The 114,797-nt window shown below is 45.0% G+C and overlaps 2 protein-coding genes across 2 annotated transcripts in view; both read right to left on the reverse strand.

Annotated features, from left to right (window-relative positions):
- Positions 1-4,909, reverse strand: part of AKAP11 (A-kinase anchoring protein 11) — a 22,831-nt gene extending 17,922 nt beyond the window's left edge. Inside the window, exons 1-4 of the mRNA XM_056861872.1 lie at positions 4,850-4,909; positions 2,488-2,595; positions 1,780-1,824; positions 1-106 (exon numbers count right to left, since the gene is read on the reverse strand). The exon at positions 1-106 is cut by the window's left edge and continues 29 nt beyond it. Coding sequence (XP_056717850.1) covers positions 1-106; positions 1,780-1,824; positions 2,488-2,595; positions 4,850-4,909 — 319 coding nt within the window. The remainder of the gene's footprint in view (positions 107-1,779; positions 1,825-2,487; positions 2,596-4,849) is intronic.
- A 21,654-nt stretch (positions 4,910-26,563) lies between these two features.
- DGKH (diacylglycerol kinase eta) lies at positions 26,564-105,515 on the reverse strand. Its single transcript, XM_056861732.1, has 30 exons — positions 105,414-105,515; positions 73,045-73,155; positions 71,477-71,557; positions 67,783-67,887; positions 67,396-67,528; positions 63,251-63,357; positions 62,030-62,155; positions 58,163-58,265; positions 55,948-56,110; positions 55,023-55,131; positions 54,747-54,886; positions 54,031-54,118; positions 52,965-53,050; positions 52,139-52,235; positions 50,525-50,804; positions 48,340-48,468; positions 46,452-46,583; positions 45,783-45,900; positions 42,641-42,751; positions 42,021-42,117; positions 41,476-41,583; positions 40,251-40,364; positions 39,870-40,004; positions 37,559-37,725; positions 37,034-37,139; positions 35,747-35,839; positions 34,137-34,256; positions 33,870-33,975; positions 31,923-32,053; positions 26,564-26,706 (listed from the first exon to the last, which is right to left on the reverse strand). Exons 4-30 carry the CDS (start codon positions 67,834-67,836, stop codon positions 26,617-26,619), a joined length of 3,243 nt encoding a protein of 1,080 aa, XP_056717710.1. The 5' UTR covers positions 67,837-67,887; positions 71,477-71,557; positions 73,045-73,155; positions 105,414-105,515; the 3' UTR covers positions 26,564-26,616.
- Positions 105,516-114,797: the final 9,282 nt, after the last annotated feature.

Raw genomic sequence — 114,797 nt, forward strand, 5'->3', positions numbered from 1 at the left:
GTGGTTTATATACGTCCTTCAGAAAAATAACTTCATTTTCGTTTAAATTGCACAGGTGGAGTGATTTCAGAAGATCCAGGAGTTCCATGGACATGGCAGCAAATTCCTAAACCGAACACAGTACGCCCAAGAGTGAAATTCATGCCTTGTAAGCACAAATTTTTAATTCAGATTCAATCCGGTCTTACCAATCTTGTACCCAGACATATTTCCACATTTTTTATTATAAATTTTATTTTGTTTTTATATAATGGGGTACAGAAAAAAAGAAATAGGAGGGAAAAGGGGAACCAGGAAAAATATATCCATATCTATGTCCGAGGTTCGTTATAATAACTACACATTTCTTCATCACTTAGACTGAAACGACAGGTTTCTAATGCTAATTACCAATTTAACAATCTTCATAATTTCACACTAAAAAACAGAAAAGTTTAATGCACGTGAGTAATGATCATATAGTGGCTGCCATTTTATCCTGAAGTCATCTATTGAATTCATTTTCATCAAACAGGACAATTTAGATATCAAACTAGTTGACTTTTTAAATTGAAAACTATAGCGTTCAAACTAGAACTGTAGTGTGACAAAAAAACCTATAGGCAGGTGGCTAACTATAGGGAATGGAACATGGGGCTCCCATTCCTTCTCTTTAGAGGTGTAAGGACATCCAGGAGAACATTAACTCCTCCCAATGCGTTCTGGAAGCAAGGCTTAACAACCGGACTTCCTGTTTCCTCCGTGGATCGAATCCGCTCCCGGTCTTAGACACGCTGAACCCATCCATCTGATCCTGAATAAGAATCAGCTCCTTTTTTGTATGCCAGTCCTTCAAGAACGCTGACCCGGTCTAAATGAGCTTCACTGCAGACCTCACTCCTCCCCTCCTTCCTGCTACTAGAGTGTTCATCCCATTTTGTCATACTTCATTGTGACAGCGGCCGAAGACTCTAGGCAAATTCTCTCTACTGAGGCACAGTACTGGTGAGAATGCCTGACCATACAATGAAGCGGGACAAAATGGAACAAACCGCACAAACAGCAGGAAGGTCTTCAGAGAACAGCACAGGTCAGATCAAGGTCTTGAGCGACTTGTGCACAAAAAGGAAATGATTTTCCCCCTTATTCAGAAGCAGATCCCACCCCCCACCCCCCAAAAAGAAAGATGTGGCAGAATTCCATCTTACTTCCAAAGTGAAGGAACATTTAAAGGTATATTATATTCTCTGGAGAAAAGAGAGAGGGTATCATGGAGAGGAAGAAGAGCTGGTTTTTATATGCTGACTTTCTCTACCACTTAAGGAAGACTCAAACTGGCTTACAATCACCTTCCCCTCCCCACAAGAGACACCCTGTGAGGTAGGTGGGGCTGAGAGAGTGTGACTACCCCAAGGTCACCCAGCTGGGTTCATGTGGTGGATTGGGGAAACAAATCCGGTTCACCAGAAATTTAAGCTGTGCTCCCATTCTAGGTGGGCCCATCTGCTTCTGCCACCATCACGGGGGGGGGGGGGGGAAGAGTGCTCCACCCTCACTGGAAGGGGCTGGACTAAATTTCTGTCTGGGAAAGGGAACTGTCAAGACTTGTATCATAAGGCTATCAAGGGAATGAAAAAGGTGAAGAGCCACAGAGCTAAAGATGACACAGCACTAATACCAGCTACTTAATTCACAGCAACTAAATACATTAATATTAAATCTCTACGTGTGGTTTGCCACAACAGGCAAAGCTAGCTCCCTTTCAGAAACTTACTGCAACTATTTTCCTATATACAGTACCTTAGGAGCCACGGCTGTCTCGTCAGCAAAGCACAGAAACGTGACCTGCAATATAAGCACAATCTATAAACGTACGAAATCATCAGGTATCCAAACACCAGAACTCCAAAAAAGCTGCCTCGCCAAGGAAAGTTGCCGCACCGCACTCTTCAGAGCGTCACTGCAGAAGCCTTGTAGCTGACTGTCACTTTTCTTTTCAGCCGAGGCTTTTGTGCTCTTTCTGCTTCCCTTTCCCTGCTCTCCCGGTCAGCCAGAAAGAGTGACAGAACAACATTTTAGGCAGAAGCTCTGTTTAACAGGATGCCTTTTAAAAAGAACATACAGGTTGAGTATCCCTTATCCGGACTGATCCAAAAACCAGACCTTTTGAGTCGGCATTCAGGCATCACTCACAGGCCCTCAGCAGTGCCAATGATGCTTCGATACACACAAAAATATTTTAAAATGTTGTTTAAAATTACATTCAGGCTATGTGTATAAAACATATATGAGTTTTGTGTTTAGACTTGGGTCCCATCCCCAAGGTATCTTATTAAGTATATGCAAATATTCCAAAATACGGAAAGATCTGAAATACGGACCACTTCTAGTCCCAAGCAGTACGGATAAGGGATACTCAACTCGTATTGTTTAAAAATATTTCCTTGCATACACACAGCTTACCTTCAGTCACACAACACCCACAAAAAGGCCAGAATAGTGCCAAACCTCATTGAAACAGCTGTCCTCTTCCAGCTCTTCCATGGAGACGGCGCACAACTCTTTTTGGCTTTGCAACCACTCCTTCATAGGAGGCAAGGTACAGTCTCTGAAGCTCTGGAAGAAAGAAAATGTGGCTCATTTTTGGTGCGCCCTATTGTGTCACCTCGAAGAAGAAAAAGAGTTGGTTTTTATATGCCGACTTTCTCTACCACTTAAGGAAGAATCAAACCGGCTTACAATCTCCTTCCCTTCCTCTTCCCACAACAGACACCGTGTGAGGTAGGTGGGGCTGAGAGAGTTCAGAAAGAACTGTGACTGGCCCAAAGTCACCCAGCAGGTTTCACGTGTCAGAGTGGGGAAACAAATCCAGTTCACCAGATTAGCCTCCGCCGCTCATGTGGAGTAGTGGGGAATCAAACCCGGTTCTCCAGATCAGACTCCACCACTTGCACCGTCCTCTAGACAGGTCGCCAATCATTATGATACTCAGGCCTGGAAGACCCAGGCCCTAAATAAAGGTTCAGACCCTCATACTGGTTGAAGATTTCATTAAGCTCAAAAGTGTACAGCAAAAAGGCCTGACTGAAGTTTAGATGTGTCCAGTGTTCACAGCTTTGGTAGGGAATAATAGATAACAAGAAGAACATCTGGACTTTCATCAACACTGCTAAGATCACAAGCTCAGGGCAACCTTGTAAAGTGACTGGGAGTTAACTAGTGACGTAAATGTGGCCAGAACACACCTCTTGTTAGAAAGTGGTCCTCCTCCAAGGATGACTGCGCAATCGCAGTGGGAGTTTAATTATACATGATAGTAAGCAGTACGTGTGCTTGAATAGTAATGAGTAGTTGTGCCAGTTAGTAACGCGCTTTCCAAATATGTATAACGGAAGGAGGAAATAAGGTGCTATATATGGTCTGTGATTGGGAGTGACGAGGTGCTTCCCTCTTCAGCAGCCCCTTTAGCTGGGGGGGGCACCTTATTTGTGTGCACAGAAATAAACTTTTACTCCTTTCACCCACGTGTTGTGGTTTATTGGCTCAACAGCACCAGGGTCAAACTTGTTTATGGTAACAATTAGGATATTTATTTCATTAGATTTATACTCCATTCTTTTCTGGCCGAGGCCGGGCTCAGGGCAGCTCACAATCAGTATGCTTTGACTCTGCGTATTAATTTCTGCCAGCTACAACTGCTGTGGGTGGAAGCTGTCCCCCACCATGGCACATCGTCTTCAAGGTATCTTCTCACAGCAGATGAGAAATGAATCCAGTGAGTCAAGGAATGACGGTATTTTTGCCACTCTATCAAAAGACCTCCTTACCTAAGCAGCAGTGGAATCTTAAGAGCATTTTCCTGGGAGTAAGCCCCACTGATGAAGAGCCCTGTGGCGCAGAGTGGTAAGCTGCAGTACTGCAGTCCAAGCTCTGCTCACGACCTGAGTTCGATCCCGACAGGAGTTAATGTCAGGTAGCTGGCTCAAGGTTGACTCAGCCTTCCATCCTTCTGAGGTAAAATGAGTACCCAGCTTGCCGGGGGTAAAGGGAAAACAACTGGGGAAGGCACTGGCAAACCACCCCATAAACATAGTCTGCCTAGGAAACATCGGGATGTGACATCACCCCATGGGTCAGGAATGACCCGGTGCTTACACAGGGGACCTTTACCTTTAAGCCTCACTGAACACACCTCAGTAAAATTCTGAGTAGGCCTGCTTAGGATTGCTCTCAAATGGCACAGTAAATAAATGCTACAGAGTGCTATAATCAAGACCGTTGTTGCTGAAGTCGCAAGAAACCAAGGGGATTTGGGAAACCACATCCTGTTACGAAGCAGTGGATGACCCCAATCATCTGCTGGGTTAGGGCCAGCCAATGTCGCTTACATATCCCATCCTCACACCCGGCTGGGAACTCCTTGTGTTTCTAAAGCCAGCATCCAACATCCAACTTTTCTTGAGGCACAAATTGTGACCCATTTAAGCTAACAAAGCCGCACGGTCTGTCTGATTCTCCATCTATTCTTGCTGCCTGCTTCAGGCTGCAAAAAAACAGGGAGGCTGATCACCTCCTACAGCTGCAGTGGGCTGGATTCGGGTCACAGGCTGCCACATCTGTTCTAAGCTAAGCACAGCCGGTCCTTGCCAGATTTCCCTTGCAGATCTTATCTTTAATCTCCTCTGAATAAGTTTTCAGCGTGCTTAATTGTGATGCCCAAACCTTAAAATGGATCTTTTAAAGGCTGAGAATCTAACAGTGCCTGAAATATTTTTGCCTAATAAACCGGGGGAAACTCAGCAGCATTTATTCAGTTGTAAGACTCGACAGCAGGATAACCAACGCCACATTTTTGATAGCAAGAATTTACCCTTTTCATTGCTGTTCTGGACTTCCTTTGATTGCTTCGGACCCTAGTTACACCTTCCATAGTTTGTTTTTTTAAACAAAGAGTTCGAAAACTTCTAAAGAAAAAGAAAATGGTCATAGTGGTTATCTTTTACTGAACCAAACTACATTCTGAACATTCTAATAAAGCAGTGGAAGAGTACAAGTTAACTAACACCAGAAGGCAAAACAAATACAAACCGCATCCCAACCTGATGGTTTTGCCATTGATATGTAAGGATCTTTATGATCTTCCTGCCCTCCCAACCTTACCCCCCCTCTTCTCTCCTTTCTCTCACCCAAGAGATCCCCCCCTCTCTCTGTCTCAGCAATACTCCCCCCAAACTGAAATGCAGGAATTGAAATAACAATGAAAGCATGACTGGGCTGCTGTGGAGAATCCCATGACAACATACGTGATGTGCTTTGAACCATGGGCATGCCATGTAATACTATTACTGAGAATTCTCCTGATTGTCTATCACAGGGGTCCAAAACTGTCCTCAACTTTGCTTTAAGTAGCATTGTGGGGGGTGGGGCGGGGTGCTACAAGACGATGACCATGGGAAAGAAGCTCTGCCCAGGGTTTCTGGGCCACTTTCATTTCTTTCCACGGACAGAGATTCCCCCACTGTCCCAGCCATGGTCTGGTGAAGCAGAATCCACAGAGTATATTATACATTCAGATTTTTTTGCACAGTACATTCAGGAACTCAAACTTACCTGCTACAATTTTAAAGAGGCGAACAGACTTTAAGTTTCTCGTAAATGTATCGAAGGACAAAAGTACAATATACAGAGGGGCAAAGAGAAGGGATTTTCTGTATTGCACAAAAAAGTTGATTGGAAATTAAAAAATAGAGGGGAAAGTTCAAAAGATAATCCAAAGTGCTTCAAAAATAAGATTTCACATGTCTTCCGAAAGCTCAATGCATTTTGATAAAAGAGTCTTCTTCAGGGGCTAAAAAAAGAAAAGAAAAACATACAGTGGATGTAAGAACTTGTAATGCTCAGCAACTTTCAAAAATTCTGAAGAGCCAGGACAATTCGAAGAACTTTGAAAAAAGGACCAGGAACAAAAAACATCTTCAGAAACCATGATTGGACTCATCAGATAACTGAGTAATATAAAACCGCAAGCTTCTCTCAGCTGGGCATTCAAACAGAATGGAACATCCTAGTTCACCTGGTTTAAATATTTTGTAAACCACCCTTACTGACCATCAATAACAGGCATGAACAACTGAATCCCCAGAACAGAATACATGCAATACTGATTTTTAAAAAATAAATAAATACATCTGGTCTGCAGGATATAACTCTTTAGACTGCACTGCTGCTTTAACAATCTGAAGTCCACTTCCTTTGACTCCAGAATGATTTCCCATTACTATTATGTATAACATACAAATAGTAGATTTACATATTTATTTCATTTATACGCCACCTTCCTCCACAATGGGGCCCCCAAAGCAGCTTACATTATTCTCCCCATCTCCATTTTATACTCAGAAAAACCCTGCGAGGTAGATGCACTAAGGTATTTTTCCTTACAATAAACCTGGATTATGCATTTTGGAAAATTTATTACACAATGGTAATGATGTCATATAATGAAACAATGAAGATAATAAAAAGAAAAACAGCTCATTTCCCCAGTATTTTCAACTTGGTGTTTTTGCTCTTTTGAGAGCATATGGAGGATTAAAGCAAAAAAAAAAAACACCCAGTTTTAAGAGATTACAGGAAATAGGCACTGAAAGGACAAATTGCTTTGATATATTCAATATTACTTAATTTACATTCTCTGCCATCTGGGATTAGGGAACAGAGAGACAAAGATTTTAATCAAAGTATTCCTAAACCAGTGTGGGAATGGATTTGGAATAATATTCCTTCTAGGTTGATTTCTGCTGAAAAGAGAACGTTGCAAAATGTTCAATACCACAGGTATTTTAATGCTTTATAAATGATACATAATACTTCTAGAGATATCTGCTGGAGATTTTTAGCAAAAAAGACAGATCAAAACAAATTTTGGACATGCCCCCAAATCTAGAGTTTGGGTTAGAAATTTAAGATAAAGTTTTCAAGACAACAAATTACTGATTTCCAATGGATCCTGACGTGTTACTGTGCTTCTTGAAAGAAGAAAAACTAGACAAGATTGGCTTGGAGATGTTCATAAATTTATTGATGGAAGCAATATATATATAAGTGAAATGGAAAAGTAAAGAATCACCAACAATATCAGCATAGTTTAATAGTGCTCAGGCTAAAACATGCCACATAATCTGCAGAATTACAGTCCTTTTTATTATGTGGGGACCTGCAAAGCCTTGCAGGGTGGCACCTCATTTCCCCCTCCCTTTCAACCCCCCATAGCCTCTCCCCTTTCCCTGCTTCCTTCTCTCCTTCCCACTTACCAGACAATCTACCTTTATCTACCTGCCTTCAGCTTTCCCTCCTTCCCTCCTCCACAGAAGCCCTTCCCCAGGCAGAGTTGCTGGGTGCTGGCTGCCAGGCCAGGGTGGGCAGATGTGCAGTGCCAGCTGCCAGGACAGCTGTGTGTAGTGAGTCTACAGTGGTTGCAGCAGGGCCCCTCACTTCCTTCATAAGAGGATAGGGCAGAGGAGGGGGACAGGGCTGTCTCGGTCTCTCCCCTCCCAGGGCTTTGCTTTATAAAAACCAAGGTTTAGAATGCTCAGCAATATTGTTGTGGCTGTGTAGCAACCTCCGAAATGGCCACTGACAGCTCAGTGGGGATTCTTTTTTTTTAAAGCTACAAGTGTTGTTTCTATTACTTTGCGGAGTTTAAATCCCCCAATGTATTTTTTTTAAGATTTCATATTTTTCTGTAAACCTGAGACTTCCTACAGGTTTGTAGAGAAATCCACCCTATCTATTCCTTGCTCCTTTTTGTAGATCTATCAATCATGTCCTCTATGGATACAGTGATACTAATTTTCAAGATCAGGTTGACCCACATGGATTTTTAATATGCCATAAATTTCCTTTTTCTTGTTTCTCTTTTTATAATTACTGATTGTAATTTGTATATATGCTGGTCTTTGAGGGTAACAATAAAGACTGATTGCCATAAATGGTATACATTTCAATGACTTAACTTGTTTTCTAACAACAGTAGTGTATATGATTAATAAAACGTGGCTTAAAATTCAGCTTTAGAAGATTATATGTTTGTGTAAAGTTCAGTGTTCATATTGAGATAGATTATTTTAAAGAAAACTATAGCTGAACCATTACACAGATTAATTTAAAACAAATGTCAATTTTTTTTATTTGCCTTGATGTTAGGAAGTACTTCACTTGCTCATGCTTACTTGCACCAAACTTTCTCCAGAGTTCAGGTCCTTCAGATATTCTGATCTGAAGTGCTATTCACATGGCTGGATTAGAGTCATTTTGCTATCTTGAAAGGATTAGCCAGATCCCCATTTTGACATAAAACAGAATTGTTCAGGAGGGCATTTTTATGAAGGGAATGGGCGGAGGTATAATGAAATGGTTCAGGAAGGCACTTCTTTATAAAAGGAACAGGAACACAGTCTACTTCAGTGTTAATTGGGAGTTTTATCCTGCCCTGACCACATTGTCTTCTACTTTTGTAATTCCATTGTGTGCAATGTTTATGCCTGACACCTTTTTCTTTAGCATTCAGTTTCTAATTTGGTAATCCATTACACTGTTCATACTGTGTGATCTGCCTTGCATCTCAACAAGGGAGGCTCTAAGTAAGTAAATAAGGATTTATTTTATTATGCTGTGCTAAGAAATTAACACAACATGGTTGTTTGATACATATTTTAAAGTACTGTTTTAAGTTCTCATCCACTTCTCACATTTCCAAACGGGACAAAATTAACTGAGCTATTTATGTTTACTTCCTGACTGCATGACTTAACAGGAACAACATCCTTTTTGCATGCCATAAAAAATAGCTCTGCCAAACTGCTATCAACAAAACACACACACACGTACCGTCTCCCATAATATAAATACAGAGTTTTACGAAGTGAAATAATTTATAATTTCCTAAATGGTACTTTTGAGCACTGCCAAACTTCACAAAGCTTCAAAATGTATGGTAAGAGCTGGACTAGAACACTGCTGAGTTAAGATACCTTTATGTAAGTTGCTAGTTATTTATTTACCTTTTTTACATCACAGCTTTCTCCCCAATGGGGACCCAAAGCAGTTTGCAGCATTCTTTCTTTCCTTCCTGTAAAGCAGGTGAGGCTGAGAGTGCAGGCCCAAGGTCACCTGGCCAGCTTCCCTGGTAACCTGGCAACTGGAGCTGGGGGTCTCCCAGATCTCAGGCTGACACTTGCAGCGCTCTACCACACTGGCTCTTACTATACAACCCTATAGAAGTGTTTCTGTATAATGTATCTACAAGTAAGCCCTTTTAAAAGCCGCAGGGGGGGAAAGGGGTTTTTATTTTTAAAAACCCGAAAGTGGGGCCACTGTGTTAGGGGGCTTCCCTGGCTGAAAGGGGTTAGGAAACTGCCTAACAGCAGCTCCGCCCCCCAAAACGTCCCAGGAATGCCTCCCGGGATGCCGACATGGGGACTTGTTTTATTTATTTTATTTTTTCAAATTTATAGCCTGCCCTTGTCCCCAGCAAGCCAGGCTCAGGGCGGGTAACGATTAAAAACATAAAATATATAAAACACATAAAAACATCAACATCATCAAAACCATAATCTCAATAAAACACATAGGCAGATGGCCATACATGTACCCAGGTGCCACAACGTGTACCCAGGGCATCAGCAGTTCAGCCCCCTCAGATTTCAAGAGTGGGGGTAGGATGGGGAGGCCAGTAATGATGGATCCTCTCACAGCTGTCCTCAGTTATAGGCCTGGCGGAAAAGCTCCGTCTTACAGGCCCTGCGAAACGCCTTAAGATCCCGCAGGGCCCTGATGTCACCAGGAAGACTATTCCACCAGGCTGGGGCCAGGGCCGAAAAAGCCCTGACTTGTGCTGGGAGAACGCTGGCAGCAGGAGGCCAGTGTGAGTGCCTCAATGTTGGCATCCATGCCACTCTCAGCAGTGCAGGCTGAAAAGTGAGCCTAGCTCCTGAATTCTGGGGCTGGCTGGTAGAGCCAAAGGAAATCTGCCAAGGCCTGGGCTAAGGAGCACAACACCATGCTTGTTGCAACTAGGCCCCTGACAAGTCAGGTATGCACAACCAAAGGGGGCCAGCTTCACTATAGGGAGTGGAGCTGTGGCTCAGTAGAAGAACCTCAGCTTTGCATGCAGAAGGTCACAGGTTCAATCCCCCGCATCGACAGCTAAAAGGACCAGGCAGAAGGTGATGGGAAAGACATTTACTTCAGAGCCTGCCTGAAACCCTCAGCTAGTCTGAGTAGACAATATTGACCTTGATGGACGGATGGTCTGATTCAATTGCACAGGATGTGCTCTGCAAGCACAAGTTCCCAGGTTCAATCCCTAGCATTTCCAGTTAAATGGACCCGGTAGGAGGTGATGTGAAAGACCTCAGCCTGAGACCACAGAGAGCCACTGCCGGTCTGAGTAGAGAAAACTGTCTGTGATGGACCAATGGTCTGATTCAGTATAAGGTAACTTCATGTGGCCATTTAAACGGGGAATAATCTAAAAGCATAATCCTGATGAAAGTGTTGGTCATGCTATTCTGATACCCTTCTGGGTAATTACTATTCTATGCTGCTGACAGAAAGATACACCCCTCTATTACTTACAGCATTAACAACCTTATATCGTTGTACATTTCAAGCTGGTAATTTCTGAACAACACTGTTGAGCATAAACATAAACCTTGACCTGAGAACCTTGAGAATCACGGCCAGTCTGAGTCACCAGTACTGACCTTGATGGACCGATGGCCTGATTCAGTATAAAGCAGCTCCACGTATTCTTCTCTCACCCCCACCCATTCCCCCTTTTTGTGGGATGTTCTTGCTCGCCAGCTTCCCAAGACATTTAACGGGCTCAGTGGTGGAGCCTCTGCTGGGCACACAGAAGCTCCCCCCCAGGCGGTTCAATCCCCAGCATCTCCAGTTAAAAGGGCCAAGGACCCCTGGGGGAGCAGCTGCCAGTCTGAGTAGGCAAGCCTGACCCTTGATGGACAGGTCGGATTCAGTATAAGCGAGGTGGTGTCCATGTGACTGCAGGACTCTTCAAAGAGCTTTGAAACTGGATGGTGCAGAAACCACTCCATGGTTTATTATCAAATTTTATTGGTTTTAGTCGTGTTTGTTATTGAAATTTTTAAGTACTGATGTCTATATGATTATTGATTGCTAGCTGCTCTGAGCCTGGCCTTGGCCGGGAAAGAGCAGGTTATAAATATAATAATAATATATATAATTATTACATTTATAACCTGCTCTTTCCTGGCCAAGGCCAGGCTCAGAGCAGCTAGCAATCAATAATTAGATAGACATTATTACTATTTTTGCAGTAATAGTAATAGCAATAATAATAACATTAATAGCAATAATAGCAGCTAGCCATAGCAGTAACAGCAATAATAGAAGCTAGCAACTGATAATCAGATAGACATTATTATTATTATTGCAGTAATAGTAACAGCAATAATAATAACATTAATAGCAATAATAGCAGCTAGCCATAGCAGTAACAGCAATAATAGAAGCTAGCAACTGATAATCAGATAGACATTAATTATTATTATTATTGCAGTAATAGTAATAGCAATAATAACAACATTAATAGCAATAATAGCAGCTAGCCTTAGCAGTATCAGCAATAATAGAAGCTAGCAACTGATAATCAGATAGACATTAATTATTATTATTATTATTGCAGTAATAGTAATAGCAATAATAATAGCAGTAATAGCAATAATAATGATAACAGCAGTACTAGTAATAGCAATAATAATAGCAGTAATAACAGTAGTAGCAATAATCATCATGATGATGATAATAGCAGTAATAGCAATTTCAATAATAATAATAATAATAATAAAGGTGATAATAATAACAGCAGTAATAGCGATAATGATGATGATAATAACAGCAGTAATAGCAACAACAACAATAATAATCGCAGTAATAGCAAAAACAATAACAACGTGCACCATCCACATTCCTTAAACCGACCTACCGGATAAAAAGGACATAACCGTCGTTTCTTAACGCACCTGCAGTCGAGGGAGGGGCTCGCCGGTCGTCCGCGCCCGCTTCTGGCCACCACCCACCGGGCCCCGCGACCCCCGCCCCCCATGCCAGGGCAACCCAAACCCCCCGAAGCCCCCCCCTCGCGGCCTCTGAGGACCCCCCGCTCGGAGGCCCGCGACAGCGACACCGGGACCCACCGCGCTTGTCCGTCCGTCCGTCCCCCCCCCGAGGCCTCCGCGGGGAAAAGCCCCCCCCCCAACGGCCCCCAACGGCCACCCCCCTCGCCTCACCTCAGCCGCGGCGCCCGGGCAGCAGCTCCCTCCCTCGGCTCGGCCCTTCCTGCCCCGCCCCTCTCGCGAGACTTCGGACTCCCCCCCCCCCAGTCCGTCCGCGCGACGAGTTCTCCGGCCAAGGCGGCGGCGGCGCCATGGCAACGGGACCGGGAGGAGCATGCGCAGTAGCCGCCGGTCCCCTCAGGGCGAGGGCGCCGTTCCGCGCCTCCCCCGCCCAGACCCGTTGCACGTGGGGATGGGGGGGGTGGCTTGAAGACACGTGTCCTGCCTCTTTGACAGAGGTTTTAATTCGTGTGTGTCTTTATAAAAGATTATACACGCACACGCCCGCCGGCCTTTCTGCCCTCATCAGGGCCCCCAAGGCGACTTCTGTTTTGCTTGGCAAGGACGGTGGTGTTTATAGAACCATAGTTCATACAATCATAGATCAGAGTTGGAAGGGGCACCCAGGGTCATCTAGTCCAACCCCCTGCCCAATGCAGGACATTCACAACTACCTCCCCCCCACACACACACACACCCAGTGACCCCCCTACTCCACGCCCAGAAGATGGGTCAAAAAAGCCCTCCAGGATGCCTGGCCAATTGGGCCCAGAGGAAAATGTCTTCCTGACCCCAAAGCGCCAATCGGCACTACTCTGGGCATGCAAGAAAGGGCCATATAGATGCATGTATGCATTTTAATACTGATTTTTAATGTTTTTCATTCTTCAGTGCCTTGGGGGCCCTAAGTTGGGTGGAAAGGCAGCATTCAAATATTGTATGTATGTAAAGTGCAGTCAAGTTGTAACTGACTTACGGTTAGGGTTGCCAGCCTCCAGGTGGTGGCTGGGGATCTCCCGCTATTACAACTGATCTCCAGGCGACAGAGGTCAGTTCACCTGGAGAAAATGGCTGCTTTGGAAGGTGGACTCTATGGCATCATACCCCGTTGAAGCCCTTCCCCAAACCCCGATCTCCTCAGGCTCTGCCCCCAAAACCCGGAGCTGGCAACCCTACTTACAGTGACCCTGTAGGGTTTTCAGGCAAGAGACGTTCAGAAGTAATTTTCCATTGCCTGCCTCTGTACACCAACCCTGGACTTCCTCAGTGGTTTCCCATCCAAGTGCTAACCAGCGCTGCTTCTGAGATCTGACAAGATCAGGCTATTATAAGTCATAAAATCTTGTACTGGCAGTACCTTATGCCTTCAAAATTGAGTAAGAGTCATAAAAATGCAAGAGATGCTTGTTGGCGGTGTAGAAGAGCCTCCAGGGGAGTATAAACGCATGTTGTGGTCTTGCATAAAGATAACTTTGGGGGTGGGTGGGATATATACCATTAAACAAGAAACTCTCACTTATAACCCAATAAACACTTCCTTGTTTGGGAACGGGGGTGTCTGAGGCTTACGAAACAGGAAGCTGACCATTCAGCCCTGACTGACTCCACCACCACCACCACCACCACCACCACCACCGTCAGCGAGACCTCCCAGTTTGCAGTTCCCATTCCAGCTGCCTCCCCCATCACCAGGAGTCTTCACCTCCCAGGAGGCAGCCAAGCGTTCAGGCCTTGCTCACAGCTGTGAAGGTAACGCTTCATTTTATATTGTGCTGCACAACACAGAAGGCCGACAGCAGCAGAACTGGGTGTGACCTGCAGAGCATCAGATGTTCCTGTGATTATGCCACTTCTGCATTGTTTAGAGGAATGGGAGATGAAGATTTGAAGCCCTGCTTGCTACGGCACTCACCGGGTGACCTTGGACAATTCTCTTAGGGCTTTTAAGAGGACAAAAGGGAGATGGGAAAACCATTTACGTCACCCTGAGCTCCATGGAAGAACAACGGGATAAAAATTAAGTAAAGAACACTAGGAATGCCATGTGCTTTTATTTCAGTAGTACTGCAGAACTTTAATGCAGGCACCAGATTTTCACATTACCTGTGATCCTTAAACTGGAGGTACCAGGGATTGAATCCGGGTCTTCCGCATGCAAAGCCTAAATTGTAACACTGACCCATTGCCATTTCCAAACCAGAACCGGGCAGCAGGTGATGTGAAAGACCTCAGCGTGAGACCCTGGACAGCTGTTGCCAGTCTGAGTAGACAGTACTGACCTTGATGGACCCCAGTGGTCTGATTCAGTGTAAGGCAGCTTCACATGTTTTATAACAGTTAAGAGCGGTTCCTCAGTGGAACAGGCTTCCGTGGGAGGTGGTGAGCTCTCCTTCCCTGGAGGTTTTTAAGCAGAGGCGGGATAGCCATCTGTCAGCAATGCTGATTCTATGACCTTAGACAGATCATGAGAGGGAGGGCATCTTGGCCATCTTCTGGGCATGGAGTAGGGGTCACTGGGTGTGTGTGGGGGAGGGAGTTGTGAATTTCCTGCATTGTGCAGGGGGTTGGACCCTTCCAACCCTATGATTCTATGTGTTTATGTGTGAGCCTGACAATGTTCTGTTAGAGATCACAAGGGTTTAGCCACGGTCTCTACTATACATAGAGGGAGAAAATGCGGGCTCCAACCTCAACTGTATTTCTTCTCAATTAAAATTAGGATATTAAAGCAGGATAATGGCCAAAAGGAACTTTTTCTCCCATTCATAAAACAAATTCTCAGACACTGAATGAGATGGTATGCATCTGTTTATTTTGGAAGGAAGATCGAGCAATTGCCGTTCAAGAGAGGCATCTCTCATAAATGTCAATGAAATCAACAATGTCTTCCAGCAACATACAAAATACACATCTCTGTGACTTCCGTACAATAAATAGGTAATCATGCGTCCAATGATAAAAAGGCACAAAAAACTCATCACTTAGGAATCATAAAATTACTCTTAACAGAGCCAGCCAAATATCCTGTACACAGAAATATATTCCAAAGGTGCAAAAAACACATAGAATGTCTCTCAAAATATTATATGCAATAAATACCTCAGTTGCTAGATATATTAAAAAATAAACCTGTGCCATTGTAAACAGAATGTAAACGGTCAAAGCTCTCGCTTCTTAACAAAGATTACAAATAAATACAACCCAAACTTAACAACATCCTCTGTTCAACAGATTCCACTGCAAAGTATGTCAGGCATTTCAAAACCTTTTTGACCCTTTTTTAGCACACAGGGCAGCATCTTGGTGGTCCAAGACAACCCCTGGCATGTTCTCATGGCGCCAGCATCTCTAGGCTGAAGAGGACTTCAATTGTGAGAATTGGTGGCCATCATGGGCAATTCATACATTATCTGCACCAACATGATCTACAGCAGGGGTCCCCACCGTGGTGTATGTGGGTGCCATGGTGCCTGCCAACACCTTTGCTATCACCTGCCAAGTGTTTTTGGACAGTGGGCAGGGCCAGGTGGGGCTTCTGATTGCAAGGCCTCTGATTGGCCACTGGAGATTTGATTGGCTGTTCAGATTTTTGAAAATGTTGCTTTGGCAGCAGCTGCCACCACAGCACAAGGCTCTTCACTGTGTGACTGAGGGTAAGCTGTGGCAGCCATTTTGTGGCTGGTTCTGACTCCTGCGGCAGCCATTTTGTGGCTGCACCCACCACGCTGTCAGAATTCCAAAGGTGCTCACAGGGTCAAAAAGGCTGGGGACCTCCGATCTGCAGCTCAACACGAGAAAACAGTTAATCACCCTTCTCACATTCGCAATTTCGGTATCTCTAGAGTGTGTTTTTTCAACGAACTGGAAGGTGCACAATCACCATTTTCCAAATGGGAAAATGGAGGCGCAGAATGCTCGGACTGACCGTGCTAAAAGAACAAGCCAGAGATCCCTTGACTTGGTGTTTCTCCAGCTGGGCCCAAGTTGTCTCCACAGACCTAATTCCTGATTTTACTTCCCCTGGCCATTAGTAATATAACCACGTGTGCCTGTGCACTGGGAAACACCTTGGTAAGGACCCGAAGATAAGAAAATCTACCACTCTTTAAAAAAAAATACCCATTAGATTTGAAAGGGAAAACAAAGAAACGTGCCGCCGTTCAATAGCTATAACTAATCCCTGCCGTGCAAACACTAGAAAAATGAGAAAGGCAAGCGGAAAAGGGCATGCCCCGAATGTGCTCAAAGTGACTCCCTGTGACAGAAGGTGGTGTTCAATGTGCCCAAATGGTGTTTAACTGATGTCAGTATCAATTTTCAGAGTCTTTGATAAAAAAACAATATGTCAGCACATGGTTATCTGATAATCACAAACGATTCCAGGTGCTTGCAGGGTCTCTAGGCTCAGTGGCTATCTCTTGACAGAGTTTGAGGATGGTTTTTGTTTTTTCCACTGAGACTAGTAGGACTTGCAGGTTGATGTTTGGACAAAATGCTTCAATGAAAATCATCATGTGATATATTTTCATGTTCTGTAAAGAGTCAATATTTTGCATAGCCACTCTCAGGATTGGCTTTTAAGGTTTGTTCACACCAGAGAGAGTCTTTTTGACTTCTCCTATGTGTGAATTCATTACTAAGTTCATGATTGGTGATGGGCATACTCTAAATACAGAGGCACTGATCTAGGAAAGGATCTAGGCTTAAAGATACAAAAACACTTTTAAAAATTGTTTTTATAGCTATTGGGGAAGTAAATCCCCTCCCCCCATATACATGCTAAGAAAGGATTCAGGAAGGATTAGTTCAGCTTGGTCCAGAATTCCGCCATTAAACTCATTTCCCGTTGACTCCAATTAACTTTGGATCAGCCCAGCCACAAATGCTCAGCAAGAAAACCTTCTGGGAAAGAGGCGCATGCAGGCATTACAAAAACCTGAGATTGCGGCTATGCTCAAACCGGCACCTGGCAGGTAATTGCTGCATGTGTGGCGTAACTCCTAGGGAGTGGAATGAGACTCATTTCAACTATGGAAAAATGAACAGAAGACAACCCTTTTCTGGGCTAAATTCATGATATAAACATCTCATTGTAAAACCATTTCATGTTTTATCAAATGTGTGGGGTTTTGGGGGGGGCATCACACACCGTTTAAAACAGTGGTATCAAACGTTAAGGCCCACAGGCAAGATTCAGCCCCTTGAGAGCTCTTATCCAGCCCGCAAACCAGCTGAGGCAGCCAACCCCTACGGTCCTGATCTGGGTTGGCGAGGCATGGCCCAGCCCAACCAAGTGACATTTATGTCATATCCGGCCCTCGTAACAAATGAGTTTGACCCCCCCCCCCCGGTTTAAAACACTTCCCAAGTTTTAACTGGGAGCAGCTAATAGAGACTTATTTTTTGAGACACCCCACACAGTACCTCAAGCGCCTGACCTTGATGTATACATTTAAATACATGGGACAAAATAGAGCCCTGGTTATGTCCTCTTAAATCCCAGCAATTTCATTGGAAAACATGTAAACGTGGGCTTAATGGTCCCATCCAACTCAATGGGGTTAAAATTGCTGGACTGTTGTTGATGCCAAGACTGTTTTTATATGTGCAGTGGGATTTCATGATCTGGCCCAGCACACGTTTCATCATCACCGCGTTTCTGCGTTCTTTTTAAAGGAAGTCTACAAACATACTCTTTTGAAGAAGGATACTAATTTTTAAAGTGCTCATCCAAAATATGCTGAGGGTATATAAAGAATATGTTAAAACTGTAACTGTAAGAATACGTTAAAGCTATAAGAAAGGAGTATTCTTCAGAATGGGGTAAACTGGAGTATCCTGAGGGAGCATACTGAGACACTGGTTTATTTACTAGCAAATAATGTATGTTTTTCACATCTGAAAAACTTGGTAGGTTTTCTTTAGCTGTTCAGTTTCCAGTAGAAAACAGTGATGTCAAAGTGCATATATTAGGGACAAACCTTAGATGGATTTATTAAATAATTTCACATTGGGAAAATAGACCTATTTTCCTTTCTCCTAAAAAAATCACATTAGACAATATGGTAAACAACAGAATAAAAACCTAAACGGAATCTTAGGTGGCAAATATCAAACGTGCCCTGCCATTAGACCACATATTATAAATATTTAAACAAACTGATCCTGTCCAGAGTTAAGCACACTAAAACCCACTGAAATCCATGATCTTAGCGACACGTAATTCTGCACAGGATTGCATACTAAGATTCTGTAAACATTCTGAACCATCTAATTTCCATCACTGCATACAAAAATAACTAATATAAAAACCCCTATCCATTTGTATGCTTGTATTTGCTGCTCTTCACATAGACTAGAACAGTGTTTTACACAACATGGATGCATAAACACAAAGGCACACACAAAGAATTATGGCTATGTGTAGTTAATTATGTACAATTTATAGTTATAAATGTACAGAGTCTGGCTTACACCAACCAGTACCATAGCAGTTTTAAGAGAAGAATGCCTTGTTGTTATACTTAATCCCGTTGATATAAAACCAACCATGCATACGATACCTTTGCAGCATTCCAATTTATAGACAGCGAAATGGGACATTTTGCAATGAATTAACGTAAACTAAACTGTAAAAACTAGCCAGCACAACGCAAGCTTAAATATTCTTCTTTCAATATTGCATTCAGTGAATGGTCTCTGTAGCTAATCCTTTTGATCTCTGAATTAGAGGATGTTGAGCAAAACCTACCCTACATTCATAACAATTCCCACAGAACTGACCCACGAGAGACTTTAAGCGCCAATTATACTGTTTTTGGAGGAAGGTGAAAGCCTTGGGCATCAGTTAGGCAACTCACTCTCCTCGGCAAGCCCCAGCTGTCCCCGGGGAAGCTCCCGAGACACACCCATGCTGTCGTAAACACACTATATAGTATGAAAAGAACACCTCTATGCTAAATTAGCACAATCACAAAAAATCAGCATAGGAAGCCAAAATATATGAAATCTCCTATTTCTAATAGTATTTTACACATACATCAAAGTCTAAAACAAATCAAAGGATCCACCCCAATCCATCTTGGGTCCCAATCCGTCTTTGATCAGACTTGCCGCTTCACAAGGCGATCTCCATCCTGTATAGACACTCTTCTAGAATCATGTACCGTTTCGTCATCCAGCTTCTTCAGTATAATGTAGAATCTCATCATATAAATATATAAATGATGTGTGACAAAGCAGCTATCAGCTTGCTGATCACTGAATGTGGATCCTTTGACAAACGTGGATCCTTTGATTTGTTTTGGACTTAACAAGTTGTGCATTATAGGACCATCGTCATTTTCTTTGTTGTATGTGTAAAATACTATTAGAAATAGGAGATTTCATATATTTTGGCTTTCTATGGTGATTTTTTCGTGGTCGTAAACAAACTGGCAATCTGCGTGGCTTCAACAAATTCCCAATCACTGCCAGAAACCCACAGTTAACCATCCTTAATTCTATAACCTTTTCTGATACTTTTGGGAATTTAATTACCCTGAGAATCAGCTCAGGTTTACAGTCTCATGGTCCCCTATAGCACATTAAAATAAAAGTCCATATCACCTGACTGTAACCCAGAACAGTTCTTTTTTGCAATAAAGAACTGGAACATCACACTGTTTCACGAATCTACATACTCACTTCAAAGAATGTTCCAGTATCAGAAATATGCAGCAACGATTCCAATAACCTCACAAGGCTGTAGGAGATGCTGAAATTGCTGATGAGTATGCTAAATCTACTACAGTTTCTTCCTGAAAAGCACACGCCTTTCCTCTCCAACAAACAAGATCAATGTAGCTAGTTGCAGGTTTTTAATTTTCTTTCTGCCAGCCCTGGTGTGGGTAGGTTCCAACAAACCAAGTGTGTCACAAATTCCCTGTCTCATCTGAAGCCTGTCGGCAACGGACTTTGAATGTCTATCTAGAAATGTCCAGGGGTCTGATCTCCACTGTATACAAACTCCTTAAGAATACATGCAGGGGAAACTCAGGTTATATATTCATTGGAGAATATAATCACTGAAGGCCCTCTATCAGCAGTGGTAATAATGGAATACAGCACAACTCAGTGGAAACCAGAACATCTGGGGTCAAGCACAGGCTCTCAAGCAGTGCGGCTTACTTTTTCCCATAAGAGTGAATGGCAGTCATTCACTGAAATGTGATAAAAAGATAGGAATGGACCTCTGCCCTCCTGAACACCATATCTTGAGGAAAGGAGCGATGCCATTACAAGCTTTGCCTGCTGCAGCCCACTAACTTTAACCCGCAGGGATGAACGAGAGCCACTGAGGACTGAGATGCAACTTACCCGCTGCACTGCCCAATCCCAGCTTCCATTTATAACCACACTGGAACACATCTTGCCAACCTCTTCTTTAAGGAGACCTACTTCTGAGTAAAGGAAAATATCTCAAGTTACTCCCCCCCTTAAAAAAAAAAGAAGAAAAAAAAACACGTTCCCAAGTTTTGCTCTGTTTTAGAAACAGAGCATGGACTAGGATGAGCGCCAGAAATGAAACTAATCTGCTAGCAGCACAGAGCAAAATCCTATGGAATAAAAGCTATACATTAAAAGAGCCTAGAGCCATTCTTTTCTGCACCCATGGCTTGGGTCTTCTAGGAGCTTCAGCTAGTGAGCTACCAGATGGAGAGCCCTGTATAGAAACAGACTTTTACATATGTATCTTCCCCCTTCCCCTTGTATTAGGATATCCTCTATTGCATTTTTTTCTTATTATTGTTTAAAACCTTCGCAACAACTTAAAACAAAGATAAATTTGGTCATCTTCCAAAATTTCATTTTGACCCAAACATCTCTGTGGTGAATAAACAGTCCAATTTGATCAACAATGTTTGTAGTATCAAACGCTGGTATAATAAACACTTGTTTGTCAAGTATACAATATACTTAGTGCCAATACACCTATTATTTAATTTCGGCATCATCCAGCTCGATAAGCATGTACTTTTCTACACTAACCACCAAACATTTGTCAAACTAATTTCTAATTAAAATCTCCTTATTTATCAGTTAATTCACTGGCTGTAAATTTATTGTTCCGCTTTGCCCATTTGCTTGCAAAACTGTGTTCCATAGTTTGAAAAGCAAATATCAAAACACTTCTTACACTTCAGTTACTGTCGAGCAAGTTTTAGCTATGCGAAAGCCAGAAGTCCAGACACAGATACGAATCCAGAGTAGAAAACCTCAATAGAGCAACCATAAATATGAAGACCCGAACAAGAGTCACTCATGCCTCTACAATGGTATCTGCATACAGTGCACTCCTTCAGACTTTATTTTTAACATACATTAAACAAATATTTCTCTATTCTTTTAGCCAAACAGGCAATCTAGCCAAACTAGAAAGCTACAACTGGAATAGAACCGATGTTATACCTTAAAAAGGTGTCTCTATGGTGAGGGCCTGCTGCTACTTTCATACTGCTCTTCCAAACGAAAAGCAAAAGGAATGTATCTCACTGGTCTGTTGGCAAATGTTAGGTGAATGAACTCAATGCATTTTCCCCCTTTTTACCTGAATTTTAATGTAAAGCATGACACACTGCTTAGTTAAATCACTGGAAAATGCTGCAAGGAAATTCTGTTCCAAGTGAACAATTAAAAAAAAATTCCCCAAAGGGAGCAATGTCAGGCATCTCATGCCTTTTTCTCTTCCCTAAACTTTCTGCCTGTAGTGGGAGCCAGCCTAGGGGCTTGGGGGTGGGAAGGATAACACACTCTTAATTTAAACAAGCAAGGATACAAGTTTTCTAGACACATATTTCCTGAGTTCTGGCACAGCATGGGTGGCAACAGCAGAAGCCGCTGACAATTCATCTGCTAACAGAAAATACACCAACCGACCGGTCAGGAATCATCAGCAAGGGAAGGCAATTCATCTCCCCCCACCTCCATGGTCTCTAAAGGAGGCTGCCCCATAAAGGAGTCTAACCTGTATAGTCCCAAACTATGTCCCAGCCCGACCTCCGAGTGCCCCAGCCAGTTGTGACTGTAGGAGAGCTACCTCCACGCCAGCAGCAAACAAAGGTACAACGTGGCTTCTTTTGCCAGCTCACGCCTGACTCAGTGAGTGTAACTGAAAACGGCTGCCTCACCTTTGTGAGAATTCAGTAATTGCCGTAGTGACCCAAGGTCTCTAAATAACCAGATGAGAGACTATGAACGACTTGGGAGCTTTCTGAAGTAGATCAGATTTGAAACAGACTCATCGCTGTGCGGTCAACAGGATGTTATATTTATTGCTATGGCTTGCCATTTTGATGTGCATTTCCATCATTGAATAAATGGCTGAAGACCTCATCATATTTTTGGCTACAAGTAGTGTTTTTGTCCTTCTCTGCTTCTGTAGTTACGTAAGTGTTGATATTCACAAACAATTGAGTTGTGCTCTAAATCTTTTGTCACATCCACTTTTTGGATGTGTTTTTGGCATTACACCTCCAGTACACAAGTACCTCTGTTTTCAGTAGTACAGTAGAAGACAGATCAACAAAGAAAACTACTTGGGGGGAGGATATGAGGAAGAAAAAAGCCTTTTTCCTTTGCTATGGTGAAGTCAAAAACTGCACACTAGACCACTCTGGCCCCATTAACTAAACAGCCACCTGGCGGGCCAAAGTAAAGGTGGCTGCCTATTTATCCTGGCACAGGATTTGCCTCTGGGCGGGAGGGCATCAGCAAAAAGCACTGCATGCTAAGCCACCTGTAGGCTGCTCCTTATAGCCATCCAGGACGGACCAGAGGAAAAAAGTCTTTCTTCCAGGACATGCTGGACGTCCCTGCATGCCCCCTGAGGTGGCCACTCAGCCATCCTTCAGCAGGTCAGCCTGAGGGGCACAACAGCGATGGACCTATGCTGTGGTGTTGTTCAACATGCCCTTTGCGGGGGGCCCGAGCTGGGCACAACTGGTGTGCCCCACTTATGGCAGGGAGCCGGAGGTTCCACGGGAAAACTACAATAATTAAAGGAGAAACCCATACAGGTTAGAATGGATAAAATTATAGCTTCCCTTTATGTGTAACACATCTTAACCCTTTGAGCAAAGCTTGGCTTACACAGGGTTGTTATCTGAGAAAGGAAACACATTCAAAAGCTTCAGTAGACAATGCTGCAAGAGACAAGTCCAAAGAACACCCACACACAGCGGAACAGGTAGTGTGCTTGCTGTCCGAAGCAATCCATGCAGATGTTCAGAAACACACGCCCACACAGGTCTTTTTGCTGCTTTATCGAAGTGGCGTTGTTAAATATACATCATCTCTCAGAGCCCTGTTTTACTTGCAAATTTACACTGGTCTGCAAATGAGCTGCCTGCCTTTACAAGCTACGTTCTTCTAAAGTGGAACACCGGCTGTATTTATCCTCTAGTTTAGAAGTACTGGGGTAGATCCAGCCATCCTCCAAGGAGACTTGCTTCAACTTAAGTGTCCAACGTAAGAGCCACTTGAGTAGGAGGAAGGCTCCTTAGGCTGGATGAAGGTTTCAAACTTTGCTCAGTCGAGTGGGTAGAGAGGGGCAGGAACTAACCCCTCTGTCTATATGAAGTAGCCAGCGATAGCATTATACAAAAGTTGTTCTACACCGCCCAGACTTCCTACACGTCCCAATGCTACTGCATTCACTTTGATGGCAGAGATAAGCAACTCTGTGTTTCCTCACACCGCACAACCCACAACTTCATGCAATGAATGAGGAAGGCATTTCATGTTGGTGGACTGTAGATGCACCAGAACTCCCGCAGACCTCTAGAGTGGACCCCCACAAAACGTCCAGGAATTTTTCTGCATAAGAAATTTACTGTTGCCATTATAATCTTCTTTTGAAAATGAATGCATTTTTGAAAGGATCTTGGGATGTTCATATAATCTTATCTATAAAGCTGAAAGGCTATCTCAGATCAAGCAGATCAGTCAGTGAACATATAAAAAACAAATAGCGATGAGCCCTCGTCAAAGATCTGGCACTACGTTCGACATCATTTAATCTCTACTTCCTTCTGAAGAAAGCTTTTTGAACAGATCAGATAAAGTTTTACAGAACTGGTTCTATCACTGGAAAAGAAAGGAAGTTCCTTTTCTTTAAGCTATTGAACTTAGAGTACATGCATTAAAACCAATCTTATTTGGATCACTATAAAACCAGAAGATTGTGTGTGTGTGCACAAATTATCAAAAATAATAAAGAAATAAGTTGCATGTGGAAATGAGGAGATCAATGTCAAGTACTTTAAGCATACATACAGAGTTAACAGAGAAGCTTCCGTCATTTTGTTCTCGTGTATCTAGAGCTGCCTGGTTGGGGGGGGGGGTCCTGCTGACTTCCGAGTGCTCAAACGTGGCCACAGTTCCCTACAGCAACAATTTGTCCCTCTTAATTATACTTCCAAATTTCCAGAAGATGTGGCAGCGTCCCTCAGAATGCCCCACTGCTTGCTGCCGCTTAAGCGGAAATGCAAAAGCAACGACGGGCATTGTGGTTTGTTCTTTTAAAAAATTATGGGTTGGATCCAAACTTGTACAAGGGAAAGAAGATCAGACAAGCAGATTTTCCCTCTCTTCCTCTAGTATCCTCTATGTGTGCCCTGTGACATCCTCTGCTGAGGGCCACAGACACCTGCAAACAAAAGAACCCTCGAGACTCAGCACCTCCTGGCTCTCGTACTAGTGAAGCCAGTCTCGGTGCTGAGTTTGTCCCCCCCGCATAGTCAAAATGAGGAGGGGCAGGGCAAGTTTGCCATTTTCCTCTCCTCGATGAAGTTCCATTTGGGTCCCTGTCCTCAGCAGAGCATTTGCGGGGCATGCAGGAGCTCTCAGGGATTGGGAAAGCCGCTTGCAGGAGCTCCATCTGCTGACGCCAATTTGGACCCAACCCGAAGGAACAGGCAAGGAGATGCTTTGGCGCCTCACAGATGCAGCCAGGTTGTTTCTTTGCACTGTGTGAAGTATTTTTTTTTCATTGCTGAAAAGCAATGACTGAGAACTTGACACTGCTCTTCTCTGACGTGAAAAGTTCTCCTCGAAAGACCTCTGCCTTAGTTGAGAAAGAAAAGCAAATACATTTTGTACTTTGTAAAGAAAGGGATTAGCGTTCATAAGAAAATCAGACAAACCAGTTAACTGGTTCATATTAATAACTGCACTGATTTAAAAACAAAACAAAAAACAAGCTTCACACATAGCCTGCATTAAATATTTCTGAATAGGAACAGATAATTCCTACACTGAAAGACATTTTCAGTTTAGGTGTATAGCAAAGATACCCAACGGCAAGACAAATACTTCATCTGACCTGTAATTTTTACCGCCGGAACATTTCAACATTTGATTTCATAAAAAATGCATAATCAAGCCCTGATATTCACAAAGTTGGTCCAAGTGATGCCTTCAATGTGAAGCAGTTTTAAGTTACGGCTCATAACTGGGCTGTCATCTCTGAATTCAAAAGCAGCCCGTTCACTATCTGCCGCGATGTTCTCTTTCAAAGTAAACCAGCATTTGCCTTAGAAGTGGCTGTAAGAGAGACAGACGGCGTCTTTAGAGCCTAGACTTTTTCTTCCCTTGGAAGTCCGCTCATAACTTCATGAGGAAGCGGGCTTTGAAAGTACTTGTCATCAAGAGTATAGGAACTTTCTGTTGTATTTAGCACACTTTTCTTCCTGGGTATGCCAGAGATGTTTACAGCCCAAATTCTTTGCCAAATGGAACGTTTAGGTAACATACAACACAAAGCAACAAGAAAAGTCTCTAACAGCAAGAAAGACCAGAGCTGTAATAAATTAAATCTTCTTGGAAAAGATACAAAAGTTGTTCAGTTGCTTAAGTTGTGTCATGCGCAAAAAAAAAAAAAGAGGCAGTCACAGTTCTGGCAGACAAACCATGCATTGTTGTTTGCATTCCTGGGGTATGTCTAACTCCAGCTTTATTTCTTGGCTAGTGAATAAGTGGGGGAGGGAGAGAGAGAGAGACAGAGAGAAAAAAGGGATTGCTGAGGTATCAGTGTCACCTAAAAACTCACACGTGTGAGTCTCTGTCAGAAAATTGTGCAAGAGATTCTGGGAAGTTCTCACATTCAGCAATATCATTTCATAAAATCAATTGCTGCTGCACTGATAGAGACCCAGATATGTAACTACACTTGGATTACCCTTGACAGATAAAGCATAAAACCACACAGCCCACGTTTTACGCAACAGCTCTTCACAATATATATATTTCATAGCGTTTTTTAGAAACGCAAAAACCTTGCAGCCTCTCCACATCCAGCTCTTCTGTCAAACACTGCAGATACAGCAACATGCGTGTCACATACTGATGCCCACTCGACCACGGACTGACGTGCGCACAGGGTCACGTGCTTCCCCAGCTCTGCAGAAGCGGCATTTCTCCTTCCAAGGTAGCAGCACCACTACACTTCTGGCAAAGGGGTGTTCCTGCCCAGTTCTTTAATTCCCTGCAGAATTCGCTTCATATGGCCCACCTTCGTTATCCCCAGGTCCTACAAGACAAGGAGGATGCAAAATTCATTCACAGGAAGCAAAAAGTGTCCGGTGATCAGTTTCATCTTTACTCATAAGGATCAAGGCAGATGGCCCCATTTCTACTGAAGGGCAACATGACCACAGTGACATACCCCCAATCTATTTTTCCCTCAGCCAGTGTGTGTGTGACAGTTACATGGTAAATACTACAGTGAGTCATATAACAACCCTACAGGGTTGGTGTACGTATGAGGGAGACACTGTTGACTGTTATTATTAGGATCTGGTTATTTTCCACTGCAAATGCATTTCCTGACTTGAAGACAGAATACTATTTCTTTCTTTTAATGCAGAAAAAGGAGGAATGAAATAACCGCACCAATGGTGCAAAATAGGTAAAAATATCTTTCATTACTCAAATAAAATTCCCTACTCATTTGCTTCTTGGGCGAAACGCGCTGGGAATTTTATCTGAGTAATAAGATATATTTTGCACCATCGGCCTTGGCTTATTTTTTATCTCCTGATGCAGAAAAAGGCATTGAAACCTGTTGAGGTTTTGCGAAAAATTACTTACCTTACTATGTATTCAAAAACGCACAATCCTAAGAACCTTCTCCTGGGAGTTAGCCCCAGTTAATAGTCCTGAGTAGGTTTCTCAGTAGGCCCACTTTGGATTGCTCTCCCAGTGTTTGTGTTTGCCAATCAGAAGCCCTGCTAGGCAAAAGCCCCCCCTGCCCCCACCCACTTTCTAAAAACACTTAGGGGTGCCAGGAAAGGTGTTGGTGGTCACCATGTCACCCACAAGCACCACCAACTCTTCTTCCATTTTTAAAACACCTAATACTATTTTTAACATTTCTTTGCTTGCTCTCTGAAAAACTAATAGCTGAAAGTGGTTTGCAGCAAAGACAATACAACAATAACATCACAACATCAATAGAAATCTAAAGTCATAATGATAACAGCAATTATCCTAAAACAAATGAAAAGCAAGAGCTGAAAAGAACAGTTCAGCCACAGAACCAGCATAACACCAGAGAAATTAAAATGACAAGTCTGGGAATCAGTGGCAAAGGTGAACGCTGGCATGCATCAAAGCCAACCGTGCTGTCCCAATGACTTAAAGGCACTGAAGTCTTCAGAAGAGTGGCCAGTGATACCCACTGATTCACCCCTCCCCCTGCAGGCCCCCCCATCCCACTCAGCCCCTCATGCTGATCCCAAGGGTCTGCTGATTCCCAGCAGCAAGATCTCAAAAGGTGCAGTGGGATGCAGCAAGAGAAGGAAACAGGAAATCCCTGCTTTTCAAAGTCCATGGTAGACTCGATATACTCACCACTACAAGTTACGAGAACAAACCTATAAAATCAAGCGAAAAACCCATAAGGTAAAACTGCCTGCTTAAATGAAGTCTAGACCTGGCAGCAGAGCACGGGCAAGCTGCACACCTGGCAAAGAGGCAGCAGAAGAGAACACGAACGCATACTAAATCAGACCCTCGGGTCATCACAATTGTCTACTCGGACTGGCAGCAGCTCTCCACGGTCTCAGGCAGAGGTCTTCCACGTCACCTACTGCCTGGTCCTTTTTACTGGAGATGCTGGGGATTGAACCCAGGTCCTTCTGCATGCAAAGCAGAGGCTCTTCCAATGAGCCATGGCCCCCTCTATCTACAACATGCCACCACAAGATGCCTGGTCTCTAATTTGCTCTTTCTGGGCAAGGTGATTGAGCGAGGAGTGGCAGAACAGCTCCAGGTCTTCCTGGATCATTCATCTGTTCTAGATGTCTTTCAGTCTAGCTTTACGCTGGACTAGAGGACAGAGATTATTTATTTATTTATTATTAGATTTATAACCCACTCTCCTCCCAGCTAAGACCAGGCTCAGAGCAGCTAACAGCAGTGTGCCTTACATTTGATACCCCTGATCTATAAAGCCCTTAGGGCCTAGGACTCACATACCTGCATATCTGAGAAAAGCCTTCTGAAGGTGCCACCCTCAAATGGGTAAAATTGGCAGCTGCCTCTTCACATGCCTTAGAATCATAGAGTTGGAAGGGACCACTAGGGTCATCTAGTCCAACCCCCTGCACAATGCAGGAAATTTACAACTACCTCCCACATACACACCTGGTGACCCCTACTCCATGCCCAGAAGATGGCCAAGATGCCCTCCCTCTCATCCTCTGCTTAAGGTCATAGAATCAGCATTGCTGACAGATGGCCATCTAACCTCTTCTTAAAAACCTCCAGGGAAGGAGAGCTCACCACCTCCCGAGGAAGCCTGTTCCACTGAGGAACTGCTCTGTTAGAAAATTCTTCCTAATGTCTAGACAGAAACTCTTTTGATTTAATTTCAACTCGTTGGTTCTGGTCCGACCCTCTGGGGCAACAGAAAACAACTTGGCACCATCCTCTATATGACAGCCCTTCTCAGTGGTGGCTCCCACTTTGTGGAACTCCCTGCCTGAGGAGTTCCAGGAAGGCTCCTATACTTCTGTTATTCAGCAGAATGTGCAAATCAGAAATGACTAGGAGGGTGTTTTAAAAAGATTAGAACGGTAGCAGAATGCAACAGTCCAGGAGAGCCCCTTTCATAATGGAATAGGACTGTAGTCCACGCCACCGATTATTCTAGGTGTCGCCTGCTTTTACTGCACCGTCCCGCAACACTTTCCATATTGTTTATATCATGGCTGGCCTCTGTTTGTTGTTTATGTTGTTCCCCATTTCTGTACCCCAGTCCAACTGCATTGTTCACTGGTTGTCATATGCTGACTGCAGAGTTTTAAATCCTGTAATCCACAAACTATAAATAAAACCAGCTGAAAAGGCCCCATCATCGCATGTGGCCGCCTGCCTCTCCTCTGAAGGCAGGGCGTGTGAAGCAGAGCCAGGAATGTGAAAGCATGGCTACTGCAGGCTCAGACAGAAAGATGCCGTCCTCCAGGTACCATCTGGAGCTTTTTGCTGAAAACGGGCATGTTTCATTGAGCCAGGAAATGGCAACCAGAGAAGCTCTTTAAACACTGGGGTAATATGTAGCCTGTACCCCGATCTCACCAGCTATGCAGGGTTGGCTCTGGTTAGTATTTGGATGGGAGACCACCCATAATCCACCTCCCCCCATAATCTACCACCACCCAGCAGGAGCAGCGGAGGCAGCAGGTTCGTGCCAAGATAGTCCAGCGAAGATGCAGTGCCAGGCCGGCAGCCCCTGCTCCACCTCCTAAGCCAGGGGTCTGCAAACTGCAGCTCCCGAGCCGCATGTGGCTCTTTGGCCCGTTGAGTGCGCTCTCCGAACTTGGTTCGGAGGCCCTGCTCTCGCGCCCGCTCGCGCCGGCAGCCGGGCTGCGGAGCCAGCGCACCTGAGAGCGAGAGCGAGCGAGCTCTCTCTCTCCCCCCCTCCCTGCCATGGAGAATGGCCAGGTCCCCCTTTCCCTTGCCCTCAATGGTTGGGAGGCTAAAGCCTCCCCTCCCGTCTAGCCGTGCGATTGCTGGGCGGGTGGCTCAGCGGTTCCTGCCCCCCCCGCCCGCCTATCAGCTGTTGGGCGGGGCGGGCTTCCTTTGGTAGACCTGGCCTCCGGCTGAGTCCCATTGGGAGGCCATGTCTACCCACTGGCTTTCTTGGCGGTAGACCTGGACTCCGAGGAGGGGAAAAAGTCCCCCTTCAGAGGCCAAGTCTAGCAATTGGCTTCTATGGGCCTCCAGAGGCCAGGTCTACTGCCAAGAAAGCCAATGGGTAGACCTGGCTTCCCAATGGGACTCAGCCAGAGGCCAGGTCTACCAATAGGCTTTTATGGCGGTATACCAGGCCTCCAGACGAGGACTCCAGACAGGGAGGGGGAAATGGAAGGGACTTACAATTTAATTTTTATCAATAAATAAGATCACTATTAAGTATGATATCAAGTTTTTTTCAGCGAACCTATAGTTAAATTAAGACTTAAAACTTTAATTAAAGTTTATTAAGTTAATAAACAGTGTACCTACCTATATAGTTTTAAGTTTAAGAAATTTGGCTCTCAAAAGAAATCTCAATCGTTGTACTGTTGATACTTGGCTCTTTTGACTAATGAGTTTGCCAACCCCTGTCCTAAGCCAAATCATGGTGAGGGTAAACATAAGAAAAGCCCTGCTAGATCAGACCCAGGCCCATCAAGTCCAGCAGTCTGTTCACATGGTGGCCAACCAGGTACCTCTAGGAAGCTCATCAGTCGTAAGAACATAAGGAAAGCCCTGCTGGATTAGACCAAGGCCCATCAAGTCCAGCAGTCTGTTCACACAGTGGCCAACCAGGGGCCTCTAGGAAGCCCACAAACAAGACGACTGCAGCAGTATTGTCCTGCCTGTGTTCCACAGCACCTAATATAATAGGCATGCTCCTCTGATCCTGAGAGAATAGGTATGCATCATGACTAGTAACCATTTTGACTAGTAGCCATCACCACATCCTGGGGCAGGGAGTTCCAGCATTTAACTATGCGTTGTGTGAAGAAATACTTCTTTCATCTGTTCTGAATCCTTTGCAGGATTCTGGCCCCATCTAAGCTTGGACAAGAGGAATCCCAGCAGGGGCTGCTTCCACAGCAGGTGAAGCTGCTTCCCTCAGCCTGGTCAAGCCTTGGGCGGGGAGAGGAAGCTTGCTGGATCAACGGGTTCACCAGGTGTAAGCCTAGTGCTTCCAGCTCCCCAGGCATGGCCAGCCCTAGGGCTAAGGGTCCAGCACCACTCGAGGAGACCTGCCTGGCCCTGCCTGCAGAACACGGCTAAAGGGGGAGAGAGCTGAGGAAGCCATGATTCAGATGAATTTTAAAAACCTTGAATCTTGATCAATCATCATGCTGGTTAATAGATTACAAATTACCTCTATGCAGATCCTGAAAAAAAATCCTTATTGCAATTTAATGTAATAATTCTGACACAAGTGAGGTTATCTTAAAAAAAACACCAGCATGTTCTGCTCAACTACTATTATAATAACTCTACAAGACAGAAGGAAATCTTAAATATTCTTGGTATTACTGGATGAAAGCATAGCTCAACAGCATTGTGTATTAGTTTTTGGGTATGTGGGCTTGCTTTTTGTCCCTTTTTTTTTTTTTTGTATAGTTGCACATTAAAAGCCAAGCTACAAGCATATAACCAGAGTGGGAATAGGAGGAAAGTTTTAACGAATCTCTATCAAAGGAAAATTCCCAAGGATGTAAAAGTAGCACAAAGAAATACCTTAAGATCTCTCCTTTCCAGATGCAAAAGCTCAGAGCCCCGGACGTCGTGGCTGATGAAGGTTTCTTTGTACTCTCCCAAACTGAGCAGATCCAGCCAAGCAGCAACTTCATCTGTGCCCCATTTTTGAACTACCAAAGTTAAGAGCAAAACCCCCTTAATCTCTATGTGCTCAACTGCATTACAAGCAAAGGTTAGGCCACAGAAAGTGGAAAACAGAGTAGAACACAGAAAGCATCAGCAAAAAAGTCAGGTGTACTTTCACAAAAAGAGGTAGTTTCTTTTTTCATGCAGGTTACAGGTTAACCAAACCTGAGAAGGTGTGTAAGGGGGGGGAGGAAAAGATGGGGGCAAGACACATGGCAGGCCATGCTTCCAGCGGCAGCATCAATGCTATCTAACCTCGGAACATCCACTAATCCACCAGGCCCAATAGTCGGAACTCTGAGGGCTGCATGTGTTCATCTATATATGAGGGATGACTTATTGGATAAGCGGGGGGAGAGACTTAGCACTCATTAAAACATAATAATTGTGGTTATTAATTAGTTCAGCAAACATGTCATTAATTGTAGGTGAGGACCAGCACATCTCAAAGGTCTGTCAATATCATTCTCTAAGGTTAGTTGGCCCACACTAGACTGAGAAAGCCAAGTATAATAAGGAAGTAAACAACTCTTTCACCACATGGGTCTTTTGTTCAGTGCTATTTTAAGTCAAAACATGGCACACAATGATTTTAAACGGGTCAATAATTTCAATTAAGCCTCTTTGGTTTATGAATAACGCTTGTGTTCATGTTCCCCTCCCCAACATTTAAAACCATGTGGCTTATTAAAATACCCTGATGTAAAATTGCCTTTAACAAATTGCATTAATTTTTGAGAGGATGGTGAAGTCTACTCAGCTTCTATTTCCTAACAAACTTTTCTAGATAGCAATTATCTAAAACGTCCTTCCCCGCCAGCAAATACGATTAGCATGATTGTGGAAGACAGTGGCTTGCTGTCCCTCTACCTTAAGACAGCCCTTTTCATGTTGCTCTTTCTACTGTCACAGCCTTGACCAGAGCAGAGAATTCAGAGACATAAGCGGTCAGCAGACACTAAGCTCTGGCCAAGCTTATTGGGCCTCATAACTCTCCTGCAAGAATTGAGAACAAACCCTAGGAAACATCCAATATTTCTTTCAGCTTACACAGGGAGACCAGTAAAGGAAAGCAAACTGTTTTTCACTAAGATTCTCCACCATCACTGATCTTGTAAGAACGTAAGAAAGGCCATGCTGGATCAGACCAAGGCCCATCACATCCAGCAGTCTGTTCATACAGTGGCCAACCAGGTTCCTCTAGGAAGCCCACAAACAAGATGACTGCAGCAGCAGCATCCTGCCTGTGTTCCACAGCACCACATATAATAGGCATGCTCCTATTATGCTCCAGTATCTCCTCTGATCCTGGAGAGAACAGGTATGCATCATGACTAGTATCTACTTTGACTAGTAGCCATGGATACCCCTCTCTTCCATGAACATGTCCACTCCCCTCTTAAAGCCTTCCAAGTTGGCAGCCATCACCACATCCTGGGGCAGGGAGTTCCACAACTGCACTATGCGTTGTGTGAAAAAATACTTCCGTTTATCTGTTTTGTCGATGACAAAGAAGCAATAAGCTTCCAAGGAATCCCAGGATCTAAGATTAGATTTGAAGGGATGACTGGTCCAATTGCAGATGAATCAGTGAAAGGTATTACACATAATCTTAAAGTGAAGCAATGACAAATACAACACAGAAGCCCTTAAATCACTTACTCAGGATCAACATATGAGAACTCTTGGTGAATTAAATATTGATCGAATATATGGAAAGTACCACACATTATCTGACCATGTAATGGCAGATTTCCCCCAAAGCCATTCTAATTTTCTTTGCAGTATCAAAAAGCATACCAGGTTGGGGCTTGGTCTTCTGTGTTCTGGCCTTTTCCTTTTTGAACTTTGGCACTATACGAAATACTGTGCTTCTGTTTCTTTTAACATATTCCAACGGAGGATCCTAAACAGAAAAGGGAAAATTAAATTAAGGGGGGGGGAATCTATTACATTTTCAGAAAACGGAATGAATTAAAGAACACAAAGATACCCAAAGGTGCGCCCCATCAAATTGCTATGAACTAATAAAATGAAAGCAGGCAGGCGAGGGTGACTCTTACCCACCTCATCATCATTCAGTTGGAGAACATAATACAGCCAAGGGATTTCCGCCAGCTTCCTCAATTCCACCTCCAAGCTTTGCACAGCCATGGAGAGCAGCTCTTCGTGAGGCGATTCCAACTGCTATGAAAACAAACCCAAACGACATCTTCAGCCGCTCACGCCCTTTAAAAACAACACGTCTAATTGCCCTCTTATGCAACGAAATGCAGATGTATTAAATCTGTCCTTTCTCCAAAGAGCTCAGGGTAGAGGGTGAGGCTGACAGCGACTTGCCCAAGGTCTCCCAGTGAACCTCATGGAATCATAGAATAGAATCACAGAATCATAGTCGGAAGGAACCACCAGGGTCATCTAGTCCAACCCCCTGCACAATGCAGGAAATTCACAACTACCTCCCCCTCCCACACCCCAATGACCCATATTCCATGCCCAGACGATGGCAAAGGTGCCCTCCCTCTCAACATCTGCCTAAAGTCATAGAATCAGCATTGCTGACAGTGGCCATCTAGCTTCTGCTTAAAAGCCTCCAGGGAAGGAGCACTTACCACCAGATGACTCTGGTGGTCCCTTCCAAATCTGATTCTATGACCTCCCGAGGGTCTCCACAACCCTCGCCTAACACTCAGTAGCCACAAAATTCAAAGAAGTGTTTGCCCACTTATACATTTGCCTTTTCCTGCCCAATGTACTAGCTTTCCACGCAGGAGGAGAGCTGTGCACTGAAAACCTGTGGTCCAATTTGGATTCAGGTTGGCTTCAGCCAGCTTCTTCACTCAATTTCCCTCCTGACTCTAGCCCATCATACATGCCTTTCATCCATGCAGGTCCCACGGCTACCTGCACAGTGTTTTGGATGGTCAGAGGGGACTCTCTCCTCTCTTTTTGCCCAGTGGGAAAGCTGGATAGATCCAACCCAGGGTCAATTTTTTTGCACACCTGAATTGGCTTTGGTGTAACAACAGTCCCGCAAACCCCAGTTCATGAAGGTGAAGAAGAAAAGTTGGTTTACAATCACCTTCCCTTCCTCTCCCCACAACAGACACTTTGTGAAGTAGGTGGGACTGAGAGAGTTTGGAGAGAACTGTGACTGGCCCAAGGTCACCTAGCAGGCTTTGTGTGGAGGAGTGGGGAATCGAACCCGGTTCTCCAGATTAGAGTTCGCAGCTCCTAACCACACCACGCTGGCCCCACCAAGTTCAGCAAGAGCTGTGGCTAAAATGCCATCAGGTCCTGCATTAAGAGCGGCTGTTGTGATCACGGCAAGGAATCAACAAACTGGCCAACAGCTATGAAGAACTTACTTGGGCTATGCTTCAACGCCCCCCACCTCTATCTTCTCAACATCAATTCTTCTCCTTGAACAAAGGCATCTTCTACATACGAGCCTCCCCCTCCATCTCTTCAGCTGGCCACTGCCCACCCCATCTCCACGCCACTCGACCCCGACCCCCAAATGCAGAAAAGTGACTGCATCTTCAGCAGCAAGAGCAGCATCAGCTACTTCATGACAAGAGCAAGTTTTGGATCCCCTCCTGCCCGAAGAAGGGCAGAAACGGAGATGTTGTGCTCTGAGTAAGCGAACACAAGACTCAGCTCCATTGCCACCTTACCAAAGGAACCCTTCCTACTAGCAAGGATTCGGTTTCATCGTGAAGCGCCTTCACACTGACGGCTATTTCAAGGGCAATGTTTCGGGTAAGGCTCTAGGAAAAGAAAGACAAGGGCATTACATTGAATCGTGAACACTTTGAAAATGTGAGAAAACAAAACATCAACAACAAACGTGACTGGATTTCTTCTGCTGGAATCTAAATAGGGTGTTCAACCCTGATTTCAATGGTTAATAAAAGGCTCTGATGCAGGGGCTGGGGTCAGAAAAGGATTTTGTTCAGGTCAGATGTGCTCATAGTCAGGGTGCAGTTATATCTTAGGTTGCCTCCTTGACTTGCTCTCCAGTTACATAACATAAGGACATAAGAAAAGCCCTGCTGGATCAGACCAAGTTCCATCAAGTCCAGCAGTCTGTTCACACAGTGGCCAACCAGGGGCCTCTAGGAAGCCCACAAACAAGACGACTGCAGCAGCATCCTGCCTGCGTTCTACAGCACCTAATATATTCGGAATGCTCCTCTGATCCTGGAAAGAATAGGTATGCATCATGACTACAATTCATTTTGCCTGGTAGCCATGAATAGCCCTCTCCTCCATGAACATGTCCACTCCCCTCTTAAAAGCCTTCCAAGTTGGCAGCCATCGCCACATCCTGGGGCAGGGAGTTCCACAATTTAACTATGAGTCTTATGTTCACTTACTCAGAGCACAACTCAGAATTAAAGTTAGCTTGGAGGGCTTTAAGAGGGGAGTGGACATATTCATGGAGGAAAGGGGTATTCATGTATATTATTTAGAATGGATACTAGTCATGTTTTGAATCTCTCACCCTCCAGCTTCTGAAGGTATCTTCTAGAATGTATCGGCTCTTCAGCTGTGACGTAAGGTCATCTGGACCATATACACTCATCACAGGGAAGAGGGCTGGAGAAAAACTGTCTCGCTCCTTTCCAGGTTGCATGATGCGGCCTAAGAGCTCAGAAGCTTAACAGCCTCAGGTATTAATTGGCAGGATATGCTGAAGAGCAGAAAGGTTTCATCACAGTCTGAGTCAGATTAAGTTTGGGACAAGAATTGCAGCTACAGCTCATTTTCCACTGCCCAGCAATTATAAAGATCACACAACCACCATGCCTTTATTTGCAATGTCCCCTTTTGTGGGTGTTCACTGCTGCTCTTTTATTTATTTATTCTTTTTCATAAAATCATAGAGTTGGAAGGGACCTCCAGAGTAATCAAGCCCAACCCCAAATTTATTATTGATAAAGCACCTAAAATTCCTTTACCTCAGGATATCTCAGACTGGCTTCATTTAAGGCATGAGAACATGCATTCACTGCGTGAGCCAGCTCTTGTTCCAACAAGGTGTGTATTTTTGCAGCTTCACAGATTCTGGAAGAAGAGTTGGAGAGAACAAAGAAAGGAATAGGAAATGCATCACCAGCTGGTTAACAAACAGCTTCTTGAACACATTGACAAAAGGCACGGAATCCTGGGCTATCGCATTCATTTTGTAAGCGTGCTACGTCCAGATTGATTGCTGAGTTAGCACCATTCGCTGTAGAAATCATGCGCACGGGAGTCACCACACATGCCGTATCCTCAGACACCGTCCCAACGCAGTTCCGATGAGCATGATCAGGATCTCCCAAATTTGATCATGATTTCCACAGCTTCCCCTTCCCTCTGCCCATAGGGTTGCATACAAATTATTAAAACAGATTTTTTAAAAAGGCCTAAGCTTTATGTATGTGTATTGGAAATGCATCAAGATGTATACCAGGAAAGCAAGGACAAAACTTTCTCCATACCTGGTGATCAGTTCTTCCGCAGCCCGAGAGCAGAACTTGATCTGGGAAGCCTCTTCTTCTGTGGCCAGCTCCACCGCCTGCTGAGGGTATAAAGGAGATCGCAGGACCGGTTTGCAGGGATCACACTTCTGTTTGTCTTCCCAAGACTTCAGGGTACTTTCAAAGGCCTGCCCAGGAGCGAATAAGATACTCAACATTATTCCAATGTTTTGTACATTTAAGAGCATTATGTACCCATTCGTTCCACACACATGCATAGCTGTAAAAAAGGTTTCGCATTTGAGAAATTCATTCTGATTGTTATCACAGCTGTTAAGATTCCTAACCATGTTCAGTTTTCATTTCCATTGGTTCCAACAGGAAAACCCAACTGGGATGAAGCACTCTGGCATTTTAGCCCTCACCAAAGAGATCCCTCCTCCGTGCTGAATTTCAGGCCAAAAGGAGAAAGGGTCTCTTTTGTATACGCAAGGGAAAGTCACTTTGCATGGCAGGGTGACAATATTTATCTGTATTTATTCAGTGAATGTTTAATGCTACTTTTCTGTTCAAAACGAACATCCAAGGTGGCTCCTGGAATAAAACATTCGATTTATTTATTTTTTGCCCTCAAGTCACATCTGACTTATGGAGATCCTGGAGGGTTTTCAAGAGAAGAGACGAACAGAAGTGGATTGCTACTGCTTGCCTCTGCGCAGTGACCCTGGTATGCCTTGGTAGTCTTCCATCAAAATACTAACCCAGGCCGACCCTTTTCAGGGCTGGATGTTGCCACATGGCCAGGCAGGATCTCTGCAAACTGCTTCCACTATGGCCAGAAATCCTGTCCAAAGTCACCGCTGCTTATTCACTGACAGAATCAAGGAAGCGCTCCAGGCTTTGGTTGCGAGAAGACAGAAATGCTTGTTGAGGTGATCCCTCCTTCAAGCTCCTGACTTTTTCTTGCAGGGAAGATGCTCCCAACCCTTCTACAAATATCGGTTGCCCTATAACCTCACCTTTTCCAGCTCGATTACATTATTTTTTAAGGTGGGGTGAACAGAGCTGTACATACCACACTACAGATTTATATAAAGGCATTATGACAGGGTGTCTTATTTTCAACCCCTTTCCTAATGTAATCATAAGAACATAAAAGGGACCTGCTGGATCAGACCAGTGAGGGTCCATCCAGTCCAGCGTCGGGTCTCACACAGTGGCCAACCAGTTCCTCTGGAGAGCCAACAACAGGGCAGAGAGGCCGAGGCCTTCATAAGAACATCAGAAGAGCCCTGCTGGATCACACCAGTGGTCCCTCTAGTCCAGCATCCCATTTCACAGTGTCCAACCTATTCCTCTGCAGGCCCAACAATAGGGCATAGAGGCTGAGGACTTCATTAGAACATCAGACGAGCTCTGCTGGATTAGACCTGTGGTCCATCTAGTCCAGCATCCTGTCTCACACAGTGGCCAAGCAGTTCCTCTGGAGGGTCACCACAGAGGCCAAGGCCTTTCCTGGTGTTGCCTCTGGGTACTGATATTCAGAGGTTAACAGCCTCTGAAATGTGGAGGTCCCCTTTAGTCACCATGGCTAGTAGCCACTGATAGCACATCTCCTCCCTGAAACTGTCCTAATCCCCTTTTAAAGCTATCGGTGCCTGTGGCCATCACTACATCCTCTGGCAGCGAATTCTACATTTTAATCACTCGCTGTGTACAGAAGTATTTCCTTTTGTTCGTCCTGAATCTACTGCCCATCAACAAATCCATGCTACACTTTTAAGCAATTATTATAATTTATTCAGTTATTTGTTACAGCTACTGCCAACAGAAATTTTTAACAGTAAGAATCCTGCTTTTCTGTGCAGTGCCTATTGCATGTGAAAGCCCACTGCCCTCAAGAACCTGATCGCTCTGAGAAAACCTCAGCTTCCAATGAGTACAGATCTGGAAAGGCCTTGGAAACATCAGGAAAGGCCTTGGCCACTGTGTTGAACCTCCAGAGGAGGGGCCGTTGCTTAGTGATAAGAACCTCTGCTTGGCATGCAGAAGGTCCCAGGATCAATCCCAGGCATCTGCAGTTAGAGGGACAAGGCAAGTAGGTGATGTGAAAGACCCCTGCCTGAGACCCTGGAGAGCTGCTGCCAGTCAGAGCAGACAATACGACCTTGACGGACCGAGGGTCTGACTTGGCGTAATGCAACTTCATGTGTTCATGTGAGTTTATAAACATGCCTTGATGTATCCTATTGTGTTATTTCCTTAATGCAGGTGAATCAAGTTCTTCACAAATACATTAAATAACAGACATAAAATCCTCACAGTAACCTACTCTGTCACGGGTCAGCATCTGTGCTCTGTTTTTATGCACAATTTTAATAATCCCTGGGGGCTGGATCCATGCCTCTCCGTCTACTTGTACCGGGACTCCTTCCTCTCCAAGTATGGTGATTTTTACTGATCGGCACTGAAAGACAAATAAGCATTTTGGACTAATGCGTACAGGAAAACTGACAACTCCCATGAAGAAGTGTGGTTATTAGTGGCTGTGACTTCCTCTGGGTAGGTCTCCACAAAGCATTCCAAAATCTACTGCACTTTGCCTCGTCTGACACTTTATCACACAAACAAAAGTCAACACTTGACATGCCCTTTAGCCTCCCCAGGGACTGCCGTACCAGCTCATTTTAAAAATTCCTCACAATACACAAACCTGCGCAATCCTGTGATGCTGTAGCTTGAAAACACGGGAAACAGCCATCTGCATGCTGCCGAATACCGCAACCACCTCCAAGATCTTATCGTCAAATGATGGCGCCCCAAATATCTGAGAGGGGAAAAGGAAACATCAGGGGTGGCTGGATGGTGCTGAGTTGTTTTCTGTTGCCCCAGAAGGTTGGATCAGAACCAATGGATTGAAATTAAATCAAAAGAGTTTCCGTCTAGACATTAGGAAGAATTTTCTAACAGTTAGAGCGGTTCCTCAGTGGAACAGGCTTCCTCAGGAGGTGGTGAGCTCTCCTTCCCTGGAGGTTTGTAAGAAGAGGCTAGATGGCCATCAGTCAGCAATGCTGATTCTATGATCTTAAGCAGATGATGAGAGGGAGGGCATTTTGGCCATAGGCAGTTCATGAGAGGGATGGCAGGAAGGGTTATGTCAGTGTTTGGCTTTCATGGCCCTTTCTTACATGCCCAGGGTAATGGCGATCAATCATCACTTTGGGGTCAGGAAGCAATTTTCCTCCAAGCCAGATTGGCCAGGGATCCTGGAGGGTTTTTTTTGGCCATCTTCTGGGCATGGAGCAGGGGTCACTGGGGTGTGTGAAGAGGAGGTAGTTGTGAATTTCCTGCATTGTGCAGGGGGTTGGACTAGATGACCCTGGTGGTCCCTTACAACTCTATGATTCTATGACCCCTCTGAGCAGCTGTGGCTTGGAACATGACAACATTCCCCCCCATGCTTTTCTCCAGGCATCCTCTGTCGCTGTCCCTTCCGCATGCACAAGATCAATGCTTTTCTAGAAGCTCTTCTTCTCCTGGAGCTCTGAGCAGTGAGCACCCCGTGACAGTGAAAACCTTCCACAATGGCCAGAGAGAAAGCGGGAAGGCAACAATGTTGTAGCAACCAAGCGTCTGTCTGTTGTGGTCTCTAATTCATCAAGGAACCCTCAAGACCTCAACACCAATATTTGTGGGATTTATTTATACTCCAGCATCTTTTAAACAGAACTGGGAAATATGAAGGCTTTGTCACATAGTGCAGGACTGCCATCTCAAACACAACTGCAGGCACACCTCACCGTAATTACACACCAGAAGTACAGAACCCGACTACTGCTTTGTGTATGCACACCAGAACATTTTGGCTATTCAAACTGCCTATGAAAAAGAAGGAAAAGACTCAGAGCTAAGAACTGCTTTAAGAAAATGCTACTTACGTCATCCTCCTTCGTTCCACCCCAGAAATTAATCCCACCAGCGTAGCTGGGAATGTTCAAAACAGCGATGCCCTGAAGACTCGGAAGGGGTATGTACTGCCCATCACACTGCAATCCACAAAAAGAGACCACATAGCAAAATTTGTGCATAAATAAGGGCTGCTGCCCTAGTTTAGCCTGAACAAGCACAGGCCATTGCCCGTCTTCCCACGGCTGCTTTTATGAAAAATTTAAGACACGGAGAGCTCAGGTGCAGGCCTGGTGACAGGCATGGAAGGAATGGACCCCTTCTCTATAACATCTCCCCTTCCTCTGCAGCCCCTGCACTTCTACTCCCTCTGGCAGTGCCCAAATGCCAACCAGAAGCCCCACCAAGCAACAGCCTTGCCCATCTTCCTGAAACATGGGGCTTGTGCCATGCTGGGAAGCTGCTAGAAGATGGAAGGACGGAGCTAGGACACTGGAACGGGGACACAGCCAGGGCTCTCTGGTGTCCCGTCCCCCCGGACCACTGATTCTCACAGCTAAATCATATAAAACCTTACCTCGAGCTGAACTTTTTGTTCCAGGTTCTTGTATGTCCGCTGCAATAACTCTTTCGTACCAAGAACGCCATACCACATCATATTCTTGGTTCTGCTTCTGAAAGCAAAAGGGGAATGAACCTTCTGAGGCATGGAAAAATCCATGTTCTTGTAAAATGCTAATCATTTTTTAAAAATTGTAATTAATTTTTCCAAACAGAAACCGCCACCCAAACAAACAACAATAAAAACAACCCTTGTAAAAAACAAACATAGAAACAGTATAATAATAATTTTTCTAAAAAAACATGAAGTTGAATCAGATTATTGACAGAGGGCTTAGTATTTAACACATTTTCCAATTTATCTTACAATTACAGATAAGAGAGGAATTCATTGAGGGCACTGGGTTTTTTAAAAACAATTCTTTATATATTTTGGACATTTCCTTTTCCATAATCTAAGGAAGGGCTCAGATATATGGCATCTTTCTGATTAATGTATGAAATAAAATTATGCCATGTTTCATAGAAATCCAGTATTTTAGCTAATCATTTTTAAGAAAATGAAAAAGGGTAGCCACTACATATATATTTTGCAGAAAATGCTTTGTTTAAAAGCTTAGCAGAGACTTTAGTTACCTGCACTTTTCAGGGTGCTCCTCCCGCTTATTATTAAATTCTAATGAAATCTTTGCATCTAATCCAATGCCAAAATAGTTGTTCATGACACATTTCTCTGAATATCCTTCCCTATCAAAGAAATACACAAGTCTATAATAATCACAATACACATGTTAGACTGCAGCCGTTATATATACATCTATTCCCGTGTTGGCGAACCTATGGCACGGGTGCCACTTCCGGCACGCGTAGCCCTTTCTGCCGGCACGCACGGTTCCTCCAAGCCACTGGTCTTTCCGGCTCTGCCCCACCCCGGATGGGGGAGGCTGTAGCCCAGGGGTGGGGAACCTCCGACATGATTGGCGGTGGCCCCCGGACTCTCCCACAGAAGCTGCCGCCATTGCCGCCGCTGGAGCGTGCGCGGCCAGCCAGGCGGGTGGGAGAGCGGGGAACAGAAGCCGAGCGCTCACACTCGGCATGGCCGGCGGCTTCTCCGGCGCCCTCTGGGCCTGTGCGGGCGGAGGGGCATGGCTGGTCGGTGGGTGCGAAGGAGGCGCCCTCTGCCCCACCCTGCTCGCCTCTCACAAGCCTGCTGCCGCGCCCCACCGAGTGGCAAATCCAAGGCAAAACCTCCCATGCATAAATGGCCTCTTTCTTTTTCTGTCTCCCTCTGTCCTTTTCTTTCTCTCCCTTGCTCCATTTCTTTCTCCCTTTCTTTCTTTCTCTCCCTCCCTTCCTTCCCTTTCCCCCTCCCTTCCCTTCTTTCCTTCCTTCCTTCTCTCCCTCCAGCGGCTTCTCCGGCACCCTCTGGGTCTGTGCGGGCGGAGGGGCGTGCAGTCCTATTCCACCTTTGAAGTGCCCACAAGCTATCCTCCAAACACCTTTCCATTTGTCTTGATATGTAGAGAGAAAACACTAAGGAACTAGTTGCCAATCTCCAGGTACTAGCTGGAGATCTGCTATTACAGGTGATCTCCAACCAATAGAGATCAGTTCCCCTGGAAAAAATTGCCACTTTAGCAATTGGACTCTATGGCACTGAAGTCCTTCCCCAAACCCCGCCCTCCTCAGGCGCCACCCCAAAAACCTCCCACTCATGGCGAAGAGGAACTTGGCAACCCTAGCCTCTCCCTCTGGGCCCCCTCTGGGGGTGGTATTCAGGTTAAATTGCCGCATTGGCACTCGGCGATAAATAAGTGGGTTTTTGGTTGCAGTTTGGGCACTCGGTCTCTAAAAGGTTTGCCATCACTGATCTATTCAAAGAAAGATACAGCTCTGGCTTTTCAACCGATTCAACGTTCGAGTCTGCCCTGCTCTTCCTGCAGATCCCCCCCATGCCCCCATTTCCATGCAACAGCCAGCAAATTAATCAAAGCGCAGCACTACAGAAAGATTTATTCCATCACCCATGTAAATCATGCACATGTAAGTTATGCCGGCTTCTTTTGCATAACCATCTTTCTGAAAGGCATGTGGAAGGGCCAGGAGCTATGCAGGGCTCTGAAATCCCATATTCCTTCTTTCAGCAAGGGGAATCTTATTCAGAGATACCTCTGACTTGTCGGATTCCCCAGGCCTTGGTCACAAACATTAACGCTGATTTTTCAAGCCCCATGAGGGCTAGAAACTTACAATACTTTAAAATGAATGACGATCAGGATACATAATTCTATACACAGAACCAGATTTCACTGCTTTTAGGGGTTTATGTGAAATATACCTGGCTATGGGTATAAAGCATGCTGCAAAAAAAAAAACCCTGAAAAAATAAATTCATTGGATGCTAAAACTGGATTCTGACAGCTAGGTTCAGGCTGGCCCAATGTAGTAAACACTGAACTGCAAATCCCATGGACAGGAGGTTGACACCACAAAATCTTAAATTTCAAGTTCTGTTTGGTTTTGCTGATTATTATAAAGTCTGTTAGTCAAATTCTAGTTAAAATTATCTAGAATCTGACAAACTGAGTGTTTAACTTTTAATAATGTTCTTTGCGTATTGTTTTACAAGTTTTGGTGGTTCTCAGAAGCATGCTTTTTCCTGTTATTATTAATGATTGTTACCTGGACTTATTGTGTTTTTAGATTAACTTTTGTAATGGCCTTTGGCCATGCGCAATAAATTTGAACCTGAACCTGACAGCTATTGATCTACGTATTTGAGTGAATCTGCACTTATAAGCACATAGCAATGGATATCTTTCCATGCACATCTTCAGTGAAGAAAGAGTTGGTGACTGATGCTTCCAATGCTGGGCTAGGGTTGCCAATAACACATGGAGGAAACCCTCCTGTCCCTTTAATAGAGGCTGGATGCATGGAAACCAGCAGCTGACGCTTTTCATAGCATGGGGGTCAACAACATTCCAGGATACCTCGATTAAAGGGACAGGGCATTTTTTTTCTGAAGGCAGCAGCGCTATGGGAAAAAAATGCCGTCCCTTTAATTGAGGCGTTATGGAATGTTGTTGACCCCCATGCTACGAAAAGCGTCAGCTGCTGGTTTCCATGAATTCAGCCTCCATGTGTTATTGGCAATCCTAACCCAGCATTGAAAGCATCAGTCACTAACTCTTGCTTCACTGAAGATGTGCATGGGGCAGAGCCTGAGGAGAGCAGGGTTTGGGGAGGGGAGGGACTTGAATGCCATAGAGTCCAATGGCCAAAGCAGCCATTTTCTCCAGGTGAACTGATCTCTTATCGGCTGGAGATCAGTTGTAATAGCAGGAGATCTTCAGCTAGTACCTGGAGGTTGGCAACACAACCCTTGCACATGTCCAAAATCCAGGTGCCGCACCGCACTTCTTCCAGAATCTTGAAGCCACAGTTTCCCTAGATGACAAAAAAGCCCAGCCTTTCTCTTTTGAGAGGGAAGATCCCAGATACCAGAATTATCTCCTGTCATCTTTTGCAAGGGTCTTGGGCTGAGAGCATAAAGTATTTCTTGAGGGAAAATTCTGACAGATTCTGGGAAACCCTGTCAAAACAAGTTTCCTCTTCCTGTCTGGACATCTGAATTAATTGAAGTCACAAATGTTCAAAAAAAATGTTCTGCATGACTTACCAAGCATTAATTTTGTGTGAAAAAGAGAGAAAGAAAATGGCAACTAAATAAGAATAAAAATGACAACATAAATTAAAAAATAATGGTTTTTCTTACAGTGATTCTTGATCAGGATCAATAAAAGGTGTAGCACCAAATGGATCAATGTTTGCTAGCAACATTTTGCTGATAATGGAACTCCCTGCAATAGAGGCAGCTAGACCTGCCCTTAGACCTGATGGGAAAAGGGAAAAGAATCCATGTTTTAAAAAACAAATCTTCTTGAAACAGACTGCTTGAAATGGATACCAAGAACCACTGTCCTATGACCAAAGAGAAGGTAAATGCCAAAATAATGCAAATTTGAAAGACTGCATCGCAATTTCGTTTTCCTTTCTGCAGATCTATGAAATCAACAGCCCACAACTAGACGGCTATTTCAGCATGCCTAGTGTTATTTTAGAGTGTCAGGATAATGCCAAAGTAGGAACAAAAAAGAGAAGAAAGCAAAGTATAAACCAACCAAAGGAGCAAAATCAAAGTCAGCCAAAAGCCTTGGGAACGAGGAAATGTAAACGATTCTCTATTATGCCCTTTAGCGGTAAGATCTCTTTATACTGGTGTCAAATCACAACTCAGATCAATGTGCTGTGGCTTTCCAAACTGAGGACAAAGTGCTTGCGTACGTTAAACAATTAAACTACTTTGACATATCTGGGGGGGGGGGTGACCCTGGCACATTTTCGATCAAATGAAAGGACTAGCCAAATACTAAATCTTTGTTACCTGGACAAATTATTCTTGTGTTAAGCACTGGAAGGTTTTCTTTGCTGGCTGCACAGGGTGGGGCTGAAAGTGTACTTGCATGCGAAGAAATGCGACTTCTCTGTCCATCTGGAGATTTGGGGGCAGTTTTGACTGTTTAGAGGGGGCAGAAAAGAAGAGTAGATGAAGAATACACACGTCCCCCTAAATACAGGTGAATAGTTTGCTAGCACAGAAAGCTTTTATGAAAGTTTCTTGTTTCATGTATTGATCTTCCAAAGTTTATTTCGAAATATTTTATACCCTCCTCCCATGAGGAAGAGGTTGACTTCACACACTTGAATATGACTGTACCTTGATTATATCCTCTCTGTAGATTCCAGGAAGATTATGAATGAGAAGTCAAGAATATATTTATTCTATTTATTTACTTCATCTATGTCCTGCCTTTCTTCCCAGATGGGGACCCTAAGTGGCTCATATCATTCTCCTATCCTTCATTTTATCCTCACAAAAACCCTGTGAAGGAGGTAAGGCTGAGTGTATGACTAGCTCAAGGTCACCCAGCAAGCTTCCATGACAGAGCAGGGATTCGAACTTGGGTCTCCCAGAGCCTACTCCGAACTGCAGTCAACAAAAAGTGGAGCGTGTGTGTGTGTTAAGTGCTGTCAAGTCGCTTCTGACTCATGGAGACCCTATGAATGAAAGTCCTCCAAAATGTCCTATCTTTGACAGCCTTGCTCAGATCTTGCAAATTGAGGGCTGTGGCTTCCTTTATTGAGTCAGTCCATCTCTTGTTGGGTCTTCCTCTTTTCCTGCTGCCCTCAACTTTTCCTAGCATGACTGTCTTTTCCAGTGACTCTTGTCGTCTCATGATGTGACGAAAATACGATAGCCTCAGTTTAATCATTTTAGTTTCAAGGGCCAGTTCAGGCTTGATCTATAACCCACTGATCCGTAACACTCTCCTCCAACACCACATTTCAAAGAAATCTATTTTCTTCCTATCAGCTTTCTTCACTGTCCAGCTTTCACACCCATACATAGTAACAGGAAATATGATGGAATAAATTAATCTAGTCTTGGTGGCCAGAGACATATCCTTACACTTCAAAATCTTTTCTAGCTCCTTCATGGCTACCCTTCCTAGTCTCAATCTCCTTCTGATTTCTTGGTTGCAGTCTCCCTTTTGGTTGATGGTGGAGCCAAGGAATAGAAAGTCTTGAACAATTTCAATTTCCTCATTGTCAACCTTAAAGTTGTGTAATTCTCCTGTAGTCATTGCTTTTGTTTTCTTGATGTTCAGCTGTAGTCCTGCTTTGGCACTTTCTCTTTTAACTTTCAGCAGTAGTCGTTTCAAATCTTCACTATTTTCTGCCAATAATGTAGAGTCATCGCCATATCTCAAATTATTAATGTTCCTCTCTCCAATTTTCACTCCACCTTCATCTAAATCTAATCCAGCTTTCCTAATTATATGTTCTGCATATAGACTGAAGAGATAGGGAGATAAAATACATCCTTGTCTGACTCCTTTGCCAATTGGAAACCATTCCGTTTCAGGAGTGTGTGCCTGATGCAAATTAAAACACAGCTGTGTGAATGAAGCAAAAAAGATTTGTTAAGAGAAATCTGTGAAAGTAAATATCATGCTGGATCTAAAATACCGCAAGTGAGCAGAGATCACAGAACAGGGTTTTCTCTCTCACTGCAGCGCACTAAACCCTTTGTGGAGCTCAGGGGACCCTGACAAACAGTACTGCAGGGGGGTTGGAGTGGAGGTCTTCAGTTTGGCGGGGTGGGGGTAGCATAATTTGCCCCCTCCCACTATCAAAAGTGCCTTTTGAGCCAACTCATTGTTCTGTAAATTTCAGACAGATATGCAACAGTTGATTTTCTGAATACTTACTTAGGTGAGATTCAGTTTCCTTTGTATCTTCTTCTTTTTCCTCATCTTTCGATTCATCCAATTCCTTACTATATTCTGTCGGTGTCTGATTTATTTGTTCTTCCGTATGTGCATTCTGCTCATCCACAACTACAAAAACGGAGGAATAGGCACGCACACAGGTTGTTACCCCTTCCTGCCAAATGGATTTTGTAGTAATAAACCATGCTTTATTTTTATTTTATTTTTTTGCTATCAAATCACAGCTGACTTATGGCAACCCCTGGTGGGATTTTCAAGGCAAGAGACATTCGGAGGTAGTTTTGCCATCGCCTGTCTCCACATCCCGACCCTGGTATTCCTTGGAGGTCCCCCATCCAAATACTAGCCAGGGTCAGGGCTGAGAGTGTGTGACTGGCCCAAGGTCACCCAGCAAGCTTCCATGGTGTGAGTGGGGATTTGAACCTGGGTTTCCCCAGTCCCAGGTCGACACCTTAATCACTACACTATCCTGGCTCTCATGCTTTTATTTAAGCAAGCAAAAAAAGAAAGCATACACAATCTATTACCCTATCTCCCCAGAATTTAAGGCTGGACTTGGGGACTCAGTTTTTACCATGTGTATTACAGACCCCAGAACTTTTAATTATGCAAACATATTTTCAACGTGACTTACAAAAGGTACCTAAACAGAAAGAAACTCTCCTTTCTGTACTTCTTCACACAACACATAATCAGTTATTTAAGATAGCTGCGGCAGGAGGCAGCAGCCACTAGCTTTAAAAGATAAGACATTTATGGAAGAAAGTTCTGTCCGTGGCTATCAGCCCTGAATGCAAAATGGGAATTCAGTATTCCAAGGCAGTCTGCCTCTGAATACTAATGGAGGGGGCAACCGTCGGGTGGGGGGAGGCCTTTGCCTCCTGAGTTTGGGATCTTCCTGGAGCACCTAACTGACTGAAAACAAGGGGTTGGATTAGATGGTCTAATCCAGCCAAGGTCTTCTTAGGTATTGTATGTCTGTAAAAAAAATCCCTCAAATATACAAGGTTACCAAATGTAAGTCCTGCCTGACACATCATTCCTAACACCCACCACCTACAAGCAGCGGGCCACATACTTATCACTAATTATTTTTATCCTATATTTATCATTGTACAATTTATCATCAATTATTAGATTAGAGTGCTACCTTCGCTAGTTCTTTGTTTGAATACTAATGCATACTACAAACAAAGTTTCCATATTTCCACAGGGACAATCGAATGGCCAGTTGTACAGAAAAAGGAAACCAAACATCTCGCCTTCATATGAAGAAGCTCGGACTTGGACATTAAGAGAGAAGTGAAATTTAGCTTTAGGCAAATGGCTACATCAAGCAAAGAACAGAGCGAGGTGTAAAATGCCACAAATACACGCCAAAGTTTTCACTGTTATTTATTATTTATTTATTTTATTCCGTTTATGCCCCACGCTTTCCCATTCCAAGATGGGCTCAGAGTGGCTTCCAACAATATATGCGTACAATATATTAAAACATCAATTTAAAACACAACTTAGAATCAGAGTTGGAAGGGGCCATACAGGCCATCTAATCCAACCCCCTGCTCAATGCAGGATCAGCCTAGAGCATCCCTGACAATTGTTTGTCCAGCCTCTGCTTAAAGACTGTCAGAGAGGGGGAGCCTCACCACCTCTCTAGGTAGCTGATTCCACTGTCGAACAACTCTTTCTGTAAAAATTTTTTTCTAATATCCAGCCGGTACCTTTTTCTGCCCATAAACCAGGCATGTCAAACATGGGGCCCCATGGGCTGGATCTGGCCCCTCGAGAGCCTTTATACGGGCCGCAAACCAGCCAGCCCCCCACCCAGTCCTGAGGTGTCAATTATCAAAAACTGTTAAATAGAAGAAAATAAGAGTGTCATTGTTTTAAGCATGCTTGTATTTTAAGTAAAAAATAAAATTTAAAAAATCATTAATTGGCTTTCCTTTGTTTTCTATAAAGTTTGTATCTCTGGTACCTGGCATTAAATTGTATGCTATACATGGTCCGGCCCGACCAAGTGACATTTATGTCATATCCGGCCCTCATAACAAATGAGTTCGACACCCTGGCCATAAACTGTATAAAACGAAAATTACGTTTAATAATAGATAATGAAACAAGGCAATGATGCCAGCAAAATCTCTTTCCAGGGGCCCACCTTTCTCTGCTTGCTCAATCAGCTGCCTCAGGGCTTTTTTTAAGCTGTTCGCTCTGAGCAGTAGCTGTTCTCGCGGCTTGAAGATAGGGAGGGTGGGAGCCGCCGCAATGCTGTTCTCTCTCAATTGGTCCCTGGCGTCAGATAAAGACTCTTCGCTGGATGATTCTTCACCTTCTTTTTCTGCAACGGAGGAAGTGATTGGGGGCAGCGCGGGAGCAGCCCGGGCTTCCGCGTGAAGGGCCTGAAGTAACAGGTTGAGCTTCTCGTTCAGATCTGAACACTGACAGGACCACAGACAAACAAGAGTTTTAAGTACTCCTCAAAAACTGCCATGGCAGGCAGATCTAAACAAAGGCTAGCCTTTAACTCACAGCTTATTTTTTAAACTCTTTATTTTAAGTTTATTTTATAATAACAACAGCAAAATAAAAATACAACAACAGTAGGTTAAACATCGTGCAGTCGAGATATGTTTAAATACTTGGTCCCAATATATGTTCCAGTTACCGTATATACCCATGTATAAGCTGACCCGCGTATAAGCCGAGGTGCCTAATTTCTCCCCAAAAATGGGGAAAAATTAGGCACCCGCGTATAAGCCGAGGGTCGGCTTATAACCCCTCCCCCCCCCCCCCGCAGGCTTACCTGGGCTCCCGGCGCAGGAGCAAGCAGCGCGGTCCTGGCGGCGGCGGAGGCACGACCGGGCGAGGGCCGGGGCAGCCTCCCTGGAGCTGCAGAAGGCCGCCCCAGGCCGCTCTCGGCCAGCAGAAGCGGCGGCGCGGCCGGGCGAGGGCCGGAGCCGCCGCCCCAGGCCGCCCCAGGCAGCTCTCGGCCGGCAGAAGCGACGGCGCGGCAGGGCGAGGGCCGGAGCCGCCGCCCCAGGCCGCCCCAGGCAGCTCTCGGCCGGCAGAAGCGGCTGCCGGGCGAGGGCCAGGGCAGCCTCCCTGCAGCTGCAGGAGGCCGCCCCAGGCCACTCTTGGAAGCAGGAAGCGGCGTGGGCTCGGCGGCGGCAGTAAGTTCCCCCCTCCCTCCTCCTCCCCCCTCCCCTACCCTACCGTATTGACCCGCGTATAAGCCGAGTTCGGCTTTTTCAGCCCTTTTTTGGGGCTGAAAAACTCGGCTTATACGCGAGTATATATGGTATACATCAGTACTTTTTACAGAAATCATACCATTTGTTGTATTCACTTAGCAGAACTTAATAAATGCAAATCATACGATAGTTTCGTGGGCATCGTTTACTTCGTGATGCCCCCTTTCCCACATATTCTAGAAAAGGCAGCCATCTATTTAAAACGCTTGCAGAGTAAGATAAGTTATTTGCTGAATCCCCTCAGTAGTATGGGATGCATTTAAATCAGTACTTCAAGGGAAACTCATCTCATTAGCATCAGGCTGCAAAAAACTCACTGCTTATTTAAAAGAATGTAGTTTCGGTTGGAAGAATGAGGAAGAAACCAAATTTAATCCCTTTTCATAATTCAGTAGAGGGAATAAATACTATTAGCATGCTACGGCAGTAAAGTACAGATCTCCTGGAATATCTCAGCATTAACGTCAGATGAGATAAATGGGGGGGACATAAAGGGGGAGAACTGAAATCTCAATGCTTACTCTCACAGCCATAGCATCAGCTTCTGTGTTTTCCATCGGTCTTTCACAGGTCTTCCCTATTTTGGCCACAAAGCCTTTTACTGTTTCACATAATATCCTTCAGTGAACGAGACAGGAGTGCCAAAGAAAAGAGAAAGGGAATTGGTGCGGCTAAAACATTAATGCTGTATGCACTGTACAAAACATAACAAAATTCAGCTGTTCTAACAAAACCCCATTAAGAGCACAACTGTCACGACATGTTATAGTTCACTTCTGATACAAAGAGGCCTTTGCCTCTTGTCACCTCGTGGAGGTGGAGGCTACAGACTTCTCATAAGAACATAAGAAAAGCCCTCCTGGATCAGAGCAAGGCCCATCAAGTCCAGCAGTCTGTTCACACAGTGGCCAACCAGGTGCCTCTAGGAAGCCCATCAGTCATAAGAACATAAGAAAGGCCCTGCTGGATCAGACCAAGGCCCATCAAGTCCAGTAGTCTGTTCACACAGTGGCCAACCAGATGCCTCTAGGAAGCCCATCAGTCATAAGGACATAAGAAAAGCCCTGCTGGATCAGACCAAGGCCCATTGAGTCCAGCAGTCTGTTCACACAGTGGCCAACCAGGTACCTCTAGGAAGCCCACAAACAAGACGACTGCAGCAGCATTCTCCTGCCTGTGTTCCACAGCACCTAATATAATAGGCATGTCCCCTGATCCTGGAGAGAATAGGTATGCATCATGACTAGTATTCATTTTGACTAGTAGCCATGGATAGCCCTTTCCTCCATGAAAATGTCCACTCCCCTCTTTCTTTTACACACCATATTAATGAATTAAAATCATTACTTGGCAGATGATATGACAACAGAGTGCTGATCAGAATCAAGTATCTTAGCAAGATGGGCAGCAATGGAATCCTCGTATGCAGACATCTAAAAACAAAACACAAACGTCTATGATAACTGTGAACGAATGGACTCACATGCCCGTGTTCCTTTGGGTTCCCGGGAGGCCAGAAACCCCCATGGCTGTCCTAGGTCTCTGCTTGGCATTGTTGCACCTTCCATTATTCCCAAAGTGGGGAGGGGGGGTTACCAAAAACCAACAGGGGAGTAACTGCCACCATCAGGAAATAGAAGAATATCACCTGCTGGATGGATTTGCACATCCAGCACTCTATACCTGGCACTGCCAATTTAAGGCTCTGCCTAGTTCCCACTTTGCTCCTACAAGCAAGGGCAGGGATGACTGACAGCAATTTGGCAATTTTGAACTATCATGCTCAAGAAATGGCAAGCTAAACCACTGTCATGCCCCATTACCACTCTAGACAGCAAGACAAAATCGGCACAGTATCCTTAGAGATCAGACTTAGAGCATTCAAAATATAAGAATGTTCAATTAACAAACTAAAGAGAGTACATAGGGTATACTTATACATCAGGCCAAGCAAGGACACAAAGAAAAGGTTGTTGAAAATGCACCATTAAAAAATGAGGATTTTCTGCATACGTACTGGAAATGCCCTGGCATAGTAAAATTCTGGAATATTGTTATTAAGTATGAAATAAGAACTCATAATCTTGGAAAGGAGCTGAACCAAGTCTCCCCGGGAACTATATTAGGGAGTATTTACTATGATTTTACTAGTACCAAGAACAATTCTATATGTGGTGAACACAGTATTAAAGAACAAAAAGTTAGATTTTTTCAGTCTCTTGCCAGTGTGAAGACAGTATCAAATGCATGGATAAAAGCCATAGAAATAAACTAAGACGTGTTTAATTTTCTATTTTAATGTTTATGCACAAATTAAAATGTACCTTTCATTTATTTTTCTTTCTATTTCTGTTATGACCTTGGTGCATTTATGAATTCTTGGGTTTTTTGTGTTTTTTCAATGTATATTTACCTGACATTCCTCAGACTCCTCTTCTGGGGTAGCGGGAAGAATAGATTGTTTTGATATTAATTTCAGTTCATATGACATTATGCTCCACCTGAAAGAAACAGCACACACAACATGCCTTTGAATATTTCCAAATGACCAATTTATACCGCCAAGCTGATGGTTTATTTTTTTTGTGTAACCAAAAAAATTACAAAGTGCATCTGTACTCAGAATAAGAACATAAGAAAGGCCCTGCTGGATCAGACCAAGGTCCATCAAATCCAACAGTCTGTTCACACAGTGGCCAACCAGGTACCTCTAGGAAGCCCACAAACAAGACAACTGCAGCAGCATTATCCTGCCTGCGTTCCACAGCACCTCATAAGAACATAAGAAAAGCCCTGCTGAATTGGACCAAGGCTCATCAAGTCCAGCAGTCTGTTCACACAGTGGCCAACCAGGTGCCTCTAGGAAGCCCATCAGTCATAAAAACATAAGAAAGGCCCTGCTGGTTCAGACCAAGGCCCATCAAGTCCAACAGTCTGTTCACACAGTGGCCAACCAGGGGCCTCTAGGAAGCCCACAAGCAAGACGACTGCAGGAGCATTGGCCTGCCTGTGTTCCACAGCACCTCATATAATAGGCATGCTCCTCTGATCCTGGAAAGAATAGGTATACCAAACAGAATTCAACCCATGTGAATAAAGAATTCAAGGAAGAAATACAGGCTCACTTACCTGTCGAGCATTTTGGTGCTTGCTCGTTCTAGCTTCTCCAGAATCTGAGGAAGTTGCGTTTCATCATCACACGATCCCCCCCAGCCAAGGACGCGGGCGAGGTCGTTCCCTGTACCAAGAGGCAACACTCCCAAATGACACTAAAATTAAATAAGAAATTCTTCTGCTGAAGGTTGGTTTAAAAGGCAGTAACTGATTTATCATTCAGAGCTTGTTTTCTTCGAAGCAACTGGAAAACTAGCCTCACCCCCACAATCAGAAGAAGCTCACACTTGCCTGTTTGTGTAAGTTGAGCTTATCAATTTCAGACAACACCCAACCAACACTTCCATCTCCTCCACACACAAGGATTCGAAAATTGTCGAATTTCTGAAATAACCGTAAACTGAAAAGAGAATGCATTTTCTGAGTTCAAATCCACAGGTAAATTGAATATCAAAATTCATAGCAATGCTACAGTTAGCTTGGTGAATCTGGAAGTAAATTTAGTAGTTTCCTGGGGAAATAACATGTTATTTTTAATTACAATAGCATACATTTAAGTTTCCATTTCCCAAAGTTCTGATAATCGATGAAGTTTATTAAAGGACACCTCTACACCAAGAGCATCACACCTGCAAATACAACCACTGTTTGTGGGTGGTGTTGTTACAATCAGGCTTACATGGTTTTACGGAGGTCAAACATAGCACAAAACCCTCCTGGAAGTTTACTTATTTATTTTCTTCATTTATAACCTGCCATCCATTGCAAACTTGTGACTTTCAGAAGTGAAGGGAAACAGAGACTATCTTTGTACAAAATCACAGGTGCAGCAAAGAAATAACACTGTTCTCTATCCTGAGACCCTCAGTGACTTGTTTCAACTGATTCAGGTTTTGACCACAGAAGGTGTTCCTTGTGGGATAAAGAAAAAGCAGGTACTGAGAATTAACCAAGAGGATAAAGGGCCAGGTATGAGAAAGCAGGAGGCAGCGGCAGACATAAGCCACGTCTGCTGCACCCTTATTTATTTTATTCGATTTATACCCCACCCTTTCCCAGCAGGCCTATTAGGGCCCTCGGTTGTTTCCCCCTCCCTCCCAGTATGGCGCCCCAAATTTTATGGAATAAAGTGTGATTTAATCCTCCCAATTTTGCAATAATTCCAACTGAACCCATTAAAATAAAATTGCAACTCGCAGAAAGAAAAGTCTGTTACCCTAAATGAGGTCCTCCATTCATTAAATCAAAGACCTGAGCTGGATTTAGGGACTGCTTGAATCGTCTGAGAAATTTCACTCCCTGATTGTCTCCACTCTTCGAATTGACAAAAACCAAGAGCGGACTGGCACAGGACGGTGGGCACGTGGCCTTCCAAAACCCTGCAGAGAGAGGAACGCACGGTTACCCGCAAGGCAGAGAGCTTCCCCTCTTCCCTCCATAAAGCTGCAGAGCTTCACTTGGTAAAGAAAGCAAATTCCAATGTTTCCCTTTACAGACAACATGGGAGAAGCTACTCAGGTATGTCTGGTAGTGGTGGTAGAAAGTGCTGTCAAGTTGCAGCCTCCTAGGGTAACCCGTAGGGTTTTCAAGGCAAGAGATATTGATGGTGGCGGAACATACCGTCTAGCTGCAGCCGACTTACAGCGCCCCTTCATGGGGTTTTCAAGGCAAGAGGTGAACAGAGGTGGTTTGCCATTGCCTGCCTCCACATAGCAACCCTGGACTTCCTTGGTGGTCTCCCTTGCAAATACTGACCAGGGCCAACCCTGCTTAGCATCCGAGATCTGATGAGATCAGGCTAGCTGGAGCCATCCAGGTCAGAGCAATGACATACAGAGGTTGTTAGCCGTTGCCTGCCTCTGAGTAGCGACCCTGGACTTCCTTGGTCGTCTCCCATCCAAGCACTAACCAGGGCCATCCCTGCTTAGCTTCTGATGAGATCCAGCTAGCCTGGGCCATCCAGGTCAAGGAAAGAGAACAGGAGTGGTTTGCCATTGCCTGCCTCTGCGTAGCGACCCTGGACTTCCTTGGTGGTCTCCCATCCAAGTACTAACCAGGGCCGACTGCTTAGCTTCTGAGATCTGACCAGATTGGGCTAGCCTGGGCCATCCAGGTCAGGGCTGTCTTGGTGGTAGAAAGCGCCAGCAAGCCGCAGCTGACTTATGGCAACCTTGCATGAGGTTTTCAAAGCAAGATACTAGTAGAGATGGTTTGTCAGTGGCTGCCTCTGCATAGCAACCCTGGACTTACTTGGTGGTCTCCCACCCAAGTACTACCCAGGAAGAATTTTCTAACAGTTAAAGTGGAACAGTGGAACAGGCTTCCTCACAAGGTGGTAAGCTCTCCTTCCCTAGAGGTTTTTAAGAAGAGACTAGATGGCCATCTGTCAGCAATACTGATTCTATGCCCTTAAGCAGATGATGAGAGGGAGGGCATCTCGGCCATCTTCTGAGCATGGTGTAGGGGTCACTGGGGGTGTGGGGGGGGGAAGTAGCTGTGAATTTCCTGCATTGTGCAGGCGGTTGGACTAGATGACCCTCGTGGTCACTTGCAAGTCTATGATTCCATGATTCCATAACTAAGTTTAACTTTATTTAAATTTTCAGATTTATAACCCACCCTTCCCAGCCAAGGTCAGGCTCAGGGCAGGTAACAACATTAAAACCACACTATAACAAGAAAACACATTAAAACCATAAAATATTTTCTGAGATCTGACGAAATTGAGATATCCGGGTCAAGGAAGCCTCCTGGAATACATCTCCCACAACACAAATGAGCCTGCACTGAGCAACATGGCACAACAAAAAATGCCTCTGTGTATCAGCTGAGCCAGACTGCTAACCTGGGCCACCTTTGCCCACTCTCATCTGTTTGATGTGGCAAACACTTAGCAGATTACTTGTAACAGCTGGCGTTTCTCTCTCCCCTTCTCCCTCACTCTTTTTCAAGGCCACGTGTTCGGTAAAACCTATAGCGTGTTTTTTTTAAGCAACTTAAAAAACAATTTAGGTGGATTATTATTCAGAAGCAGCTTGAGGCAACAACAAAAGCTCATTGTGGAGCTGGAGAGGGAGGTAAATCCACTATTTCAAAAACCACCTTTTTTTTCTATAAAAGGACTCAGAACACAGAATTCACTGGTCCTATTCAAGCAGGCTAATGAACTCTTGGCATGCCTGTGGGAGACCTTCTCACCAAATGGCCAGCTTAGCCGGCAGAAGGCGGATGCAGAAACCAAGGGAGCGACCCGCAGGGGATCCTGTTTCCCAAAGACAGGCCTGGTACCAGGTCTGCTCGTCCCCAAAGACCGGCCTGACGAGTGGGACTCTCTGTTCTCGCCTAGAGATAAAGCCAAACCCCTCTGCCACACTTGTAGAACACATCACAGCCATATCACAAAGAAACACGTCTCACGAGGTCCTACATACCATCAGAGTCTATTGTGTTCAGGGCTGTAGGAGGAATTATGGACACTTTACATTGGCCGAGCGGACACTTGCGAGGATACAAATCTCGGCAAGCCGTGTGCACCTGGAAGCAATTTAACCACGGATCATTAAACGTATCCCTCAATATGCAACCTAATTTCACTGTGAAAGTGAGAAGCCTAAATATTGCGATACAATAAAGACACTTTTCAAGGATACTGGCAAAGCTCTGCACTTGCTCCAGGTGATGGAGCCCCAGAAGGTCTGCCCAATATCTGTCCCAGCCAACCACACATACGGCAGCTTACAGGCAAGACAGACTTCCTGGCTTTGCTGTCTGCCCGGGACTATGAGTTCTGTATCTGTAGGGAGCTCTCCCTGGGAATGTTCTAGCTAGAGCTCTAGCAAGAGAACTGTTGATGAGTGTTTCGACTTAGCTGTGCACGCTTCAGTGGGCAGGATTAGTGCCTTCCTGTTCCGTTCCTTACCAACTGCACGTTGTGTGACTGAAGAGCATAAGTTACAGGAAAGCAACTGTATTTTTTGTGGTCTCTGCAGAGTTCCACATATGGGTAACTGGAAAACTGATGTTATCAATAAGAGGTGTATCCGCGGAGGGCTGCTCTCCTGAAGACAACATCTGGCACTGTGAGAGCCAGCATGGTGTAGTGGTTAAGAATGGTGGTTTGGAGTGGTGAAGAACCGGGTTTGATTCCCCTACTCCTCCACATGAGCGGCGGAGGCTAATCTGGTGAACTGGATTTGTTTCCCCACTCCTATGTGCAACTTTAAAAGCAAAGAGCAACCGCTTCCAAAAGCCGAAGAAAGCCTTTGCAATGACTTCCTGTCCTTTCGTCGTATCTCTACAGCAAAGGAATGTTTCCTGCGTGTCAGAGTGGGGCCCAGCTAAAAACAACCAGGCATTAGGAATATCTGTTGTGTAAACAGTCCATTCCCCGTCACCCTTACAGTTGAGAACTATGATGGGCAACATGACAGACTGAAATTAGGGACAACCGAACGGGAAAGATATGCCATAATACCATTTTATCCTTGGGCATAGTAATGACCTGCCTATGCCCAGGAGCAGATATGGATATGACCTCCTCAGAGAAGGGGGAGGGGGCTCTTGCATACTGTGCCACACCTGAGGACCAGAGGGAGTCCGGATCACAGAGGGAAGCCTAGAAGCCCCTCCCAAGAAAAACTCCCAACTCCATGAACCATCAGAGTTAGGGAATCGGGAGCCCTCCAAGGGGAAGGTTGACCTCCGGATCTCGCGAGATTACAGTTATCCTAGACAAGGTGATGGAGTGCCCACTGAATAGCTTGAGGAATGCCACTGAAGAGCCCTACTCAAGAGGAAGGAACTGGGCACAAAGTCTCTGCAGGATTAAGGCCTCATTGAGGACAATCAGTTCCATGGTAAGAACCTTCAGTTGAGTCTGGTTGCTGAAAACGAAGCATTTCCCAGAACAGCTCCAGCAAACCTGTCTGGACAGCTCTCTTGCTCTGGAGTCATACCCAGAATACTAGCACCCTGGACAGCTCCTGGGCTGATGAATGCTTTGTTCTCCCTATCTTACTTATTGGCTATTCTCAACTGAGGCAGCCCATATCTTGCCTGATCAGGAACAGCACACACACACAATAAAGACAGATAATGAAGCACACCCAGCTTGCTCACATATCTCTAGCAGATGTTATTACCACCCCAAAGGCCAGAGGTTCAAGAGCTGCTGCGCTACTGGCAGGAGTAGATTGAGTACCCTTATTTAAGCAAGCAGAAATCAGAGCCACATGAACACAGAGAAGAGTTGGTCAAACAGACCCCCCTCCATCAACCTTTTAACTCATAACCGAAGGATATAATGTAAGGTAAAATGTTATCAAAAGGGGGAGATATTCAAATTACATTTGTTTGGACTGAATCCAAATAGGATATTCTCACGGAAGTGCTAAAATGACTTCTTGAAGAGCTGCAGAACACTGTGATGAATGATCTCGTTGTTGTGCTAAGACAAGAGATTTGGAGCCACAGGAAAGGGCAGCAAGTTGGTTTTGTCAGCTGACCAGGACTTGTGTCAACCTCTTGGAGCTCTTAAGACGCTGCTGGTATGACTGTCCATTGGGTCAGGGGTCCAGTTTTATAGGCCCCCAAAAGGAGGGAAAATGGGGCTTCATAAAATTGCCCCCCCCCCCATCCAATCTTTACTAAACTTGAGGGTTCTTATAAGGCAAGTCACCGGCAGCTATGATGAAAATTTGGTGCCTCTACCTTTAAAAAACAGCCCCCCCCCCGAGCCCCAGAACGTTTCCCTAAAGACTATAATGGAGAAGAAGGGAGGGAAGATTTAAACTTTAAAGCATTTATTGGTTCTTGTAGGTTATCCAGGCTGTGTGACCGTGGTCTTGGTATTTTCTTTCCTGACGTTTCACCAGCAGCTGTGGCAGGCGTCTTCAGAGGAGTAACACTGAAGGAAGGTGTCTCTCAGTGTCAAGTGTGTAGGAAGAGTAATATATAGTCAGAAAGGGGTTGGGTTTGAGCTGAGTCATTGTCCTGCAAAAAGTATCAAAGGTAATGTGCTAATCATTGTCCTGTAAGTATCAAGATAATGTGCTAATGACGGTGTGGTATGTTAATATGGAACCATTGTATTCTGAAGTGATCTGTTAATGTGTGAAATCCAAAGCTAATCTGCATGGCTATTGTGGACTGTAGTCTTTGTTAGTCTGGAGGTTTTCAGGACAGGAAGCCAAGCCTTATTCATTCTTAAACTCTCTTCTCTTCTGTTAAAGTTGTGCTGATGTTTATGAATTTCAATGGCTTCTCGGTGCAATCTGACAAAATAGTTGGTAGAATTGTCCAGTCTTTCAGTGTCTTGGAATAAGACCCTGTGTCCTGTTTGTGTCAGTCCAAGTTCAGCCACTGCTGATTTCTCAGGTTGGCCAAGTCTGCAGTATCTTTCATGTTTTTATGCTTGTTTGTATGCTGCGTTTTGTGGTCCCGATGTAAACTTGTCCGCAACTGCAAGGTACACGATATACTCCTGCAGAGGTGAGGGGGTCTCTTTTGTCTTTTGCTGATCGTAGCATCTGTTGTATTTTCTTGGTGGGTTTAAACACTGTTTGTAGGTTATGTTTTTTCAAAAGTTTCTCCATCCTATCAGTGACTCCTTTAATAAATGGCAAGAATATATTTCCTATGGGAGACTGTTTTTCCTGGGTTTTCTGATTTTTGTTTGGTTTATTGGCCCTTTAAAGCGTTTGGCATGAATGTGCTGAAGTGGGTTTTCTTCCTTTTAAAAGGGGCCGTAGCCAGTTCGGCTTTGCCAAATGCACACCCCTAGAAGAAAACAGCAAGTATGAAAACAAACTTTAAGCAACGCATATGCCAAAAATGATTAAAAATAAGGAGGTAATCCAAGAAGATCCATTGTTTAAAGGTCAAAACTTTGTCTTGGTTCAGCTGGGAATCAAAGAATCATCAATTGATTAATAGGGGAGGGGAAAAAAGAAAGAGTTAAGAAAATATTTCATTGGTGTAGGCTTTTGATTCCATTATATTATTCTAGAAGGGAACAAGAAAGAAAATACTAAAGACTGTCCCTTTTAAACAAGGAGTGGTAGCTTTTCAATACTGAATTTCTCGTAATGTAGTAACTTGCTTAAATATTTGATTACACTGTTGAAAGCGAGTTTATCAATCACTGGCTCATTAGCCAATTCATACCTTTTGTCAAAAGCAAAGCTTCCCAAACAATGGTGCGAAACTTACTTTTCCATTACAAGAAGGGTTAGAGAGAGCTTTTTTCCCCCAAAAAAGCAAAGCCGGCTCAGGGAATATAATAACCAATCTGAACCTACCATAGTTTTACACCAAAGGCATTTCCAATCTTGCAGCCGTAGAACACTGCCACAGGTCTTGTCACAGACTGCGCATTTGGCACTAACGGGCAGATTTCCTTCCAACCACTGGTGGGGCATAGCTACCTGTAGGGAAGGGGGTCACAGACAGGAGGGGGGGGGTTAGATGCATCACCTCTTTCAGCTGTCTTCCAAACTAATATGGTTCTCCTCTCCACCTCACGAATAATTTCTGCCACCTTCTCTTTCGGTGGCAGCCCCTTGCACCGAACCAAACGCTCTTCCAGAGAAGCCCCACGTCAAGAGATGAGATGGACCCTGGGTGCTGCAGGCTGAAAGGCCCAATCCTGACCATGCTCAATCAACATCCCGATTCTGCTTTTGCTATAAGTTGACCCTTTGTTTCAAGGGAGAGAAGGGTCAGTTCCTAAACTGGCAGCACACAGTGAGAGGGCTTTCAGATCAACTGCGGAGAGTCATTCCATGCTCCTGGTCATCAATGTAACTTGTCAGCACATGTTTGTAGGGAGTCCGTGACAGTTTTAACTCAAGCACCTCATCCACATTCTAGCAGAGCTACCAGCTTACTTTCCACGGGTTCGGGTAGCCACTGAACCAAAGCTGGGAAATGCACTCTGCAGAAAACCACTGGAGCTAAGAAGGTCTCACTGCCCTAACTGCACATCTTTTATGAGCCTTAAATTTGCGTATTAGTCAAAATGGGTACTAGTCATGATGCATGTCTATTCTCTCCAGGATTAGAGGAGCATGCCGATTATATTAGGTGCTTTGGAACACAGGCAGGTTAATGCTGCTGCAGTCGTCTTGTTTGTGGGCTTCCAGGAGGCACCTGGTCGGCCACTGTGTGAACAAACTGCTGGACTTCATGGGCCTGGTTCTTATCCAGGAGGGCTTTCTTATGTTCTTATGACTGATGGGCTTCCTAGAGGCACCTGGTTGGCCACTGTGTGAACAGACTGCTGGACTGGAGGGGCCTTGGTCTGATCAAGCAGGGCTTTTCTTATGTTCTTATGGAGGATAGGGCTATCTGTGGCTACTAGTCTACATGAATACTAGTCATGATGCATACCTATTCTCTCCAGGATCAGAGGAGCATGCCTGTTATATTAGGTGCTTTGGAACACAGGCAGGTCAATGCTGCTGCCGTCGTCTTGTTTGTGGACATATAACGTGCCATCTGCATTCCTGAGAAATACTTACACCATCTTCATCTTCAATAATGTCTTTTCCAATTGAAGTCAACGTTGTCCATTTGCAGTTGTTCACTGCCCTAACTGCACATCTTTTATGAGCCTTAAATTTGCATACTGGAAGAAAACGAAGACAGTTTGCTTAGTGAGACATCCCTTGACGATAGCTTTGGCACATTCATATCTTTCAGAAGTCCGATCAAAAGCAGATTGTTGCTTTAACAAATAATGTGTGTGTGTGTATGTGATAGAGATACAGATATGTGGGGTTATGCTTCATGCATTTACCCACACCAGCAAAAGCACAGCATTTCCACTGGCAAAATTCTCATCTTGATGCCAGCAAATGTAGGAGAGAGGCAAGAAGATTGGCAGACCCTCAAGGCAGTCAAAGAGCCTCCCCCGAGCCCTCATGAACCAATGTAATTACATGTGGAATTAAAGGGACCCCCAGAGGGCTCGAGGACGCCGAGTGCTCCAAAAAGAGGGAGGGATGAAGCCCCAGGGAAACAGGCAGAATGACCAAGACAAGGGGCCATGGCTCAGTAGTAGAGTATCTGCTTGGCATGCAGAAGGTCCCAGGTTCAATCCCCGGCTTCTCCAGTTAAAAGGACTAGGCAGGAAGGTGATGTGAAAGACCTCTGCCTGAGACCCTGGAGAGCCGCTGCCGGTCTGAGTAGACAATACTGACTTCGATGGACCAAGAGTCTGATTCAGTATAAGGCAGCTACATGTGTTCATAGTGTGTGAGTGTGGCTGGGAATGCCAACAGCTGGGTGAGGGTGGCTAATCCATGCAGCTGAACTGTGTGCAGCTAGGACTCAGACAGAATTGGGGCCACAACCAAGTAGGGGGGAGCGCCAAACAAGCAGGCAGGACTACTCATTAAGGCAGGATCTTAAGGAGGAAGTATTGAGGAGCTGAGCAGCGTTAGGAGGAGGATACCAAAAGTAGAAGGACAAAGGGGTTACCAGAAGACGCCTGGGGGAGTGAAGGGAACTTCCCCAGACGTGAGTAGAGAGGGAAATCTCAGGGACGCAGCCACCTCTCCAGTGTGGAGTGTATCAGGCTCGGACTCAGTAAAATGTGTTGTTCTGGGAGATGTCAGAACGCCTTGAAGGGGCGGGATGGAATCATGACCACGGTGCCACCTTCTCCAGTTGGCATCGCTGCAGGTGCCATGCCATGCCCTCCCTGACTGAGCCACAGTTACACTATGAGTCTGCTGTGGCATTCAAAGGCAGAGGAACTTGCTGCTTTGCATGGGCAGCGATTCCAGAACTATACATGAGCAGAGGCATTTCCGACAGTGGCTAAATTCCTAAATAGGACCTATATTTTCTGTAGCCAAAAGACCTTTCACCTGTCTCCCTTTTGCTTTCCCAGTCTCCCACTACAGGTTGAGTATCCCTTATTCGGACTGCTTGAGACCAGAAGTGGTCCGTATTTCCAATCTTTCTGTATATTGGAATATTTAGGAATTTTTGCATATTCATAATGAGATATCTTGGGGATGGGTCCCAAATTCATTTATGTTTTATATACACTTTATACACACCGCCTGAATGTAATTTTAAACAATATTTTTAATAATTTTGTGAACGTTGAACCATCAGAAAGCAAAGGTGCAAATATCTCACCAGAATACCTGTATCAGCTGTTAAAGAAAAAGAAGAGTTGGTTTTTATATGCAGACTTTCTCTACCACTTAAGGGAGACTCAAACTGGCTTTCAATTACCTTACCTTCCCCTCCCCACAACAGACACCCTGTGAGGTAGGTGGGGATGAGAGAGCTCTAACAGAGCTGTGACTTACCCAAGGTCACCCAGCTGGCTTCAGGTGTAGGAGTGGGGAAACAAATCTAGTTCACCAGATTAGCCTCCGCCGCTCACGTGGAGGAGTGGGGAATCAAACCCGGTTCTCCAGATCAGACTCCACTGCTCCAAACCACCGCTCTTAACCACTACACCACGCTGGCTCTAAACAAGAGCAACAACAAACAACAAACCAACTCACAAGGGCAGGCTTTCTGTCTTCACCTACGATGCAGTGTACACTATTTTATTTTTTAGGTGAGAGGAAACTTTGAAAGCAGGCCGCACGGATCGGCCTGAATGCTGGCTTGAAGGGTCTGGTTTTCGGATCAGCTCGGATTTGGGATGTCCGGATAAGAGATACTCTACCTCTTTTATTTCAGCAAGACGAGCTTTACAAAAGCCACTTGGTGAAACTGTGGCTCTTGAGAAAGTAAGGACTGCAGAGATAATGTGCCTTAGTCAAAGCGCTATGTAAACATCAAGTATTGTTTATGATCAGAAGGCAAACTGCTGGCAAGCCTCCCTCCCCCTCTTGCCATACACCATCCCTGAGAATTTGGGTTGGCCGGCTTCCAAGAACTGCTGGTCTCTTCATATGTGTCTTTTTTGACTCCAAGGGGGGAAAGCAAGTATTAACCTGAGAAAAACAACATTCCGGGGCTTGTAATTTTCCTTCTTAGGAAGCATAACAATTGTCTGATGGAATCACATAAACCCTGTTATTTTTGTTTCCAAGAGTACATTTATGCGCTCCAAGAATTTTTTTTTTTAAATGAAGAATAGACTCCACATACTTACATGAGGACAGAAACATGAACTGTGTAAAATGCATTCTTTAATAAGGGGCAAACTCTTATGCTTACTTTGGTAACATTTTTTATTAGGACTATCCAAAATACTGAACACTGTATTCAAGCTTTTCAGCTCCCCAGAACTCTTCATCAGCTGGGATATTCAGTACCAATTAAATAAATAAAACAAAAAAGATGGAAAAGACAACAAGATAATTCAGGGCATGGTGGTGCGCGCGCACACACACACACACACACACACCTATACACACACACCAGTCTGCAGTTCATGGAGTAAGTCTTAAAGTGGAATACAAGCTGTTTCACAGATCAAATTGGATTTGGTGGTGTTGGTATAAGACAAGTTTCCAGACATATCAGAGACAGAGAAGCCGAAATTAGCTACTACCCCCCATGAGAATAAAAAAGGCAGCAGTTAATCAGACAAATAACGGACTACACCACCTCTCCAACTCTATTTTAAAATTCTACAAATGACAGACTAGGGACTTCACCATCACACCCCAAAGCATCTTTCTTTTCCCTCTGTCCCATCAGTTTTTATGGTTTCTGTACTGAGGATACAGGCTGATGAAGGTTTCACAGGGAACTTGAACACCTGCTTGCTGTTTGGTGATATTTTGGTTGGTACTAATAGAAAAGTATTATATGAGTGTGTTGTTTTGGAATTTTACATGGTTCAACATGGCTGTTTTTCTATTATACAGGTTGAGTATCCCTTATCCGGACATCCAATATCCGGACAGATCCAAAAACCGGACCTTTGAGCCGGCATACAGGCATTACTCACAGGCCCTCAGCAGCGCCATTGATGGTTCGATGTACACAAAATTATACCTATTCTCTCCAGGATCAGAAAAGCCTATTGTATTAGGTGCTGTGGAATCCAGGCAAGAGAATGCTGCTGCAGTCGTCTTGTTTGTGGGCTTCCTAGAGGCACCTGGTTGGCCACTGTGTGAACAGACTGCTGGACTCGATGGGCCTGGGTCTGATCCAGCTTTTCTTATGTTCATAACAATACAGTGGGAACCTCGCTGTGCTTTAAAAGCAAGCTTAAGTAACATGTTTGTATTGTCTGCACATGGCTTACAATGTCAGGTTTCCCACAAGGTAAGATTTTGAGCAGGGTTTTTTATTCTTTATTCTCAATAAAATAAAGAAGCTTTACATTTAAAAAATACATGAAGCTGCCTTCTACCGAATCAGACCCTTGGTCCATCGAAGTCAATATTGTCTACTCAGACAGGCAGCAGCTCTCCAGGGTCTCAGGCTGAGGTCTTTCACATCACCTACTTGCCTAGTCCCTTTAACTGGAGATGCCAGGGATTGAATGTGGGACCTTCTGCATGCCAACCAGATGCTCTACCACTGAGCCACAGCCCCTCCCCTAGATACCTATGATAGAAATTGTGATGGTAATTGATGTTTAATTGTAAAATTCTGACTGGTTTTAACGGGACACATGGCTGTCCTCGATGCTAGCATTTATCATGACGGTAATATAAGGGAAAATGCTGACTTATACCTTCACAGGACAGGCCGTGGGAAGTAACACCAGACAGGCTCTCTCTGCAGACGTTACAGAAGGTCGGTCGCGCGTGGGAGCAGGCGTACCAGTTATGCATCCCTGAGAAATGTTCCACATTAAACTGTGCAGTCTAAATGAAAGAGAAGTCAGGACAAATTTGCAAATATAGGACATAGCTACAGAACCTACCACCAACTAATGTATTTAAAGGTCAACATGCAGAAACGATGCACAAACTATTAAAGGTTTAACTGACACACACAGGGTTTTGTTTCATGGGTTCTTTATACAACGTAATAATTTCCTTCCATTTACCACAGCTTGGGAAATTGGCGATATTTCAACAGAAAAGACAAGTTGTACCAATGGAAGCATTAATTTTACCTCATAATGTTCTCGGGACTGTACAGACTTCAGTGAGCTGATCCAATCCTCCATCTCTTTTCTATTCTCTGCACACAATATTAGCCTCCTGAATGGAGTGATTATCTGAAAGAGATCTCTGGATATAATTACACTGAATTTCTACAAGGACGGTTTAGAACAGAATGTAAGAAGAGGAAGCTGTTTTGCACCCAAAGTGAAATTGACCCTAGTTATCCTAAAAAATTGCAAATGCAAATACCCGCTACAACGACCATAATCATTTGCCTTGGTATTGCTCGAAGAACTACTGGCAATTTTGTTTCGCACTTTGATAAGAACCATTTCAAGATAAAATCTCTGCTTTTTATACATATGTATAGCCATACATACATCTGCATGATAAAGATAATACTTACGTGCACACAAACTTCTTTTTACATACTGGGCAAATTCAGAAATAGCAAACCCATTTTCTAATAAAAGAATATACAGTAGCCAGTTATAAAAACAGCACAGCACAAATACTTTCTGTTAAAAATATTGTCGAAGGCTTTCACGGTCAGAGTTCATTGGTTCTTGTAGGTTATCCGGGCTGTGTGACTGTGGTCTTGGTATTTTCTTTCCTGACGGTTCGCCAGCAGCTGTGGCAGGCATCTTGTGGAAGATGCCTGCCACAGCTGCTGGCGAAACATCAGGAAAGAAAATACAAAGACCACGGTCACACAGCCCGGATAACCTACAAGAACCAACTTTCTGTTAATTTCAGCTGAAATTATTTCAAAACATAATTAGTAAAACGATACCTCCATCAGAGGGTAGAAAACGCCACCAAAATATTCATTTGTTCCTTATTGGAAACACTTATGAACTTACATCTCATTTCATAGCCACTTTCTCTGTGCAATTATGAAGGAAAACTATGCCCCATTTCTACAGATAACGATTTCAGAATTCATATTCCGTGTCATCTAAAGATAAATCAACAAGACTCTCACCTAAAAAGGAAAACTGGATCTTCTGATAAACGTGCATTCATCTCTTACTTACCAAATCATCTCTGCTCTGTGTTTGTTCTAAGGCAGAGCTTCTCTAAACTGCACTTTAATTTACCTAACGAGCTTCCTGAATGCAGCTGCTAAGTGGCGCGGACGCAGCAGAAATTCATAGGCATCTTTTATACATACGAGCGCCTACAAACCTGAAGGACCTCCCTCCCCTCGGTGTTCCCTTTCGCACATTAACATCTGCCCGTTTCCTTTGAGAACACAATAAAAAAGGCATACTTTAGGACCGTCACCTTCATTATGGTATTAAACAGAATGCCTTTGTCTCATTTTCTTAAGGAAGAAACTTTTCTTAAGGAAGAAAAGGAGGGAGTCACACCAAAATAAAACAAAGGTAAAGAAACAATTGGTGCAGGGTAATAGTAGAATCATAGAGTTGGAAGGGGGCATACAGGCCATCTAGTCTAACCCCCTGCTTAATGCAGGATCAGCCCAGAGCGTCCCTGACAAGTGTTCATCCAGCTGCTGCTTGAAGACTGCCAGAGAGGGGGAGCTCACCACCTCCCTAGGGAGCTGATTTCACTGTTTAACAACTCTAACTGTAAAAAAAATTTTTCTTAATATCCACCCAGTACCTTTTTGCCTGCAATTTAAACTCATTCTTGCGAGTCCTATCCTCTTCTGCTAACAAAAACAGCTCCCTGCCCTCCTCTAAGTGACAGCCCTTCAAATACTTAAAGAGAGTAATCCTGTCCCCCCTCAACTTCCTCTTCTCCAGACTAAACATTCCCAACTCCCTCAGCCTTTCCTCATAGGGATTGTTCTCCAAGGGAAATAATACTTTAATAAGTTCTGTAACCCCAACGCGTTTCGCATAAAGCTTCTTCAGGGGGGATCTTTCAGATTCTACTTCAGCGCTCCTTGCGAGCAAAAAGCCTTTATTGCCACATGGGACGGTGAAGAAGAATCTGAATGATCATTTACGCAAAACATGTTGGGGTTACAGAACATATTAAAGTATTATTTCCCTTGAACCAATTGTTTCTTCGCCTTCATTTCATTGTTTTCTTCTGCGTCCACACCACTTGGGAGCTGCATTTGCTGAAGAAGAATCTGAAAGAGCCTTTACGCGAAATGCGTTGGGGTTACAGAACCTATTAAAGTCTTATTTCCCTTGCACCAATTGTTTCTTTGCCTTCATTTCATTTTTTTAACCCATATCTGGGTTAGACTCACTATTGGTCCTATCTCTGCCAATCATGCCCTCTCCAGGAGCTCTACGTGGCTTTTTCAAAGATTGTACTGGGGAGGGGGTTTCTATCGGATGTACATTTTCCATGATGAGAACTGAACACACATCCCACTGAAGAAGCCATGAGCTTTGCAGGGAGCGGGAAAACACAGGTCCTCGGGGGCTACGGTACAGTGGCACCGCGTCCCCACTCTCTACATAAGAACATAAGAAAAGCCTTGCTGGATTAAACCAAGGGCCCATCAAGTCCAGCAGCCTGTTCACACAATGGCCGACCAGTTGCCTCTAGGAAGGCCATAAACAAGACGACTGCAGCATTCTCCTGCCTGTGTTCCACAGCACCTAATACAATAGGCATGCTCCTCTGATAACTGGAGAGAATAGGTATGCATTATGACTAGTATCCATTTTTACTAGTAGCCATGGATAGCCCTCGCCTCCATGAACATGTTCATTCCCCTCTTAAAACCTTCCAAGTTGGCAGCCATCACCATGCCCTGGGGCAGGGAGTTCCTCAATTTAACCTCATGGCAGGGCTGCTGAAATTAGCTGTGTGAGCACCCAGACTCTGAAGGACCTGGGTCCCACCTCACTCCTAAAGGCAACCACCACAACAACAACATACACACACACTCAGAGGAGGGGCCATGGCTCAGTGGTAGAGCATCTGCTTGGCATGCAGAAGGCCCCAGGTTCAATTCCTGGCATCTCCAGTTAAAGGGACTAGGCAAGTAGATGATGTGACAGACCTCAGCCTGAGACCCTGGAGAGCCGCTGCCAGTCTGAGTAGACAATACTGACTTTGAGGGACCGAGGATCTGATTTAGTATAAGGCAGCTTCATGTGTTCACAGATGGGAAAACAGCAGGGCAAAGGAGAAGAAATTGGGCTGGAGACATGAGCATTCCAACAGGCACTGTGCTTCCTATCAGCAGAGCAAAATGGGGCGGAATGAGTGCCTGGCTCCCCGGGACCCCAGAGCAGATAGGACCCCAGAAACTTTGGACCCCCCATTCCCCACCCCACACTTCAAACACACAAATTAGACTTCAAGACTGCCAGGCCCGTCCCTCCTCCTCAACTCCTTGTCATCTGTGCTGGGGGTATTTCTTTTGTCCTGTTTTGCATTGCTCTGGAGTTCCTCTCCTTAACTTAGGGAGCCTGGAAATCCCCAACAACGAGAAGGGGGCTGTTGACAGAACTCTCAAAAGTAAGCAACATGTGTGAGCCGACTGTTCTGGTGGATCAGTCAACGCCAGGAAAACATTAGCAACATTTCTGAAGGTAAACAAGAACTCTGGGACCTTTAAAGCTTAAATCCTTTCAAACAGAAGAGGCGTTATTTTAAGAACGCGGAGGGAATTTCTGCCCTAAGAAGCTGAAAAATAAGGCAATGTAAAGAACAGCAAAAGCTATTCTTATAATGCTTTCATAGCAGCTATCGCTGGCCGCCTACCGTGAAGCTGTTGTTGACATTTTTGGTGCTTGATTCAGCTACGCTGGCATCTGACAGGTCGACTTCATCAAAGATCAGAGACTGTGAAAAGGACATAAGACATGTGTCACTTCTGAGGGTATTTAATCCAAGAACTCAGAAGCACGTGAACTGCAAGTCCCTTAAATGTTACTTTTATTTATTTACTATATTCACAGACTGATTTTAGCCAAAACGAGCCTCTAAATAGAAAACTATTGCAAAAACAATTAAAGACAAGGGTGTGTAATCTATACTATCATATCGTTCCTTTCATTCCCAGCATATCCCTTTTGTTCCCATGGCTGTTGTTATGCATAAGGCTAATTTATCTGCAAGATTATTTACTCCTATCCAACCCTGCTGTCATTATTGTGTATAAAGCAACCCCAGGAAGAGAGCTTTGGAAGGCCGCGCAGTAATGCCCTGGGTAACCTGAGGGGCCCTTAAATTGGTTTTTCCATTTCACATATATTCCTTTTCTCTAATAAACACATTTTACTATTATTCAAGCATGGCCTTGAGAGCAATTATATAGACATCCTGGCCTCTGGAAAAGTAAGAAATTACTGACACTTGATACTTCTTGTTATCCTACCAACAAGACTTAGCTGCATTCTCATCACTAAATCAGCTATGTCAGGGGTGTCAAACATAAGCCCCCCTTGAGAGCTCTTATCTGGCCCGCGAGTCAGCCACCACCACCCCATTCCCGATCTGGGCTGGCAAGGCATGGCCCAGCTTGACCGAGTGACATTTATGTCATATCTGGTCCTGCTTTAGAGGCTTGCAGAACGATACAGTCTTTAGGCCCCTGTGGTAAGAGAAGAGAGCATCGTTTCCTTATACCAAGGGTGTGAAACAGAGCGGGTGAGCTGGATCGGACCTTCACGACCTCTCTGTCTCTCGGATTGCGTAATGGGGCTGCTGCCGTTTTCATTCTTTTGCCTCTATTCCAAACCTCTAGATTCCAAGTGGTTTAGAGGAGCAGTGTCAATCATAAGTCCCGCAGGCCAGATCCAGCCTAGGTAGCCCCCACACACACCCTCGATCTGGGCTGGTGAGGCATGGCCCAGCCCGACCAAGGGACATTTATGTCATATTCGGTCCTCGCAACAATTGAGTTCGACACCTCTGAGTTATGCCATCTTCATGACTGACCTCTCCCCCTTGGACAATCACTCCATCGATTAAGTGTATCTTTGGGTAACATCTGTTTTTAGATTACTGCAGCGTAGGGAGATTTGACCAAGGTCAATTTGGGGAATGGACATGTTAACTATTTAACTCCAAAGAGTCTCTTTTATAAAGGACCCAATATTTCCTTCCAATACTGAGAAGCTGAACCTGACATTAACTTGCTTCATTCCCTACGTATCATAGAAACCAAAGCACCACAACTAATTTTTACCAAAAAAAAACCCTACTTATGAAACCGATAATTTTACAGCTATTTTAACACTGCTTTCATAATCATCTAAAAATAACCAGGAAAGCAAATTAGAGTTACAGAGGTAGTGTGTCAATTGCTGAAAGAAACACATGATTACCTTTGAATCCTTGGCATAATACAGAGTACGGCCCCGGAGTTTAAAGTAACGTTTCTTCCACCTCTGAAAAGAACTGGTTTGCTTCAAAAGTAATCCTTCCTTTATACTGGTCTAGAGAAAAAGAGAAGACAATATTTTTGTTTCTATCTTATTGATTGCCGGTGGGGTCCCAACTGCATTTCCCCCACCCCCGACTCTCTGTGATCCAGTGGGCTATTGATATGTGCCAATTGGCTTTATGGGTTGTAACGATTATTATTATTGCTATATGTTTTAACTATGTAATGTTGTATTGAATTTTTATATATTTTTATATGATATTTGCTGGATTATTCTGATGACTGTTAGCTGCTCTGAACCCAGCCGGGAATGAGGGTGGGGTGCAAAAAGAATAAAATACACAATGCAGACATATACATAATGTACCAACATTGTGTATATAATGTAAATATTTTCTTTAGAAGTGCAAGTGCAAGTAGGACCTCAGAAAAACAGGCTGCTTGCCTGTAACAAATGTGCTTTTCAGTAGCCTTGTTTACCTTCAGAAATGTTGCTAATGTTTTCCTGGCAAACAAGCCTCAGGTTAGTCTTTGAGCTGGTGTCTGCACCTCTTTTTCGTACCCACAGATGTACAGAGCAGCAGGAATTAAGAGTAGAGAGAAGAAGAAAGAACCAGGGAACGTAAAGAAAGAAAATAACTCACAAAAGAAATGCCATTTTTCTCAGAACTAGATATAGCATGGATAGCATGCACCATAAGAGGAGCACCCTATTTACATTCAGGCTAAAAGGTCAGTACACCTGAGAATTTTAGGAGAAGCTAGGCAAACGGATGAGTTTCTAAAATGTCATTACCTAGTATACCTCAGAAGACAACCCAAAAAGAGAAAAATAATAATGAAAAAACCAGCAATTCAGTGGCGGTAATTCAGGACTAGAGCCAGCGTGGTGCAGTGGTTAAGAGCGGCAGACTTTAATCTGGTGAACTGGGTTCGATTCCCCACTCCTCCACAGGAAGCCTGCTGGGTGACCTTGGGCCAGTCACAGTTCTCTCAGGACTGTCTCAGCCCATGCGGAGGCAAGCAATGGCACACCATCTCAGAATGTCTCCTGCTTTGAATATCTTACAGGGTAGCGATAAGTCAGGTGTGACTTAACAGCTCCAAATGTAAACACGGGTGGTTCAAAAATGTTGCAGCACCGGTGAGAGAGAGAGAGAGAGAGAGATTACAAAAATGGGACTGGCTCCTAGATCCCAACTGCTTGCCCCACAGTTAACAACAAAGATTGGGCAGGTTTTTTGTTTGTTTTTGTTTTTTTGCAGGGAATCCATCTCATTCAAAGTGATACCACACCAGAGCCATTTCCTGAGGGAATTGAAATAGGCCATTATGTGGCTTCCCTTGAAAAAGCCTTCCGGAAAAGGATAATCCTGGCAAATAGACCAGTATCAAATCTGCCTTTTTGGATAATGTAATTGAGCAGGTGATGGAAGAGCAAATCCAGTTACGCATGGACGAGGACCCCTTGACCTTTCACAAGCTGTTTTCCAGCCTGGTCATGGGACAGTCAGGTTTCACTGCACTGGTGGATAGGGGTAATTCTTCCCTGTTGATCTCGCTCGACCTTATCCATTCTGGTGCCATGAACCATTCTGTTAAACCAATCAGAGCCAGGTCTTAAGAGTTTCTGGCACCGACCTCTCAGTTGGTTTTATCCTCTCTAGCTCATCAATGGCAGGGAGGTTCATTCAGAGAGAGACCAATTCAGTATCATGCTAATTGTCCTAGGATATGCCTGAAAGCATCCTGACCTGAATGGCCCAGGCTAGCCTGATATCATCATATCTCAAAAGCTAATCAGGGTCGGCCCCGGCTAGTACTTGGATGGGAGACCACCAAGGAATACCAAGGTTGCTATGCAGAGGAAGGCAATGGCAAACCACCTCTGAACATTTCTTGCCTTGAAAACCACTGGGTGGCCACAGGTCAACTGTGAACCGACAGCACTTTACACACACATGGAGTGTGTGTGTATGTTAAGTGCCGTCAAGTCGCTTCTGACTAACGGTGATCCTATGAATCAATGTCCTCCAAAACGTCCTGTCCTTAACAGCCTTGCTCAGATCTTGCAAACTGAGAGTTGTGGCTTCCTTTACTGAGTCCATCCATCTCTTGTTGGGTCTTCCTCTTTTCCTGCTGCCCTCAACAGATGGAGTGGGTTGTCATTAATATCCTAATAACACTGAGATAGATAGATGATAGATAGATGAATGATTGATTGATAGGTGATAGATGACAGATGTCAGACAGATAGATGACAGACATATCCTTGTAGATATATACAAAGCAGAGCATCAGACTAGCATTTGAGAGGTTTACATCCCCACACTGCCCCGAACTTGTTGAGTGACCCTGGGCAAGTCACATCCTTTCAGCTTAACCTATCTCGCAGAATTATTGTGAAGGTAAAAGAAGAAAGTAAGAACCATGAGTACCTCCCTGAGCTCCTGAGAGGAATGGTGGGATAAACATGCCATAGATAGACGTATCCTCACCAAAACCTCTACATGCAGCTATCTTTGACCTGAATCAATGCTCGGCTATTCCGGTCAAGTGGAAGTAGATTCCAGCCAATGTAAGGTAATATTGGTTAAACAGGAAGATGATCTTGGGGAGAGAGGGATCCATGTAGGAGAGATAGTCAAATTGATTGTTAGATTGAGTGAGGACTTTGGGGGTGGCTCTTGGACCTAGCTCTGCTGCTTCAAAGGGCACAGTGGAATGGCTGCTAGAAGTGCCTTTTATTGTTTACATTGGGTTCAAAAGCTCTCATCCCTTCTTTGAGTCTGCTGTTCTCAGCCGCAATGATTCATGTTTCTATAATCCCGAGATTGCCCTTCTGTCACACGCTCCATTTTGGGCTGTCCTGGAAAGCAACTTCAACTTGTGAAGAATTCAGAAGGCCACCTTTTGGCTGGGGCCTATGCAGAATGTACATATAACACTAACAAATTGTGAATCTGTTTCTGAACACAATTCACTTTGCTGGTTTAAAACCCTTCACTAACTGGGGACCACACTCTCCAGGACATGCCTTCCCACCAACAGCTCCTCCTTCTAGGAGGTTCACCGGTCTCCATTCGATCTAGTCCACAGTTATTAGGGAGAAGCCAAGACAATGCCACTGTCAAATTGTTGCAGTCCAGTGTTTTCCATGTTGTCCTCCTGACTTTGTTCACACCTGATTTTGTCAGGCTTCTGCAAATACACGGCGTTTCTGGCAATAGAACTCGAATCCAGGCAGAGCAGCGATTCAAAGATTTATTCCAAAAGTCAGTGATTTCAGTAAGGAGGCAAACAAGGCTGGAATACATTACTGGGGTGGAGAGGATACATATATAGGACAGATACAATAAGGTTATGAAAACAAAGAGACAATGTAGTCGCTTCCTGCCGGTAACGACTCAAGTAAAACTTAAGCAGAAACCATTAAGAGCAATCGGTGGGGGAGATGGCCGAGCTCCCGGCTTTGTGCGCAGGACCCGATATCAGATGAAAGATTTACCCGGGCGGGTCCCAATACAAATGTAAATCCCTGCCCGGAGTTTGTGTGCAAAACGGGGGGGGGGGGGAAGGAGTGCACGGAGAACCCCATCTTGTTTGCGGGGAAACCACTTTGTTTGGGACCGGAGCTGTCAGAAACCCTATCTGACAGATGTATGGCTTTGAATGGAACTGCATCACAAGCCCATCTAATGTTAGCCGGCAAAGATGGCCCTGGCAGAAAGAGTGGTTAGGTGGGTAATGTTGTTTGTAAGAGCCAGCGTGGTGCAGTGGTTAAGAACAGTGGACTCTAATCTGGAGAACCAGGTTAGATTCCCCACTCCTCCACATGAGCGGTGGACTCTAATCTGGAGAACTGGGTTGGTTTCCCCACTCTTCCACATGAAGCCCGCTGGATGACCTTGGCCCAGTCACAGTTCTCTCTGAACTCCCTCAGCCCAACCTTCCTCACAAGGTGTCTGTTGTGGAGAGGGGAAGGGGATTGTAAGCTGGTTTGATTCTCCTTAAAAGGTAGAGAAAGTCAGCATATAAAATTCTTCATCTTCATGGCTGTGCTGCTATTTAAAAAATATCTTTCAATGCAACCCCTTCCCTGGTTTTTTATTTTTTAAACCTGGCATTGAAAAGAGTAACTGAGATCAGGGTGTTCAATTAAATGGCCCATTGCATTAACCGGGGGGGGGGGGAGAGAACCTTGCAATGACTGCCCCAAAATTGCACAAGTAAGTTGTATGATCGAGCAGGGCTTTGAACCCAAGTTTCCCTGGTTGTAGTTTGACAATCTAGCCACTATACTATGCTGTGTGGAATGGAATATGTACACTGAACTGCTATGCACAAAATGATTGTCACATGGCACGTCTTCCACACAGCTGAGGGTTTCAAGAACTGGGCTCAGTATTTTAAAATATGATGATCCCTTTGTTTTAAAAGGATCACTTTCATATAATTATTATTTAGCTTATTTATAGGCTGCCTTTCTCACAGAGACTCACAGCAGATTACAGGGTACAGAAAGAGGGGAAAAATGTAATCATACAGTGTAGGACATCAAGCGAACAATTGCGATAGGACTCGGAGTACAAAACTGAATGGCAGCGCAAGCAACAGGACGATCATGCCATCATAAAGGTATACAATGAACAATGGAAACGAGCAATGCAATAGAAACCGGGAATGCAAAATTAAATGGCAATGTGAACAGCCAGCTGCCCAGGCCAGCTTAGTGAGAGCAATGCAGTGTGGGATTGCAAAAGTATGAGGCAACCCACCCAACCCTCTCCACACCCCTATGAAGATGCCATTCTGGACTGTTCTGTCCCACTAAAGATCTGATTCCATTGCAAGAATTACCTCCTGAATATTTCTGTTTGCACATTTTGCGGAATGGTAGTATTGTGGGAGGTTTATGGGCCTCCTCAGGCAGGCCGTTCCACCAGGTAGGAACCACCGCTGAGAAAGCGCTCGAGTGGGCAGCTACCGATTTTACCTTTACCAAAAGGTTCTGTTCAGACGACTGAGACTGCTGTGGCGAGTACTGTAGGAGAGGCGGTCCCACAGGTGCGTGCGGGTCCTAGGCCGTGAAGGGCCTGGCAAGTGATAACCAGCACCTTGAACTGAACCCCGTCCATCTCTCCTATCCAGCTCAGGGGTGTCAAACACAAGGCCCAGGGGGCTGGATTTGGCCCCTTGAGAGCTTTTATCAGGCCCGCGAGCCAGCTGAGGCAATCAAGCCCTCTCACACTCTCGATCTGGGCTGGCGAGTCCCGGAACGGCCCAACCAAGTGACATTTATGTCATATCCAGACCTCATAACAATTGAGTTCTCTGATCCAGCTAAAAAAAAAAAGGTGGGATTTGAAATCTCCTAACCACTGAATTGCACGGACAATTTCATATCACCTACAATTTTGTTCATCTCAGTTTCAAACCCCAGCCAAGCTCTTACCCACACTGTTTCTAACAACTCCTGCAAAATGCCAGGTACAGCAAACTCAAAAGCCACAAAGACTCCAAAACATCCAAAACAGATACGTTCCTCGTATCTGACGAAGGGAACTTTGACTCTCAAAACCTCATAACCCCCAAGATCTTGTTCGCCTCTAAGGTGCTCCTAGACTCAACTCTAGCTCTCAAAACATCAATGGTTTGTGTGAAAAATGACTCATTCCTTTGTCAAAACAATTCTTTTGAACAACAGTGTACAAAAAACATGCTCAGCGGAGTGCTTTGAAGATAAAAAGGAATTATAGCCAATTACCACAAGGTGGTAGTACTGTTATACTAATAAGTATCTGATTGGATCCTACACGGATCATTGTGTAGTGGTTTATTTTCTACTGTTAACAAAAACTACCATCTTTTTTTTTTTTTTACCGTAGACTACAGCTACTACACATAACCACACTTTCTATTCCAAAAGCTCATTAAATTGTTGTGGGACCAGTCTGAGATTTGGTCCCAAGGAGGAAGCAAAGAAACCCTTACAGAAATGTATCTTCAAGAGCTTCTTTTCCATCTGAAAACTAGTTACAAGGAAATTCCAAAGAACAGTACAACAGTAGAATGAACAAAGGAGGGGGAAAGACTGCTTTGAGGTGCCTGGGAACATGAGAGGCTAACTGGATCTTGGGATAGGTTGTGGATCTCAGCTTCTGGACATGTTCCAGGGAATCAGTTTTACTGCTAAACATCCTCTCTTTGCCAGCAGTGAATCTTCTGTTCTGGCCTTGGTCAGAGGGGTTGAATAAAGCCAGACATCTCTCTACAGGGCAACAGGACTGACCAGTTTTCAAGCAACACCGTGCCATTCGTCTTGCACTATTTGTTCAGTGTTCTGTGAGATGAACTGTCTTATTTTGGAAAAATTAAAGCCAGGTAGTTCAACAAGAGTTATTTCCCCACAAAAAAAAAACCTGCTATCATATCATCCAGGCGAGGCAGTTTTCAATCAGGAGAGAGAGGCCTGAAGGAGATCAGAACTTAAACCCAAAGCATCACACTTTCTGCCATCATTATTTGCAAGGGCAGAATGGGGCTTTTGATACTCTTTACTTGGAGGCGCTTCTGCCGCAGTGGAATTAGCAGTAGGATACAAGACAAAAAGGAATATTGTAATTGGTATACCTTGTGCATACTCGCTCAATATACTCCCTGTACCGGCTCACTAAAGCCATTTTTAAGAAACAGAGATAGGTACGCTGGCTACTTAGCGTGAGGGTCCTTTCTCCTCTGAGGACAAGGTCACCTTGATGGAGAATCACCCAATCAAGATGACCTTTCCTCAGAGGGAGAAATGCCGTTTCTCTCTTGTTTGTTGATCACATTACAAATTTAATGACAAAATAAAAGCAATCCCACTGAATGCTGATGCCAAAGTTCCTGGAAGTCTCCCGACACTTTTCTATTCGTTACTATACCAGTGGGGAAGGGGCTCATGGTAAAATTTTCGTATTCAAGCAAAGTTATTATACACAAATTACTTCTGAGATTTCCCAGTGCCCTGTTAGCTACTTACATAAACTCTGGGATAATGCAAAAAAAACCCAGAACAAAACATGAAAGTAGAAGAAATTTCTCAGAAACAGCCAGCCACAAAACACGACACTGGACCCCGGGGTCACCAGAGAAGCAGCTCTGACTTCACCAGTTAACATTTATATCAGTGAAATAATTCTGTGGCAACAAACAGCATTTTCACACTTCAATGATGGGTACAGCTTTATATTTCATGTTTATCACAGCATAACAGAACACTGACAAAATTATGAGAACATTATTTCTAAAATAAACTTTTCAGACGTTAAGTGCCGGCAAAATGCTGAGCCTTTGATCATGCTTTTTTTTTGGGGGGGGGGGGTGTTAAAAGACAGTAACATTTGAAAATGCATTCTGTGAACACAAAGCTCTTATTAGTACGGCCGTACCACCGGGCGGAAAACTAGCAATGAGTCATGGCAACAGCTACCAATCTTGCTTTCCTTTCCCCACAAACCTTCTAAGGGTTAATGGTGGGTTGGGAAGAGTAGGAGCTGAAACACCACAACAATGGATTTCTATGGGTGAGGATAGAATCGTACAATTGGAAGGGACCTCCAGGGTCATCTAGTCCAACCCCCAGGACAATGCAGGAAATTCACAAATACCTCCCCCCCCCCGGCGCACTCTCCTAGTCACCCATACTACATGCCCAGAAGATGGCAAAAGAAACCCTCCAGGATCCCTGGCCAATCTGGCCTGGAAGAAAAATACCTTCCTGACCCCAAAGTGGCGATCAGCATTTCCCTGGGCATGTTAGAAAGGGCCATGAGAGCCAAATATTGACGCAACCCTTCCTGCCCTCCTCTCATGATCTGCCTAAGTTCACAGAATCAGCACTGCTGACAGATGGCCATCTAGTCTCTGCTTAAAAACCTCCAAAGGAGAGCCCACCACCTCCTGAAGAAGACTTCCACTAAGGACCTGCTCTAACTTTCAAGAAGTTCTTCATGCAAATAACAACACCTGGGGGGTCACTCTTCTCCTACTCTCATTCTCTTTATTTTATGGCATTGAGGTCAGAAGGAATGGAGAGAAAATGGCAGTGATTGCAGGACTCGTTTGAAGCAGCACTGCGGAGCAAGGGGTACTTTATGTGCAAGGTGATGGCACCGGGAAGAGGAAGAAGGAGGGGCCATGGCTCAGTGGTAGAGCATCTGCTTGGCATGCAGAAGGGCCCAGGTTTAATCCCCGGCATCTCCAGTTAAAAAGACTAGGCAAGTAGGTGATGTGAAAGACCTCAGCCTGAGACCCTGGAGAGCCGCTGCCAGTCTGAGTAGACAATACTGACCTTGATAGAGGGGCTGTGGCTCAGTGGTAGAGCATCTACTTGGCATGCAGAAGGTCCCAGGTTCAATTCTCAGCATCTCCAGTTAAAAGGACTGAGTAGACAATACTGACTTTGATGGACCAAGGATCTTATTCAGTATAAGGCAGTTTCATGTGTTCGTGTGTGTGAAGAAGCGGTTAAGGTGAACAGATCAGGGGATAAGCCAGTAAATGTATTTGGAAGGTAGCTTGAGAGTACTTCTGATTTTCAAGATTGTACAGCCTCAATGAGGCTTACAAATTCTAGTTGGATATTCAACTAAAGCAACATCACCATATTCTGCACAGTTTTTATTTCAGTTGCTTGTTCGGTAAACTGCCCATTCTCAATTTTCATCCAGTTATCGTAGGAGTCACACTTTAAGAGGCAACATATAATATTAGAACCAGCTCACAAAACATAGATACATATTAGCTTCTAGACTAGAAAGCCTCCAAAAGATTTAACCTTGAAAATTTGTTGTAATAAGTGGGAGGGGCAATTAAAGCAACTTTCAAATATAAAGATATAATATAAATTGCAAACTCTGAAATAGCCACCCAAAACCAAGAAAAAGCCTATTGGGCAATGTCATCCAAGAGAAAGGGGCTGAACCAAGGGGTCAGCAAATCCCAGGCCCCAGGTATCCATGGCATCTAGAAATTTCATTGTGGCATCCATTATGTTCAGCAATGATTTTTCTGTAGCCTCCCTCAGAATTTCTCAGTAGAAGCACAAAAGGTTGGGTCCAACAAGTTTTACCACAGGTGAGAAAGGAAAGGTAGGAAGGGGTCCCCTTTGACCACCAAAAAGGATATGTTTGGGATCATCGGACCTGCCGTGTGAAATGGAAGAGTAACAAGGAGGGGAACTGGCTGAGACTGAGCAGAAAAATTGACGGGATCAAACCCAAAGCTTATCATTTCATATCTGTGTTCGTGTTGTGACACAAAATCAAATATGCATGTTCTTGTCATTACTTCTTTATATGTAACATTAACTTCCATAACATCTCATCCTACCCTCTGATCTAGGAAGAGGACGCAGGCAGGAGTACCCAGGCTTTTCTGCCTTGATGTGGATGCACAGCTAAAAAGTTCCTTGGCTCCATCATCAACCAAAAGGGAGACTGCAGCCCAAGAAATCAGAAAGAGATTGAGGCTGGGAAGGGCAGCCATGAAGGAGCTAGAAAAGATTCTGAAGTGTAAGGATCACAAAGATCAAGTTCATCCAGGCCATCATATTCCCTATTATTATGTATGGGTGTGAAAGCCGGACAATGAAGAAAGTTGATAGAAGAAAGTAGATTCCCTGGAAATGTGGTGTTGGAGGAGAGTGTTACGGATACCGTAGACTGCCAGAAAAACAAATCAGTGGGTTATAGATAAAATCAAGCCTGAACTGACCCTAGATGCTAAAATGACTAAACGGAGGCTGTCGTACTTTGGTCACATTATGAGAAGACAAGAGTCACTGGAAAAGACAATCATGCTGGGAAATGTTGAAGACCGCAGGAAAAGAGGAAGACCCAGCGTGAGATGGATTAACTCTATAAAGGAAGCCATGGCCCTCAATTTTCAAGACCTGAGCAAGGCTGTTAAAGATAGGACATTTTGGAGGACATTGATCCATAGGGTTGCCATGAGTCGGAAGCAACTTCATGGCCCTACACACAAAAAATGTTACACTGATCCACATTACTGAAAAGGAGAATTAACAAATGAGCATAAAGGAACCTACGCTGCAGGAATTTACCTGAGCTATGTAGAAGCAACGTGATAGAATAGTCTGGGTTTATTTCTTAGCTGTGTCTGCATTTAAGTCTAGCTGTAAAAACAAACTCATCAAGACACCTAATAGCTAGGTTCTAACTTTATCCTAAATGCCTTAAGTGGTGTTTTGAAAACTCTTCCACTCAGGGCCAAATCAAGCTTTCTGCACAATCTCCAACACATTCTCTAAAAGCTGGCTGCATGCTCAAACATCCTAATCCACCGATCTTTTCCCAAACCAAGAGTTGTTGGACAGTAGAATCAGCTACCTAGGGAGGTGGTGAGCTCCCCCTCCGTGGCAATCTTTAAGCAGAGGCTGGACAAGCACTTGTCAGGGATGCTCTAGGCTGATCCTGCATTGAGCAGAGGGTTGGACTAGATGGCCTCTATGGACCCTTCCAACTCTATGATTCTAATTTGATTTAAATCAAATCCACTCTAGTGGAAAGATAAAAACACTGGCATTTTTCTGCCCCACATCTCTGTCCACAAGTGGCAATGCCCCCAACCTATGGTGGATCCGACTCGTAGTACTATCACCGGCTTATTTTGGTTAAGAATTGTAGAGAAGATATGGAGGGGAAAGAGGGCGAACAAGAAATACAGTCGAGCGTCCTTTTCATACCACCCAGTTAGAATGACAAGCCTAAAAGTCAGTGCTAAACAAACCACAGTCAGATTTAAAACATAAATTTAAAGGACAGATTTATAAACTATGAAACCAAAGGGGCAAAAAACTATAAACTGGCTCAATAACTTCATCCCCAAAGGAAACAAGCAACACAACCGTTTAGCTACAAGGAGCCATCAGCACAATTTAAATCCTCACATTATCTTTAATTTAACCTATACATTGTCACCTGTTTCCACTGCTTTTGGTACCCTACATGCAGGATTCCACTGGTCTGAAACGGAGGCTGGGAATGTACCATAAGTATTACAAACTGGACCCAGACACATTTATCTCCCGACGGCACAAGACAGTGCTGTTTTCGTTAAATAAAATAAATAAAGGCACCACTGCTCAAACATAAAAGGTAAAGGTCCCCTGTGCAAACTCCAGGTTATTCCTGACCCATGGGGTGATGTCACATCCCAACATTTACTAGGCAGACTTTGTTTACGGGGTGGTTTGCCAGTACCTTCCCCAGTCATCTTCCCTTTACCCCCAGCAAGCCAGGTACTCATTTGCCCAACCTCGGAAGGATGGAAGGCTGAGTCTACCTTGAGCCAGCTACCTGAAACCGACTTCCGTCGGGATCGAACTCAGGTCGTGAGCAGAGCTTGGGACTGCAGTACTGCAGCTTAACATTCTGTGCCACGGGGCTCAAACATAAGGTTGTGCTAATTTCCACCAGTTCCTCCCTCAGGACTTGGGAAAGCATTGAGGAAAAAAGGTGCTGGTACTCAGCAGCAGTGAAAACCATCACCAAAGACGCCTTGGCTTATGGGTTCTACGGACCTTAAATCAACTGCTCTAAACCATATTAGATTTGTGTGGAGTCCTGCGTCAAGCTACAGGTAACCATGATATGAAACTGCTTTCTAATCCCTCATTAAACAGATAAGGCCAGTCAGTGTGAACCACGATTGAGGACACTGCCAATGAAAGCCTTTATCATAATTAAAGTCAACGGGAGAAGAGCGATGGAATTCGGCACCAGTCCCGCAACAAAGGATACATTACTGCTTTTTCTTTAACTGACAATTAAGATTGTCAGGATTCTGAGATGGCTGCCAGATTCTGCAGCCGAGTCTATTATTTCACAACGCGCTCAGCTTTATGTAGATTTCTGCCAAAGCAATCCTACAGAGAGTTACTCTTGTCAAAGTCCATTGAAGTCAATGGGCTTAGATGGAATATCTCTGAACAGGACTGCAGTGTAAATTACTCAATAGCAACAGACATGAGCAACCAGTTCATTTACTTGACTTCCTTTTCCGTTTTAGAACTAGCTGTCATCATCTGTTATTTTATCTTAATTCTACATCATACGAATCTCAAATTGAGGGCAGAGCATGAGGCATTTTCAGTACTTGGCTCCAGCAAGATGAAGCCATTCATAGCCACAGAATATATTCAGTTCAATGGTTTTAAACTTCATGCTCTTCAGCTACACACAATTTTCAACCCCCATTTATTTCTTACACATTTAATTTATTCTATATGAATTTCTAAGTAAAAGCTATTCTTTGAATTTTATCCCCTTGGGGGGGATCATTTATTTTTCAGCAGTTCCAACCAGGAGTTAAGACCACCTCTTCAGTCAAGCGCAAAATACATTTGTGTATTATGTGTGTTAAGTGCCGTCAAGTCGCTTCTGAATCATGGCGACCCTATCAATCAACATCCTCCAAAACGTCCTATCGTTAACAGCCTTGCTCAGGTCTTGCAAACTGAGGGCTGTGGCTTCCTTAATAGAGTCCATCCATCTCTTGTTGGGTCTTCCTCTTTTCCTGCTGCATTCAACTTTTCCTAGCATTATTGCCTTTTCCAGTGACTCTTGTCTTCTCATAATGTGACCGAAGTATGACAGCCTCAGTTTAGTCATTTTTGCTTCTAGGGTCAGTTCAGGCTTGATTTGATCTATAACTCACTGATTTGGGGGTTCTTTGGCAGTCCATGGTATCTGTAACACTCTCCTCCAACACCACATTTCAAAGGAATCTACTTTCTTCCTGTCAGCTTTCTTCATTGTCCGACTTTCACACCCATACATACTAATAGGAAATACAATGGCATGAATTAACTTGACCTTGGTGGCCAGTGACACATCCTTACACTTCAGAATCTTTTCTAGCTCCTTCATGGCTGCCCTGCCCAGCCTCAATCTCCTGATTTCTTGGCTGCAGTCTCCCTTTCGGTTGATGATGGAGCCAAGGAACAGAAAGTCTTGAACAATTTAGTACATGATACTAAAAAGAAACCACTGGATGCCGCACATTTTTCATTGTTAAAGCGGAACTACAAAGTAATTCTATCTTGTCAGCTACAGCAGTTAGTCAAACGCTTTAACACCCAGTTATTTTCACACTCAACATCCTGCCACAAATGGTAATTAAGTCTCCTGCTTGCGATCCTCATTGACAACCTCCATACTATAAAGTCATGGAGATGTGAGCTCATGATCTTAAAATAACCAAAAATTCATTAAGGAGGCATTTTTGATAACTGGACATTTACTCTTCAAACCGAAGGCTATTCGTTGATTCTTATGATCAGCAGACCACACTAGCAACAGGAGCCTGACCCAACTTTGAATGTATGCCTTATGTCTTGAGTTTCCAACATGGCATCCACAGACACCTTTCCTGGTCCCTGCCAAGTGTTTTTAGAAAGTGGGCAGGGCCAGGTGGGATCTTTTGCCCCTCCCCACAACAGATACCCTGTGAGGTAAGTGGGGCTGAGAGAGTGTGACTAGCCCAATGCCACCCAGCTGGCTTCATGTGTAGGAGTGGGGAAACCAAACCGGTTCACCAGATTAGCATCGGCCGCTCATGTGGAAGAGTGGGGAATCAAACCTGGTTCTCCAGATCAGAGTCCACCGCTCCAAACCACCGCTCTTAACCACTACACCATGCTTGCTCTCTTAACCACTCACCACGCTGGATCTTCACTGAATGATTGAAGTGGCGGCAGCCATTTTGTAGATGGCTCCACCTACTGTGGCAGCCATATTGTGGCTGCGCCCACCACGCTGTGTCAGAATTCCAAAGGTGCTCACGAGCTCAAAAAGGTTGAGGGACAGCCTGCTTTGCAGAGAAAATGAAAATCAAAACTCTCCTAAAACAACTCCCCAAACAGACCAATGGTGTCTTTAGGAAATATCCCCGTTGTGTTCAATACATGTTCCAACAGCACTGTTTTCATCTCTGCCAATACAATACGTAAAAAGGGATTTCTCCCACAGCTGACGACACCAGTAGTTTCTTCACAGCTCTTTTTTGAACCACTTTATCACAGTACTTGATTTTTATTCCTTCCCTTTTTCCCCCTTTCTCTGCGACAGCATTTTGTAGTTTGCCCATTGCCAATTACTGAATAAATTCCTACTGAAGGATTACTGCAGCCAAAAGAATGGAAGTAGGTCAGAGGCAGCTGCGACAGGGGGATGGGACCAAAAGAGGACTTGCTAAGGAAAAAGTGAAACAGTTCTCGTTTTCCCTTTTAACGTGGAGCAGCTAAGACACGGCCGGTTCTATTTTTTAGCTCCAATTCACTTCCAGCCACACAGTAAAAGGTTTTAGAGGGCAAAGAGGTGGCATCCCAACTTGCAGATATCTGGAACGATTACCCAATAGCAACACACTTTTGAGGGCAAAAAGTGCAAAAAAAAATCAGTACAAAACATCATCTAAATATAGAAAGTTGACAGTTAACACAAGATAAGCAATGATGCTCGGCCCATTTAGCATTTCAGGGAAAGACAGATGACAGCTTTCATCTGTCAGTTGGAAAGTCATATTAACTTTTCATTATTTCACTTATGTATGCCTTGCTGTGGCACGCCACCTAGAATCATAGAGTTGGAAGCAACCACCAGGGTCATCTAGTCCAACCCCCTGCATAATGCAGGAAATTAACAGCTACCTCCTGCCACACACCCCCAGTGACCCCTACTCCATGCCCAGAAGATGGCCAAGATGCCCTCCCTCTCATGAACTGCCTAAGGTCATAGAATCAGCATTGCTGACAGGTGGCCATCTAGCCTTTGTTTAAAAACCTCCGGGGAAGGATCACTTACCACCTCCTGAGGAAGCCTGTTCCACTGAGGAAGCGCTCTGTCAGAAAGTTCTTCCTAATGTCATCTTGCATCGACCTGGCTGATGGGGAACAACACATACCTCTGGGCCCAGCAGCAAAACTCACCTAGTGGGGCCAGAGTGGGACCAGGGGCAGGAGGGTGCAGCCAGGGTAGCCTCAGCAATGGGGCTGTTTTGGCAGGTTGCCACAGGGATGCTCAGGAGGCATGGAAGCAGTAGGCAAGCAGGGAAGGGAAAGCAATGCCCCCCCCCCCCGGACAAGGTTAATTTTTTTAGATCTATAAAAGTATGCTTGGTGTGGAGTGGACAGGGAGAAGCTTTTCTTCCTCTCTCATAATACTAGAATATGGGGCTGTCTGCTGAAGCTGGAGGGGGAGAGATTTAAAACTGATAAAAGGAAGTATTTCTTCACACAATGCAGAGTTCATTTGTGGATCTTCCTGCCCCAGGATGTGGTGATGGCTGCCAACTTGGAAGGCTTTAAGAGGGGAATGGACATGTTCATGGAGGAGAGGGCTACCCATGGCTACTAGTCAAAATGAATACTAGTCTTGATGCATACCTATTCCCTACAGTATCTGAGGGGCATGCTACCATCTTAGGAGCCCTGTGGGGTGATGTCAAATCCTGATGTTTACTAGGCAGACTTTGTTTTTAAGGGGTGGTTTGCCAGTGCCTTCCCCAGTCATCTTCACTTTACCCCCCAGCAAGCTGGGTACTCATTTTACTGACTTCGGAAGGATGGAAGACTGAGTCAACTTTGAGCCAGCTACCTAAAACCGACTTCCGTCGGGATCGAACTCAGGTCGTGAGCAGAGCTTCGACTGCAGTACTGCAGCTTACCACTCTGCGCCACGGGGCTCCTAAGATGGTACCATAGCACAAGTATTTTAATTTTTCCCATCTGAGAGACAGGAAAAAATAAATGTTCAAGGTAGAAAACAAATTCTATAATAAACCAAAGAAAGCTTCTTTTTTGGACAGAAACACTCATACAGCCACAAAAGGCAGGACTACTGGCATATTCAGATTTCAAGCTAAACTTTGTTAACATTGTTAATTAGTACCCAAAGTATTCATATTTAAATAAACATTTTGGAAAGTATTTTGTAGTTTCTCTAGTATACTTTTTTTGTTGTTGTTGCCATCAAGTCACAGCTGAGTTATGGGGACCCCGTAGGATTTACAAGGCAAGAGACATTTGGAGGTGGTTTGCTATTTATTGCTGTAGATTGTCTTACATAAAAATCTCTAGTGTAAGTTTTGAGTAAATCTTCATCTTAAGAAGCCTTTTGCTCATTCCGAAAGAGAAAATATCTCATAGGAATTCCACTGTTCCTCAAAATTTTTCAATTTTTCCATTGGAAAACAGGAAGAAGTTCTCAAGACATTTTCATGCTATACATTCTGAGTGAGAAAAACAAAGGCTTGGATCATTTGTGGATAAACAGTCTCTCAGAACCCCACTTCCTTCCACACAGGGAGTTCATAAGCTCCATAAGAACATAAGAAAGGCCATGCTGGATCAGACCAAGGTCCACTAAGTCCAGAAGCCTGTTCACACAGTGACCAACCAGGTGCCTCTAGGAAGCCCACAAATAAGACAGCTGCAGCAGCATTAGAACATACGAAAAGTCCTGCTGGATCAGACCAAGGTCCACTGAGTCCAGCAGTCTGTTCACACAGTGGCCAATCAGGTGCCTCTAGGAAGCCCCCAAACAAGACGACTGCAGCAGCATCCTGCCTGCGTTCTACAGCACCTAATATATTCGGCATGCTCTTCTGATCCTGGAGAGAATAGGTATGCATCATGACAAGTATCCATTTTTACTAGTAACCATGAATACTCCTCTCTTAAGAACATAAGAACATAAGAAAAGCCCTGCTGGATCAGACCAAGGCCCATCAAGTCCAGCAGTCTGCTCACAGTGGCCAACTAGGTTCCATGAACATGTCCCCTTTTAAAGCTTCCAGGGCCTTCCCAAGTGACCGCATGGCGACCCCCCCCCTCACAGTTCCAGTTTACCCCCTTCTTTGCTATGCTACCACCAACAAGCCTAGAAGGCCTTTCCTCTGGAGGGCACGCACCACTGCGTCCTCTGACATTTTAATGCTCTGCCTGTATGCCCCATGCACCACTTCGCTCTGGCTAGCTGCCATACAAACGAGTCATCACACTTCAGTACATCTGAGGAGGAAGGAATCAGCCGCCCCCTTTCCCCTTTGGTAAATGCAGTTGAGTCAGGTGTGGTTGTGGGGAAGTCACACTACTAAGTATCTAGATTATAAAGGTTTGATAAAGGAATAAAGGACACACACCAGTAGCTGATTTTTCTCCAGAAGCCTTCACCCTTCCCAAATCCTTCTAAGAAACTATGTTTGAAGAGCCCTTAAAGGTAGCCATTTGGCGGCAATTTTTCTTGAAATCTGATGTGACAGTTGCGGGGGGAGGGAATGTAGAAAAAGGCTCTGACTGCAGACAGCCACTATACCCTTCATTCTCTACCAACTCTGGCATTTGGAGTGATCCCAGCAACTGCCCTCACAATGCGATAACCCAGCATTAGTTTAATGCAAAAAAATCGCAATGGGAACTACCCCATCCTGCATAATTCCATAATACACAGCTGATTTTCATTCAACCTGAAAAAAAAAAACCACAAACTGCAAATAAGCCTGACATTTGATACCATTTAAACAACAAAAATTTAAAGGTAATTTTGACGTGCACAAAAATGGTTGCCTGTAAACACAAAAGCCATGTAATGCCAGATTTACTCAAAAGGAGGACAATCCCGTTAAAAATGTTACACACAAAAAAACTATTATTATTGGACATAACTGTAACTTGCATGCAAATGTAAGACAACCCCCTCTTTTTTTGATGGCATACTGGGGGGGGGGAATCTTGCATTTGATTAAATACTGTACCTTTTATTAAGTAACACAACACAGCGTGCAAGCTTTTGGGTTCTCCATGACAGAGACTATCTAGCATGCATGGAACTTGTTCATTGGATCCAAGCCTAACACTTAACCAGAGTGTTTTTCTTAATAAGTGTTACAGCAAGATTTTCTAAGACTTGGTTAACAACGGTGAGTACAAACACCACTAACCGGTAGTTTCCTAGCTCCTTGTAGGATGACCATCAGGCCTTGCTGGTGTAATAGTACAGAGACATTGGAAGTCTCTATCTGACTTCCTGGGCGGCATGTTCTACGTTTGGTATGTATAAATATCATATTTTATTCTGTGAAACTTAGATCTGTGAAACTTTGTAAACTAGCTTGCTTTGCTTATCTTATATTCTGTTACATTTATTGCATTTATACTGATTTAATACTAGTAATTCTGAAGCTAGCAATAAAAAGAGTCTAACTGATTGCCTCATTGCTTAGGGTGACTATTTTTAACAAGGAAACATACCTTTCAGTGAGGTATAGAGCCTATAGATTTAGTCAATGATAACAGTAATTGGGCTTCTTCACTGGTAACTCCCTATACGTAATAGATTAATGCAGCCAAGATACAGGATAGTTTCACTATACCTCTGGGATCTCAACCCAGGTTGATTAAAAAAACACCCAAGATTAAGAGTTATGCTTATTCTGAACACACTAATACCACCATGGGTCTATGAACCACAGTTTTGAAAAGCTACACACAATTTATTTATGTGTAGGAACATTTATATATTTATTTCGATTTGTGTTCCGCCCTCTATCCCTGACGAGGCCAGGCTCAGAGCAACTAAATCCATTTAAATTTAAATCCATTTACATCAGAAATGAGAAAACCATCTGTTTAGCAAAGGAAATAATGCTTGCGATTTCATGAACACAACACAGTACCACTGTCCCTACAACTCTCTTGATGGCATCAATCACATATTAAACCAGACACTCTGCTCTCTCTCATTTTGAAGTTTGCCATCTTCATTATGCTAATGCAGAACAGGTTAATGGCAAACGTCGCCTATTAAACAAGAACAAAGTGCTACATAATTCAATACTACAGTACACAGAACAAACAAAATTGGGAAAATAATTTCTCTTAATAATGTATTTCAGTTATATTACCTGTTAATTTGCTTTTGTATTCTGATCATACATAATCTAGCCATAAATCAGAGATAGAGTTAATTACCCCTCATTTAACTCGATAGCATGCTATACTCAAGTGGTTCATAATGAGCTCTACAGCAACCAAAATCTCTTTGACCTCTGAATAATATACTATTTATTAGTATACTACTTATTTCAAAGAGCTGGGCTATGCATGCTAACTGGTTGCACATGAACATATGAAGCTGCTTTATACTGAATTAGACCCTTGGTCCATCAAAGTCAGTATTGTCTACTCAGACCGGCAGCAGCTCTCCAGGGTCTCAGGCAGAGGTCTTTCCCATCACCTACTTGCCTAGTCCCTTTAACTGCAGATGCTGGGGATTGAACCTGGGACCTTCTGCATGCCAAGCAGATGCTCTACCACTGAGCTAACCTCTCCTCTGTGTACAGTACCACACAAACACACTGTGTGGACAGTGTGGTACACTCTCCCATAATCAGGAAGGGTTATTAGCGTGTTTAGCATGATTACACTTTCGCTTGACTACAAATCGCAATTCCTTGCTTACTACTCAACAGGAAGCCAGTCCCGTTTCAATTAAAAAAAAGTTTTATCATAAATATCATCAGTAGCATAAACGGTTTTATAAGTGCACGGATGAAAGCCATAAAGTTGTGGGCTGCTGGAGCTACTCTGTTCTCACATAATTCACAACGGACCTTGAACAGTGTGAGACCTGCAGCATCACTCACTACAGTAGTATAATAGTTCAGAAAACTTGATACTCTCCTATAACACAATGCAGTTAAATTACATTGTCAGTGGGGGGGGGGGAAAGGAGAAGGAGGAAAAGGAGGAGGAGGAGGAGTTGGTTTTTATATGCCGACTTTCTCTGCCACTTAAGGCAGAATCAAACCGGCTTACAATCACCTTCCCTTCCACTCCCCACAACAGACACCCTGTGAGGTAGGTGGGGCTGATTTAGTGTGACTAGCCCAAGGTCACCCGGCTGGCTTCATGTGGAGGAGTGGGGAAACAAATCCAGTTCCTCAGATTAGCCTCCGCCGCTCATGTGGAGGAGTGGGGAATCAAACCCGGTTCTCCAGATCAGACTTCACTGCTCTTATCCACTACACCTGCTGAGGTCCCTCCCCTCCCCAAACCCTGCCCTCCCAAGTGTGGTGCAATAAGCATCTCTTAGGTATTTTTCTTCTGTTTGTAACCCAAGTGTAAACTGCAATATCATATCCTTTGGTTTGCGGAATCTGATACAGTTTGCAATTCATTACCAAGCTAGTAAGGAAATAACGGGGGGAGGAGCTAATGTACCCCAGAGCTTCCTGCCTTAACTGGAGTTGTTGACTTGGAAGGAAGATGGATATCTCAGACCATGGAAATAAACATGGCATGTTGTAATTTAAAGGCAACGGCAATTTATCACAAAAGGGGAGTTTACAGTCAGTCTTCACATACAGCAGGTTGCAATTTTTCCTGGACTAACCTGAATTTATCAGCAGGTAAGGAAATCATATGTCTACATGCCACCCCATAAAAATAATCCTGGACACACAGAAAACTAGTCTATTGAGAATACCAGTCTATTGAGAATACCAGTCTACTGAGAATGCTTTCTCCCTGACATTAAATTTTTCTATGCGAGTTTTTGTAAAGAGTACTTGGATCTGGGATTTCACTGGCACCTGGCTAATGTGGTACAGAAAGCAAATCCGGTGCCAAAAAACTTGGACCAAGGAGACCCGGTTTCAAATCCAGTAAAAAGTATGGCGACTGCTGGGTGATCTTGAGCCAGTCACAATGTCACTCTAATGTACATCACAGGATTGTTGTGAACATAAAAAGGGAAATGTGTGCTGCTTTTAAGTTTCTTGGAGGAAGGGTATGTATAATTTATTGACTGCAAATGGAATTAATAAATGCAGGAAAATTTGTATCCTGTGATTCTGCTGCTTATCAAATGAAGCAGCTAGCCTTACATCTACCACCTATTTCTAGCCTCCTTTCAATACATGGGAGTATCAGTTGTAACCACCATCATGTTTCACACAGCGTTAATTGAAAACAATAATTCAGATCCATTGAATTCATGATTCTGGCAAAGATTCAAGCTGACAAGCTAAATCCAGTCCAAAGCACTTCATGAACTTAAGCTTTAATTTCAGTAGGAAGGTTTTAGTTCTTCTAAGAGGTCAACAAAAACCATTGGTGTGACTTACTATAGACATGCTGCCAAGAAAATGTTACAGATCTGCTTGAGGTGAATTTACATTATCCCTCCTTGGAAAAGGGTGTGAGCAAGATCACAAAATGTTCAATATTCTCTCACCTCCCTACACACTTAGCTAGAGAAATTATTTTAAGCACATGATTTTCTCTAATGTGGGCCGTGACATGGATGGGGAGAAAAGCTACCAAGGAAAGGGGAAAAAGCAGAGCAGTCTCCTAAGTGTTTGAGTGAGTCTGCGCGACCCCTGAACCGGCGTAAGTGCCACTTGCGTTGGATAAACCAGCATGGACACTGGTGCAGGGCCACTTATGCTGGCTCTGGGATGCAGCATAGCAGCACCATGCTCAGGCGCTGGCTCTGCCATCATGGTAGCATTTTTTTTAAAGATTTCAGAGTCTGCAACTCTTTTCTCAGGCTTGTTCATAAGAACGTAAGAAACGCCATGCTGGATCAGACCAAGGCCCATCAAGTCCAGCAGTCTGTTCACACAGTGGCCAACCAGGTACCTCTAGGAAGCTCATCAGTCATAAGAACATAAGGAAAGCCCTGCTGGATCAGACCAAGGCCCATCAAGTCCAGCAGTCTGTTCACACAGTGGCCAACCAGGGGCCTCTAGGAAGCCCACAAACAAGATGACTGCACCAGCACCATCCTGCCTGTGTTCCACAGCACCTCATATATGTGGCATGCTCCTCTGATGCTCCTCTGATCCTGATCATGTCTCCAGTCTCTGGATTTCAGTATCCACAGCAAGGACCATGTTGACGATTAGATAAATTGATTAGTGTGTTTCTAAATGAGAAGCATAGCAAATAACCCCACTAACATAAACCCCACTAACATAAACACTAACATAAGTACTGGGATATGCACATTAAATTCTCCACTAATGAACAATTCCATTTGGAAAGACACCACCACGTGCCAGTTTTCAGTTATGATTAACTGTACCAAAACAGCTAAAAATATCTCCGGGCACTGAACATGCAAAACATTTACCAAATACAAGTTACAGACCATTACTCAAATTTGCAGAAGTGTTTCAATTAACCATATAAACAGCCACGGCCAAAAGCAACTGCAATGTTGTTTGCCCTGTACTCCCCAATTATGATCTGAGATAACGTGATAAGCATATTTTGCTCTTTATTTATAGCTGCAAAGCAAACCAGATCCGATCTGGGCTGGTGAGCTTGCTGCGGACTCGCCAGCAGAGGCAGCCACTGGGTTCAGTTCCTGCCCACGCTCCCAATCTGGGCTGGTGAAGCCTGGCCAGACCAAGTGACATTTATGTCATATCCAGCCCTTGTAACAAATTAGTTTGACACCCCTGCAGTAGACATTCAGTCAGCAGGGTTAACCAGAAAAGAGTTAACTTTTATTGAAGGCTTAAAACAACATTGGAGTGATCCAGATACATACATACCTTACAGCCCATTTCTGACCTTCAAGGACAAAAGTCCTTAAGAGGCCAAAAAGGGGACTGCACCGGCATTGGGGCACCCTGCACCAGTGCCCAGGCTACTTACGCCATGCAGAGTAGCCTCAACGCCGGCGGGGATGCCCAGATGCCGGACTCCCAGGGATGCCAGCAGGGCTTTACACTGGCGTCCCACTGGCGCAAAGGCCCGCACCGGTGTCCCAGGGGAGCATTCCTGGGGCGTGCTGGGGGGGGGGAGCTGCCACTAGGCAGCTTCCTGTCCCCTTTTGGCCCGGCACGGTGGTGGGGAGAACGGCGTTGCTGTGACTACTTTTTTGCAGGTGCGGCCTCGCTGTTCTCAGTGAGACAAAATGCCCCATTTAAAATTTTAAAAGCCGGCAAAAGGCTTTTTAAAGCTTTTTGGTGGCCAGAAAACGGGTTTGGAGGCGCCACAGTGGCACCTCGGCCACGCTGTCCCCGGCCACCAAAAGGTATGAAATGGGCTGTTAAGAGTTGCAAAACTTAAAGAAAAATAGTTAAGAGGCATTTGGACTCAGAAATTCACGAACAAATCTAACATTTATCTCTTGTACGGATTAGGGTAATTCATTTAGTAAAGCGATTCCCCCCCCCCCCAAAAAAAACCTGGTATTATAGCAATTGCTTAGTATTTATTATTTGATGCTCCAGTAAATGTAAATTACGTAAAATATTAGTAAATGACATTGCCTTGGAAGCATCAACTGGAGGGTGTACAACACTCGTCCCGTTTGCTGCTCAGGGCCTGCTGCTGTTCTACCAGTTAGGAACACCGTCTGTTGTGCTATTTAATCCAACATAAATGGAGAGCCAACCCCAAAATCCTACATGGCCACATCTGCGTTCAAAAGAAGAAATTTCTCAGAAATATGGGGATTTGTTAGAAGAAAAGATGGGAGAGTCAAGATACCCTTAGACAAGGGTGTTAAACATACGGCCCAGGGGCCAGATCCGACCGCTTGAGAGCTCCCATCCAGCCTGCGAGCCAGCCAAGCCACCTACCACCCCACGCTCTGGATCTGGGCTAGTGAGCTCGAAGCGGGCTCACCAGCCAGGGCTGCCATCTCCCCAGTCCTAATCTGGGTTGGCAAGTGCGCTGTGGGCTCACCAGCCAAGGCAGCCCACCCCCTCAGTCCCAAGGTGTCAATGATCAAAGACTGTTAAATAAAAGCAAATACTGTAAGAGTGTTGTTGTTTTAAGAATGTTTGTATTTTAAGGAAAAAATAATATCATTAATTGGCTTTGCCTGTGTCTTCTATAAAGTTTGTATCTTCAGTACACGCCATTAAATTGTATGGTACACATGGCCGGGCCTGACCAAGTGACGTTTATGTCATATCCAGCCCTCGTAACAAATGAGTTCGACACCTCTGCCCTTAGATATTCATCAGGTTTTTAGAGGGAATTAGTTTAGCCTGAAGAGGAGAAGACTGAGAGGGGATATGATAACCATCTTCAAGTACTTGAAGGGCTGTCATATAGAGGAGGGTGCCAAGTTGTTTTCTATTGCCCCAGAAGGTCGGACCAGAACCAACGGGTTGAAATTAAATCAATAGAGTTTCCGTCTAGACATCAGGAAGAATTTTCTAACAGTTAGAGCGGTTCCTTAGTGGAACAGGCTTCCTCAGGAGGTGGTAAGTGCTCCTTCCCTGGAGGTTTTGAAGCAGATGCTAGATGGCCATCTGTCAGCAATGCTGATTCTAGGACCTTAGGCAGTTCATGAGAGAAAGGGCATCTTGGCCGTCTTCTGGGCACGGAGTAAGGGTCACTGGGGGTGTGGGAGGGTAAATAGTTTGAAATTCCCTGCATTGTGCAGGAGGTTGGATTACATGACCCTGGTGGTCCCTTCCAACTAGGATTCTAGTGTGCCAAAGATTTTAAATGATTATTGGATTTTTTTAAAGCCATCTCAGTTACAATTTTAAACTCTGCTTGCCAGCTGTATAGTTCTCTGCGCTCATGATATCGTAGTTTGAATACAGAATGCATATTCTCTCATTCAATATTCCTGCCAAAAGAGTTGCAGCAATACCGGATGAAGCAACAGTAAGAGCGATCATCCTTTTTTTGGCAAAATGTAGCCAACATCAGATTTATAACAGATGTCATACCTCCCACCTTTCTCCCCAATTGGGACCCAGAGCAGCTTAAACTGTTCTCCTCTCCTTCATTTTATCCTTACAGCAACCCTGCAAGGTAGGTTAGGATTAGAACATGCAGGTGGACCATGGTCACCCAGCAAACCTCTGTGGCAGAGATGGGATTCAAACCTGGGTCTCCTAGATCCTAGCCAGACATTCCAAGCACACCACCACACTGGCCCTGGTAGCTCAGGGAACCCCCTGTGGTTTGTAAAGGAGGGGATACACATGAACACATGAAGCTGCCTTATTCTGAATCAGATCCTTGGTCCTTCGAAGTCAGAGTGGTCTACTCAGACTGGCAGCGGCTCTCCAGGGTCTCAGGTTGAGAGAGGTCTTTCGCATCACCTACTTGCCTAGTACCTTTAACTGGAGATGCCGGGGATTGAACCTGGGATCTTCTGCATGCCAAGCAGATACTCTACCACTGAGCCACAGCCCCTCCCCATAATGAAAACGAGGGTTGCCCAATGATCCACCCCAAACAAAACAGGCTTCTTCGGGAGGTGGTAAGCTCTCCTTCCGTGGAGGTTTTAAAGAAGAGGCAAGATGGCCATCTGTCAGCAATGCTGATTCTAGGACCTTAGGCAGATCGTGAGAGGGAGGGCATCTTGGCCATCTTCTGGGTACGAAGTATGGGTCACTGGATGTTTGGGGGGGGGGAGGTAGTTGTGAATTTCCAGCATTGTGTAGGGGGTTGGACTAGATGACCCTGGTGGTCCCTTTAAACTCTATGATTCTAAAACAGAGCCGTTAAAACAATCCTTTATTAAAAGCTCAAGCCGAGAAATTCACCTAGTCTTAAGTAGCAGCTTGAGGACAGAGTTCTACTGAGCTCATTATGGATACAACTTTTATAGTTTTAATGACACCACAGCGTTACTAGGGAAGAACTAGAAAAGAAAAATTATCCCGTCCAATTAGACATAAGCGAGCATTGACGTATACATGCAGCTTGTATCTAGCTTCTAAAAGCTGCAGAGAGGATTAGTCATATTTCTTCTGTGTATCACCTTATCAGTAACCAAGGATGGTCTTCTTTGACAATTAATCTTTTCAGAATAGCAAAAGCCAGCAGAAAAACTTGTCAGAGTACAAAGGTTCAATTTTAGCCAGAGGATTCTCAGCAGACAATAAAGATGCCTCCCCTTATGCCAAGTTAAATCTTGATAGGGAAGGGGGTCCACTTCCTTGATCATTTTGTTTGCGCTTTTTCTGAACGATTTCCAGCTCTATACATTTTGAGATCGGACCAGATCTGCACATTGCATTCCAAATGCAGCTATTCCATAGATTTGTCCGAAGACATTATAAAACCAGCTGCTTTATTTTTCAGTCTCTTTCCTAACAACCAACCCTTGATATGGAATTTGCCTTTTCGCTGCTGTGCAGATAGTCAACATTTTTAATTGAGCTACCCAACACGACACCAAGATCTCTTTCCCAGCTAGATCACAATGGGTAGCCGTGTTAAGTCTGTCTGTAGCAGTAGAAAAGAGCAAGAGTCCAGCAGCACCGTAAAGACTACCAGAATTTCTGGTAGGGTAGGAGCTTTCGCGAGTCACTGCTGTGATTCACAAAAGCTCATACCCTACCAGAAATTTTGTTAGTCTTTAAGGTGCTGCTGCACTCTTATTCTTTCCCAGCTAGTTCTTGCCAGTTTATTTAGACCCCATTTGTAAATGTAGGAGATTCTGCTTCAATTTGCATCACTTTCTACTACTCACTTGTAACCTCCTTTGCCATGCTGTTGCCCACTGCTGGAATTTGGAGAGATGCTTCTGGAGCTGTTTGCACCCGCCTTTGTTTTCATCATTTTGAATAATGCGGCATGTTTGTTATCTGTCAACACAGCGACTTCAGTGATCACCCTGAGTCCATGTAATTTATGAACACGTTAAACTAAACCACCTCTACTTCAAACCTCTACTGAATACCATTGTTTATACCTCTCCTTTGTCAGTACTGCTCAATCCTCTGTTTCCTGTTGTTTAACAAATTACTAATCTATAAGAGGACTTGTCCTCTTCTCCCGTGCCTGTGAATTTACTCTGTTCTGCTTGAGCAAAACAAAGAGGGAAGAAGCTCAGCACCTCCCGTTTCCAGCAGTCCACAGACAAATACTACTGAGAAGCCGATCAGCAGGGTACATAAGGGCTACATAAAGGCAATAGTATTCCCCCAGTAAACGCTAATAAATAATTAATAATAGGTGTTCTGCCTATCAGTTGGAGGTTCGTTAGATATCATGATTAATAGCTGCTGAGAGACCTCTCCATTTGCCTAATCACTCCTCCCCTGTTTCTTATTCTAATTATCATTTCTTGCTCCTCTTAATCCTAATTAAGAGATCACCTGCCTACCAATAAGCCACTTGCTCCACAAAAGAGCCATGCAAAAAACTGCAAGCTAACAAAATGTTTGGGGAGGGGCTGTGGCTCAGTAGCAGAGCATCCGCTCGGCATGCAGAAGGTCCCTGGTTCAATCCCCGGCATCTCCAGTTAAAGCATCTGGCCATAGGTGATGAGTAAGACCTCAGCCTGAGGCCCTGGAGAGCTGCTGCCAGTCTGAGTAGACAAAACTGACCCTTGCTGGACCGAGCATCTGATTCAGGATGGGTACCCTGGCTACTTACCATGAGGGTCCTTTCTCCTCTGAGGTATAAGGGCATCTTGATTAGCGAGAATCACCCAATCAAGATGCCCTTTCCTCGGAGGGAGGAAGGACAGATTCATGTTTTCGTGTCTAGACAGACATGTGATTGTGTTCATGTCTAGACATGCATATCTATTAATAATTTATGGTGTAAAGCTTTAGTACAACTTACTATTGTCGACCAGGTTCATGCTTGTTTTAGATCCTGGATCTAAGGTACCAGAGCAGTAGTTCAGCATCTTTCAGTGTAACACAAAATAAGTCTCCGATATCTGTAATTCAAACTCGGCAGCTACAATGGCACGGATTTGCAACTGCAGCTCTGTTAACATTTGCACAGCTAGATTTTATGCCAAGTGTTAAAGTGCTACAGTCCTTTTTCTCTCACCAAAAGGCTCTCTCTCTCACACACACACACAGGCACTTTAATTGTGTGCTAAAACCACAACACAGTTCACTGTAAACAAAAATGAATTCATCCTTGAACCATTAAAAAATTTGTATTTTCAAAGCCACTTCTATACTTCCACTCAGAGAATATTTTGCACAACTTTGGTGGCAATTGGTTTTCCCCCCCGCAAGCACATGACTTCAAAATACTGATGAATGCAAACAGACTAGGCTAACTGCCCATCATGACAGGCAGGGTGTGTGGGGGTCAACTTGCATATTTTCACGAGGACCCTTCAGAGAGTAGCATGTGGTGTGTGTGCACATCTGCAAGCTCTGCTTAGAGGCGCACACTGCAACCGCTGTGAAATCCCAGCCTGGTCACCCAGCATCAATAGCCACCTTTAACTACGCAGCACTACCCACGGTGCAAAATTTTACTTTTTCCCACAGGAGTGAATGGCAACTAGAATGTCTTGTGTCTCACCTGCACAGTCACTATTATAAGGTAAAGGTAGTCCCCTGTGCAAACACCGGGTCATTCCTGACCCATGGGGTGACATCATATCCTGACATTTACTAGGCAGACTATGTTTGCAGGGTGGTTTGCCATTGCCTTCCCCAGTCGTCTACACTTTACCCCCAGCAAAATAAACCTATCGCTTTCCTATTAGGACCATTCCCTTCAGAATCAACCCTGCTCCCTACATAACCCTACCCTGGATTCTGTCTCTTGGTCACCGCACGGCATGACAGAACATTAGTAGCTGCCTTTATATGCATCAAGGCTTCTACAAATAATTTTTAAAAATCTAATCACTGATACTATGGAATCGTGATCTGTTCACAATCTGCCTGTTCTAGATAGAGGTCCGTTAATGTTAAAACCTGACATTTAGATGTGTGCGCGCCGAGTTTCACTGCATCCCAGCTAAAAAAGCTGCCAACCATTTCTTTACACGTTTCTTCAATCATAAATCCTGTTTGTTCTATTGTGTTATTTTCAGAAAGGATCAAATGTTGACACTTCTATTTTAGAACAACCTGTGACCATAAAGCTTTCCCATAAAACATCAGTTGAGCAAACTACAAACAGGGCTTTCGCTATTTTCAGCCAAGCCCATCTCCAGTGAAAGGGCAGATCGGCTGCTAGTCGCTTCAGATACCAAAAGGCTCCTTTCAGTATTCCTTTTAGACTGGTTCTAACAGTTAGGGCGGTTCCTCAGTGGAACAGGCTTCCTCGGGAGGTGGTGAGCTCTCCTTCCCTGGAGGTTTTGAAGCAGAGGCTAGATGGCCACTTGTCAGCAATGCTGATCCTATGACTTTAGGCAGTTCATGGGAGGGAGGGCATCTTGGCCATCTTCTGGGTATGGAGTAGGGGTCACTGGGGGTGCGGGAGGGAGGTAATTGTGAAATTCCTGCATTGTGCAGGGGGTTGGACTAGATGACCCCGGTGATCCCTTCCAACTCTATGCTTCTATGGTTCAAGAGGCTCCTTTGGGGAAGAGCTACGTTCTCTCTCACTTGCCCCGAAAGGTCCAAATTGCCACAGCTGCCACGTCTACTATAATTCCTCTCTGGTCCTGCCTGTGTTGAGACACAGTAACATAGAGGCATCACATCAACAGGGATTCCAGGTCAAAATGGTTGCCACAGAACATAAGCACACACAACACAATGTGTAATTCCAGTGAGGGAAGCACAAAATATTGCTCGCTGGGCATTTTATGTACACTTTGTCTTAAAATGCACATGAAACAGGAGTTTAGAATTAGCATCTAACAAATGGGGGACCCACAAGGACTTGCAAGGAGCATTTCATTTTTCCCTCCCCACTATTTCCTCTTTCCCTTCCATGAAAACCCTCATAGCCTCTCCCCTTTTTCTGCTTCCTTCTGCTCTTCCCAACCTCCAGCAACACACCTTTAAATAAAGGTATACGTGATCCCCTGTGCAAGCACCTGACCCACGGGGTGATGTCACATCCCAACATTTACTAGGCAGACTATGTTTACGGAGTGGTTTGCCATTGCCTTCCCCAGTCATCTACACTTTACCCCCAGCAAACTGGGTACTCAATTTACCGACCTCGGAAGGATGGAAGGCTGAGTCAACCTTGAGCTGGCTACCTGAAACCGACTTCCGTTGGGATCGAACTCAGGTCGTGAGCAGGGCTTTTGGCTGCAGTACTGCAGCTTACCACTCTGTGCTGTCAAGTTGCAGCTGACTTATAGCAACTCCTCATGGGGTTTTGATGCAAGAGATGTCCGGAGGTGGTTGTGCCATTGCCTGCCTCTGTGGAGCAACCTGGACTCGCCGGGTGGTTCTCCCATCCAAATCCTAACCACAGCAGACCCCGCTTAGCTTCTGATGAGATCAGGCGAGCCTGGGCTAATCCAGGTCGGGGTCCTCGATATACCAGCACAGTTTTATTGCACTTTAAGAATCGTCTTGGCCTGAGAAGAACTGAACATGGCTCCAGGAATGCTGCTTACCGTTGAACTTCAAGGCAAAGGCTGGTTTTTCCTCAATCTTCATAGAGGGATCGCTTTCCATTATAGATCACAACGGGGCAGCCGTGTTAGTCTGTCTGTAGCAGCAGAAAAGAGCAAAGGTCCAGTAGCACCTTCAAGGCTAACAAAATTTCTGGCAGGGTGTGAGCTTTCGGGAGCAACAGCTCACTTCTTCAGATACAGCTCGAATGTGAGTCCATCTGCCCTTAAGTAGAGAAGAGTAGATGGACTCACATTCTAGCTGCACCTGAAGAAGTGAGCTCACGGAAGCTCAGACCCTGCCAGAAATTTTGTTAGCCTTTAAGGTGCTACTAGTCTCTTGCTCTTTTCTAAGACAAGAGCTGCTTTTTCCTCGATCTTCATAGAGGGATTATCTGCCATTATTTTATTCCTACACAGCAGCCAAGGTGAGCTGAATAAACGGCAGCATTGCCTTAACTCAACTCACCTCTTCCCTTGGCCGCTGTATAGGAATTAAATAATGGCAGGTAATCCCTCTATGAAGATCGAAGGACTCCATCCTAGTGGGCAGGACTGCGAACCAAGCAAAGCCACAAAAAAAAAAATTGGTCTGATCCAGCAGGGCCTTTCTTATGTTCATATTGTTATTGTTATTGCAAGGGTGCCTTCACACATGCTGAATAAAGGCATTTTCAACCCGCATTGGCCATTTATGCATGGGAGGTTTTGCCTTGGATTTGCCGCTGTCTAGATGCACATTTTTCCCCATCAGAATTCTTAAAACTCTGCATGGGGGCTTATTTTTGAGTTTCGAGAATTTGGATGGGGGAAAATGTGCATCTAGACAGCGGCAAATCCAAGGCAAAACCTCTTGTGCAGAAACGCGGGTGGGTTTTGCCGTTTCACCCAGTAGAATCCAGCTGCAAAGAGGGCTGAAAGTGCATCATTTGGCAGGTGTGAAAAGTGTGCTGGGGAGAGCAGGCTGGTTGCCGAGCCAGGGCAGAGGCGAGGCTGCCTGCCTGGGCAGGTCCAGCTGGCAGCCTCCCCCTGGGGTGGCTCGGAGGTGAGAGGAAGCAGCCAGGAAACCCAAAGCTACAAGCGGGGCGGGTGGGAGGAAGGAAAGGAGGAAGCAGGGAGGAAAGGAGGAAGGGAAGGAAAGGAAGGAAGGAAGGGAGGAAGGAAAGGAAGAAAGGAAGGAGGGAGGGAAGAAAGGAAGGAAAATTAGGAAGGAAGGAGGGAGGGAAGGAAAGAGGGAAGGAAGGAAGGAAGGAAGGAAGGAAGGAAGGAAGGAAAAAGGGAAGGAAGGAAAGAGGGAAGGAAGGAAGGAAAGAGGGAAGGAAGGAAAGAGGGAAAGAGGGAAGGAAGGAAGGAAAGAGGGAAGGAAGGAAAGAGGGAAGGAAGGAAGGAAAGAGGGAAGGAAGGAAGGAAAGAGGGAAGGAAGGAAAGAGGGAAAGAGGGAAGGAAGGAAGGAAAGAGGGAAGGAAGGAAGGAAAGAGGGAAGGAAGGAAGGAAAGAGGGAAGGAAGGAAGGAAAGAGGGAAGGAAGGAAGGAAAGAGGGAAAGAGGGAAGGAAGGAAGGAAAGAGGGAAGGAAGGAAGGAAAGAGGGAAGGAAGGAAGGAAAGAGGGAAAGAAGGAAAGAGGGAAAGAGGGAAGGAAGGAAGGAAAGAGGGAAGGAAGGAAGGAAGGAAGGAAGGAAAGAGGGAAGGAAGGAAGGAAGGAAGGAAAGAAGGAAGGAAGGAAAGAAGGAAAGAAGGAAAGAAGGAAAGAAGGAAAGAAAGAAAGAAAGAAAGAAAGAAAGAAAGAAAGAAAGAAAGAAAGAAGGAAAGAAAGAAAGTAAGAAAGAGGGAGGGGGATGCCAAAGGGGCGGGCGAGGGAGCCCGGCAAGGAAAGCCAGCGGCAGGCAGCGAGGGGCGCCTCCTTGCAGCCCCCGCCCTGCGGGGGGGGCGCCCCTCGCCCCCTTCCCTCCCCCCCGGCCGGCTCACCTTACCTTGGTGCGGATCTGCCCCGAGGTGGAGACCTTGCGGATGAGCTTCTGGGGCCCCTCGTGCTCGCCCTCGCTGTCCGACGACTCCTCCGCCGCCCCCGCCGCCTCCCCCCCCTGCTGCTGCGCCGGCAGCCCGGCCTCGGCCCCGGCCATCTTCGCCCGCGGACGCGGCGCCCGGGCAGGCGGGCGAGGCACAGGCGGGCGAGGCGAGGCGGGAGGCGGCCGCTCTCTCTCGCTCTCTCGCCGGCCCTTCCCGGGGCAGGGCGGGGAGGGGCGGGGAGGCGGAGGCTGGGAGGGCGGGCGGAGGAGGAGGGGGGGAGCGCGGCCCGCGACGCCGCCACCTTCGGCCTGCAGAGGGCGCCGCCGCCGCCGCCTCAGGTTTTGGCGGGAACTCTGAGGCGGGCCCCAGCCGGGGGTCAGGGGCGGGCGGGGGTCGCGGGTCTGGGGGCTTCCGCGCTCCCGCCGACTTGGGCAGGCTCTTACTGTCCCGGTAAGAAAATTTTGCCCTTGCCTGGCTAACTATTCAGTATTCACATAACCAACCAGCACAATTTCTATATGGTTCATTTGGGAAGAGGTACCTGTCATCCACAATTGCCATACCAGTGTCAACTATCAGAGAACAACCGCTCTGCCATGTAGGCTTGCTGAGTGACCTTGGGCCAGGCATACATTCTTGACATAGCCTACCTCACTGGATTGTTGTGAAGTTAAAATGAAACAGGAGAGGAGAACAATATAAGCTGCTTTGGGTCTGTGAAGAAAGGCCTGGCATAAATGAAGTAAATATACAGATAAACATTTATTTATTTACTAGGTACCAACCCCATAGCTCACTGTTTTTGCAATATTATTGCATAAGGGCTCTGGCCCTATGTGCTATCTGGGCTAATGCAGAAAGCAGCATTTGGCCCTATTTTTCTCTTATGTTGTGTGTGTAAAGTGCCGTCAAGTCACTTCCGACTCATGGCGACCCTATGAATGAAAGTCCTCCAAAATGTCCTATCTTTGACAGCCTTGCTCAGATCTTGCAAATTGAAGGCTGTGGCTTCCTTTATTGAGTCCATCCATCTCTTGTTGGGTCTTCCTCTTTTCCTGCTGCCCTCAACTTTTCCTAGCATGACTGTCTTTTCCAGTGACTCTTGTCGTCTCATGACATGACCAAAATATGATAGCCTCAGTTTAGTCGTTTTAGCTTCTAGGGTCAGTTCAGGCTTGATTTGATCTGTAACCCACTGATTTGGTTTTTTTTGGCAGTCCACGGAATCCGTAACCCTCTCCTCCAACACCACATTTCAAAGGAATCTATTTTCTTCCTATCAGCTTTCTTCACTGTCCAGCTTTCTCTTATAATGGTAAGTGTTTGCCATATGCTTTCTGGAACAAATAAGTATTCTTTAAAAGACATCAATCAGATCACCTGAATGTAAAAACCCACAGAATTTGGATTTTGGGTGGTTTTATTAAGAAGCCAGCAATTTGTACCCACCTGCTTTTCCACAAGCATCAGTTTTGGACATCACACCAAGCATGTGACAATTTGATGCAGGCCTGCAATTCATCTGCTTTAGTTCCTCACAGAATAACAGGGATTGTTTGTTTGAAGTCCCCAGCGAATAAAGCAGTGACTTCTCCCATCATTATTTCTTTGCAACTCCTGCAACGTGCAGTCTAAAGCTTCTAATTCTGCCCTGTGAGACATGGTACACTCATCCCTAGGGTTGCCAGGTCCCTCTTCGCCACCAGCGGGAGGTTTTTGGGAGTAGGCAGGTAGGTGATGTGAAAGACTTCTGCCTGAGACCCTGGAGAGCCGCTGATGGTCCGAGTGGACAATACTGGCCTTGATGGACAGATGGTCTGATTCAGTCTAAGGCCGCTTCATCTGTGTTCGCATCTTTGTGTATTAAACATAAAGGGCTGTTTACATTCAAGACAAGGTTGATGTATGGGCTCAGTACCCTTCACTCTTAGCTCTACAAGGTCCTCCAGAAAAAACTAGCCACTGATCGGGGTTCTCAATCAAAATATGGGTGAGGCCCATGTAGCGTTGCCAGGTCCCTCTTCACCACCGGTGGGAGGTTTTTGGGGCGGAGCCTGAGGAGGGCGGGGTTTGGGGAGGGGAGGGACTTCAATGCCATAGAGTCCAGTTGCCCAAGAGGCCATTTTCTCCAGGGGAACTGATCTCTGTCGGCCAGAGATCAGTTGTAATAGCAGGAGATCTCCAGCTAGTACCTGCAGGTTGGCAACCCTAGGTACACGTGATTCAGGAAAGCGAACCCCTTCACTGGAAGGCCTAAGCTGAGAGGTAAGGGGGCTGACCTGTGGTGAGAGAAAAGCACTTTGCATATGCTCACACACACACACTACTTTCTAGAGGTGGAGCCATTCAAAACTTTCAGTTTGGTGATAATCCACACTGGAAAAGGTGCAGCGTCAGCCAGTGTTGCCTCAGTTGCAGAGAGCGCCGTTCCCACGTCCTCCTAAGCTTCTTTTCAGGAAGTAGCTACCCTTGCAGGATGCTTCCATTAGTCCACCGCTCCAGGTGGATGCGAACGCTGGGGGCTTGGGACGCACAGCTTTTTAAGAGCTTCGTGGTACATCTCATTTCCCATTAATCAGCTTTGATTGTCCCTAGAAAAGCAGCTGCAACCTGTCCAGCGGAGACTATTTCTCTGCTTTGTACAGTAGCAAGTAATGGCAATACATTATTGCATTCCTTAATGTGATCAAGTCTGTTGCGGCTTAGCGCATTTGGAGGCAGCGTGCCATGGAAGCTATTTGCCCATCAATTACTTTCTCAACAATGTTGCTCTCAGCACGGCGGGAAACACTTATCTTCTAATGATCTAACTTGCGCTTAATGGTGTAGCCGTACACTAGCCAGTGGTCTGCCAGCAGTTTGTGGAGCATCACATTTCAAAAAAGAGACTGGTGTCTCCAGGAACATCATGCTTTATGCTTCCACGTATACTTCTTCAGCTGCACAGCTCCAAACAGAAATTAGGCACTAGCGGTATCAATAATCTAGTGCTCCAACGGAATATTGGAATGTGCTCACAACTGTGATAACTCTATGATGGTTGCCAATATTAAATGCAGACGATTTGAGGATGCAGCCAAGATAGCTGCCACTGCATTCTGGTGGGCATCTGCTAAGAGCTCTTATTCCCGGCTGGCAGCAACACACCATCACAGAGATTTACAATGCAGTCCTGTGTAGACTGTCCTGACTTGGATTGCTCAGACTGGCCCAATCTCGTCAGATCTCGGAAGGTAAGCAGGGTCAGCCCTGGTTAGTACTTGCATGGGAGACCACCAAGGAAGTCCAGGGTTGCTACACAGAGGCAGGCAATGGCAAACCACCTCTGTTCGTCTCTTGCCTACAGCAGGGGTATCAAACATAAGGCCCCCTGAGAAATCCGGATCCGGCCCCTTGAGAGCTCTTATGTGGCCCACAAATCAGCTGAGGCAGCCACCCCACCCATTCTCAGTCTAGGCCAGCAAGGCATGATCTGGTCCGATCAAGGGACATTTACGTCATATCCGGCCCTCATAAAAATTGAGTTCAACACCCCTGCCCTATAGGGCTGCCATAAGCTGACTGTGAATTGGGGGCACTTTCTGCCCCCTATACAGAGTAACCCAGTGAAATCACAAGGCTTGGACTGAAAGAACTCTGCAAGGATTGCAGTGCCAAATAAGCATTAACGGCTGAACAATCAGTTGGGAGATAATCAGCGTACCTGACCTCTGCACGTCTACTGAACAGCTGAGAAATCGAACAGACTAGAAGTGTCAAGGCCCTCAAAGGCAACACAGTCTAGTGTTGTGTAGAGACACAAGCCCACCAGATCAGGAAGAAATGTTGCCTACAGCTCTGAAGCATTAAAAATCCATGTTGTTTTCAGTACGGGCGAGCCCGAAGGGTGAAATCCTAGCTTAATGGACAGCCATTTTCACACGTAGGGTTGCCAATAAGCTAGGAGGAAAATGTCCTGCCCCTTTAATAGAGGTTTAATGTGTGGAAACGGGCAGCTGAAGCTGTTTGTGTCAGGGAGGTAAATAACATCACCTCAATGGCACATTTTTCTCCTGGCCTGTTCGCACACTCTGATTCCCCTAAATGGATATCACTTTGAGAAGATCACATCATTTCACAGAAAAACACGCTAGGCCATGACCAGAAGGGTGAGGTGGTTAAGAGCCAGTGTGGTGTAGTGGTTAAGAGCGGTGGTTTGGAGCGGTGGGCTCAGATGTGGAGAATCGGGTTTGATTCACCACTCTTCCACATGAGTGGCGGACGCTAATCTGGTGAACTGGATTTGTTTCCCCACTCCTCCCCATAAAGCCAGCTGGGTGACCTTGGGCTAGTCACAGTTCTCTCCGAACTCTCAGCCCCACCTAGCTCACAGGGTGTCTGTTGTGGGGAGGGGAAGGGAAGGTGATTGTAAGCTGATTTGATTCTGCCTTAAGTGATAAAGTCGTCATATAAAAACCAACACTTCTTCTTCGATTCCCCTCCTTTCTGCTGCCGTCTTCCAGTTTGCTACTGCTGTCTCACGGAGGAGGGCAGGACTCAACTTTCCAGTGCAAAGATCTTGGGTCCTTGAATGCCCAGCGTGGACCGGCCTGTACCAGCTCACGGTTTCCATCAAACTTGAGGGCCAACCTCCCAATAATAAAGCTGAAGGGTGGTGCAGGCTTTGAGATAGGGGCTTCCATGGATCTCCACAGGGGCAATTTCCTGCTCCTGCAATTCCCATCTGACAAGGAGCCAGGGCTAGGCCTGGGTAGTGCCCCCATAGACCAGATACTTGGAATCCACACACACACAAAAGAGAACCAAAGTCCAAAATTAAATGAAAGCAGGTTAAAAAAATCAGGAAAAATGGGTATTTATTATCTAAATTAAAAACAATTGACAATAAATGTCCCCGATTGGAGGCATTGGAATTGCTAGAATTCTTCCAGACAGAATGTATTTCTCCTAATTGGTGCTGTCTGGATGAGCTCATTAGCTAGAACATTAAGATCCATCTCCTCAGAGATCTGTTTATGTCCGTGCAGAAGAACCGTGGGATTGAGGCTTGCGCAAAACGGAACAAGAGACCATGAGCACCATTTGCCAGTGCCTTCCCCAGTCGTCTACACTTTACCCCCAAGCAAGCTGGGTATAAATACAGCAAATAAAAATAAATAAATAAATGGTCCTACTGCTGGATAGGTAGGATTGCCAGGTCCCTCTTGGCAACCAGCGGGAGGTTTTTGGGGCGGAGCCTGAGGAGGGTGGGGTTTGGGGAGGGACTTCAATGCCATAGAGTCCAATTGCCAAAGTGGCCATTTTTCTCCAGGGGAACTGATCTCTTATCGGCTGGAGAGCAGTTGTAACAGTGGGAGATCTCCAGCTAGTACCTGGAGGTTGAGGAACTCAGTACAGGAGCGAAGTGTATACAAAGTGCAAAAAACTTTATAAGCCACCAAAATGACATAACAATACACTATACACACTACAAAGCTGAAACATACAAGCTAAGGCAAACAATGTGACTGTACAAGGTGGGAAAAGTGTCCAAATGACACAGCTAACGTTCATAGAGTCTCTCTCAATTGTAGGAGAAGTGGTATCCAAAGGATTTTCAATGAGGTTCCCAATGGGGTCTATTTCTCCCCCAGTACCTGGAGGTTGGCAACCCTATGGATAGGCCAAGCCCGGAAGAGACAGAAGCGGGCTGAGGTTGGGGGGGGCATCACCGGGGGCTTCCTGCCCATGCTGCGGGTGGGGTGGGGTGGGGGCGGTCGGAGGGATCTCTGCTCCCTCCCCTAACTTTGACACGCTTCCGCACTTCCTCCCTAACGCAATCCCGAGATTGCTTGCAAGTGGGGGTTTGCTGCCGTTTCGCGCTGCAAAAGCCCAGCTGCAAAGCGCACCCGTCCTTCGGGCTTGCTGGCGCTTTCTGCAGCCCGGGCGCCCCGCCCCGCACGCAGGCTCGGTTTCCGGGGGGGGGGGAAGGCTGTGCGCCGCCGTCTCCGTCCCCCCCGGCCCTCCCCGGCCCGGCCTCGCCGGCTCCTTCCCGGCCATGCAGTCGCGGCTGAGCGGCGGCGGCCCGGCGGCCAGGAGGGTGCGGCTGCTCCTGCAGCAGGTGGCGGCGCGCAGGAGGCCGCTGCACCGGGGAGGAAGCGGCGGCGCAGGTAGGCAGACCCTGCCAGGAAATATGGGTGTTAGTCTTTAAGGTGCTGCTGGACTCTGGCCCTTTTCCACCACTGCAATTTCCTGCTCCTGCAATTCCCATCTGACAAGGAGCCAGGGCCGGGAGCTTTACACACCCCTTCTCCATGCCCAGTTGCGCTTTACGCACCCCTTCTCCATGCCCAGTTGCGCTTTACGCACCCCTTCTCCATGCCCAATTGCGCGCAGCGCGCTTCCACCGCTCCCCTCCTGGAGGAGCCCAGTGGCACCGTAAAGACTAACCTGAAAGACTAACACAAACATTTTTTAACCTGCTTTCATTTAATTTTGGGCTTTGGTTCTCTTTTGTGTGTGTGTGTGTGTGTGTGGATTCCAAGTATCTGGTCTATGGGGGCACGACCCGCAGTTTAAGAAGCTTTGATCTAGTCCAGCCCCCCTGCTCAATGCAGGATCAGCCTAGAGCAGTGATGGCAAACCTTTTCGAGACCGAGTGCCCAAACTGCAACCCAAAACCCACTTATTCATCGTAAAGGGCCAACACGGCAATTTAACCTGAGTACTGAGGTTTTCGTTTAGAAAAAAACAACTCATACGTTAACATCTTAACGTATCTGCGGCTCCACGCGTGCCCGTGGAAAGGGCTCAGCGTGCCGCTTGTGGCACGCGTGCCATAGGTTCGCCAACACGGGCCTAGAGCATCCCTGACAAGTGCCTGTCCAGCCTCTGCTTAAAGACCGCCAGGGAGGGGGAGCCCACCACCTCCCCAGGTAGCTGATTACACCCTCGAACAACTCTTACTAGGGTTGCCAACCTCCAGGTAGTAGCGGGAGATCTGCTATTACAACTGATCTTCAGCCAATAGAGATCAGTTCACCTGGAGAAAATGGCTGCTTTGGCCATTGGACTCTATGGCATTGAAGTCCCTCCCCTCCCCAAACCCCACCCTCCTCAGGTTCCACCCCAAAAACCTCCCTCCGGTGGTGAAGAGGGACCTGGCAACCCTAGCTCTTACTGTAAATCCCCCCCCCGATATCCAGCCTTGGGAAGAAGAGTGCAAAGGGGCTTTGAAGCCTAAGGTTGCCCCCCTCCAGGTGGGGCCTAGGGTTGCCACCCTCCAAGTGGTGGCTGGAGATCTCCCACTATTATACCCGATCTCCAGGCAACAGATCAATTCCCCTGGAGAAAATGGCCGCTTTGGCAATTGGACTCTATGGCATTCAAGTCTCTCTCCTTCTCAGGCTCCGCCCCAAAAATCTCCAGGTATTTCCCAACCCGGAGCTGGCAACCCCCAGGTGGGCCCTGGAGAGCTCCTGGAATGGCAGCTAGGATTGCCCACCTTCCAGGTGGGGCTTGGAGATCTCCCACTGTGACGGGCATCTCCAGACAACCAAGATCAGTTCCCCTGGAGAAAATTGATGCTTTGGAGGCAGAGGTTCCCAAACTGTGCTCCAAGGAGCACATTGGGTGTAGTATATAGGTGCTAGGTGAAAATTAGTGCTCCATGATGAATTTCTCTCCTGAAAAATGCTCCATGACTCAAAAAGTTTGGGAACCGCTGCGTTTGGAGGGTAGACTGTATGGCATTATACCCTACTGAGGCCCCTCCCCTCTGCAGACTCCTCCCTGCCCAGGCTCCACCCCACAAATCTCCAGGTGTTTCCCAACCCAGAGGTGGCAACCCTAGTCAAAATTGATCTCCAGAGGAGAGAAATCAGCTCCCCTGGAGGAAAGGGCTGCTTTGGTCTCAATGGCTGAACATCCCTGCTGAGCTGCCCCACCCCCAAACTCCACCCTCTCCAAGCCCCGCCCCCCCACATCTCCAGCAAATTCCCAACCTGGAGTTGGCAACACTACCCCAGAGTGCCCCCCCCATGCAATCACCTTCCTCAAGCTGCTTTTCTGACTCTTTTTTCCTGCCCTTTCCACATCCATATTTACAGGGTTGAGGCTAGGGTTGCCACCAGGCCTGGAGAAAAAATGCCCTTGAATGGAGGCTGCATGTGAAGAAATGGGGTAGCTGAAGGTTTTCATGGCATCGAGGTCAATCACACAGCAAATGACACCCCAGGAAATCTCTATTAAGACAACAGGACATTTTTTTCCCCTCCAGGGTTGTTGGTAATCATGCTGGGGAGGGTTGGGGGGAAGGGGAGCAGCCTTCAGGAGATAAACAGCTAGTGGGAAAGAGGGTGAAGTCCTTTGCCTCAGCGGGTCTGATCAAAATTGCAGCCCTGCTTTCCACTTGCACAATAGGCCAAGCTCTGTTAAATGCTTTTTGCAACGAAATAATTGCATCATACTGCTGGCTTGCCTCTTGTGTTTTCACAACCGAACCAGGGACTGTATGTACATTCCAGCAGCGCATCGAGAAAACTTATTTATTCCATGTGATATTAACACCTGGGTGGCTTTGAAAATGGTTGTCTTCAAAATTGCAGATTACGTTAAAAGCCTTGCAAATAAATCAACTGAAGCTAACCCAGACACAGTTTTTACTAGTCCACCTGCCTGCACGTGTGTGTGTTAGCAATTTGTGGCTGAGCCTGTGTGGTGTAGTGGTTAAGAGCGGTGGTTTGGAATGGTGGGCTCTGATCTGGAGAACTGGGTTTGATTCCCCACTCCTCCACATGAGTGGCGGAGGCTAATCTGGTGAACTGGATTTGTACCCCACTCCTTCATATGAAGCCAGGTGGGTGACCTTGGGCTAGTCACACTCTCTCAGCCCCACCTACCTCACAGGGTGTCTGTTGTGGGGAGGGGAAGGGGAGGTGATTGTAAGCCGGTTTGAGGCTCCCTTAAGTGGTAGAGAAAGTCGGCATATAAAAATTAATTCTTCTTCTTAGCAGTTTGTGGCTTAAAATGGTGGTGGTGGGGGGGTGTCACCCCATCTCTGCTTTTCAAAACTTCCCTGCCTGGTGGTTGGAAGGTGTTGCTCTCACACAAATGATCATGGGAAAGTTCTTTACAAGCCTTGATATATTTTGTAAGTGAATGAATTCGAGTTATTTTGAATGAATTTGAGTTATTTTGAGTCTTCGTACTGAACAATTAGTCTCACAGAAGGGGGATTGAGCTGATTCTCAATTGTTCCCTTGTGTTCAGTGAAGGCCAAAGCTGCGTCTACACTGGTGGTTGCTGGACTAGTTTGAATTATTCCTAATTTGGGGTTTTTTTTTTACTGTGGCCTCTGGGGACTAGTC

Source organism: Euleptes europaea, chromosome 16, assembly GCF_029931775.1.
Source record: "Euleptes europaea isolate rEulEur1 chromosome 16, rEulEur1.hap1, whole genome shotgun sequence".
In the NCBI taxonomy this organism is placed as follows: Eukaryota; Metazoa; Chordata; class Lepidosauria; order Squamata; family Sphaerodactylidae; genus Euleptes; species Euleptes europaea.

Excerpts from the sequence above, each read along its gene's own strand:
- DGKH (XM_056861732.1), bottom strand. The coding sequence starts at position 67,836 with ATGGAGGATTGGATCAGCTCACTGAAGTCTGTACAGTCCCGAGAACAT. Across the intron at positions 54,887-55,022 it reads AGCTCAACTTACACAAACAG|TGTCATTTGGGAGTGTTGCC; the intron begins GCAAGTGTGAGC and ends ATTTAATTTTAG. Across the intron at positions 45,901-46,451 it reads CACAAGAATAATTTGTCCAG|GTCTAAGGGCAGGTCTAGCT; the intron begins GTAACAAAGATT and ends TTTTCCCATCAG.